Source organism: Apodemus sylvaticus, chromosome 6 (assembly GCF_947179515.1).
Source record: "Apodemus sylvaticus chromosome 6, mApoSyl1.1, whole genome shotgun sequence".
Lineage (NCBI taxonomy): Eukaryota > Metazoa > Chordata > Mammalia > Rodentia > Muridae > Apodemus > Apodemus sylvaticus.
In genome coordinates, this window is record NC_067477.1 from 115,756,410 (window position 1) to 115,876,056 (window position 119,647).

The 119,647-nt window shown below is 49.8% G+C and overlaps 7 protein-coding genes across 11 annotated transcripts; 4 read left to right on the top strand and 3 right to left on the bottom strand.

The window, feature by feature from the left end:
- Positions 1–22,184: 22,184 nt before the first annotated feature.
- On the bottom strand, positions 22,185–34,815 carry Slc5a6 (solute carrier family 5 member 6). 3 transcript variants are annotated; one of them, XM_052186254.1, is made up of 18 exons: positions 34,474–34,815; positions 33,977–34,164; positions 30,716–30,775; positions 28,995–29,496; positions 28,634–28,699; positions 28,202–28,253; positions 27,638–27,705; positions 27,238–27,392; positions 26,773–26,913; positions 26,476–26,605; positions 25,856–25,944; positions 25,442–25,554; positions 25,102–25,169; positions 24,201–24,287; positions 23,885–24,063; positions 23,583–23,686; positions 23,263–23,378; positions 22,185–23,103 (listed from the first exon to the last, which is right to left on the bottom strand). In XM_052186254.1, the coding sequence occupies exons 4-18, from the start codon at positions 29,382–29,384 to the stop codon at positions 22,957–22,959; spliced, it is 1,905 nt and encodes a 634-aa protein (XP_052042214.1). In that variant the 5' UTR covers positions 29,385–29,496; positions 30,716–30,775; positions 33,977–34,164; positions 34,474–34,815; the 3' UTR covers positions 22,185–22,956. The 3 variants fall into 3 exon arrangements, with proteins under 3 accessions (XP_052042214.1, XP_052042212.1, XP_052042213.1); XM_052186252.1 differs by lacking the exon at positions 30,716–30,775; XM_052186253.1 differs by lacking the exons at positions 30,716–30,775; positions 34,474–34,815 and adding an exon at positions 34,315–34,394.
- Positions 34,816–34,897: 82 nt separating this feature from the next.
- On the top strand, positions 34,898–41,127 carry Atraid (all-trans retinoic acid induced differentiation factor). Its single transcript, XM_052186255.1, has 7 exons — positions 34,898–35,041; positions 35,693–35,811; positions 38,624–38,695; positions 38,880–38,951; positions 39,230–39,351; positions 40,485–40,582; positions 40,775–41,127. The coding sequence occupies exons 1-7, from the start codon at positions 34,943–34,945 to the stop codon at positions 40,877–40,879; spliced, it is 687 nt and encodes a 228-aa protein (XP_052042215.1). The 5' UTR covers positions 34,898–34,942; the 3' UTR covers positions 40,880–41,127.
- Positions 41,128–41,286: 159 nt separating this feature from the next.
- Positions 41,287–63,948, top strand: Cad (carbamoyl-phosphate synthetase 2, aspartate transcarbamylase, and dihydroorotase). Of its 2 annotated transcripts, XM_052186250.1 has the most exons (45): positions 41,287–41,556; positions 41,766–41,905; positions 44,246–44,375; positions 44,912–45,054; positions 45,219–45,360; positions 45,699–45,870; positions 46,027–46,212; positions 46,349–46,461; positions 46,730–46,875; positions 47,114–47,245; positions 47,380–47,613; positions 47,731–47,952; positions 48,056–48,244; positions 48,480–48,604; positions 48,738–48,868; positions 52,508–52,620; positions 52,792–53,036; positions 53,209–53,455; positions 53,976–54,074; positions 54,216–54,440; positions 54,530–54,712; positions 54,874–55,092; positions 55,289–55,456; positions 56,052–56,234; positions 56,316–56,420; positions 57,220–57,459; positions 57,643–57,724; positions 57,867–58,033; positions 58,130–58,294; positions 58,450–58,581; positions 58,791–58,992; positions 59,300–59,490; positions 59,576–59,716; positions 59,888–59,989; positions 60,397–60,493; positions 60,809–60,859; positions 61,144–61,188; positions 61,289–61,458; positions 61,552–61,626; positions 62,157–62,369; positions 62,563–62,688; positions 62,838–62,993; positions 63,078–63,179; positions 63,360–63,454; positions 63,571–63,948. In XM_052186250.1, the coding sequence occupies exons 1-45, from the start codon at positions 41,475–41,477 to the stop codon at positions 63,671–63,673; spliced, it is 6,729 nt and encodes a 2,242-aa protein (XP_052042210.1). In that variant the 5' UTR covers positions 41,287–41,474; the 3' UTR covers positions 63,674–63,948. The 2 variants fall into 2 exon arrangements, with proteins under 2 accessions (XP_052042210.1, XP_052042211.1); XM_052186251.1 differs by lacking the exon at positions 60,809–60,859.
- Positions 63,949–70,719: 6,771 nt separating this feature from the next.
- Positions 70,720–77,981, bottom strand: Slc30a3 (solute carrier family 30 member 3). Its single transcript, XM_052184780.1, has 8 exons — positions 77,804–77,981; positions 74,648–74,829; positions 74,075–74,221; positions 73,840–73,993; positions 73,116–73,314; positions 72,865–72,970; positions 72,528–72,662; positions 70,720–71,510 (listed from the first exon to the last, which is right to left on the bottom strand). Exons 1-8 carry the CDS (start codon positions 77,896–77,898, stop codon positions 71,362–71,364), a joined length of 1,167 nt encoding a protein of 388 aa, XP_052040740.1. The 5' UTR covers positions 77,899–77,981; the 3' UTR covers positions 70,720–71,361.
- A 12,997-nt stretch (positions 77,982–90,978) lies between these two features.
- Positions 90,979–93,716, top strand: Dnajc5g (DnaJ heat shock protein family (Hsp40) member C5 gamma). Of its 2 annotated transcripts, XM_052184781.1 has the most exons (4): positions 90,979–91,091; positions 91,605–91,818; positions 92,272–92,413; positions 92,978–93,006. In XM_052184781.1, the coding sequence occupies exons 1-4, from the start codon at positions 90,979–90,981 to the stop codon at positions 93,004–93,006; spliced, it is 498 nt and encodes a 165-aa protein (XP_052040741.1). The 2 variants fall into 2 exon arrangements, with proteins under 2 accessions (XP_052040741.1, XP_052040742.1); XM_052184782.1 differs by lacking the exons at positions 92,272–92,413; positions 92,978–93,006 and adding an exon at positions 93,651–93,716.
- A 3,004-nt stretch (positions 93,717–96,720) lies between these two features.
- Trim54 (tripartite motif containing 54) lies at positions 96,721–115,909 on the top strand. The gene is made up of 8 exons (XM_052186746.1): positions 96,721–96,888; positions 109,970–110,142; positions 110,961–111,132; positions 113,015–113,110; positions 114,842–115,075; positions 115,418–115,440; positions 115,557–115,681; positions 115,788–115,909. The coding sequence occupies exons 1-8, from the start codon at positions 96,721–96,723 to the stop codon at positions 115,907–115,909; spliced, it is 1,113 nt and encodes a 370-aa protein (XP_052042706.1).
- A 908-nt stretch (positions 115,910–116,817) lies between these two features.
- On the bottom strand, positions 116,818–117,189 carry Ucn (urocortin). The gene has a single exon (XM_052184818.1). The coding sequence runs from the start codon at positions 117,187–117,189 to the stop codon at positions 116,818–116,820; it is 372 nt and encodes a 123-aa protein (XP_052040778.1).
- Positions 117,190–119,647: the final 2,458 nt, after the last annotated feature.

The following is a 119,647-nucleotide window of genomic DNA, read 5'->3' on the forward strand; positions in this document are numbered from 1 at the left end:
TTAGGGGTGCAAGAGCCGAGCAGTCCAATGCTTGTAAGATTATTATAACATGGATACCCAAATCTCTGGGGAGGCGCCTTGATTAATAGCTGCAAGTGCTTGAGCAATCATAACCTTGTCACGTTTTTGTTGAGATCTGATTTTGCAGACCAGCCAAAGCGTGAACACGCATCCACAGCTTAAGACTGCGCCAAATAGACTCACCCCCACCCACTCCTTAAAGTATGAAAAAGCTGAAGTGGTCCAGGAAGAGAGTCCCTCTGTCAGCGACAGGTCCACTCGAGTCGAATTGATAGCCAACACTGCTGCCTGCAAGGATTTGAGTGTTTCATCGAAGCCTTGAGACCAATTTCCTGCAAGATATAATGACAATTGCCTAGACAAATTCGCCGCGCGGCTAAAATTTTCATACTGTACACTGGTAATGCAGAGCGCACTCAGTTTTCTTTCACATCCCAATTGAGCAAGTTGAAAAAGAATATTTAGTCTTTCTTCCACCAGATCGAGGCGTTGGTTACTGATCGTTATCCCGCCCTTTAGCTGAACACTAGCAGAAGTATGGACATTGACAGCATCCGCCACTTTGGCCGACAATTGGTTCAGGGCTCTGTCTGTATGAACTTTGGTTACCATAGCAATCCCAGCAGTTGTAGCATCAACTGCACTAACAGAGATGGCCACAACAATAGCTACAGTGATACCGAAATCTCTTTTCTGTCTGAGCAGGGATAAGGTAGAAGGGACTTCCACGGGGACAGGAATCCACCGCGGAACCCTGGCTACCATGGCACGGGTAGCCCACTCTGAATCCCAACACTGTGACATCCAACAAGTGTCATTGGAACACTTCTCAAATGACTTATTTGAGAGAATAAACAAGAAAGGGGGATAGACGCATACCGGGATAGGTGGGTAGTCAATTTGATTCACCAGGGTTTTATTGAATCTAGCGATTTCTATGGTAGAATTAGTATATTTTTGTGTAATTCTATCCTTTCCCGGAATAGCAGCACTTAATCCCCGGAACTGAAAAAATTTTGAAGCACCAGTAAAAGAGGCCTTTCCAGCAGCTCCTCCTCGGATAAAAGCCAAGGAATTAAGATCTGAACAGCTGCCATTAACTCCACAAAGTACCCACTTACGGAACGGGTGCATTCTAATGTCCTGTATAAAGAGTCCCTGTTTCATAGCGAATTCTTCCTCTTGGTCTACCATCATATTGGGGGAAAAGGAAAAGGTTTTAGTTTGGTCTGCCCAACGAGTAATAGAGGATTGACAATCAGACCAGGGTGGAATTATCCCTTCGTCCTCCCAACTACAATGGGGAGCTATCCTGGGTTGACGAGGACGCTCCTTGTTTAGAAAATTGGGCGATAGAAATGTGCCATTAATCCAGATTGCCTCTTGCCAGAAGACCCGTTTTGTAACTGTTTTAACTGGGTTAGAGGTATCCCGGGTCTGCTTCAGCCAGCCTCCCTTCTGCTTGTCAAACATTCCCAAGGCCCGGCCCGTGAGCTTGATGCATTCTCCTGCCCCATCAAATTCAAAACAGAGAGAACCTCGCTCTAGTAGAGAGCGACTCTCCCCTAAAGGTGCTCGGGTGGGATCATAGGGCAAGTATGGCAATTCTAAGGTTTTGTTAGTTGTAAAAAACTTTGGGAAAACAACTGCATCATGACGGACAGGTATTGGCTTTGGGAAGGCCGACAAGATAGCCCATCTGTATTCTCCCAATATATTAGGAACCCAAATCCAAAGAGACAGCACAAGGGCCAGGAGTAGTTTCTGTGGGATCCGTCCAGGTGTCATCTTCAGGTGTCAGAATTCTCCGCGTCAGTCGCTCCAGCAGCCAGAATGGATTATCTTCCCCCTGTGGGAAAACACAAACAGCTCCCCTGGATCTTATTAAAATAGGATCCGGGCCTTTCCATTGACCAGACAACACATCTTTCCATTTGACCATTTCTTTTGGCCTATCAGGTTCTGAACAGTGTCGGTCAGTGGCAGTATGGCCCTGGTCATCAATCGTCCCACACAAAACCTGCACCTGAGAGGCAGTGTAGGGAACGATCAGTGATGCAGGATTTTTTCCAAAAAATTGTAGACATTGTTGTATCCCTAGAAGGGCCAATTTAGCAATTGCAGTAGGATAACGATCAATAGATTTTGTTGGTGAAGCTCTAGGATGTACCCACAACAGGGGACTTTCCTGCCAAAGCAGGCCTGTAGGCTGCAAAAATGTAGACAAAATATATAAAACAATTTTCTCTCTTTCCTTGTAATGAAACAATATTGTGTCTTGTAACCCTTGTTCTATTCTTTTGAGGGCTACTTTAGCCTCCTGTGTTAATATTTGGGGTGAATCTAAGGCCAAATTTTAATGTCTTTCTAATTTCTATATAGCCTTATTAATGTTTTATGGCTCTAAGTTTAAAACTTTATTCTGAACCACATCTGAGTGAATCTGTTAAAAATGTTCTTTTGGCCATAACTCTCTAGGTGAAGCCTGTAAGATAAGGCCAGACCTATACCCATGAATCTTGCAAGGAATAGCCTGTAACCAGACCCCACTGTATGAAGGTCAAGTAACAAAAGGAACCTGTAATATCAAAGCATAACTGCAATTTTTTGAAAGCAAAACCCAGTTTTAAACAATCTTTTCTCCTTAAAATAATAGCAAACACATTATTTTCATATTGCAAAGTTTGTCTATCAGCTCGTATGTTTGTTTGATTGTATGACAATGTAATTTATTGAAGAGACATTACTTTAAGTCTTATTTTTTATAAGTCTGAGTTCTAGGATAAGAATCACATAAAACATTATGTCAATTTAGGAATACCTTAAAGACCTAATTTTCTTGGCTTCTGTCATGCCACGTGTTGCTTAAGATAGCTTTAACCTTAAATTGTTAGTTTTAAACTTACCTTTTATTCAGACACTTTTCTCCTTAAAATAATAGCAAACACATTATTTTCATATTGCAAAGTTTGTCTATCAGCTTGTATGTTTGATTGTATGACAATGTAACTTATTGAAGAGACATTACTTTAAGTCTTATTTTTTATAAGTCTGAGTTCTAGGATAAGAATCACATAAAACATTATGTCAATTTAGGAATACCTTAAAGACCTAATTTTCTTGGCTTCTGTCCTGTTTCTCAGGGTGAGCTTTTAACCATAAAAATCATGTCCTGGGTTGACACACTTCAGTTAACAAGAACAGTTAGCCAGAAGCAGAACGACAGAAGCCTGAAAGCAAGGTCAGAACATTTTGTGACTTACCTAGACTGTGAACTTTGATGGGTTAGGTCTTTGTTTTAGTTTTGGCAGGTGCTGTCTACACAGATGTTTTACAACCTTAATAGTACTTCTATCATGGAGTCAGTTGTGCTAAGTAAAGTCTGGGGCCTCCAAGATCTGGGGTCTATTACATTCCCCACTGGTCTTATTGAATGAGTCAAATCGTGGACTCATTCTGTTTCAGGTTGAGATGTAGGCCTCATTGTTAATCTAATCAGAATGAGAATCAGAGGCTCATTCAGTGCCAGGGGAACCAAGAGAAAAAAAGAGACTGGTAACAAGTATTTCCTCAACCATGGCAAGATTTCCACTAATTAACCCTCATCAAATAGTGTAAAAACATCAAGAGGACAGATCGGCAACCAACAAATTGGAAAAAGATCTTCACCAATCCTACATCAGATAGAGGGCTAATATCCAATATATATAAAGAACTCAAGAAGTTAGACTCCAGAAAACCGAACAACCCTATTAAAAAATGGGGTACAGAGTTAAACAAAGAATTCTCACCTAAAGAACTTCGGATGGCGGAGAAGCATCTTAAAAAATGCTCCACTTCATTAGTCATTAGAGAAATGCAAATCAAAACAACCCTAAGATTTCATCTTACACCAGTCAGAATGGCTAAGATTAAAAATTCAGGAGACAGCAGGTGTTGGAGAGGGTGCGGAGAAAGAGGAACACTCCTCCACTGCTGGTGGGGTTGCAAATTGGTACAACCACTCTGGAAAGCAGTCTGGCGGTTCCTCCGAAAACTGGGCACCTCACTTCCAGAAGATCCTGCTATACCACTCCTGGGCATATACCCAGAGGATTCCCCACCATGTAATAAGGATACATGCTCTACTATGTTCATAGCAGCCCTATTTATAATTGCCAGATGCTGGAAAGAACCCAGGTATCCCTCAACAGAAGAGTGGATACAAAAAATGTGGTATATCTACACAATGGAGTACTATTCAGCCATTAGAAACAATGAATTCATGAAATTCTTAGGCAAATGGATGGAGCTAGAGAACATCATACTAAGTGAGGTAACCCAGACTCAAAAGGTGAATCATGGTATGCACTCACTAATAAGTGGTTATTAACCTAGAAAACTGGAATACCCAAAACATAATCCACACATCAAATGAGATACAAGAAGAAAGCAGGAGTGGTCCCTGGTTCTGGAAAGACTCAGTGAAACAGTATTTGGCAAAACCAGAACGGGGAACTGGGAAGGGGTGGGAGGGAGGACAGGGGAAGAGAAGGGGGCTTACGGGACTTTCGGGGAGTGGGGGGGGGCTAGAAAAGGGGAAATCATTTGAAATGTAAATAAATTATATCAAATAAAAAAAAATAAAAAAAAAAAATAGTGTAAAAACAACAGGTTTCTTCCAAAGCCATACATAGTTTTCCAGAATCTAAGCTTCTCCAATTTTGTAGGGAATCTGTCATTTTAATTTAGAAAATGAACCTTTTAACAATTGTAGGTCCTGATAAACCTATCTACTTAGTTTAGAAAACATCAGAAGAGGCAAATTTAGTCAAGTCATTAGTACATGCCCACCAAGTAGTCTCAGAGGCCCAATAAGAGTGTTGTCATCCAGTTGAATTAAACTATAAGGTAGAAGAGCAGGCCATGAAGTAAGGGGAAATGCATAGGTTAGAGATTTCAGCTATCAGACAAGTTTAGCTCCTTATCAGACCTCTAACATTAATTTGAGCTGACCCTGGTTACACTGAGTTTTATCAGTTAATGAACTGACAGTCTGGTTGTTAAACCATGTTCCTATCTATATTTATACCAAGCATAAGTCTCAGAGGGAGAGAGAGGAGCAGGGAGTCAAAGGGCCTGGGGCCCTACAAACCTTTATTTCAACAATTCCATAATCCAGAGACAGTCCATTTGACAGCAGTGGCTGTGGCTTCTGCTTTCTTGACCTAACTATGCTGGATCTATGGTGTAATGTCATTTACCTTACTGAATTACCTTGTAAGGCCCCCTTTAGGTTAGTTTTGGTGCCTCTTTGTCTATTTCCTTGTCCCAAAGAGCACCATTGGACTTGAAAAGGTAAAACTGCTGATGAGCTCAGAGGTCAGTTGGTTGAAGTAGAAATTTATGGTTTGGAAAGTCAGTATGTCAAATGATGTTTTGCTGGGGCACACGGGTGAAAGATGTCTTGGTAAAACAGAGATGGGAAAGAATATTTTTCTGAAGCAGACACAGGTGAAAGGATGTTTTGCTATAGCATACATATGAAAGGACATGTGGTAGAGGAGTATAAATATGACCCCACAGACAGTGGGAGGTGGAACATTGGTTTGGTTTGCTCTGCCTCCCTATTTTTCGCTAACAACATGCATGTATTGGTTGGCCTTACATAGCCTATTTTGAGCTCATCTTGTAGTAACACACACATTGAGAGAAACTCACCCAAGAATTGCTCCTGAGGTTCCTGTGGCTTCTTGCTACTTTGGGGGCAGCCAGTTGGTGAGCCCTGTGGTTTCTTCAAAATTGAACTTCAGCTGCTGGTTCTTGCCTGGTGTCTGCCTGCCAAAAGGACTGAATTGTAGCTGCTCTTCATGTGTGGTAATTGACTGCCAAGAGGACTGGACTGCAGTTGATGTTTTTGTCTGTTTGTTTGTTTGTTGTGGTATTTGCTGTGGAACTGAACTCTTGACAAAGAAGGTTGAGTTCACCCCCAAAGAACTATTGATAAACAGGTCCACATTCTCCATATCCTAATAACCATATCCATATTCACTACCTCTGCTGCGTCACAGGCTAAAGGAGAGGTTGAAACCTTATTAAAGTAGGTTGCAAAAAAATGTATGCCTACAGCCCGTCTCCCAGATAGTTCAATGAACACCTGAATGGGAAGCAGGTGGGCCTGTAGTGACTTGAGAAAGGAATGGTTAGGGAATTCTGCCAACTATAGGTCTGTGAGCCTGGGAAGCAGTTGGGGAGATCAACTTGATCTCTTAGAGGGTAAGTCCTCCCCATAAGGTGTGCAGCAGGCCTATGCAGAGCAAAGGAAGGAAGTCTATCCATCCTTTGGTAGACTCTAATAAGAGTTTTGTAGAGAGGGTTGTTTTTTACGTTATGTTTATTCCTTTTACCTCGCCAGAACTCTGAGGTCTGTGTGCATCATAAGGTTTTAAATCTATATCTAAAGTTTTAGCTATGAATTGAAAGGTTTGGCTGTGAAAGTTAAGACTCCATTGCTAGGGAGAGGCCAAGTCAGGGAACCAGTTCCTGCAGAAGCTTTTTAGATCCTTTTTCTTTTTTCCTTTTTCTTTTTCTTTCTTTTCTTTTTTTTTTTTTTTTTTTTTTTTTTTTTTGACTTGGGTTTTTTCCGAGACAGGGTTTCTCTGTGTAGCCCTGGCTGTCCTGGAACTCACTCTGTAAACCAGGCTGGCCTCAAACTCAGAAATCCACCTGCCTCTGCCTCCCAAGTGCTGGGATTACAGGCGTGCGCCACCACTGCCCAGCTGCTTTTTAGCTCCTATTTGAATAGTTTCTGTTCAGGTGGGGAACACTTTTACTCACCTAGAAAATACATCTTTAAAAACTAACAAGTACTTTTATCCACCTGCAACAGGCCAGATCTCGGTGAATTCAAAGTTTCCCAGATGTTGTGGGGGTGTTGGCCCCTCATTTGGATCCCTTCTGAGTAGCATCTCTTTTCTGGATTTAGTTGAGCACAAACCTAGCATCTGGCTGAGATATCCCAAGATAGGCATATAATCTAAGTATAACATACCTTGGTCTGATCAGCTTAGGAAGTTTTATGGAGTGCCGGGCAGTGGTGGTGCACTCCTGTAATCCCAGCACTCTGGGAGGCAGAGGCAGGCGGATTTCTGAGTTCGAGGCCAGCCTGGTCTACAGAGTGAGTTCCAGGACAGCCAGGAACACACAGAGAAACCCTCATCTCGAAAAAACCAAATCCATAAAACCAAAAAAAAAAAAAAAAAAAAAAAAAAAGTTTTATGGACCCCAGAAGAGTGGCTTTAGGAAGATCAGTTATCAACAGTCCTGACAGTTGTTTCTGAGGAAATGATCTTTCCTTATGACAGCCTCCATCCACCTGTGAGTTTGCATTATCTTTTTTTTTTTTTTTTTTTTTTTTTTTTGGTTTTTTGGTTTTTTGGATTTAGTGCGCCACCATTGCCAGCTATCCATTTCTTCTTTACCAAGGAATCTCAGGCAGTGCCAGGTCATGGTTTGGCACCAGAATATCAGTAGGCCCCACTGGTCTTAAGGGTGTTTGTCAGGCAGCCAAGCTGCAGCACGGAAAGGGAGGACAGCAATTTGTAGTGAAAGCCAAATAGCCTCTAAGCAGTCCAAAAAAAATTTTAATAACCCTTTCCCCCAGCAGTGAGAAGTCTTCTTTCTCTATTGATCATACTGTAGACACGCCAAGTAGTAACACCACACAGACCGTGTATATGGTGGGGGTCTTTCCTTTTCCCAGTCTACAAGCCTGAACCAGAGCAATCGGTTAAGATCTCTGGGCTGAGGAGCCCAGAGCCCAAATAGTCTCGGTTAAGGTTACTGCAGCTCCCACTCGCCTAATTTCATCTTTATCTCCTGACAGTCATGGATAAACATCTATGGGGTGTCATCAGGCAAGGGGGTAGCAGGATCTCAAACTGGACTCAAGGGTGAGCCAGGAGTCGGGACTGGTACTGGGTCACACAGTCATTAGACAGCCAACATTCTGGTGCTCCTCAGAGGAGGGCCTCACCCATGCCATGGGGGTTCAGTGCTCTGAGTGTAAGGTCTTCCCCCAGAGTTACCTTGCTTGTTTTCTTTCATTGAATTATCAGTAGACACCACAGCTCTTAGACAGGTGGGACCATCCTGTGGCTACAGGGTCCAGCTGTTTCAAAAGGTATATCACAGGGCGTTTCCATGGCCCCCAAATTTGGGTTAAAACCTCTTTTGTCTCTTGCTTAGTCTCAGTCCAGATTAGGGGCTTAGTGCCTGCCTCCCCTTTGTTCCTGTGTCTATATACAGGCCTTGTTATTTTCATAACCTCTGGTGTTCAGAGGCATCGATATCCGGCTGCACCTGCCCCTCAAACCTCAAACTCAAAAACTTGTCTCTTAGCCGGGTGGTGGTGGTGCACGCCTGTAATCCCAGCACTTGGGAGGCAGAGGCAGGTGGATTTCTGAGTTCGAGGCCAGCCTGGTCTACAGAGTGAGTTCCAGGACAGCCAGGACTACACAGAGGAACCCTGTCTCGAAAAACCAAAAAAAACTTGTCTCTTTTAGTCTTTGGAGTTGGATCTGAAGGATGGCAGCAATCCTACTCTGAGACAGGCGTCATTTGTCTCCCCTCAGCTGGAAGCCAAGATAGAGTAGCCTCTGATGTACACTGTTGGGCTTCCTTAGTGACACTCTAGAAGCTCAAGATCTGCAACTCTGGGAGCAGTCACTCAGTGCCCCGCCTTTTTTTATTTGATATATTCTTTATTTACATTTCAAGTGATTTTCCCTTTCCTGGAGCCCCTCCCTGAAAGTCCCATAAGCCCTCTTCCCTTCCCCCGTTCCCCCATCCACCCCTTCCCACTTCCCTGTCCTGGTATTCCCTGACACTGCTGCACTGAGTCTTTCCAGGACCAGGGGCCACTCCTTCCTTCTTCCTGGGCATCATTTGATATGTGCATTGTGTCTTGGGTATTCCAAGCTTCTAGGCTAATATCCGTTTATCAGTGAGTGCATTCAGTGGCCCTTATATAACCTATTTTCCCAGGAAACTTCTGGCAGAAGGGCAGGGAGTCTGCATGTAGTGTCTTTATATCCTGGGCAACCTGGTCCAGGCATGTTACTTGCTGCAGCCTCCCACTGGGTCTGCCCATTTAAAGTAAAAAATGGGTTGACTCGACTCTGCCAAGGAGAGGCTAAAGAACATGTTTTTCAGGTCGAAGATGGTATACATCTGTTTCTCTGGAAGAAACAGACTCAAGAGAATCCATGGTCCCAGGTTTCTTCAGAGAAGGAGAGGTAGACTCCAGGGTGACTGGCTGGACATCAAGATGCCTGTTGCTTCAAGGCCAAGCAATACAGACTGCAGTTTCCCCCTTTGTTCCCAGGGTCCCTGCGGATTGGGGGGGGGGGTTGGGCTGGTCCTGGGAGCTGGTTTCTTCTGACACAGAGTGGAGACGTGAAAACTTCCCTGGGTAACTGTAAGTCACTGCGTCCCATCATCAGAGAGGGTAGCAGTTGCTTTCTCTCTTTACAAAAGGTCTTGTGGAAGTCAGTTCGGTGTTGTTAAACACATTTTAAACTTCCTCCAGAAACTTGGATCCATTTGTATCTTTAATTTATTTTTAGTTTTATAATGTTATTTCTAAAATCTGGGGCTGACTGGGTGACAAAGGAAATCTTTTTAGCAGCTGTCTTTAATCCTTTAAAAGGGATTTAGTGAGAATTGTTTAAAGCCTTTGGTCAAACAGTGTTGGACAGAAGGGAGAATCCATTTCGTTCAGGCTGAATTGTGTGGCAGTGATCCCCTAGCCCTGCCCAGCCCAAGAGGTGGGGTTTGTTTGTTCTTTTGTTTGTGTCATTGTGGGTTTTTTGTTGTTGTTGTTGTTGTTTTTTTTGCTTAATTTTTTTTTTTTTTTAAGAGAATGGTGGTTTTTTACAGATCCTTGGTTTGAAAGGCAATATAAATCATAAAAGAGAAAGGGACTTTCTCTTTTCCTCCCACCTTAGCCAAGGGGAATTTTTCCTCTTCCCTGGGGCTGCTTGGAGCAGGCATGGAGTGGAGCAGAGGACTGCTTACCACAGGGAACTATCTCCTCCTCTCTGTTTATCTCTCATATGTGAGAGATGTGTATCTCCTCATCTCTGCTTACATGGCAGGGGCCCTAAAAGAGAGGCCTTGCCCCTCACCACATTCACACAGGGACCAACCGTGACTGTGAGCATCGGTCAAGCAACAAGCAAACAAGCGTTCCCCTTCCCGGTGTGGGACAGGTGGAGGTTTACTGAGTTTCTCTGGGTGACCTGGCAGAGCGGAAAGGATTCAGGTTCCTAACAGGATGGGGCACAGGTTTTAAGACTGAGATTCTCGCATCAGAGGAAGCCACTGGTCAATGCAGATAAACACAATTGACAGAAACACAAAGAAAGACACACAGAGACACAAACACACAGACAATCAGGAATGGCCACCACACATTCACACACCGGAACAGACAGAAGGATCCACCGACTCTCTCAGGAATCCCAGACACTGGGTCAGCAGCCCTATCGGATCACTCCTATGTGCCAAACAGAGGACCTCTTAATCAGATTCCCCCAGAGTTGACCGGCCAGGCGATTTTCTAACATGTTTCTTTTTAGGTGTCAGACCCTTCTGAAGGGTTCCTCAGGGAATGATCAAAGGGAGCTCTGGGGACCCGGAACATCTGAGGATGCACACCCCCTAGGAGGCCTCTGACCACCACACTTCTCACTCCAAGGGTCTCTGAGACTTCTGGTGTCTCAAAGTCTGGTCTCTAGGATTTCCATGTGACCTCCAGAAATGTGGAGTACTCTCCAGAGAAGACTGCTCAGACATGGGTTTAAGCCATGTCTTAAGTGTTTATTAGCCAGCAAGTGACTACACCGAGTATTCAGGATCCCAGTGTAGCAATGAGCCTTTCTCAGGGTGAGCTTTTAAGCATAAAAACCATGTTCTGGGTTGACATGCTTCAGGTAAGAAGAACAATTAGCCAGAGGCAGAACTACAGAAGCTTAAAAGCAAAGTTAGTACATTTTGAGACTTTCCCAACAATATATGGACTTTAATGGATTAAACCTTTGTTTTAGTTTTGGCTGGAGATGCTATGTGTTGATTTTTACAGTCTGAATAGTATTTAATGGAGTCATGGAGTCAGTTGTACTAAGGTATGATGTCCTGTTACACACAAAGTAGGAGAGGATTTGGGAAGGAAGGTTGAAAAGATGCCCCCTCTTTTTTTTTTCTTCCTGAGATTGGCCTTTGCTAAGAGTAACTGAAGATAAGTCGATAAAGCCTGGCAAACTGATGCCTGTCTAGCCAGTCATTTTGAAACATTACTAATGTTACAAGGAAACTGTTCGTATGCTATAACTTCTGGTCCTAGGAAATTTTCTCATGCCTGAGTTGATTGCATATTCTGTTATGTTCGGTGCCTTGGTATTCTTGGAAACCAATCACCAAAGAGGGCAGTTAGAACTACTTTGTATAGTTAGCTACAATAAGCTTGGACCCGAACGAACTCTCTGGCAGCATTTCTTGCATCTCTATGAGAAAAGCTGTCCTAAGATGGACCCCAGCCTATGAGAGAACCTGAACCAATATAAGAAGCCATTTGGAATAAGACTTTTGTTTTAAGTAAGTGAAGTAGAAACTTCTAGTTGCTTTGGGAAGTTAGTTATGTCAAATGATGGTTTTGCTGGGGTACACAGATGAAAATTCCTGTGTTTTGCTGGAACAGACACTGGAAAGGACATTTTGATCCAGCAAACACATGAAAGGACCTGTGATAAAGGAGTAAAACTATGACCCCACAGACAGTGGGGGATGAGCATGAGCATTGGTGTGGTTTGTTTCACCTAGCTATTTTTCCATAACCACACACAAAGTATTCCTTAGCCTTACATAGCGTTGTTGAGCTCAACGTCTGGTAACATCCACATTGAGAGAAACTCGCCCACGAACTGTTCCTGAGGTTCTTGCAGCTTCTCGCTGCTTCTGGAGCCTCAGGTTGGTTGGTGAACCTTGAGCTTTCTTTGGGGTAGAACTGTAGCTGCTGGTTCGTGCCTGGTGTCTGCCTGCCAAGAGGACTGGATGGCAGCTGCCGGTTCCTGTGTGGTGCCTGCCTTCCTAGAGCACTGACTGCAGCTGTTGAGTCATATTTGGTGTTTGCTATGGGACTGAACTGCTGAGAAAGATCGAGCTCGCCCCTAAAGAACTATTGCTAAACAGGTCTGCTTCCCCCATATTCTAATAACTTTTCTCTTCCACTAACTCTACTGAGTGCTGGACTAAAGGAAAGGTTGAACCCTTATTAAAAGTAGGTTGCAAAAAATTTATGCCTACAAGTAGGGGTTGAGAAAAGTTTTAAATTCCCAAGACCTCCCTGGGAATTGACATCCTACATGGCAGAAAGAGACAGTGTATGTAGGTGACTGACATCTTGGTTAGCCAGTTAAGACATGAATGTTAGCCAAGGCAAATCCCCCACCACAGTTGCATACCCCAACTAAAGGGAACAGGATAAATGTACAATAAAGACATGTTCCTAAGGAAATCCTCTATACCCAAATCCTGATAACCAATAATTGGCACAGATGTTTTGTGGATTTCAGGCATAAAAGCTGTATAGGATTCTGGAGTCACAGTTAAGTTCCCAAGTCTGTGTCCCTGATCAATCAGTCTTGAGGGTGTATCCCATAAACAAGTCCTGCTTGCCTGAGATCAGTGTCTCAGCGGTTTATGCGTTGACTCCCAGAACCACCACAAGTAATGAGCAAAAGAATGTCAGGGGATAAATATTTCTTATGGCCAGTCATTTCTCAGGGGTGGGGCGCAGCAGAAATGTGGACTTTAGTTCTAGGATGCTAATTACTGTGGGTTTTGTCACCATTTAAATGAAAGAACTTTGGTTTGGTTTGGTTTGGTTTGGTTTGGTTTGGTTTGGTTTGGTTTGGTTTGGTTTGGTTTGGTTTGGTTTGGTTTAGTTTGGTTTGGTTTCTCTGTGTCATCCTAGCTGTCCTGGAACTCATACAATAGACCAGGCTCAAGTTGAACTCAGGGATCTGCCTGCCTCTGCCTCTGGAATTCTGGGATTCAAAGGCATTCGAAAGAACTTTTTTAAATGGCAAGGCCAGAGTTAACAATAATCTTGAACCAGAGATGTAAATAATATTGGTTAAACATTGTAGTCTTGGGCTGGAGAGACAGCTCACCAGTTAAGAGTACTTGGTGCTGCTGGGCAGTGGTGGTGCACGCCTTTAATCCCAGCACTTGGGAGGCAGAAGCAGGAGGATTTCTGAGTTCGAAGCCAGCCTGGTCTGTGGAGTGAGTTCCAGGACAGCCGGGGCTATACAGAGAAACCATGTCTCAATTAAACAAACAAATATTTTATACACACACACACACACTCAGTCCAATATTCACCTTTTCCCCTCAGGATCACACCCTCTACTCAGTCTTGTATAGGTAAACTTTCTGAGACTTTTCATGCAAGATGTCTTTCCCAGCAGTGGTGGTGCACACCTTTGATCCCAGCACTCAGCAGGCAGAGGGAGGCAGATCTCTGAGTTTAAGACCAATCTGGACTGCAGTGTGAGTTCCAAGATAACCAGGGGCTACACAGAGAACCCTTGTCTCAAAAAAAAAAAAAAAAAGTAAAAGACAAGAAAAAAGATGTCTTTACTTCTGATTTATTTATCCATTTAGAGACAGAGTCTCATTGTGTAGCCATGGCTGGCACAGGACTCCACAGAGTCCATCTGCCTCTGCCTCCTGTGAGCTTTACATCTGGTTTAAGTAATAGAGATGTCTTCAAGACTTGATGAAGAATGTATCAGCTTGGTTTTTCCTTTGTTTTCGTTTTTTACATTTCTTCATGGGTGGGGGCTGGGGGGAGGGAGAGCCTGAGGTAGCCCACCTGTGAAGGGAGAGCCTGAGGTAGCCCACCTGTGGAGGCCAGAGAGCATCTTCCAGGAGTTGGTTCCCTCTGCTACCGTGAGGGTCTCAGGAATCAAACTCAGACACTGAGTCTTGGCCTCCTGCAGATCCTCCTGTTCCTGTTGTTGTTGATTTGTTTCTTTGCTGTTGCTTTCTGTTTCTGTTTAGTTTATGTGCATGAGTGGTTTGTCTGCATGTGTGTCTCTGTGCCACAGTGCTCATGGAGGACAGAAGAGGTGTCAGACCCCTGAGACTGGAGTTGCTGTCAAGTGGGGGCTGGAGTCAAACTCCAATCCTCTGGAAGAGCAGCCCAAGACTCTGAACTGCTAAACTGCCTCTCTAGCTCCTGGGTTTGTCTTTTGTCCATTTGTTTGTTTGTTTGTTTGTTTGTTTGTTTTGACAGGGTCTCACTTTGTAGCCCAGGCTGGCCTGAATGATATGCAGATTAAGCCGGCCTTGAACTCACAGAGATCTGTTTCCTTCAGGGTTCCAAGTGCTAGGATTAAAGGCATGTGCCATCATGCCCAGCCCAAATTTTTCTTTTATTTGAGGTCTTTTTAAGATTAGAGGCAGGTTGTGTACGTTTGATGAGAAGTACCACTGAAGGAATTCTGTGTTCTTCTAGATGCTTCTTATTAAATGGGATGCCGTTCATTACCTGCTGCCAATGAATGACCTTCATTTTAATCCGTTACTAAGATGAAAATGATCAGGCTAAGAAGTTAGTGGTTTTTTCCTTAGTGACCAATAATTATTTTTGCAAAGCAAAGTTTTTTTTAAGATTTTATTTATTTATATTACACATATGAGCACACTGTCACTGTCTTCAGACACACCATATGAAGGCATCAGAGCCCATTATAGATGGTTGTGAGCCACCAGGTGGTTGCTGGGAATTGAACTCAGAACCTCTGGAAGAGCAGTCAGTGCTCTTAACCACTGAGCCATCTCTCCAGCCCACAAAGGAAAGTTTTTGGTTTTTTGTTTGCATGTGTGTGTGTGTGTGTGTGTGTGTGTGTGTGTGTGTGTGTGCAGGGGTAGGGGGAGTATAGTGTATGTTCATTTAGGTTTCATGCATTTGTGTTCATTAGTCAGGTGTCTTCCTTCACTGCTGCCTACCTTTTTTGGTGGGGGAGGGGAGTAGCTCCAGGTGGCCTGAAACTTGCTGTGTCAACCAGACCTCACAAGGACCAGCCTGCCTCTGCCTCTTCCTTTAGAATGCGGGGATTAGGGCTGGAGAGACCGCTCATTGGTTAAGAGCATTGACTGCTCTTCCAGAGATCCTGAGTTCAAATCCCAGCAACCACATGGTGGCTCACAACCATCTGTAGTGGGATCTGATGCCCTCTTCTGGTGTGTCTGAAGACAGCTACAGTATACTCATATAAATAAAATAAATAATTCTTTAAAAAAAAAAAAGAATGCTGGGATTAAAGGTGTGAGCCTGGCCACCTTAGGGCTACCTTAGTTTTTGAAGCAGGGTCTCTTCCTCTCTCTCCCTCTCTCTCCTCCTCCCCCCCACCCCCACCCCCACCCCTCCACCCCCCTTGAGATGATCTTATCAATCATTGAGAAATACTAGGCTTTCTTGCATAAGATATTTCTGGTACAGCGAGTACTTTGCCTCCAGCCCTAAAATAAACTATTTCTATTTCTCCAAGCAACTGGATTTTGTTGCTGTTGTTGTTGTTGTTTGAGACAGGGTCTCTCTGTGTAACCCTGGCCGTCCTGGAACTAGCTCTGTAGACCAGGCTGCCTCTGCCTCCTGAGTGCTGGTATTAAAAGTGTGCACCAACATGTCTAGCTTTGGGGGTTTTTGTCGGTTTGTTTGGTTGGTTGGTTTGGGTTTTTGGGTTTTTTGTTTTTGTTTTTGTTTTGTTTTTTCTTTCTTTTTTGTTTGGTTTTTCAAGACAGGGTTTCTCTGTTTAGCCCTGGCTGTCCTGGAACTCACTCTGTAGACTAGGCTGGCCTCAAACTCAGAAATCCGCCTGCCTCTGCCTCCCAAGTGCTGGGATTAAAGTCATGCACCACCACTGCCCGGCTGGTTTGTTTGTTTTTTAGTTGTCAACGGTATCAAGACACCAAAACTCTAGAACATAAAGTGCTTATTGTTATTGAAGTGTCACTGTTCCAAGGCCCTCCCTCCCAACAGTTACTTTTACCCCTTATTCATTTCTTTTTTGTTTTTTTTTGTTTGTTTGTTTTTTGTTTTTTTGGATTTGGTTTTTTTTGAGACAGGGTTTCTCTGTATAGTCCTGGCTGTCCTGGAACTCACTCTGTAGACCATGCTAGCCTCGAACTCAGAAATCCGCCTGCCTCTGCCTCCCAGAGTGCTGGGATTACAGGCATGCGCCACCACTGCCCAGCTGCCCCCTTATTCATTTCTGTATATATGTATGCATGTATATATGTATGTATGTATGTATGTATGTATGTATTTATCTATCTATCTATCTATCTATCTATCTATCTATCTATCTATTTCTATTAATTTCTATATGCATATAGCACATGCCAACATCTCCTGTTCAAATTCACTGCCATTATATTTGCCTTAATTAATTAATTAATTAATTAATTAATTAATCTATTTATGAGATAGTCTCTCATATAGCCCAGACTAGGCTCAAACTCATCATGTAGCTGATGATTATTTTAAAATTTATTATTATTATTATTATTATTATTATTATTATTATTTTATATATGAAGTGTTTTGCCTACCACTGCATGCCTGATGCTGGAAGAGGCCAGAAGACAGCACCGGATCCCGTGGGATTGGACTTGCAGGTGGTTCTCTGTACTCAGCATCAAATCCAGTTCTGCCAGAGCAACAAGTGCTTTTAACCACTGAGCCTGTCTCCAGCCCAGCAGCTGACCATCTTAACCTCCTCCTAATCCCCCTGCCTCCTCTTCTCAAGTGCTGAGCTGGCGGTGGCATTGGGAATCAAACCCAGAGCCTTGTGCCTACTGGGTGAGCACTCTACCAGCTAACCCTCACCCCAGCCCCCGCGTTCACCCTTGATTTCTCCTCATCCCCAGCCCCTGCGTTCACCCTTGATTTCTCTCTCCATTCATCTAACAAGTTTCTTCAATAGCAAAAATATGGCCTGTGCTTTACTTCTTGGACTCATTCTCTGCTTGCAGCAGAGCCTCCATCATGGTGTCCTGGGTCTGTGCTCAGGCGCAGGCCTTGACACTGCACTGGTGACCCCCATGTGTGCGATGTCTTCACTGTGGGCTCTGCCGGACTCCAGGCCGCCTCCATGGTGGAGGACCTCACCCAGGCTCAGCCTCCTCTTCCTCCCATATTGCTGTCTTCCTCAGCACACTCTGGCTCTGCCCCTTCCTTTGAGAGCATGCCCTCTCCCTTCCTTCTGGCTGGCTGTCCCTGAGGATGTTTTCCCAGACTGACTACCCTCTCACCTGAGTGAGCTCCCCTTATCCCACACCACACTGCCACTGCACCGAGTGTCCTTGCTCTGCTCTACACAATGGCTTTATTACTAAATTAAGAAACTAGGAAGGGTGGAGGGAGCTCTCAAAATATCAAATATCACCAGGCAGGCTCAGACACATCTATAGTTCTGAGGGAGGGAGGCTGAGGCAGCGGCATCTCAAGTTTGAAGCTAGCCTGGGCTACCCAGAGGCTCTGTATGCAAACATTCTTTTTTTGTTGTTTGGGGTTTTTTGGTTTTGGTTGTTGTTGTTGTTGTTTGAGACAGGGTTTCTCTCTATAGCCCTGGCTGTCCTGGAACTCACTCTGTAGACCAGGCTGGCCTCAAACTCAGAAATCTGCCTGCCTCTGCCTCCTGAGTGCTGGGATTAAAGGCATGTGACACCACTGCCCAGCTTCCAAACAGTCTTTTATATACTAAATTTATTAACTGCACCCTTGAGCACTTTTTTCAACAAAATTCTAGGTCTGTTGGTTGGTTGGTTTGTTTGTTTGTTTGACAGGTTCTTGCTCTATAGCCCAGACTACTGAATGCTGGGATTACGAGTGTGTGGTGCAATATGCAGTGATATTCTGGTTATAGTAACATGTGGCCCACAGTGGTGTCACACCTTTGATCCCAGCACTCTGAGGCAGAGGCACGCAGATCTCTGTGATTTCCAGATCAGCCTGGTCTCCAGAGAAAGTTCTAGGATAGTCAAAAACCCACCAAAAAATAAATACATAAAATAAAATAAAATAAAATAAAATAAAATAAAATAAAATAAAAGGCAAAGCCAAGGAAGGTTTCTGCTATTTATCACTGTGGCAAAATACTTGAGATAGCCAATTTAAAAAGAAGAAAGGGAGAGTGGGGCTTGGTGGTACATGTCTTTAATCCTAGCACTTCAGAGGCAGAGGCAGGCAGATCTCTGTAAGTTCAAGGGCAGTCTGGTCTACAAAGAGAGTTCCAGGACAGCCAGGGTTGTTATGCAGAGAAACTCTGTCTTAAGCTTCCCCTCCCCCCAAAAGAAGAAAGGGAGGCAGCAACCACGGGTTCCATGAACCCCCTCAGTGAGGCTCCCCCCCAGTCAGCTCTGCACGACCCTCACAGCATCCCCACCCGGCTGAAGTTGATGTCCAATGACATGAACTTGCTATTTACAAGAAAGGCTGACTCCATCCAAATTTCTTGTGATCCTGAGGGACTCATACAGTACGGCACGAATCTGATTTGTGACTGGCAATAAAACCTTTATAGAGTCCCTAAGTCCAAAGACCTTGCCCCAGATCTCCCTGAGGATGGGCATGTTTAATCAAGACAGCAGTTCCTGTCCATGAGCTTCTTGAGAGGGACAGAAGGGAGAAGGATGCTGTATTCCATCCGAGTCTGATAGAGAGCGGGCCTCACCGATGTCTTGTTGTTTATGACACTATCAGCTGGGTTGGGTCCTCCCACCCAGTTGGAAAAATGAGTTATCTCTGTAGCACTGCTCTACAGGGTTAGCTTGTCTTGTGGACTTTCATTCATTCAGCTGTTATAAGAGGAAAGGCCTGGTGCTTTGGCTGTGGTGATGCAGCTGCAGGACACAGGGCTTGCATGGGTACAAACTCATAGAGACCAGAAAGCAAAAACAGGGCGTAAACTGACATCCACAATTTCCTTTAAAGGCATACCTAATAATCCCCTCTACAGCTCCTATAGAACAAGCTGTTTGATTGTTTGTTTGTTTGTTTGTTTGTGACAAGGTTTCTTTGTGTAGCTTTGGCTGTCCTGGAACTAGCTCTGTAGACCAGGTTTGCCTCAAACTCACAGAATTCCTCCTGCCCCTGCTGGCATTAAAGGCATGCAATCCCACCTCCCAGTTTAAACTTGTTTTGTTTTGTCCTAAAACACTGTGTGACTTAGTCATGCATGCCTTTAATCCCAGGATTTGGGAGGTGGAGATAGGCAGATCTCTTCAATTTAAAGGCCAGCCTAATCTACACACCAAATTCCAGGATAGCCAGGCCTACATAAAGAGATCCTGTCTGAAAAACAAACAAACAAAAAAACAAAAAAATTAAAGGGTCTGGAGAGATGGCTCAGTGGCTAAGAGCACTGATTGTTCTTCCAGAGGTCCTGAGTTCAACTCCCAGCAACCACATGGTAGCTCACCAACCATCTATATTGGGATCTGATGCCCTCTTCTGGTGTGTCTGAAGACAGCTGCAGTGTACAAACATACATACAATAAATAAATAATTCTTTTAAAGAATTAAAAATAAATAAAAAATAAAAACTATAAGTCTTGTCTAGCTGAGCCCCAGAGCATCTCTGTGTGGACCGTCTCAGTCTTGAGTCTTCAGGAAATGCCGTCCTTCCAGGAATAGGAGGAGAGATGGACACACGGATAGAAACGCGGATATCCAGATGGCTTCAGACATATTTCTGGTGTTTTGGAGAAGTTATAAATAGTGGGATAAGTATTCATCATGGTAAATTGGTATTATGAAATTGGGAGTTCCTTATACATAAATATATTTGGTTAACTATTCAAGTTTAAGATAAGTCATGCTTTCCCAGATACTTGGAAGGAGTGGGTGCTGGGCAGAAGTGTGGGATTCTCGCCGTTTACAGTCTATGGCAGAGAGGAAGCACAGCTGGCATGCTGTGAGAGCTGAAGGAGATTGGCACAGCAGTGACAGTGAGGGTCACTGTGAGCTGGACCCGCCGAGCTGGTGCAAAGGCCTGCTGGGCGGTATATTTTATTAATCATTTACCCCTACAACATAACATTCTAATTTGTCTTGTTTACAATGCTATATAGTACTATCCCCTCCCCTGTTAATCTACCTGGTCTTGCCACCTGACCAGGAGACTCCCTCAGAAGAGCTGATTTATCTGAAGAAAGTTAAGGAGATGAGGATTATCTCCTCTCTGGGATAATGCACCTTACAGATTTTCACTAACTCAAAAACAACTTTTCCCTTTTTCCTTCTTTCCTGGTATCGGCCAAAATCGTAAGCACACCTGGCTTGCTGTTCTGCACATCCTTTTTCTGAAGGCCACTGTCCACTTTCTACATTTTCTTTAATGACCTCCATTGCAGACTCTTACTCAAAAGCACACCTTTCTTTCCTTTTTAGTTGTTGGGTTTTTTTTTTTCTTCCCAGAGACAGGGATTCTCTGTGTAGCCCTGGCTGTCCTGGAACTCACTCTGTAGACCAGGCTGGCCTCGAACTCAGAAATCAGCCTGCCTGTGCCTCCCAGAGTGCTGGGATTACAGGCATGCGCCACCAACGCCTGGTGTTTTTTGTTTGTTTGTTTTATGTATATGAATGTTTTTCCTGCATACCCACAAAGATCAGAAAAGGGGATGAGACCCCCAAGAACTGAGTTACAGATGGTTGTGAGCCATCCTGTAGGCGTCGATGACTCCCAGAACCTCTCTAGTCCTTTGAAGGGAGGAAGTGACTGTAGTCTGTCTGGGCATAAGCCTTGTTCCTTCCACAGTGTTGGCCAAGACAGCGGGAAAATGGGGTGAAGGGTGACTCACAAAGTTACACATCTCTAGTCCAGTCACTTGGATGATGATGCAAGAGGATCATGTCACCACCAGAGTTTGTAGACAGTTTAGGCAACAATGGGACCTAATTCCTGTTCTGAGCTAAGGTCTCACTTGTGTTGGGGTTAGGTTAGTCCTGTGTCTGTGTATTCCACTGCTCTGTGCCTGTCTAGACTGCTACCTAATCTCGGGCACTGTATTAACCAATGTTCTGTAAAGAATGCTCCCCAATAGTCCCTGATTGGTTAATCAAAAGCTTGTGGCCTATGACTGGGCTGAAGAGGAAGGTAGCACTTGAGATGGAGTAGGGAGTCTCAGGCAGGGACCATAAGAAGAAAAGGAGGCAGGATGGACCATGAGCACGTGGCCAACCGAAGCTTGCACTGAAACACACACGAAACAGAGCAAGAGTCTATTAACAAAGTAATGGGGCATTTATCTGGATAATCTTCCAGCTGGGTTAGAACAGCTCAAAATCTGCATAGCACAGTGCCAGCTCCCAGTAAATAAAATACCAGGCTGTTTTTCATTCAGAAGCTAAATGGGATAGAGCAGGGCAGAAATTCCCCCATAAAATAACCTCTTCATCCTTGTGTCCCTCAAATTCTGACATCATAGATATGCCTTTGCTACATGGATCTATGCACACGCCATTGGGTATCTTTGGGCTAGAGGACAACTTTCAAGCTCTCTCCTCATCATGCATGTCCAGAGACGGCGCTCAGATAATCAGGCTTTACAGCCATCTTACTGGCCTATACTATAACTTTAGCCAAAACTGAGATAATGAGACAAAGTCCTGTTCTGAGCTGCATGGGACACAGGAGAGCAGTCGGACTGTGGCTGAACCCTCAGATCTGCCTGGCCCCAGGTCTCTATTGAGACCCCGAGAATGTGCACAGCTGTTCTAAATAGCAGGATGGGGCCAAGCAGGGGCAGACTAAGTATGGGAGGTATGTGTAGTAAGTGTTGGCCAGGCAAGCCAGTGTTACTCCTCAAGCTAATGTTCTCTCTCTAGCTTCAACAGTACAATCTCAGAGCAGTTCTTGTATTGACAACGGAGGCTGGCAGATGAGAGGAGACACTTCAAGAAGCAATGGTCTTACTCTGTCCCCACCCCCTCCAGCCACCTGCAGACTGGAGGCCACAAGTCCTCTGCCTTAGCAGAGAAAAACACCTACACACAGAGATTTTATCTTCTCCAGGGGACAGGTGGTTACTTGAAGGAACACAGAGGCCAGACACCAGGCTAACAGCTATTTTTATTCCCTAGGAACAAAATGCATGAAGAGGAAACTCCCACAGGAAATAGTTGCAGATGACAGAATGACACCAGGGTGGCTTAGCTTAGGCATTTAGAGGATAGCACACTGCATAAGGGGTCCTGGTGAGGGCTGTCTCTTAAGTACCGCCTGAAGAGGGTGTGGGTTGATGTGGAACCCCCCCTCCCCTCTATACAACTAGATGAACATAACTGTCTATGCCCAAGGACACCAAAGTCTCCCTCTCAAGAATCGAGGTAGGTAAGAATGAGAGGGGACTTGAGTATTACAGAGAACCTGAAAGACCACAGGGGCTCACAATGGCTGGAGATAACCCAGGTTGACATGATAGTGAAGGAATCACTAGAGGGCCAAGGACTTAATGCTTAATGCTTGAGCTGGTCAATCCTGCCAAATCAGGTCCTGGGGCAGTTGTAAGAAATCCTGTTCCTATTCACCCCAAAGAACCCTGGTCACTTAATCAAAAGCCACCCTTTTCTTAGTGTATTTATTTCCCTACATGTGATGTGATTCTGTACCCTGCAAACCTGATCCTAAGAGAAGATTGGCAAGGATTAAGGAAAAACTGTCGTCCTTGCAAGCAGCAGCTTTGGTGGAGATGAACTTTAAAAATCAAGGTCCTTTGCTGTGGGCTATGCCCACCTCTGCTGCAGAACACATGTCGTGACTGTCTCTGCACTATAGAATGGCCTCTGGCTGCTCTGCAGTGAAGGCAGCTGAGCTCCGTCACAGCTCACAGGGAGGTCTCCTGGACGACGTAGGTGGGGCTGCATGGCTGGTGGACAAGGCCGTCTTCAGCCGTCCTCTCTCTGTCTCTGCTGTCCTGCAGCGCTCCATTCCCCATCTTCTCTGGAAACAGGTTGGAGACCCCCGGGATGTCCTGGGGAACACAGCAGAGGTGAGGGTGGGCAAGGAACCCCGGGGATGTCCTGGGGAACACAGCAGAAGTGAGGCAGTACACTTCAGACCCTCCCAGGGAGCCAGGTGATCAGAGCAGGCACAACCAATGGTAGGATGGCTACAGGACAGCAGGTCTCACCTGGCTGTGGCTTCTCCAGCAAAGCCTCTTCTGGCAGGACAAGGGAACGAGTGCGAGGAGCTTTGGCAACACAGGGTAAATTGTCCCGGGGTTCAGGGGCCGGCCCCGCATTCCCCCTGAAGGCAAAGGTGCTTGTCAGTCAGAGTCCTTCAGAGCCCCTCCCTGTACCATGGCCACAGGCCTCCAGGCCGCTCTGATGTCAGCAGGGAAGACTGGCTGTTACTGACATTCAGCATCCCCACAGGCAGGGTCCCACCTCCCCTAGCTTGGAAAGTGCCCCCAGCCCCTCATTTTTCTGTGTGGCAATCCCACGCCCTCACCCGTGAGCAGACTGACAATCAGGCCCACTACAATGACTGTGGTAGAGTTGTGCGCACTGTACCATAAATAGGACAGGGAATAGAAATGCTGCAGTCCTGTGGGCCTGGGATAAGAGAGTAAGGACAGTAAGCAGTGCTTTCACAGGGCATTTTTCAGACACTTTGAGCCACCCACCTACAAAGGCTCAGAACCCAACATAACCCTGTTTACAGCCTGTAATAACCCATGCCTTAGCGCGGTCCCCACAAAACCCCTCAACACGGAGCTACTACCCAAGGAGAAAGAGTGAGCCCCGCCTCACTTGGACAGGGTGGAAGGCATCAGGGTGGTCACAGTGGCGACAGTTAGATTGCTGGGCAGGAAGGAGCTGGATCCGTTAAGGGGCGGAGATGCCGCAGGAGAGCTCATTCCAGTCACTATGCTCCCAATGCCAATCCAGAAGGCCATGGTGAGTCCCGTCAACAGGCCTACAATGGCACCCTGTCCAGAGACACAGTCAACTCGCCCGCTCCAGGCCAACCACACACCTTCACACCCGTCCCCAGGGCTCCTGCTGAAAGTCCCAGCAGCCCAGTGCTATCCACGTGCATATCTGGGGAGCCGGATAACTCACTCACAAGAGGGTTGGCACATGGAAAGAACATCCCAAGGCAGAAGAGTCCCAGCAGTGGCCCTCCAACCATGCCAAAGATGCTGAGTGCTGCCTGGAGAGGATAGGAAAAGAGCAAAGAACGCACAGGCTCAGACCCCAGCGTCCATGCCCAGTCAGGGCAGGAATGGCTGTGAAGAGCACGCTGGGCTTTAACGCTGAGCTCTAGGTCTCTCTGTGCTAACAGTGTCCTAGAAATGACACTATCTACGAGCTTAGGATGCTGGTGAGCTAGCTCAGGGGATAAAGGTGGTTGCGTTAAGGCTGACCCTGAGTTCAATGTCCGGTACCCACATGGCACAAGCAGAGAACCAGCTCCCAAAGCTGCTCTCTCCTCCACTCGGGCACTGACAGACAAGCATCCACATACAAGAAATGAAGAGATGCAATTGCTTTCTTTAGTTTTTTGAGACAGGTTTTAGTTGTTGTTGCCCTGGCCATCCTGGAACTTGCTCTATAGACCAGGCTGGCCTTGAACTTAGAGATGCATTTGTCTCTGCCTTCCAAGGACTGGGATTAAAGGTATATACCACCATGCCCAACTTAAATGCAATAATTCTTTTCTTTTCTTTGGTTTTTGGGTATTTTTGTTTTGTTTTGTTTTTTGTTTTGTTTTTTTCAAGACAGGGTTTCTCTGTGTAGCCCTGGCTGTCCTGAAACTCACTCTGTGGACCAGGCTGGCCTCAAACTCAGAAATCTGCCTGCCTCTGCCTCCCAAGTGCTGAGACTAAAGGCGTGGGCCGCCTAGCGCAATAATTATTTTCAAAAGGCAAATTTTGATCCCTCTCAAAACAGCTCTCTTCTTTTCTTATCTCATACGTATCCCCCCATTCCCTGCCAAGAATTTCTTTCTCTTCTCTAGTCATTACCTGGAGCACTGATCCCAGATGAGAGGAAATATAGGCCATTCCCAGGCAGACTAGCCCATAGGCAAAGGCTGGGGAGAGAGGGGAAGGGATTAACTGATGTGAATAAATGAGACGAGAGGCTACACACCCTTCAGCCAAACTACTTCTGAGACTATCATAGCCCAGCCCGTTCTCAGAGATCCAGACTCAATGTACTGCTCTCTCCAACAAGCAATACACACGGGGCGAAGGTGTGCTCCACGAGGCATGTGCTGAGCTCAGGGCAAACATAATCTACCGAAGACTGATGGCAGTGGTCAGGGTGCATCTCAGAATGAACAAAACTTAGCAGTAATCCTACCGAGGCTTCGAGAGAGGATGATGGCCCGGGTTTCAGTCAACTGAGGGAACCAGGGCTGGATTAGGTCTTCCATTGTGACAGTTGCCAGTGAATTGAATGCAGAGGATATGGTACTGAAAGGGAGGGAAGAGATGAGTTGTGCTAAGTCTGAGAGCCAAAAAAGGCAGGACTCTACAGAGGGCTCAGAAGCATAAAGTTCAGAGAGCAGCGTCCCCATAGCCCGGGCTATCTCAGAGCTTTGAAGGCAAAAACTGATGAAAGCAGAGATTTGATCAAGTAGATGACTGATACTGTCAAACAAAAGCAAGTCTTGGGAGAGGCTAAACTGCCCTGCCACCCAAAACAGAGCGGCACCCTGTCCCAGCATACCCAGTCTACCACGCCTAGTCTACGGCAAGCTGCAGAAAGCAGTACCTGAGCGATCCACTGAAGAGGCAGGCGACGAAGAGCCCAGGCAGCCCGGGCGTGTCTTTCAGGAGGTCCATCACAAAATAGAGGACTAACTGTCAAGCAGAGCAGGGCACACTCAGAGGGAGGGCGCCATGCCTGCCCCCATGCGGAGAGGCCCTAGACATGCCCTTGCCAATCCAAAGCCTGGCGCAGCAGGAAGGGAAGCCAGACATGAAGGCATCTGCCTCCAGGAGGGAGAAAATGGACTCTGAAGAGCAAACTACACAGTCCACCCAGCACTACCTCGGAGGGGCTATGTGGCCTCAGCATGAGGCCTGCCTCACCAAGCCTGGCTCCTGGAAAGTGAGGCTGTTGGGAAGCTGAGGTGAGGACAGACTTGCAACAGTTTCCAGCACAGCATGAGATACACAGTGGGGGGTTGGTATCACTTGGTCTACACCCATCGAATGAGGTGAGCACTGAGTAGATATGTTGAGGACTGGAATCTGACATGCTAGACAGCAGGGACCTCAGGATAGCAAAGAATTAATCATCTATATTTTCTAATTTAGCCACACAGACACTCTGCTAGCGATTGAGACTGGCTTGTCAAGAGCACAGGAAGGAGCGAGAGGCCTTCTCACCTGGTCAGGGGCTGCTTGCTCTTGCTGGGGACTCATGCTGTATTTCTTATAATAGGCAAACATGACCAGACCAATGAGGCAGCTCATGCAGAGGGCCACTTGCTGGCAAGGGAACACTGCATAGCAGGACCTTCAAAGACCAGGGCGGAAAGAGAGAGAGAACATTAACACTCTCACACATGCCCTCCTGAGCCTCCAGAAAGTCCCCAGTAAGGGGTGAGAACCCTGATCCCTGCCCCTTCAGTTCAGGGAGCCCCTTCCCAAGCCCTTGCTCCAGGCCTCCCACCCTGCACTCACAGCACGGCAGCCTTCTCTGAGCGGGAACTGAGGTAGCGCTGCACCTGAGCCTGATTCACTCCATACAAGGAGAGCATCATAAAGACACCTCCAAAGGCCAAAGTCCAGAAAGTATGACGCACAAAGGGGTCGGGATCCAGCCTGCAACAAACACTACCTGTCACTGCCACAGCCAAGATGCCTATCTTTCTGGTGAGAGAGGTCAGTGAAGGGTAGAACAGAGAATGACATAAGGCAAGGAGCCAGGAAGCTGCAGAGAAGATCCCATTTCTCCAAGCCTAGCCTCATCTCACGTATGCATCCAGGCAATGCCCAGGCCTTGTGTAACACCAGCCAGGCACCCACCCGGCACCTTTCTCTCCCTGTTTGGTATCACCAGGTTTCTCTCTGCGTACTAAAAAAGACCTGAGACCAGGCTCTGCAGACCCAAGGTGCAGACACCAGACAGGGGAAGCAGATACTTACTCAATTCCGGAGATGAGGCCATGCTGGGAAGCCACATCCCATACATGCCCCAAGCCACCCACTCTGGCTGCTCCTACAATGATAACCACCAGCTGCCCTAGGAACATGACCAGTGTTTGGAACACGTCTGTCCAGATGACAGCCTTCAGCCCACCCTGCAGGGAAAACGCAGCACATCTGTCACAAACGTCCACTCAGCCAGAAGGGTGGACATTACAGTACCCCGAAAGCCCCTGAACCATCCCTGAAACAGTGGAGTGAGAATCCTACTGTCTACTTTCACAGCGCCCACTCCACCCCGCCCTCCCCAGAACTCCGTCCCACCTCCTGTCTGTCTAGGCTGTCCCTTGTCTTCCTTCTCCCATCTCCCTGCCATTACCCCAGGAATTACTGAAATTACCAGTGCAGTGTAGATGTTGCAGACAATTCCTAGGGCCAGCACTGACAGCCATAGATCAAATCCAGTCACTGGAAACAGAAAGTCACACTCCTATCTGTGTAAGTTCTTCTGGAGGAGCTCTGGTAAGGGAAGCTACTAGAGAGACAGCTCTTTAATCCCAGCATTCACCGGGACAGAGACATGTGGATCTCTGGGAGTCTAGCCTGGTCTGTATAGCAGGGTGCCAGGACAGCTAAGGCTACATAGAGAGCTTGTCTCAAAAACAAACAAACAAACAAGCACTCATCTATAAAAGAAGCACCATTAAAGATGAAATAAATCATTCTTCAGCATAAGGAAAAGCCTTCTCAGAGCGCCACTGAAATGCTGAGAAGCAGCTCAGGTGTGGCATGGCAGTGTCTGATCAGCTTTTGATGGAGGTGAACCACGTCTACTTCTCCCTGTGCTAGAGACTGAGCCAAGAGACCAGTCAATGGGTCAACTCTCAAGGTCAGATTATGTGCTGCACTCTACCCTCTGTCTGCCCTTCCTAAAGGCCAGACGTCAGGGACTAGGACTCCTCACCTGCATTGAGGGCCAAGGATGGTGCATAGAGAGCAACTCCCATGTAGATCACCTGTGGGCCGTGGGAAAGGGTGTGAAGGAGAGAAGAGAAGCAGGTGGAAAGAGCACCCCAAGGCTTCCTTCACCTGGGCTCACTTCCCTCACTTCACTCAGACCCCAGCCTGCCATACTGTCACACCCATAGTGGAGAGGCCGCCATCAGGGACTTGCCCACATTGTATTTTTTTTTTCCAGAGCTGAGGACTGAACCCAGCGCCTTGTGTTTGCTAGGCAAGTGCTCTACCACTGAGCTAAATTCCCAACCCCCACATGGTCACTCATAGGAATTTCAACCCGGTCAGTATGAGAGCAGGAAGGGCCCCACCCACTTCTGAAGGCCAGAGTTCAGCTCCCCTTCTGCCCCAGGCTCAGTTTCCATTACATTCTACTTACCATCTGAAAGATGAAGGTCACAGTCCCACAGATTCGAACTGCTTTATTGAAGCGGAGCTCTAAGTACTAGAGAGTACAAAAAATTTATGTATTTTTTAAGGCACGGTATTTCTGGATTCTAGCCCTCATAATATATAACCTCTTTCCTCAAGAGGCCTTCTAACACAAGGGAACGGATGTATAAAACATATACTCTGGACTCCCAAGCCTGGTGCTTCCCTGCCCCTCCCCCAGCTTAACTCCTGGGAAGAACTGAGAAAATCTTTAGGTGAATAATTAAAGGTCCAGGGCCACAGCCCTCCCTTGCGTACCTTACCCCCTTCTCCATCCCTGTGCCGGGAAGTCACTCTTTTCTGCTCACCTCATAGGCGCTGGTCAGATGCAGGCGGTAGAAGACAGGGATGAAGATGTGAGCAGGGATGAGGAGCCCCAGGAAGTAGGAGCACCCCAGGAACCAATACTGGGTTCCAAATCGGTAGATCTCTGCTGGTGCCCCCAGAATGGCCACGGCTGACTGGAAGGTGGCCAGCAAGGACAGTGCCACAGGAAGGCAGCCCATTTTGCGGTCTGCCATCAGCAGTTCACCAACAGTATGGCGGCCCCAGCCTCGGCAAGCGTGATAGAGCCCAATGACAAGGGAGAGAACCAGCAACAGGCCAAATACCACATAGTCCACAACGGAGAAGGTGGAGATGGCCCTGCTGGGGTCTGAGGTTGTGTGGAAGGGAGCTGCAGTGCTCGCCACGCTCATCCTCACAGTGCCTGTGCTTTGCAGCGCCTTGTGCTCCTGAGCTGTCAGGTACGCGGTTCCTCCTCAGTCTCTCAGCATTCCGCTTCCACACAGTGACATGGTCCAGGGGCGGCTGTAAGGATTTATCTCTCACTCAAGGGTGCCCACCCACAAGTTTTGGACGTGTCATGGCCAGAGGCAGACCAGCCAGCCACCAGTGGTGAAGGCCTAGAAGGTGTGAGGTGGTTTGTGAGATAGATGTGAGGGAGGGAGCAGCGGGGCTGAGGCAGACAGCAGACAGCAACTTGGCCAGGACCTTTGGGTGTGCAGCCATGAAATTTGAGACGTTTTTTGGGTCTCCACCCAAGCAGTAAAATAAAAATCAACTCTATCCTAATTTTCTCGATATAACCTCCTGCTTCCATTTGCAGGCACAGACCCAGTCACTACAATGCACTGAGCCAGCAGAGTGCAGCCTGGCGCCACAGCCCAGCAGGGAAGAAGTGGAGAGGAATGAGAGCAGGTTTTCTCATCCTCCTGGCCTTAGGTCCACCTCCCCGAGGTGTCATCCTGTCAGCACTGACCAGTGAGCCCACCTAACAGTCTCAAGGCCCTTTCGGAACATCAGCAGGTCAGGCACTCTGTGCCCTTCTCTACCTTTTGGGATTAAAAGCATGTGCCACCACTACCCCTTCCTTCCTTCCTTCCTTTCTTTCGTTCATGGATTTTTTTTTTGTTTTTGTTTTTGTTTTTTGGTGTTTTGAGACAGTCCTGGAACTCACTTTGTAGACCAGGCTGGCCTCAAACTCAGAAATCTGCCTGCCTCTGCCTCCCAAGTGCTGGGATTAAAGGTGTGCTCCACCACCACCCGGCTACCCCTTTCTTAATAGGCCCAATATCACTAGAGAAACCCTACCACTCTACCTCAGTTGCTTGACACAGCAGTCAAGAACTGATCTGGTCAATGTGGTAGGATTCAAAAGTAAGACAGACAGGAGTCTGTGTTTAGTGCTTAATAGTAGTTACTCTTGTAGAAGACCCAGGTTCTAGTCCCACCAACCACATGGCAGCCCACAATCATCTGTAACTCCAATTCTAGGGGTCTGATGCCCTCTTATGGCCTCTGTGGTATCAGGCACACATGTGGTGCACAAATATACATGCAGACAAAACACCCATATACACAAACAACCTTTAAAAATAGCAACAGACAAGGTAATGGAGCTGAAAAGCAGGCAAAAGATTCAAAGTTAGGATTTCATGGCCTCTGGAAAAAAGATAGTCAGAGAGAGTGGCAAGGTGACCAGCAGCAGAGAGTGAGCTACCCCATCCTGCTGGGACCAGACCCGTACCTGGAGAAGCAATGCCAGTTCCGAGGCAGAGCTGCCTGGGGCAGGACAGAGGCATCGGCTCTGTGAGTAGCAGAAGAGAGATCAAGGTGTGGCGTCAGAGGAAAGCACACATACTGTTTGTTCTGGGCTCATCTTGGAACCAAGCGCTGCGCCCTAAACAGCCTTATCACCCTGTGTCTCCCAACTCAACCCCACCACTGCCAGACGGAGAACAGAGTTCACACTGGACAGCATTCCTAGCTGGATTAGGCTCTCAGCCTAAATCGCTCTGGGCACCCCGTGTGCTCTACAGAGTTAGAAAGGAGTTAGTTGCCTAGAGAAGACTGAAAGTTACTTTTCTAACTCTGCACACACAGAAACACCAGAGCTCTAAGAATATGCCACAATCCTTAAATCATTTAGAGCCTTTTCATTTCACACAGAAGCATAAAAGACCCAGTCCACTCAAGTTATGATTTTTCCGTGTGTGTGTGTGTGTGTGTGTGTGTGTGTGCACTCATGAGCATGTAGAAGCTATAGGATGCCATCAGGTATCTTCCAGGGAGTGTTTCCCAAGCTCACAGAGATCTACAGGCAACCACCACACCTTGGTCTTCATACTTTGGGGGCAAGCCTAGTGAACTATCTCCTCGGGTTCTCAAAGAACCCTTCTAAAAGCACCCAGGCCTAGGGTCTCCCCATCCAATCTACACTTGTCCAATCTGGTCTTGTCTGGAGAATCAGTCCCCTAGAAGGACTCATTGGCATGAAGGGGACATGAGAGAATGCTGTGCATTTAGAGAGCCTAACATGATGACAGTTAACATTCTCTGAATACCTACCACGTGAGCCAGCAGTAAGGAAAGTGCCTTACTGACTCTAGTTCACAAATTCTCCCCTTCAGAGATATCAGCCACACCCTGGATCCTATCTAGCACCCCGCCCCAGGCACTAAATTTCTAGCTTGTGCAGCCTAAGGTAGGATGGCACAAACCAATCTTCCTAAATAAACTACATAGCTTCCTAAATAGCTCTACATCATATCTACTGTGGATTACTACATTTTGAGACCCCACCCTTCCAAACCTAAACACCACCTCTCTAAGGCCTATAAGCATATACAACTTCCTTTGTTTTGTGTATTGGTTGCTATAGAATCTTTTTTTTTTCTAGGTTTTTTGAGACAGGGTTTCTCTGTGTAGCCCTGGCTGTCCTGGAACTCACTCTGTAGACCAGGCTGGCCTCAAACTCAGAAATCTATCTGCCTCTGCCTCCCAAGTGCTGGGATTAAAGGCCACCACTGCCGGACCTGCTGCAGAATCTTCTATCCCAACCTCCTGTGTAAGAACGCAGGGTATTTCACCTGAAGTCTATCTCAGAGCCTCTACAAAACCTGTAAAGAGTCTTTCTCTTTTGTTTTTTGAGACACCTTGGCTGTCCCAGAACCACAATGTAGCCTATGCTGGCCTTAAACTCTAGGCTTACACCACCACACATAGGGAGAATATCTTATAGGGGCTGAAGAGATGGCTCAGGGGTTCAAAGAGTTGTGGCTGCTCTGTGGAGGACTCAAGAGTGGTTCCAAACATCTACGATCGGCTTGAAGCCACCTGTACCTGCAGCTCTCCCACTGCTGCCCTCCCACACCAGCACTCACATGCACAGACACATAACAATAAAAAGGAATTTTTCAGATCATTCACCAGTGGTCCAACCTCACTAGTCCCAAGACTAAGAAAGGAGCAGAGTGCTAACTGTGGTCAGTCATTCGTGGAGCAGTGTAGATTCCAATGAATCTAGTGACAGATGAATACATCCTGCCCACCAGGAGGTAGGGTGTCTTCTGAACTGTATTCAAACACACTTGGGCACATATTACCTAGTTGGCAAGGTACGGTTCCCACAGACTAAACCTGAACTATAAGCCTCACAGGACAAAGAAAAAGTCTGAACTTGGGCCACATGTTCTACTGTGTCTAGATCAAGGATTCTAAGGGGCACTCTGGTTTTATCTAAAGATGCCCCAGGCCTTTGTATATTGCAACACCTTGAGTTTCTTTCTCTCTTTGGCAAGCTGTCACTGTTATGGGAAGATGAGGAGGACAGACAAGGGCAGTGACACACACCTTTCTGTCTTTTCTTTTTCTTTTCTTTTTTTGGTTTTTTTCCGAGACAGGGTTTCTCTGTGTAGCCCTGCTGTCCTGGAACTCACTCTGTAGACCAGGCTGGCCTTGAACTCAGAAATCTGCCTGTCTCTGCATCCCAAATGCTGGGATTAAAGGCGTGTGCAACCAACGCCGGCTGACACAAACCTTTAATCTCAGCACTTGGAGGCAGAGCAGGGGATCTCAAGTTCAAGCCAGTCTGGTCTACAAAGTAAATACCAGGACAGCCAGGTCTGCACAGAGAAACTGTCTTGAAAAAAACAAAACAAGCCAGGTAGTGGTATTGGTGGCACACGCCTTTAGTCCCAGCACTTGGGAGGTAAAGGCAGGCCATTTCTGAGTTCGAGGCCAGCCTGGTCTACAAAGTGAGTTCCAGGACAGCCAGGGCTACACAGAGAAACCCTGTCTTGAAAATAACAAAAAACAAACCAAAACAAAAAAGAAAAAAAGAACTTCTATAGACCAACCCTAGCACACAGGGGGCAGAAAAAGTGGATTTCTATATGAGTTCCAGACCAACCAAAGCTACAGGGTGTCAAGATAAAAATACCAAGTGGTCCAGTAGGCCCAATACCAATTGGGTTCCTCTGCTTCTGGAGTTTCCTGATTAATTATCTGCATTGAGGAACCAAGAAGTAGAGGAAGAGGAGGTAAGCAGCCAGGAAAACACCAATCCAGTAGCAACACGACCTTCATTTCATATGGTCCAATTCTAGGAAAAGAACAGTGGCTTTCTAAAAACTCCATTTATTCACACCAACAGACATGTCTTTTAAAAAGGTCTCACATTGCACTGGATTTATCTGCAATTAAAGGTATTAAGGTTTGTGGGTTTATTTCTTGTAGTACTGGGGACAAGCACTAGGAAAGCACAGAGTTAAATCCTCACCCTCTTCCCCCTTTAAAATATAAGGGAACACCTGCAGGGCCAACTGCCACCAATGTCTAGGGCTTAAAATTCCTCAAGAACTGAATGGCCTTTCTCACTAAAACAAGATATCCCGGCAGCTAGAAGTATTGATATATGTAAATTCAGGATTCCAGGCAGATACCTGGAGCCTGTAGAAAGGAAGTATAGGCAGGTTAGCTGAGACGAGCTCTAAAGGTCTTTATTTACCTTTTGAGGAGCAGTCACCCAGGGCAATAGCTGTCCCCTTAGGTGTGATGGGTCTCTCTCCCAGCGCCCTTCCAGTCAGCACTGCTGCCACTCTGCGGAAGCGCTACCTTGCCTGGCGTCGGTGGTTCGGCCAGGGCTACCAAAGTTCCTTCGTTCTTTCTGAAACCAGCATTGCTTTTTCGCCCCCCCTGGCAAGGCGAAGAACACGAGTTAAGGAGGCGTCTTTCCCGCTCCGCGTCCTTGCCCGGGCTGCGGAACACTACGCAACATTAAGGTGAAGGGTTCCCAGGCTCGTGTCCTCTTGCCAGCGTTTGCCCTTCGCCCTCCATCACCCTTACCCTCTCCCGGCTCGGCTTTCCCCTTCTCTCCACACCTGGCGAACCCACGACTTTGCGCTAGTATTTAAGACCTTCGCCAAAGCCCACGCGGAGAGGCTCGCCCCATCCCGCCCCTCCCAGTCCCGCCTCTCCCGCCCCGACTTCACCGGCCCGGCCCACCTTCGAGATCTCCGCACGTGGGTAGCCGGCCCGCAGGCCAGCCCGGCCCGGCTCGCAGCTCGGGGCTTGGTGACAGCGGGACCCCGCCCCCCGCCCGCCCGGATCGCCGCGCCGCCATATTTACTAAGGGCGGATGGAGCTGCACGGGCGTCCGCACCGGGCTGAGGGAACATGCAGTAGCTCAAGGCAACTAAGCGCTAACTGGACAAGCCAGCGCTCCAGGGAGAATGGAGAGATGGTGGGTCTGTCCACCACGAGCAAGCGCAGGACAAGAGCTCAGCATTCCGCGAGCAGCCCGAACACACAGGCAAAGCACTCTACGGCGCGTGCAGGGGGCGGGTTAGGCCACGCCCCAGAGTGACAGGCTTTGGAAGCCAAGCCTCGCCTCCAGGCGGAGGCGGGACACGCTGGGGGCGGAGCCTCGCGCGCAGCTCTCGCGAGCTGTCAAGAAGGTGGAAAGCAGTGGAAAATGGCGTCTCGGGAGTCAGGCAGTTCTGTGAGCCCTATACCTTGGGCGGCTGCGCTGCTCCTGGTTCTGGGCATGGAAAGGGCCCTGGCTCTACCTGAGGTACAGAAGAAAGTCTGAGATCTGGCTGAAGAAGGTTGCTGGTCGTCAGCCTGGAGTCGAGCTCGCCCACCGGTGTCTGTCCCTTTGGCCAGCCCGAAGCTCAGATTTTGTTCCTGAATCCTCCCCTTGCTCTGTGCCTGCGGGGATCGTGCTCCCGAGTACTCACGCAGTGCTGGCCACTAGCACCTTCGCCCTGCCCACAATCAGAGACCTTTGAGATTTGATCTCTTTGCTTTTGAATAGCTTTAGATTGTTCTTCCCACTCCAGAGGCCCATGGTTCCTCTGCCAGATATCCTTGCACGAATGCTGTGCGAGGTGCAACGGCACGCCTATATATTGTGATGGTTGAGTACGCTGTGTACCTGCAGCCCTTTAACACTTGCCAAACCATGCCTGTCAAGTGGAGAAGTCTCCGGAGAGGACATAATATAGTCAAGAAATGATTCTCAAACATGAGGATCCTCTCTCGCCATTTGTACAGTGCGCTGATTTGGTGCGGGGTTGTCAGGGGAAAAAACGGGTTCTGTTTATAAAAGGCAACTTTCCGCTTTGCATTATGGGAATTCTGGACCGGCTACTGACATCCTTGATCCTTGTTTGTTCTTTTTTTTCTTTCTGGAGTCTTAATCAGGTTTCTTTCTCTTCTGCAGATATGCACTTGGTGTCCGGGAGGTGTACACAATTTGTCCAGAGTAGCTGCTTACTGTGAGGATACATCGAAGCTAATGCAGGCCCGGTGCTGCCTGAGTCAGAAGGGCACCATCTTGGGGTGAGGGAGGAGAAGACATTCTTGGATATTCAAACAGAGTTCCCAGACTGGAGTCTACAGACTTATTGCCTAGCAGGCTTTGGGGATAAATATTAGTACCTAAGTGGAGACATTTAATGCTCGATTCTAAAACGTTTAAGTTTGATGTAGTATTTTTCGATAGGTAAATGATCTTCTGGTTTTTTGCCTGGATGACAACTCATAGTTTTTGCCATTTTATAGGCTTTTGTGGCATCATTTAAAAATAGTTTTATTATTATTAAGTCTTTGTATTATTATTTTTACTAAAATACACTTAAATGATTCATTTAATTTTTGTTTTTAATTGTGTGACTGTCTGTCTGTCTGTCTGTCTGGGTACACACACTTGAGTGCAGGTGCTGGAAAAATCCAGAGGCCTTGGAGCCTCCTGGAGCTGGAATGATAGGTGGTTGTGAGATACCCAGTGTGGGTTCTGGGCACTGGACTCAGGTCTTTTGCAGGAGCAATACTCGCTCTTACCTGCTAGGCCATCTTTCCAGGCTTAATTTTTTTTTTTTCCTATCTTCTTCTTCTTGTTGTTCTGGGTACTAGGGAATGAACCTAGGTCCTTGTGCAAGCTACCTTTTTTGGATTCACTTTTTTGGATTCCTTTTGTTTTCTTTGAGACAGAGTCTTGCTATATAGCCCTGCCTATCTTGATAGTATGTAGAACAGGTTGGCCTCAAACTCCTGCCATTCCTGTTACAGCCTCCCAAGTCCTGGGATTACAGTAGTGAGCATCACAGCGGTCTCTTTTCAGTATTTTGACACATGATCTCACTAAATTGCCCACACTAACCATGAACCTGTGGTCCTCCTGCCTCAGCTTCCTGAGCAGCTGGGATTACAGGCTTGCCATATGCTAAGTTATATATTTTATAATGTTATGATTTTTATAGTTTGTAGGCACTCAGTAAATGAAAAAATGTGTTGAAGTCCTTTTTGTGTGTTTGTTTATTGTTGGTTTTTTTTTTTTAGTTAATTAATTTATTAAGTATACAGTGTTCTCCTTGCATGTGTGCCTGCTTGCCACAAGAGGACACCAGATTTCATAGATAGCTATGAGACACCATGTGGTTGCTGGGAATTAAACTCAGGACCTTTGGAAGAGCAGCCAGTACTCTTAACCTCTGAGCCAACTTTCTAGCCCCCTTGGTTGGTTTTTCAAGAGGATTTTTTGGTGTAGCCTTAGCTGTCCTGGAACTGCTTCTGTAAACTAGTCTGGCTTCAAACTCAGAGATCTGCCTGCCTCTGCCTCCCAAATGCCAGGATTAAAAGTGTGTACCACCTGGCGTGGAGGCTTTAAATCCTTAATGTATAGATATTTACAATTACCTGTGATAGAAAATCTACTTGGGAAAAACTTAAGTGACTGGCTTTTATTTTTTCTTTCACTTAAAACCTCTGTGTCTGGGTCTGGTGTGCATTTGTAATTTCAGTACCTGGGGAGTATCAAGAGTTCAAGGTAACCATCAGCTACTTAGTGAATTTGAGGCTAGCTTGGGTTACATTGAGACCTTGTCTCAAAAAGAAATGATCCCTGGGGATGGTGATTATTATCTCTAATCCCAGCATTTGAGAAGCTGAGGCAGGAGGATTGTCACTAGGTTAAGACTGACATAGACTCAAAATTGGCCTGGTGTGGTGTCACACACCTTTGATCCCAGCACTTAGGGGCAGAGGGAGGCAGCTCTCTGAATTTGAGCCTAGATTTGTCTACAAAGTGAATTCCAAGACAGTCAGGGCTACACAGAGAAACCCTCTCTCAAAAAACCAAAACAAAATCTCAGACTTTGGCTTGGTGATAGGACCTGTCTGAAATGCACAAGGCCCTGGATTCAATCTCTATCAACAATAACTTATGAATATAAGAATTTCAGTATGAGACCTGTTAATCCTGGAGGAAAAAAACCCACAAGGTTTCTTCCAGTATTTGCACAATGCATATCTATACTGATTAGAGCTCTGTGACCCAGGGCTGGAGAGATGGCTCAGCAGTTAAGAGCACTGATTGCTCTTCCAGAGGTCCTAAGTTCAATTCCCAGCAACCACATGGTAGCTCACAACCATCTGTAATGGGATCTGATGCCCTCTTCTGGTGTGTCTGAAGACAGCTACAGTGTACTCATATAAATAAAATAAATAAATATTAAAAACAAAAAAATGTGTAACCCAATAGAAGTTCCTGTTGCTGATTGAAATGCTACATATCTGTACTGATTAGCACAGGATCCATGGTTTATGTGTTTGAAGTGTTGCTTTCTTTTTTTGTTGTTGTTTTTTGGTTGTTCCCCACCCCTCCACAGGGTTTCTCTGTGTAGCCCTGGCTATCCTGGAACTCACACTGTAGACCAGGCTGGCCTCGAACTCAGAAAACTACCTGCCTTTGCCTCCCAAGTGCTGGGATCAAAGGCGTGCGTCACCACCACATGGCTTTTGGGGGGTTTTGGGTTTTTTTTTTTTTTTTTGCTTGTTTGTTTTGTTTGTTTTTTGTTGTTTTGTTTTTTCGATGAAGTATTGCTTTCGAGAATGAACTTGAATTTTAGGTAAATTAAGATGTCTACATGTGGGCTGGAGAGATGGCTCAGCCGTTAAAGACTAGGCTTACAACCATAAAATATAAGATGTCTACATGTAGCCAGGGCTAACTAGATTGGCTAATACATAATTATAATGTCTGCTACCATAGCCTTAATCTTACAGTTCTGAACATAAAGATATTCCATCAATATTAGCTTACATAAGGGATGAAAAAGAAGTGTGGTTAACTCTGATTTCTTTGTTTCTTCAGGCTAGATCTTCAGAACTGTTCTATGAAGGATCCTGGTCCAAACTTTTTACAAGCTTATACTGCTATTATCATGTAAGTGGTTATATATTTTCCTGCCCAAAAGATAATTATGGTGATGGGAAATAACTCTTGAGAAGGTAGATTAATATTAGCATCTAACCTTGTACAACTGAGGATAAGGAATAATCTAAGACAGCAATGTATAAAGGCTAATAGCATGCTTCTCCAAACAGAGTGCTAACTGTGTACTTTGCAGAGACCTTCAAGCAAATCCCCTCAAGGATGATTTGGCCAACACCTTCCGTGGATTTACTCAGCTGCAGACTCTGTGAGTAATGGGAGAGTGCTGAGGGGCTAAGTGCTGCAGACTCTGTGAGTAATGGAATGAGGGAGAGGGTACTGAGGGGCTAAGTGCTCAGCAGCATGAGAGCCGCTATGGTGTGTGTGCGGTGTGAGTGAGAGTGCATATGTGCCTGAGTCAGTTCGTGTGCATGTGTGTTAGGGTGTGAACCCATGGCTTTGTGTGTTGTTGAATGTTTGTTCTACCACCGAGCTACACCCCAACCTCTTCGGCTGTGCATTTATGATCATGTTTATTGTCTTCAGGATACTACCACAAGATGTCCCCTGTCCTGGAGGTCTTAATGCCTGGGACAATGTTACTTCTTTCACGGACAAGCAGATTTGCCAAGGGCAAAAGGACCTTTGCAATAGCACTGGAAGCCCAGGTAGACTTTAGCATGGCCACCTCACTGGGGAGCGCTTTCCTTCTTTCTAAAGGGCAGTTATTCTCTACTTTAGAAGAGTAAAGATGCTAAAGTGCCGTTTTGTCCTGCGCTCTCTATTCCCCTGACAAGGTTTTCTGGTTTTTGGGTTTTTTTTTTTTTTTTGTTTTGGTTTTGGTTTTGTCGAGACAAGGTTTCTCTGTGTAGCCCTGGCTGTCCTGGAACTCACTCTGTAGACCAGGCTGGCCTCGAACTCAGAAATCCGCCTGCCTCTGCCTCCCAGAGTACTGGGATTACAGGCGTGCACGCCACCACCGCCCGGCCCCTGACAAGGTTTTAATTATTATTGTTGTTGTATTCTGATTATTTATTCTTCTAGGTTTTTGTTGTTGTTTTGATACAGACTTTCTCTGTAGAATAGTCTGGCTGCCCTGGACTACTCTGCAGTCTGGGCTGGCCTTAAACTCACAAAGATCTACATGCCTTTGCCTCCCTAGTGCTGGACTTAAAGACCTGCACTATCACCCAATCCGCTTTACTTCTTTTTTGTTGTTGGTTTTTTGTTGTTGTTGGTGGTGGTGGTGGTAATTTGGGTTTTTTTTGGGGGGGGGGGAGGGTTGGGTTTTTGGGTTTTTTGGAGACAGGGTTTCTCTGTGTAGCCCTGGCTGTCCTGGAACTCACTCTGTAGACCAGGCTGGCCTCAAACTCAGAAATTCGCTTGCCTCTGCCTCCCAAGTGCTGGGATTAAAGGCCTGAGCCACCACTCACCACTCAACTTTACTTCTATTGTTTCTTTTTGTTTTGATTTTCTGGGACAGAGTTTCTCTCTGTGTTCTAGCTGGTCTGGAACTTGCTGGCTGTGCACACCGGAACTCACAGAGATCTGCTTGCCCTGCCTCCCAAGTGCTGGAATTTAGGTGTGCACCACCATGCCTGGCTGTTCCCTCTACTTTTGACTTACAAATAATTAAGAATCTAAGCAGATTTGAAAAAAAATACCTAATGAGATCCAGTGATCTCCTCCCATACAAGTGCCAGTCAGGCCCAGCCCTGTTTAGCTTCTGAGCCCGGAGGGAGCTTGGCTCTTCAGGGTAAATGGCCTTACACTCCAGCGACTGTTTTTCTCTGGCTTCCAGAAATGTGTCCTGAGAATGGATCTTGTGCATCTGACGGTCCTGGTCTTTTGCAGTGCGTTTGTGCTGATGGTTTCCATGGATACAAGTGTATGAGGCAGGTGAGGAACTGGACCTTTTAGAAATAAAGGAACGCTTTAGGCAAGAACGTCTCAGAAAGAGATAAAAGATGAGGAACCGGCAGGTAGGAAACAAGGGAAGTGCCCAAATGAGGGGGTGAGTGGCTGAGAGAGAACAGATGTTAAGAGGCCGGGTATCTACACCGCTGTGACTTGTCTGCTTGCTAATCACAGGGCTCATTTTCACTGCTTATGTTCTTTGGGATTCTGGGATCCACCACGCTAGCCATCTCCATTCTACTTTGGGGAACCCAGCGCCGGAAGGCCAAGGCTTCATGAACCACACAAGACTTCCAGCTCACCTGAGTGAGCACCCTGATCTATCGAGTACCGGTCGCGGCGCAGCCAGGAAGATTTACTTCGTTGACAATTACTGGCCAGTGAACAGAACTGCTTAAGGCTGAAGCGGCCATTGATCATGAAAGAAAGTGTCAAATTGCACCACCTCGGGGGTCTCGTGGACTCTGGTTCAGGAGTGGACTAGTACTAATTTGTATTATTGACTACAATAAACACCTTTTCCCCCCCCATCGTTTTAGAGAATACTGCCCTACCTGCGCGCGTTCCTAGCTTGACGGGCTGGTTTGGGAGGGTCGGGTTTCTCAGGTCTTCAGGGTTGCTGCGGTGGAACCACCCAGTGGTCCCGCCCCTTACGTGCCCGGCCCCGCCCCTCACGTTGCCCGCTGCCTGCGCCGTCGCAGTCGTGCTTCTGCTCACTACGCTTAGGGCTCCGGCTTGCCGCTCCCGCCTGCTCTCCAGCGCCCCGCGCAGCGAGCCACGTGGACCAACTCCGGCGCGCGGTGTTCGCTTGGTTCCAGTGGGGCTCGCCGCGCCTCCCGCGTCTCGGTGCTCGCCCTGTCTCAGCTCCGACCCGATGGCGGCCCTGGTGTTGGAGGACGGGTCGGTGCTGCAGGGCCGGCCCTTCGGGGCCGCTGTGTCGACTGCTGGGGAAGTGGGTAAGCAAGCCCGGGCGGGCTGCCGACCCACTCTGCTTAACCTGTCCACCCCGCCTGCACACTCCTCTTCCCGAGTCGATACCTCCAGCCCCAGCTCCCTCCTCTCACCACTCACAACCGAAGCAGTCATCTCCTCCGGGATTTGCTGCGCTCGGGGCAGAGTGTTCCGATGGGTGCCCTTGCCAGAACTCAGCCCTGTCTTTCTTCAGTGTTTCAGACCGGCATGGTCGGCTACCCAGAGGCCCTCACTGACCCATCCTACAAAGCTCAGATCCTAGTGCTAACGTACCCTCTCGTCGGCAACTACGGCATTCCCTCAGATGAAGAGGACGAGTTCGGCCTGAGCAAGGTAGTCACACCCAGTTCTTTCTCTACATCCCTGCTCAGATCAGAAGTTAACGGTGAAGCGACGACACTGACACTCGGCTATGCTGGAGGGAACAGCTATATACACTAAGGCCACCTTGGTTACAGGGTTTTTAGGTACCTTGAAAGGCAGAGAGCTGAAGACCTAAGGAGAGTCTTGTGTGGAGTGAAAACATGGTCCAAGGAAAATGGCAAAGGGTTTATGGGAGCAGTTCTCAAAATTGCAAGGGGTGCAATCTCTAGTTAATTTTGTAAGGACCAGCAAAGGATTTTTTTTTTTTAAGTAGCAGAGTCATAGGGGTAAACAATACTTTAGGCCATTAACCTAATTCTGCTATCCTTTAATACAGAGAGCACTAGGCTAGCCACTGTGTTAAACCATATGAAAATTGTTGCTACTTCATAACTAACTTTGCCTCTGTTGTAAATCGTAATGTCACCGTGGTCTTGGCAAACCCTGTAAGAGAGGCAGGCGGTAGATCCCAAAGGGGTCATGGCCCCCAGGTTGAGAAATGTTGTTTTAGGCTGCTATAAATTGGTGAGAAACTGGAAACTAGAAGGGTCATACCCCTTCCCAGGCCGGTTGCTGTCGGTTTCTCCACACGCTGGTGTCGCTGGTCGCCATCTGGACTCCTTACTTGGCCTCGGTTCATTTTCGGCTTCTTAATAGTGTTTACCTCTAGATAAACTCAAATTTCCTCATTCAGTGAGCCCCACCCCCATCCCACCCCCACCCTGTGAAATCTGGAAACTATATTGCCAGAGAGTTAAGTGCTAATGCCAATACAACCATTAAGATAATAAAAGTCACTGTAGTTTAGATGCAGTATTCCACAAAACTTGCTTAAGCCCTGATTCCAGGCTTCCAGAGGTGTCTCACTATGTAACCTTGGTTGGCCCGGAACTCTCAGATCTATCTGTCTCTGCCTCCCAAGTTGTGGCATTAGTTCATGTGCCCTGTAGATCCATTAATTCTTTGGATTTTTTCATTTGTTTGTTTTTGTTTGTTTGTTTTTCTAGACAGGATTTCTCTGTATAGTTCTGGCTGTCCTGGAACTCACTTTGTAGACCAGGCTGGCCTTGAACTCAGAAATCCGCCTGCCTTTGCCTCCCAAGTGCTGGGATTAAAGGCGTGTGACACCCCCGCCCAGCTCATTTGTTTGTTTGTTTTTTGAGACAGGGTTCCTCTGTGTATCCCGGGCTTCCTCTGTATCAGTATCAAACTCCTAGATCCACCAGCCTCTGTCTCCTGAGTGCTGGTTGAGGGCACACTAATTGTTAACCCCTAGAAAGGTTTACAAGGTAGTATCTATTTTTCTTTTTCTTTTTTTAATTTTTTCTTTTAATTTCTTTTTAATTCTCTCTCTCTCTCTCTCTCTCTCTCTCTCTCTCTCTCTCTCTCTCTCTTCAAGACAGGGTTTCTCTGACTAACTTTGACTTCCTGGAGCTCATTCTGTAGACCAGGCTGGCCTCATTGGTTTTGAGCTCATAGTTCACTGCCTCTGCCTCCCAAGCACTGGGGTTAAAGGCATATGCCACCACTGCCCAGCTACAAGGCAGTAGCTTATGATTTTGGTTAGTATGTAAGTTGTCAAAAATCGAGACCCCCTGATAAACACAGGGTGAATGAGACCTCCTATAGCCCAGTGCATTTGCTTTGCTTCTTCTTAGGCTAAGGTCTCTGTGTGTAGCCCGCACTGGCCTCAGGTTTACAGGATGTGTGAGTGTGTGTGTATTTTTTTCCAAGATAGTTTCTAGGTGTAGTCCTGGCTGTCCTAGAACTCTCTCTAGACCAGGCTGGTCTCCAATTCTGAGTTCCAGTTAAAGGTGTGCAGCGCTACCATGCCCTGCCGGCCTTACTTATTTTAACGTTCTGTGCAAATATCTTATTGCTTTATCTTTATCACACCTATATAATTATTACCATGTTTATTTCTGTTACCTTGTTAGTTTCGGGCTCCCTGAGGTGGAAGTTAGCACTGTGAATGCAAGGGGCCTTCCTTACCTAGTCTGTGTCACGTGCAAGAACATATTCAAGACGCATTGTACATAGCAGTGAGGTGGGGGAAAGTTCATTCTTAGAAGGGAGCTCACTTGCTATAGATAATGTAGAAGTCAGGGTGTCCAGAGAGAGGATTAATTTGTGAGCTCCGTTTTGGACAAAGGAAAGCACCATGCTGTGTTCTGGACGGTCTGCAAAGCAGGGAGTGCTTGGACTTCTGTAGGAGTGACACACTGTCCTGGGGGCCCGATGGTGGAGGGGCATGCCTCTGAGAGCTAGCTGTGTCTGAGCTAACTCCTCCTGGTCTCTTTCCTTCTGTAGTGGTTTGAATCCTCGGAGATCCACGTGGCGGGTCTGGTAGTGGGAGAATGCTGTCCCACGCCTAGCCACTGGAGCGCCACCTGTACCCTGCATGAGTGGCTACAACAGCGTGGCATCCCCGGCCTGCAAGGTACGAGAGCAGGCGCTGGGGTGTCTGGATAAAATACAGGGTGCCTCGATGGAGAGAAGCAGGGGCGGGGGGTTCTGAGGTCTGTTGGTTTTGTGTAGTCTAGTGTTTTTGTTTTGTTTTTTGGTTTGGTTTGGTATTTGCAAGACAGGGTAGGGTATCATGTAGCCCAGGCTTGCCTCAAACTCACTGTGCAGCCAAGGATGATATCCTGCCGCTTCTCCAAGTGCCTGAGCTATATAAAATTGGCCATTGCTTTGCCCAGCGTATGTTCTCATTCCTGTAGTGTTGTTTAATGTGTTTGTTTTTGTCTATGTAGATCGTGATAATTGGATGTGATATTTAGGCCAAGATCACTCCATGGCAGGGTTCTTTGATCAGGGTGGTCCAGAATTTTGATGCCCGTAGAACAGTTGTGATTGATCAGGGCTGAGGAGGAGGAGGAGAGTTCCTGAACGTCTACCATGATTTCGGGCGGAGAGTTCCTGAACGTCTACCATGATTTCGGGCCATCATCTGAGGCTTTGCTGTTTTGACAGGAGTGGACACTCGGGAGCTGACTAAGAAGTTGCGGGAACAAGGGTCTCTTTTGGGGAAGCTGGTCCAGAAAGGGACAGAGCCTTCATCCCTGCCATTTGTGGACCCCAATGCCAGGCCTCTGGCACCGGAGGTCTCCATTAAGGTACAGAGAAAGAGAATAGGATGTTTTCAGGCTGAAGACCAGCGGTTACTTTTCTGGCCACAATTGGGGCAAACAAACTCAAGGACTTGAGAGGTAGGGTGTGGTGTGGGCACAGTGACCCTTGCTGACCACAGCTGACGACTGCTGCTCTCTGTGCCCCGCAGGCTCCACGGGTATTCAACGCGGGGGGTGCCCCTCGGATCTTCGCTCTGGATTGTGGCCTCAAGTACAATCAGATCCGATGTCTCTGCCAGCTTGGGGCTGAGGTCACCGTGGTACCCTGGGACCATGAGTTAGACAGTCAGAGTGAGTATCTGGGTCCTGTGCAGATGAGTGGTGTGGGTTTGAGCAGAAGAGCTATCCCTCGGACCAACTGATGGGCTGCAGGAAGGAAGGCAGAGACCAGGGATTCCGCCTCTGTGGTCCGGGGTGGGTGTGTGCTTTTATGTTATAAGTTTAATGATTGTAGTAGCGGGTATAAGTGTGTGCCACTGCACGGCAGCTTTAAGGAAGGCGTTGGGTCTCCTCCCATGGGTGCTGGGAATTGAACTCAGGCCTTACACCACGAGGCCTTACAGCTGGTGCTCTTTTTCTGCTGAGCGTCTCATCAACCCTTGGGTGTCAACCTTTTCTACCCATTCCAGAATATGATGGTCTCTTCCTAAGTAATGGACCTGGTGATCCTGCCTCTTATCCTGGTGTGGTCTCCACACTGAGTCGAGTCTTATCTGAGCCTAATCCCAGACCTGTGTTTGGAATCTGCCTTGGACACCAGCTGTTGGCTTTAGCCATCGGGGCCAAAACTTACAAAATGAGGTAGGACTTGTGGGAGCAGTGTCTTGAGAGCTGGGGGCTACTAGTCTGGAGACAGTCATCAAGCCGTCGGGCACGAGGAGATCCAAAAGAGCTGAGTTTCAGGTAGTAGGGGAGAGCTTGGCGAGAGGGGTTGTGACTCTGTGTCCCATTCTCCAGATACGGAAACCGAGGCCACAACCAGCCCTGTTTACTGGTGGGCACTGGGCGCTGCTTTCTGACATCCCAGAATCACGGGTTTGCCGTGGACGCAGATTCGCTGCCAGCAGGCTGGGCTCCTCTGTTCACCAATGCCAATGACTGTTCCAACGAGGGCATAGTACACGATAGTCTGCCCTTCTTCAGGTGAGCAGGGTGCACTGGGGTGACAAGGGACATGAGGATGGAAGAACAGGGCACAGCAGTGGCCCTCGGTCCTCTCTGAGGCCACCGTAGTCCTGGCAGTGATGTCAAAGGTCCCGTCATTCAATCTCTTCACTAGTGTCCAGTTTCACCCAGAGCACCGGGCCGGCCCTTCAGATATGGAACTGCTCTTTGATGTATTTCTAGAAACTGTGAGAGAGGCTGCAGCTGGAAAGGTTGGAGGCCAGACAGGTAAGCCCCTTCATATAAACAGGATGTGACCCTAAGGACAGGGCTAGCCCGGGACTAGTCGAAGAGGGGCAGACTTGAAAAGCTAGATTTCTGAGGGAAGAGGAGAAGCAATGAACTGTGGGCAATCTGTGCTATTTCTGTATAACGGAGCTCCAGAGTTAGGGGATCTGGGCACTCCCCCCCTCTGTGCTTTCCTGAAAGCGAGGGTCTAATTCAGGTGGCCTCTGGAGGTCACTCACCCCGACACCCCTTGATTTTGCATCCACAGTTCGAGAACGCTTGGCTCAGCGCCTCTGTCCCCCCGAGCTTCCCATCCCTGGTTCTGGGCCCCCGCCACCACGAAAGGTTCTGATCCTAGGCTCAGGGGGCCTCTCCATTGGCCAAGCTGGAGAATTTGACTACTCGGGCTCGCAGGTAAGGCAAATGGCATCCCGCTGGGATGTGCAGCCCCTCGAGTCTGGAGGAGGAGGAGGAGGAGGAGGAGGACATGAACACCATTTGCAGGGAGGAGATGGATCAGGTCTGGGGGCGTATAGATGTTGAGGTCGGGAAGAGTAGAAGTCACTTACTAGGACAGAGTACACAGGAGGAAGTGCTAGCCTAAGTCCTGTCTTCCATAGAAGAGGCTGACCAGCCCTTTTTGTCCTCTTAGGCAATTAAAGCCCTAAAAGAGGAGAACATCCAGACATTACTGATCAACCCCAACATTGCCACAGTGCAGACTTCTCAGGGGCTGGCGGACAAGGTCTACTTCCTTCCCATAACGCCTCACTACGTAACCCAGGTACGACTCAGATAAGGATGGCGGTGGGGCGGGGGGACTCTCGATGGGCAAGGGGGTCTGCTGGTCACTCTGGGCACTTAGGCTGCTTTGGTCTGCTCACCCTTAACGCCTTTGACCCCCACCTCCTGCCTCAGGTGATTCGTAATGAACGCCCAGATGGTGTGTTACTGACTTTTGGTGGTCAAACAGCCCTGAACTGTGGTGTGGAGCTGACCAAAGCTGGGGTACTAGCTCGGTATGGGGTCCGGGTCTTGGGTACCCCCGTGGAGACCATCGAACTGACCGAGGACCGACGAGCCTTCGCTGCCCGGATGGCTGAGATTGGCGAGCATGTTGCCCCCAGTGAAGCGGCGAACTCTCTTGAACAGGTTTGTTAGGTGTTTGGGTAGCGGTGGGATGATGTCAGGGATGGCATCACTTCCTCTGAATCTTACTTCTTTTGGGTCCAGAAATGACTTGCTGGTTCATGTCTCCGCTCACTGCAGGCTCAGGCAGCTGCTGAGCGACTAGGCTACCCTGTGCTGGTGCGAGCAGCCTTTGCCCTGGGTGGTCTTGGTTCTGGCTTTGCTTCCACCAAAGAGGAGCTCTCGGCTCTCGTGGCTCCAGCCTTTGCCCATACCAGCCAGGTGCTGATAGACAAGTCTCTGAAGGGCTGGAAGGAGATTGAATATGAGGTGGTGAGAGACGCCTATGGCAACTGCGTAACGGTGAGTGCTGGGCACCCGTGGAAAGCGGAGATCCCTCTTCAGCCGTATCAGGGCCTCCTGGCCCTTTGACTTCCTTTGGTGACCTCTGTGACCCCATCTGTAGGTATGTAACATGGAGAACTTAGACCCACTGGGCATCCACACTGGCGAATCCATAGTGGTGGCTCCTAGCCAGACACTGAACGACAGAGAGTACCAGCTTCTGAGACGGACAGCTATCAAGGTCACCCAGCACCTGGGGATTGTCGGGGAGTGCAATGTGCAGTATGCCTTGAACCCGGAGTCTGAGCAGGTGAGGCTGATTCTGCGGACTTCATACCTTGGTCATTGGGCCTCGAGGTTAAGAGTCTTCACCCTAGAGTCTAGCCAGGATTGTTGTGGTTAGGGTTGGAAGTTGGGGAGGCCCTTTTCACTCTCCATCCCTAGTAGGGGCCCAGTTATTTCTCTTCTTTCTTTTTTGAACTCTTTTTTTTTTTTTTTTTAGGCCAGGTATTAGTGACTTATTCTCTCTGTTCTCCCATCTGCAGTATTACATCATTGAAGTAAATGCCAGGCTCTCCCGAAGCTCTGCCCTGGCCAGTAAGGCCACAGGCTACCCCCTAGCCTATGTGGCAGCCAAGCTTGCGCTGGGCATTCCCCTGCCAGAGCTCAGGTACAACTTGGGGGGATCCTGGTGTTAAGGGGAGGGAAAGTTGAAACTATTCACAAGGCAGGACTATGAGAAGAACTGCAAGCTCACCCCGTATGTTCTCTGTCTTTTTGGCACCCAACTCGCTGATGCTCAGAAACTCTGTTACGGGGGGAACCGCGGCCTTTGAGCCCAGCCTGGACTACTGCGTGGTAAAAATTCCTCGCTGGGACCTCAGCAAGTTCCTACGTGTCAGTACGAAGATCGGGAGCTGCATGAAGAGTGTTGGTGAGCTTCCTGCTCCTGTGGGTCTAGGAGACCAGGGGTCCTCAGCTTTCCTAAGGCTGTGGTCCTGTAATACAGATCATCAGCTGGGCATGGTGGTCCATGCCAGCCCGTGCCTGTAATTCCAGCACTCAGAAGGCAGAGGCAGGAGGGTCTATCAAAATTTGAGACCAGCCTGGTCTATAGAGCAAGTTCCAGAGTGGCCAAGCTACATAGAGAAACACTGTCTTGAAAAACAGGTGGGTGTGTGTGTGTGTGTGTGTGTGTGTGTGTGAGAGAGAGAGAGAGAGAGAGAGAGAGAGAGAGAGAGAGAGAGAGAGAGCTTTCTCAGAGTTAATGGATACATTTCAAGTTAGATATCCTCATTAGGAGCAGGAGTCAAAAGTCATCTGGAAGCCTGTGTTGGAATATAGTCCCTGGGATCAGATTTTTTGTTCTCTCTCATTTAACAAACAAGTAAAGGAGGGGCCCCAGGAGGAAGGGAAGTGACCTGGCTGGGGGCTCACAGCGTAGTAGGGGGCCAAAGCAAAAGCCAGATCTCGCTGGTATTGAACCCATCGTTGGCTGTGTCTCATCTTCCTTGAGACACTTCATCCTCGTGGCGTGGCCTCTCACTTCCAGCCGCATCATTGGGTTGATCAATTCCAGTGATATTTTATTCACGGTTTAAATATTTCCAGGGGAAGAGTTACTGGTGCTTTCCTGTAAATCCTTAATTCCTAACTATGTTGGTGTGCTGTTTGTGTGCAGTGTGTGTGAGGGAGGAGTGCGCATCCCACAGTGCAGACGTGGGGTTGGGACAATCAGTTTGTTCTACCTTCATGTGAGTTCTGAGCTCTGGTCACCAGGCAAGCTCCTTTCAGTGAACAGAAGTCAGCATGGGGCTAGCCATTCTTAGCCTTTCTCCCCCTCTGGCAACAACTCCCAGTGTGTACACTTCATCCTCGCAGTGTGGCCTCTCACTTCCAGCCGCATCATTGGGTTGATCATTTTGTTTTAACACAGAGTTAAGACAAGATAGCAACAACTACCTGACAAAGAGCTTTAGCACTCAGGAGGTTTAGACAGGAAGAGTGTGAATTCAAGGCCAGTCTGTTCTGCGAAGTAAATTCTTTGCTAGCCTAAACCGTAATGGCAAAACACCGTCTCAAAAACAGAACAAAAGCCGGGCGGTGGTGGCGCACGCCTGTAATCCCAGCACTTGGGAGGCAGAGGCAGGCGGATTTCTGAGACCCAGCCTGGTCTACAGAGAGTTCCAGGACAGCCAGAGCTATACAGAGAAACCCTGTCTTGAAAAAACCAAATCAAAAAAAAAAAAAAAAAAGAACAAAAGCCCCACCACACTGTTTCGAATCTGTGTGACGGTCAGCGGTGAAGCCAGCTGCACTCTGCTGTGCTCTGCGCTGTCTCTGTCTTGAGAGAAGCTGCAGTAGTTGAGGTGCCGCCAGCCCGTGTGTCACCACGCTCCCTCCTGGGCTCCGTTTAGAGCTCAAGTGGCTTCTAAACAAGTAAGTCTGAGCTCAGATATTATTTCAGAATTTTTAGAAGTCCTCCAAGACTGCCAAGATGTTCCTTCTGGAGATGAGTTTCTGTTATATGAAAATTATAATAAACATGGGAAGGGAGCCATAATTAACTGGTGACTAAAATAAGTGGATTAGAAACAGGATAGTCGAAGATCGATTGATTCCCAGCTGAGACTTTGAAATGCCTCTCACTCTTCCCAGACTTCTTAAAATGCCACCATCTCCATGCTAACATGTACAACTTTCTTTGTGGGTATTTTGTTGTTGTTGTTGTTGTTGTTGTTGTTGTTGTTGTTTTGAGACAGGCTTTAACTGTGTAGCCAGCTATCCACTTTATAGGCGAGGTTGGTCTGGTGTGCACTCTGTAGTCCGCAAATGCTTACAGCCTTCCTGCTTCCGGCTCTTGACCACTCCCCACCCCCAGCCCAGATAAGATGTCACTATATAGCCGTAGCCAGCCTGGAGCTTGCTCTGTATAGAATAGTCCCGCCTTCAGCTCATAGTGATCCTCCTGCCTCTACCTCACAAATGCTGAGATCACAGGCATGAGCTACCACACTCAGCCTCAAGATACTGTGATTAGCAAAACTCATCCAAAATGAAGGCTCCCACTTACTAAGAAGTTGCTACACTTTACACTTTGTATCTAGGCCAGCCTTCTGTGATGGGATTGGTGCTTAACAAGGGCTACAGTTACTCTTCACCATGGGAATCTTTTCAAAGTAGTAATCCAAAACAACAAGTACTGCAGCCTCACTTACCACTGTCAACACTGAAAAGATACAAATCAGGAATTGATGTAGTGCTTATGAAGCTATACAGTCGTGAGGGGAGGGGCTTCTCGTGGGGCGGGGCACAGAACTGGTATGTATACTACAGTTGTCTATAAAATATATAGGGGGAGAGGCCAGGAAGAAAACCCACCCTTGTGGGGGTGGAATGTGGGAGCATGTAAGGCCAGCGGATAGTATCAGGTACTGTTCCTGCCCACTTTTCTTCCAAGACCTGGCCTGAAACTGTTTTAAGACTGGATAGGCTGGCTGGCCAGTGCCCTGGGGGTCTGCTTGTCACCATCTCCAGTTCTAAGATTATAAGCTGTGCTGCCACAACTGTCTTTTGTGTGAGTGTTGGAGCTCGATCTCCTTAGTACCTCAAATCTGTATCCATTCACTCATTCATTCATTTTGAGCCAGGGTCTTTCTACAGGGCTGTCCTGAAACTTGCTAGGTAGAACAGGCTGGCTTCAAACTCCACAGAGATCCACTTGCTTCTGCCTCCCAAGTGTTGAGAACAGAGGTGCACACCACCCATTCGGCCTTAAAATCTTTTTTTAAAATACAATTGGGAGCTGGGTGTTGATGGCAGCTTCAGCCTTGCATCCCAGCACTCAGGAGGCAGAGGCAGGCGGAGTTCGAGGCCAGCCTGGTCTACACACAGTGAGTTCCTGGACAGCCAGGGCTACATAAAGAAACCGAGTCCTGGGGGGGGAAAAGGAGAGGGAAAGAGAGAAGTACAGATGGATGCTAATCTCAAGAGTGGGATCATTTTCCCATCATCAGACTTAATGTTCTAAAATGACACATCACAGATGGCACCATCATGCATGATGTGAATAAAGAAAGCCAGATAGCTAGACAGTCATCAGTAGTTTGGGCTGCTGCTATCACAAGTTCCAGGATTTGCAGGCCCACTTTACACATGTCGGTTCCATGTTCATTCACAGCACAAGTTGTGCTTGTCTGTGGAAATGGTAGCTTGCTTGCTTGTTTGCTTGTTTTGTTGTTGGTTTTTTTTTGTTTTTTTTTGTTTCGTTTTGTTTTGTTTTTTGGTTTCTCGAGCCAGGAATTCTCTGTAACAAGCCCTAGCTGTCCTGGAGCTTGCTTTGTAAACCAGACTGGCCTCAAACTCACAAGAGATCTGCCTCCCAAGGGCTGGGATTCAAGGCGTGCACCACCACGCCCGGCTGGCTTTTAGGTTTCTTATTGGTGAAGCATCATAAGACACCACCACCGTGGGCCTTGAGACCCTCCTCAAGATCCAAGTGAAAGCCATGAGTGTGGGGTACCCCGCATCTACCCACTCCTCCTCTCTCAGCCCCCCCATCCTGTTCTTGCAGGTGAAGTCATGGGCATCGGGCGGTCCTTTGAGGAGGCCTTCCAAAAGGCCCTGCGCATGGTAGATGAGAACTGTGTGGGCTTCGACCACACAGTGAAGCCAGTCAGCGATGTGGTAAGCAACGCTCCTCTCCACAGGCACCCTGACTTGGGCCCTGCACCGCCCCACCCCTCGGCTGGTTGACAGTAATGGCAGCCGCGTTCACGTGATTGGCTGTGCCTCCCTTCCCTGGCTGTGTTTCTTTTCCTGCCCTGCATCCAGCCAGTCTGCGCTCTGCCCCAACAGGAGCTGGAGACCCCGACAGATAAGCGGATCTTTGTGGTGGCCGCTGCTCTGTGGGCGGGCTATTCCGTGGAGCGCCTCTACGAGCTCACCCGCATCGACTGCTGGTTCCTGCACCGGATGAAGCGCATTGTGACCCACGCCCAGTTGCTGGAACAACACCGAGGGCAACCGTTATCCCAAGACCTGCTGCACCAGGCCAAGTGCCTCGGCTTCTCAGACAAGCAGATTGCCCTCGCAGTCTTGAGGTCAGAGATGGTGGTGAGGGCCTCGGGCCAGGACGTGTGGGGAGGGAGCTTTTCCCTCAGGAGGGCCATTGGAGGGGAACCTTGGAAGCCCTTATCTTCATCTGCCCATAGAGTTAGCTCTTGCTGACCTGCGCCAGCGCTTGCTTCTCAGACCGCCTTTCTCTTCGTTTAGCACTGAGCTGGCTGTTCGGAAGCTGCGGCAGGAGCTGGGAATCTGCCCAGCGGTCAAACAAATCGACACCGTTGCAGCTGAGTGGCCAGCCCAGACAAATTACCTGTACCTGACGTATTGGGGCACCACCCATGACCTCGACTTCCGGACGCCTCACGTCCTGGTCCTTGGCTCTGGCGTCTACCGGATTGGCTCCAGTGTTGAGTTTGATTGGTGTGCTGTGGGCTGCATCCAGCAGCTCAGGAAGGTCAGAGGCCCTTTTCTCTCGGAGTTTTCCTGTTCTCTGTGGTAGTTGCCTGTCTTCCCACCAAAGATCCTGGATCTTCCTGTTCATCAGGAATTAATATAAGTTCTATAAGAAAAACAGCCTTCTGTTGGGGGTTTTGGGTTAGGAACCTTCCTTAAGGTATCTTGTTACCTCTCTCTGCCTGAATCTCATCCCTAACATGTCTACCTATATATTTAGCTGTTTCATGAGAAACGGGCAGGCTTGCAGGCTGGATTGGGGCTTTGGCTTAACTGCTCTATGTGCTGCTTCTTTTTGTTTTTTTTTTTTTAATGATTTGAATGTTCTAGCTGCATGTACTCCTACTCGCCAGAAGAGGGCATCAGATCCCATTGTAGATAGTTGTGAGCCACCATGTGGTTGCTGGGAATTGAACTCAGGACCTCTGGAAGAGCAGCCATACTCTTAACCACTGAGCCATCTCTCTCCAGCCCCTGTGTGCTTCTTCTTAATCCCTAATGTATTCTACCCTCTATGGCAGATGGGTTATAAGACCATCATGGTGAACTACAACCCAGAAACAGTCAGCACCGACTATGATATGTGCGACCGACTCTACTTTGATGAAATCTCTTTTGAGGTGAGAGGGCTAAAGGCTACCAAGGTACTTGGGGACCAGGCTGGGTAGCCAGAGAGTCCTTAGTGCTTGGTGGGGGTGGAGGGAAGCGCTGAGTGGGGCAGCCTCCTTGAGCCCTTTGGTTGCTCCTTTGCTGTCCTACAGGTGGTGATGGACATCTATGAGCTAGAGAACCCCGAAGGTGTGATCCTGTCCATGGGTGGACAGCTGCCCAACAACATGGCCATGGCTCTGCATCGGCAGCAGTGCCGAGTGCTGGGCACCTCCCCCGAAGCCATCGACTCCGCGGAGAACCGATTCAAGTTCTCCCGGCTCCTAGACACCATCGGCATCAGCCAGCCTCAGTGGCGAGAACTCAGTGACCTCGAGGTGGGCTGGGGCCTGGCGGGAGGTGTGGGGGGCTGGATATTGTTTGTGAGCGAGCGTAACTGGCCCCACTGAACTTCCTGTCCCCATAGTCTGCTCGCCAGTTCTGCCAGACCGTTGGGTACCCCTGTGTAGTGCGCCCCTCCTATGTGCTTAGCGGGGCTGCTATGAATGTGGCGTACACGGACGGGGACCTGGAGCGCTTCCTGAGCAGTGCGGCCGCTGTCTCTAAGGAGCACCCCGTGGTCATCTCCAAATTCATTCAGGAAGCAAAGGTGAGGGTCTCCCCTGCCAGCCCCAGAGGAGGCTGTGTGTAGGCACTGTGGGCCGGGAAGAGTGGGTCGTATCCGACTAAGCTGCTTCACAAAGGGAGTTTCTCAGGGGAGGAGGGAAAACAACCTTGTCCTACGATCCCGCTGCCTGTGTCTGCCTCCAGGAGATTGATGTGGATGCTGTGGCCTGTGACGGCATCGTGTCAGCCATTGCCATCTCTGAGCACGTGGAGAATGCAGGTGTGCATTCAGGTGATGCCACGCTGGTGACCCCCCCACAAGACATCACCCCTAAAACTCTGGAGCGGATCAAAGCCATTGTGCATGCTGTGGGCCAGGAGCTACAGGTTACAGGGCCCTTCAATCTGCAGCTCATTGCCAAGGTAATAAGTCGCCAGGCAGGGACAAAAGCCTACAGTTCCTTCATGTTCTCCGCTGGCCCCACTGCCACAAAGCCCTGCACTGTCTCTGCCCCTCACTCACGTAGACAGCAAAGCTTGGGAGAGGTCGAGAGCCCAGGTCAGTAGAGTGGTGTCAGGCCTGGGCTTCACAAGGCCTGACCTGAATTCATTCCCCTAGGATGACCAGCTGAAGGTTATTGAATGCAACGTGCGCGTATCTCGCTCCTTCCCCTTTGTGTCCAAGACGCTGGGTGTTGACCTCGTAGCCTTGGCCACGAGGATCATCATGGGGGAGAAAGTGGAGTCCGTAGGGCTCATGACGGGCTCTGGAGTCGTGGGAGTAAAGGTAAATGGGGGGATGGGAGCCTGGAAGACAGATCCCTTAATTGCTATAACAAGCTGATAGATGGTTCCGTAAGATGTGGGACAGTGGCTGCTTTATTTAACAAATTTATATTTTTTTGAGCTAATGGAGACTTGAACCCTGGGCCTCAGGCAAGCGCTCTGCCGCTGAGCTAAGGGAGAGAGCTCAGCGATCAGATGAACTCTCACCCACGCAAGGCATTACTGCCCAAGCATAGGATGATACGGTGGTCAGCAGCCCTTAAGAGTTTATCCTGTAGGAGGCAAAAGAAGTTTGGTTCAAAAATAGCTTGTTATAGAACAGTCTGTGATACACCTACATAACCGAGTTATAAACCAAATGTACAAGGAGTCTGGAGATGGGCGGTGTTGTTTCCACGAGTATGTTTTGGGAGACGGGGTGGTGCTGGAACGGAGTCTCTAGAATGGTAAGGCTGTTGGATTTGCAGAGCTCCTTGGGGCTGGGTCCAGGGCCAGAAAACAGCCAGAGTGGAGGCAGTGTGGGAGTAGCCCTTCTGTGTGGGTGTGAGGGGACAGGGCCCTTTCCTCCTGACTCTTCTGTCCTGCTGTGCCCTCAGGTGCCCCAGTTCTCCTTCTCGCGTTTGGCCGGTGCTGACGTGGTGCTGGGTGTAGAGATGACCAGTACTGGAGAGGTGGCCGGCTTTGGAGAGAGCCGATGTGAAGCCTACCTCAAAGCCATGCTCAGCACTGGCTTTAAGATCCCAAAGAAGAACATCCTGCTGACCATTGGCAGCTACAAGGTACCAGAGCCCCCGGGGAAGGTGGGAAGCCATGGCTTCCGCTGTCTAGGCGAGGGCTCACTTACCTCTACATGGTTTTAGAACAAAAGTGAGCTGCTTCCAACCGTGCGTTTGCTGGAGAGCCTGGGTTACAGCCTCTACGCTAGCTTGGGCACAGCGGACTTCTACACCGAGCACGGGGTCAAGGTATGTGGTCACTCGCCACTGTCCCTCGGGCCCCAAAGGAGCCTCTCCTTTTCCCTTTGCCCCAGGGTAGAACAAGCAGGGCGTGTTTCTCGAAGGCTTTACTGCACTGTTTAAGTTCTTGTGTTTTGGTTTGGTTTACTTTCCAGTCTTACGCGTGCATGTGTGTGTATGAGGGGTGTGTGGGGGGGGTATGGGTTCATACTCCTGATAGTAATCTAACTCCATTCACACAGGAGAAATGCTTTTTCAGTTGAGAACTATCCCTTGCCAGTAACAAACAGAGGCAGCCCCTCCTCCCAGGCCCATGGACTCCCATTCTCACTGCGGGCTAGATCCACTTTGGATAGACCTTCCCAACTGTCTTAGTCAGGGTTCTGTTCCTGCACAAACATCATGACCAAGAAGCAAGTTGGGGAGGAAAGGGTTCATTCAGCTTACACTTCCACATTGCAGTTCATCACCAAAGGAAGTCAGGACTGGAACTCAAGCAGGTCAGGAAGCAGGAGCTGAGGCAGAGGCCATGGAGGGATCTTACTTACTGGCTTGCTTCCTCTGGCTTGCTCAGTCTGTTTTCTTATAGAACCCAAGAACACCAGCCCAGGGATGGCTCCACCCACAAAGGGGCCCTCCCCACTTGATCACTAATTGAGAAAATGTCTCACAGTTGGATCTCATTTCCTCAAGGGAGGCTCTTTTCCCTGTGCTAACTCCAGCTTGTGTCAAGGTGACACACAAACCAGCCAGTACACCGTCATTTTCTGGGGTGATGTTGCCCTTGACCTTTGTTCTGGGCTGGCAGGTGACAGCTGTGGACTGGCACTTTGAAGAGGCTGTGGACGGTGAGTGCCCACCACAACGGAGCATCTTGGATCAGCTGGCGGAGAATCACTTTGAGCTAGTGATTAACCTGTCGATGCGTGGGGCTGGCGGTCGGCGTCTTTCCTCCTTCGTTACCAAGGGCTACCGTACCCGGCGTCTGGCCGCTGATTTCTCTGTGCCTCTCATCATCGACATCAAGTGCACCAAACTCTTTGTGGAGGTAACACAGCCCCGCCGGTACTGGAGGGACAGGTGCCGTGCTGGGGGAAGAATTCATGGTAAAGCTTTGGGACTCCAGAGGCAGGGAGGTAGATGGAGAAAAACTCTGTGGGTTATGGAGAAATGTTACCTCCTGGGCAGCCCACCCTCCCTTAAATCTGTCCTTGTTTCTTTCCACTTGCAGGCCCTAGGCCAGATCGGTCCAGCCCCTCCTTTGAAAGTACACGTTGACTGCATGACCTCCCAGAAGCTAGTGCGCCTGCCTGGTGAGTGAGGCGGTTGGGGTGGGTTTTACAGACTGTGCAGGCCCTAGAATCTCTTGGTGTGAGCTCCCTCTGTGGTGCTCTTGATTGGGAGCTCGTCTCCTCCACGGCTGTGACTTGTCTCCCCCCCCCCCCCACCTTCTAGGATTGATTGATGTCCACGTGCACCTTCGGGAGCCGGGTGGGACGCACAAAGAGGACTTTGCCTCAGGCACAGCCGCTGCCTTGGCTGGAGGCGTCACCATGGTTTGTGCTATGCCTAATACCCGGCCCCCCATCATTGATGCTCCTGCTCTGGCCCTTGCCCAGAAGGTGAGCCACTGTGCCCCAGGTTTCTGCTGCTACCTTCTGACTTACGTGGGCACGGAGGCCAGCAAACCTTACCTCATGTGTACGTATCCTGTCTAGCTGGCAGAGGCTGGCGCCCGCTGTGACTTCGCCCTATTCCTCGGAGCGTCATCTGAAAATGCAGGGACTCTGGGTGCGGTGGCCGGATCTGCAGCAGGCCTGAAGCTCTACCTCAATGAGACCTTCTCTGAGCTACGGCTGGACAGTGTGGCCCAGTGGATGGAGGTAGGCAGTGTGCCACCACGTGCTAGCTCTTGGCTTGAGGCCTCATCTCCATGGGCTGCCAGCAGAGAGGATTCAGGGGTTTCCGAGAACCCTGGGCTCTGATGAGTGCGGCGAGTCAAAGGCGTATCATTTTCTCTCATCAATTCTTTCCCTAGCATTTTGAAACCTGGCCTTCTCACCTCCCCATTGTGGCCCATGCGGAGCGGCAGAGTGTCGCTGCGGTCCTCATGGTGGCTCAGCTGACCCAGCGTTCCGTGCACATCTGTCATGTGGCTCGGAAGGAAGAGGTGAGAGTGCGGCAGAGATCCTGGTGCCCCTTCCTGTCACTTTCCCAGGAAGATCAAAGGTCACCACAAGTCCTTGGAGGCAGGAAGGAGTGGGACAGCCCAAGCCAGTACCCTTGGCACATTTGGCCCTCACTGTTCTGAGAAAGGCCAGGCATAGAGACTTGGAAGGACGTCGGGGCCTCCTGTGGATTGTCCTCCTCTCTCCCCAGATCCTGCTGATTAAAACAGCAAAGGCGCAGGGGCTGCCAGTGACGTGCGAGGTTGCGCCTCACCACCTGTTCCTAAACCGGGAAGACTTGGAGCGCCTGGGCCCCGGGAAGGGAGAGGTCCGTCCTGAGCTTGCCTCCCGAGAGGATATGGAAGCCCTGTGGGAGAACATGGCGGTCATTGACTGTTTTGCCTCAGACCACGGTGAGAAGGCCCAGCACGCATCTCCTGCCTCAGCAGCTCGTGCCCCAACTCAGAGCTGTGGGGCAGCTCTAGGAAGAAAGTGGCAGCCAGGCTCGGACTCTGGGGTCCTTAAGCACAGGGACTGACAAGTGCTGACGGAAAGAAGGAAATGAGGCTGTGTGCAGGAGCCGCCCCAGAGGGCAGCCAGGGCAGCCGGGACAGCACGGCCACGGGGGTTGGCAGCCAGGACGGTGGCATTGCTCCAAGTGAAGTCTTGGGATGAGGTGGCTGAGTCTGCTTCCCGGAGTGATCGTTGTTTTTCTCACAGCTCCCCATACCTTGGAGGAGAAATGTGGGTCCAAGCCTCCACCTGGCTTCCCGGGGCTGGAGACCATGTTGCCGCTGCTGCTGACAGCCGTGAGCGAGGGCCGGCTCAGTCTGGATGACCTGCTGCAGCGATTGCACCACAACCCACGGCGGATTTTCCACCTGCCTCTGCAGGAGGACACCTATGTGGAAGTACGGGGTCTAGGGCCTGGGGCTGGCCAAAGTTCCACCCTCGAAGCTGTGCTCGGTGTGACCTTGCCCATGACCCTTCGGACAGGTGGATCTGGAGCACGAGTGGACAATCCCCAGCCACATGCCCTTCTCTAAGGCCCACTGGACCCCGTTTGAAGGACAGAAGGTGAAGGGCACCGTGCGCCGTGTGGTCTTGCGAGGAGAGGTCGCCTATATTGATGGACAGGTGTGTGTGTGGTCCCCAGTTGGTCTCAGAAGTGACCTCTTGGACCCCGGTTCATTTTGCTCCATCCAGTACAGACCACCGCTCTGTGTTCCTGGTGACATTTTTTTGCTGCTTCTCTACGAGTCTCTGTGAACTCCCTGCCCCCTCACAATCTTTGCCTTCTGTGTGCAGGTGCTGGTACCCCCGGGCTATGGACAAGACGTACGGAAGTGGCCTCAGGGGGCTGTTCCCCAGCCCCCTCCTTCAACTCCTGCCACCACCGAAATAACCACGGTAACTACCCTGCCTGGGCTGGATCTGGCTGCCAGCCCAGGGGGTGTGGCCTTGGCTGGGCTAGCAGCAATTTTATTGGTGGGAAATGCTACACTTGATAGTTGGAATCACACTACCTGCCTCCCTGTCCACTGCCAAGCAGACTTAGTTTTCAGCGTAGGAAGCCAGCTCTGAGAATCACAAGCCTGGTGTCGCTGTGTCTGCACCGGCCTTGTTGCTAGATTGCACGTACCTCTGACAGGCCAGTGTGTCTGCCAGCCAGTGGCAGCATGTTGGGAGGCTACAGCGGTGCAGAGGTGGGGTGCAGTGAACTCTCTACCCAAGGGGCCACTGGCCTCTCCCGAGGGACTGTGTGTGGCCAACACGGGTCAGTAACTTCTCAACATGCTGGGCCACATCTATTGCAGACACCTGAGAGACCACGCCGAGTTGTCCCTGGCCTTCCTGACGGCCGCTTCCACTTGCCACCCCGAATCCACCGGGCCTCTGACCCAGGTCTGCCAGGTAAGAGAGGTCCCTGTATGGAATGCAGGTCTTTCCTACTGACTTATATAGGGATAGATGATGTTCCATATAGACTGATTTATAGAGGGACGGGATCTATTCTACACAGTGTCCATAATGGGCCAGGGTTGGGGGCCCAATTACCCAGGAACTGATTCGGGCCCTTCTCAAGACTCCATTGTCCCCTTTCCTGCCACGCTCTCCTGCCCTTGCTCCTAGCATGACCCACTGTGCCCTACTTTGACTGCAGTAGTTACTACACAGGAAGTGGCATCCCATAGCATCTTCTCACAGGCCTTTCTCTGTTGTGGGCAGCTATGTACTTCCGCCCAGGAGCTGGGATCTCATGGGGCAGCCGAGCATGGGGTAAATCCCGCTTGCTGGTTGGTGTGAACTTGGCCATTCCTCTGCCTCAGATCCTTTATGCCAACTGGGAAGGCCCCGGGAGGGCACACTCGGCCCATGCAGCACGGCACCACGGGGAGTCCTGGGTCCCTTCCCATAGACGCTACGTCCTTCCTGCCTCCCCTAACCTGCTGTAGCACCTGTGATTTGAGGTGGCTTTAACAAGCACTGGGAGCAGAGGTCATTGTGATCTGGGCCCACCACACCATAGCCACTGGGTGACCTCTGTCCTGTGTCATTTGCAGCTGAGGAACCCAAAGAGAAGCCACCCAGGAAGGTAGTGGAACCAGGTGAGCCCACACTGAATTATATTTAACTGGGGGCCTCTGTAGTCTGATCCAAGTAGGGGAGCCTTCTGACCAACCCCTTCTGCACCACCCCTCACTGCAGAGCTGATGGGAACCCCCGACGGCCCCTGCTACCCTGCCCCACCAGTACCTAGGCAGGCCTCACCCCAGAACCTAGGGTCTTCTGGCCTGCTGCACCCCCAGATGTCACCCCTACTGCACTCCCTAGTGGGCCAACACATCCTGTCTGTCAAGCAGTTCACCAAGGATCAGGTACCTGGGGGACACAAGGCGGTGACACCCAGAGCTTGAGGGTTTGCAGTGAGAGTGGCAGGACCTGGGAGACTGACTTGAGGTCCTTCATAGATGTCTCATCTGTTCAACGTGGCACACACACTCCGGATGATGGTACAGAAAGAGCGGAGCCTGGACATCCTAAAGGTGAGGGCTGCGGTCGCAGCCTGTGCTTCCCCACGGGCCCTGTCGGGAGGGCTGCGCAGAGCAGGGGTCTGCCTGGTGCTGCACCTGTCCCCTCGTGTGTGTGTGTGTGTGTGTGTGTGTGTGTGTGTGTGTGTGTGTGTACAGACTACACAGGCAGGGGTCTGCCTGGTGCTGCACCTGTCCCCTCGTGTGTGTGTGTGTGTGTGTGTGTGTGTGTGTGTGTGTGTGTGTACAGACTGCACAGGCAGGGGTCTGCCTGGTGCTGCACCTGTCCCCTTGTGTGTGTGTGTGTGTGTGTGTGTGTGTGTGTTGCGTTAGTCACAGGAGGCAGCCCTTGACATTTGCTCTCTGGGGTCATGCACACAGTCATGGCTTTAGCTCTGAGCCACAGTCGTGTGGAAATGTCAGGCGGCGGCGGCAGGTCTTTGGAGGTCCTCGGCATCCCGTGGTGTGAGTGGGCGGCGAGTGCTGCCCTGTGTGCCTCCCTGAGGCACACATGCACATACCCCTTCCACTGGTCCTTTCCCTAGGGGAAGGTCATGGCCTCCATGTTCTACGAGGTGAGCACCCGCACCAGTAGCTCCTTTGCAGCAGCCATGGCCCGGCTCGGGGGCGCTGTTCTCAGCTTCTCAGAAGCCACATCCTCCGTCCAGAAGGGCGAGTCCCTTGCCGACTCGGTGCAGACCATGAGTTGCTATGCTGATGTCGTTGTGCTCCGACACCCTCAGCCAGGAGCCGTGGAGGTGAGGACAGCCTGTCCCCTCCGTCCCCTCAGATGGGTGGCCAAGGCTGAACCCAGGAACATAATGTTCCTTCCTGCCCACACACGGCCTTAGGTTGGGCTGGAGGGTGGAGGGACCCAGGAGACGCAGAGTGGAGGTAGGGACAGCCTTCCAAGGTGCAGGGTGGTTCTCCCACTGTTTCCTGTCTTCACAGCTGGCGGCCAAGCACTGCCGCAGGCCAGTGATCAATGCCGGGGATGGAGTTGGGGAGCACCCCACTCAGGCCCTGCTGGACATCTTCACCATTCGAGAAGAGCTGGGGACTGTCAATGGCATGACGGTGAGGGTGGCGAGGACCAGAGTCTGGAGTGGGGGGCAGTTCCGAAGTGGTCTCCAGGCAGGGTGTGCTGTGTCCGGGAGGCCTGGGCCTTTGGAATGGCAGGAGGCGTGCTTGTTGTGAGCCTACCTGGTGACTGCTGCCTCCTTTAGATCACTATGGTCGGTGACCTGAAGCATGGACGCACGGTGCATTCCCTGGCCTGCCTGCTCACCCAATACCGTGTGAGCCTACGCTACGTGGCCCCTCCCAGCCTGCGCATGCCATCCAGCGTGCGGGACTTCGTGGCCTCCCGGGGCACCAAACAGGTGAGATCCTGGTTGCTTGCCTCACAGCCGAGGGCCCAGGGTTGGGTGGTAAGAGGTCTCAGCATTCACCCACTCCCTCCCCAGGAGGAGTTTGGGAGCATCGAGGAGGCGCTGCCCGACACGGACGTGCTCTACATGACTCGGATCCAGAAAGAAAGATTCGGCTCAGTCCAGGAATATGAAGCAGTGAGTACCAGGCCTGGGGCTGGACCACTGGGTATCCATGTGAGGATGGCAAGGGGCATGGGCTGGAACTGAACAGTTGAGTTCCACGGCCCAAGGCTCTCTGTGAGTGTGTGGAGCCCCGGTTGTGTTCTCTGGCCATCTCTGTCCTGAATCTCTAATGGAGTCCCTCCCACCTTACAGTGCTTTGGTCAGTTCATCCTCACTCCCCACATCATGACCCGGGCCAAGAAAAAGATGGTGGTGATGCACCCAATGCCCCGTGTCAATGAGATAAGGTGACTCGGCCCCTCTGCCCTAGGATGCCCTTGGGCTGGCTGTGGGGAGGGGGCCTTTGCCTGAACTGGCTTTCCAGTTAACACTGACCAAAGTAACGCTCTCGCTTCCCCCACAGCGTGGAGGTGGACTCGGACCCCCGGGCGGCCTATTTCCGCCAGGCTGAGAATGGCATGTACATCCGTATGGCTCTACTCGCCACCGTGCTCGGCCGTTTCTAGGACCCAGCCTCCTCTTGTCTCTTCAGGCCCAGCTGCTGGGCAAGGAATCCCGATGCCCCCCACGGGGGCAGCACGCTTAGCAGACACCCTGGAGCCTACAGATAGCCCAAGCACATTATGTGTACAAACTGGGACCATGCTTTAGGCTCCAGACTACTTTCTGACTTGGGGGTACAGTCTCAGACACTGGGGGGCCCCTCTGCCTCATCTCCGTTCTTAAACCTCAGATCTGTACAGTTACTTTTGTACTGCCTGTAATAAACAGCCAAACAGTTCTGGTTGGTCATGAGTACCATGGGCTAGCAGAGAATGCCTCTGGTAGGAAGACAGACAGACAGACACACACACACACACACACACACACACACTGAACTCTGTAGGGCTCCAGCTGACACTCGGTGCTCTCCAGTTTATGTGTTTTTCTGATGTCAAAGCTCTCCTAGAGACTCTGGGGTATGCCCAGCCTGCTCTGGCTTAAGTGCCAGTCCATGTCCTGAGCAGTGGGGCTTGGCCTTCTTGCTAGAACACCCAGGCCCTGGTAAAACGGAGGAGTGCGCTGGGTGGGGGCTGCCAAGATTGTCCTCTAGGCGTTAACTCTTCCTTCCTGATCAACTGTGTCCCTCAGTGGCCTGGGTCCACCACATCCTCGGACCCTTGCCCAGGAGCTCATCAGTATCAGTATGGGCCCCTCGCCAGGGCCACCTCGGGTAGCTGAGCAGCCTTGGGCGTGGAGCCCCTAGGGTAGGTGCTGAGGGTGGTAGCTCTTGTGGCCGCAGGCTGAGGAGCAGCTGTTCTGTTCCTTGAACCTGAACCACAGACTTCATAGGCATGCCCTGTGCTCTCTAAGGCGGTGCGCGGTGGGAATAGAGATTAAGATAATTAACTCACCTTTGCAGTTTGTTTGCAGGCTTTTGAAACAAAGCCTTGCAGTATCTTGCAGGTGTGTGTGGAATGCCTTATAACCCAAGCTGTCCACAGTTTGCGGCCTCCCTCCGCCCTCCCAAGTCCTTAGAGGATTTTCAGTTTTAGGTTATAAGAAAGGCATCCTTCCCAGACACCATTCAAGAAAACAAACCTCTTCCCTCAGAGTAGTTCGCACCTTGCAGCAGTGGAAAGCGACTCCACCCTTAAAGTGATGCGAACAGAAACTTCACGAATATTTTCCTTTCATGTCAGCAGCCTCTGAGCCACTTTTCCAGATGTGCAAACTGGCTCCGAGAAGTGGTGGGTGCTTCTGAGATAGCCACCGCCTGCTTGACCTCAAACCCATCTTTCTAGTAGAAAGGAACAGGTCATTTCTGGCTTTAAGGACATCCAAAACTGGGAGAGACGGATCAAATAGCTGGGGAGCGAGGCTGGAGTGTCAGATGGAACCAGTTTGCAGAGATCATGACTGAGGAAGGGCTGGTGGGCAGGGCAGGGCTGAGCGAAAGATCTCAGGTACACTAAACCTGGCAGAGGGTGAAAATGGTCTGCCGTACAGAAGTGAGCCAGACTTGGCAAAGGGTTCCTGCTTGGTGGGGGTGGGGTTGAGATATCATAGGCTGAGATTTGTGTGTTAATTCTCAAGGGAACGTGGGTCCTATAGCCTGGATTCTGTATGAAGAGTAGTGGATCTAGGGACAGTTTTGTGTCCTAAGTAGGGCCGAGACAGCCAGACCTGCTATTGTGTGAACCCTTCCTGTCTTGAACCCCCCACCCCCCCATTTCCCAGCCAGTTCTCAAACTGGAGGGGTAAGCTTGATGGGTTACAAGTGATACCATATGAAGAATATTTCCTTCCGGTACTTTGTTCCACTTAGACTGTACAAGTGTAAAACTGGAGCCCATGAGACGGCCACAGATTTCTGCAGAACTTGGAGCCGTCCCTGTGTGGAAGCGGTGCTTGCTGCCAAGTGGCATGCACATTTTCCTCAGTTGCTAAGTGGTGGGAGGTGTTCCTGCCCTGCTTGCTTTGGCTCTCCTAATCATAACAGAGCTCTAAATTGAATAAACTCCCCTGCAGCCAGAAGTTAGGTCTTAGAATACTGGGAGATAAAAATGAAAGCAGCTATTAGCAAAGAAAACATTTTAATTAAGTCGCCATGTCTGACTGAGCCTTTTCTCCTTCCGCTGAGAAGCCACCTTTAGTGTGCTGTGTGATTCTCATTGGCTGCCTGAAGTCAGTTTCCTGCCCTCAATACTGAAGACATTTGACCTATTTTGGGGGGGAACCAGTTAACAGTTCTGTGTCAGGTGCTGACCTAAGCACTTTGCAGATCTAATATTTCTTTGGGTATTTTAGGTGAATCCTTCAAACCTGTCCAACCCATTGAAAGACACCTCTTGTCATTTACCTCCAGTTCCTCACAATTTTTGTATAGAAAAGTGCCTGAAAGTCAGTAGTCTCCAGGGCTCTGCCTCCTGCCACTAGTGACCACTAGGCTTGTCAATGCCTGAGAGCTGTCAAGAGCGGAGTTGGAAGTTTCTGGTGTAGAGCTAGCAGGAGTCTGACCTTGTAGCTCCATCCCAGATGGTATGGATGCTGGCTGGTGAGACAAACGGGCTGAGTGGGAAGGAAGGCTGGAGGCAGCTCCCAGGAGAGATGGAGGAGCTCTGTCCTACCAGCAGGGAGATCAGGAAACAAAGATCAGATCAAAAGTAAAGATGGCCTGGGTTAAGAAATGGCAGGGATGCTGAGTGGTGGTAGTAGTGCACGCCTTTAATCCCAGCACTCCGAAGGCAGAGGCAGGTGGATCTCTGAGTTCAAGACCAACCTGGTCTACAGAGCGAGTTCCAAGACAGCCAGTACCACACAGAGAAACTTTGTCCTGAGAGAGAGGACAAGGGCGATGATTGGGGTACAGCAGGCTGGTGTGTGAAGCTGAAGAGGCAGAGGCTGGAGGATCATGTGTTCAAGCGCCCCACCCACCCACCCAGGTTCTACCTAGAGCAGCTAAGACAGTCACACCTCTGATTCCAGCACTTAGGAGACAGGCAGGTGGATCTCTCTTAAGTTTGAGACATAGGAGTTTTAGGCCAGCCAGGGCTACATAGTGAGACCTTGTCTCACTAAAAACTACCCAGAGACTGGGAAAATGGCCAGGGATCAAAAGAACTGGGAGCTTTGCAGATGATTGAATCATTGCACCCACATGGGCGATGGGAGGGTGTCTGACCTCTTGTGGCCTCCACAGGCATTGCAGGCATATGGTGTCCAGTCATACAGGAAGGCAAAATTCACACACACACACACACACACACACAGCCCTTCTTTCTGCAACAGGGCCTCACTGTAGTTCTAGCTGGTCTAGAATTCACAGAGATAATTCCTGCCTCTGCCTCCCTAGTACTGTGATAAAAGATGTGTGTTACCGTACCGGGCATACCAAATGAAAAAAATACTTTTTAAAGCTATGGACAGGTGGGTGGACGCTGGAGTGGCTCAGTGGTTACGGCTACTGCTCTTACAGAGATCCTAAGTATGGCTCCCAGCATCTGTGCTGGGTCTCATAACTGCTTTTAACTCCAGGTCCATGTGGATCCAAAGTCTTCGGCCTCTGTGGGCTTCTGCACTTACGTGCACAGATGCATGTAAGTATACAAAATCTAAAAGTATTTGGAGCTGGAGAAATTGTTAGGTGGTTAAGAGCATATATTACTCTTACTGACGACCAGAGTTTGATTTCCAGCACCCACATATAAGGGGGCTTACGACTCCCTGTAACTCCAGTTCCAAGGGGTTGTCCAGGGTTACCACTACACATATGTGACATACGTCACACACACAATTAAAAATAATAAAATCTTGGGCTCAGCAGTTAAAGGCTAGGCTCAAAACCAAAACTATGAGTTTGGATCCCAGTATCCATGACTGTCTCCATCCACTAAAAATAATTCTAACATATATTATATCCTGGCTAGAATGAATGATGAGATTCCCTCCAAACTCTGGCGGCCCCAGCTGTTGTCCTGACACCGGCCGCAGGGGGCGCTGCTCCCATCAGTCTGGTTCCTGGAAGCCCGTGCACCATAGCACCCACTGCAGGGGGTGTGCAGGGCTCTCCTGCGCTCTCTCTCTCTCTCTCTCTCTCTCTCTCTCTCTCTCTCTCTCTCTCTCTCTCTCATACGTAGATGTTCTGTGTGTACATCTGCACACCAGAAGGTCATCTGAACCCATGAGGCTACAGATATAGATGGCTGTGAACCACCATGTGTGTGCTGAGAATTTAACTTAGGACAGCTTAATTACAGAGCCATCTCTGCTCTGCAGCCCCGTGGATAAGGCTTTATGAACTAATCACTCTATGCTCTCCCGAGCCTGACAGAATGTCCTGCACTGCCGAGTCTTGGCCCGTGGCTCCCATACACGATGAAGTCAGGCTCTGAGCTTCCCGATGAGAAGGGGTCTCTGGCCTAATTTGTTGAGCCCAAGACCCAAGAGCCTCAGCTACCCTTGGTCTCCAGCGGCTTCTGAAGAATCCCAGCGGCCCTTTCACAAGACTAGGCCAGCTTCCTGCCCATCCCCCTCACCCTTGCTGGGCTTCAGTTCCTCTGGTCCCTCTCTGGCAGGCAGGCCCCCTCCTCCCCCTACCCCAGTCACTCAGCTGCTAGAGATGCCAGGCCTTTGATGGACTGGTGGGTCCTCCCCTTGCCCTGTGCTCCTGCAGCTCCTCCCACCCACCCCCACTTTAGCTCCCTCACCTCACATCTCCCAGACCATGAATTTTATCAAGCAGGGAAGGGTACCTGGAGGAAGGGACTTCCAGATAAGCAAATGGGTCGGGGATAATAGGAAGGGTGATGGCTACGCTGCAGATAAGGGTTTCCTCCGCTCCCTTGGGAGGAAGCACCACTGAGGGGTGGAGAGCGCTCAGACTGGCTTCTAGGTCTTGCCCACTCCTCTGTCTACAACATAGCCTATGACAGAAGGCAGAAAGGCAGGGCCAGCGCTTCAAGGGTCTGGGGTAGGACAGAGGGGGTAGCCTGTGTTCCTGCTCCATCACCCAGGGCATAGGCAGGTGACCTCAGTGAATCCTTTCAGACCACCGTGTTGTAGGGTATAGGCTGATAGCCAGTCTGGAAGTATGGTCTCTGTGTCCTGAGTACTCTGCTCCTTCCCCTGACTTGGGGAATCTCGGTGGCAGCAGATTAAAGCCATTCACAGGGCAATCATCCCCACATCCTCCCTGCCCACCCCTCCTCCCTATTCCCCCACTCATCCCTACCCCTACGCTGTCATTTGGGGCCTGTAATCAATGAGACGGAAAATGAGAAAGTGTCAGGAGCTAGCAGAGCATGGAGAGCAGCTGGGGCAGCCCCTGCATCCTGCCTGAGTGGGTGGACCCCAGCCCTTCACTCCCAGCTCCAAGCTGGCCATTGCTGCCGTCCGTCCGCTGAGTCCCCAGCCTGGCCAGGCTCCCCGGCTGGATGTCAGTGAGCCAGCCTACTGTCAACATGTCCAAAGGCCTCGTCTTGAAAATGTCATGAAGTGCTGTGCTGCTGGGGGAAAATGTGTCCGGGAGGCACGATGGTGATCAAAAGTGCTGCCACCATGGGTCCTGTAACGGGAGCCCGCGTATGTAGATATCAGTATTCACACAGAAAGGTGGGGGCTGGGCAGCAGTTACTTATGGAAGTACAGAATACCCTGACTTCCCCTGCTGAACCCCAACAGGACATATTGATTTTATGATTAAAAAATAATTTTAGGATACACTATTCCCACTATGGGGAGGAAGGCTCACAGAAACAGATGGGCAAGTGATGATGACCAGGGCGGGGCCTTCGGGCTGGAACTCTATCAACCCACGGAGGAAGGTCCGGCTACCTCCTGCTGCTCCAAAGCACAGGCCTGAAGCCAAAGCCCAGTGAGTTTTTTTTTTTTTTTTTTTTTTTTTTTAAAGGATTAGCAAGATACAGTAGCTCATGACTATAATCCTAGCTCCTGGGAAGCAGAGGCAGGAGGATTGCGGGTACAAGGTGAGCTGTACAAGTGAAAGTCAAAGAGAGAGAGAGGGAGAGAGGGAGGAAGGGAGGGAGAGAAGGAGAGAGGGAGGGAGAGAGAGGGCACACTGGGGATGTAGCTCAGTTGTCAAAGAGTTCTTGTCTCACACACATAAAGCTCTGGTTTTGAGTCCTACTTTGTATCTCATAAAAACAAAAACAAAAAACCAGCAGTAGCTGCCAGGTAGTGGCGCACACCTCTAATCCTAGCAGCACTTGAGAGGTGGAGACAGCTAGATCCTGAGTTCGAGGCCAGCCTGGTCCACAGAGTGAGGTCCCGGGCTACAGAGAGAAACCCTGTCTCAAAACAAAACACTAGGCCTGCTTCAAGGCTTACAGGAAACCGGCTGCCGCATGTGCACAAGCCTGGCACTCAGGGAGGTGGAGACGGGGTTCAAAGAGTTTAAGATTATCTGGGCAACACAGCAAGTTCAAGGCTAGCCTGGTCTATATGAGACTGTTAAAAAAGAGACAGACCTTTAACCCCAGCACTCAAGAGGCAGAAGCAGAGGATCTCTGAATCCCAGACTAACCTGGTCTACAGAGTGAGTTCTGGGACAGCCAGGGCTACCGAGACTGAAAATTGACTTGAAAATATTGAAAAAGAGAGGTGGTTGTAAGAATCTGATGAAGTATATGGTTTAAAACAGGAAAATGAATGTTTAAAAATAAAAGCCTGATACTCATGAGTAGTTCACACAAGTAGGTCTTGTCGCCTTTCTAGGCCCTGCTGACACAGCACGGGGACCAAGCCCGCGTTGGCCCTGTAGTCTAGTGCCTTTCCCCAGAGGATGCAGCTACCCACCAACAGGAATGTGCCCTGGCCTGCTGGGGGATTAGTGGGAAGGGCTCCCCGGGATCACCTCCTGCACCCCTGCTCTCTCTGCTCACACGGGGACTTCTCTGAGTCAAGAGCGAGGGCTAGAAAAGCTGGGGATGGCTGGTGGCCTTCAGCCCCTGTCTGAATCTATCTGTGGACAGGGACAGTGGACAAGTGCGAAGGGCCCAGGAGGGCTGTGGGGCCACTGTGGGTCCCACCTCGGAGGAGTCGGACTGCAGAATAGAGTTAGAGCCAAGTTTATTGGTGGAGCTGCAGTGGCGTCCTCCCTCTCCCTTGGGGAAAGCTGAGGACACAGCACCGACACAGGGATGGACAGACAGATCCCATATGGACACACAGGTGGAGCAGACTCACAGACCAGCACAGCCACACAGGGACACACAAGCCACAGCACCAAAGAACACACATTCACAACAGACAAAACCACAGGACTAGGGCACACAAACAAAGTGCAGGCTTTGGGGCCCCTGCATAGACAGAGCAAGGATCACGTGGGGAGGGGGCCCCTGATGACCTCCCCAGGCATAGGCACACGAACAGCACATAGACAGGCAGATGTCCCCAGCTAGCCAGCCAGCCCGTCAAAGGAACACAGAAATCGTAGAGGGACGCACGCGCGTGGCCCTCCACGTGGAGCTTGGATGGCTCCCACGCCCCACCCCTGGACTGCTTACAGCTCTTCAGTCTGACCCTCCCCTCCCCACATTGCCTTCACACACTTTGGTCTTGGCCACTGGGGCAGGGGCTACGGCATTTGGCAGGTGGAAGATGGAGAGAGAAAGGTCCCTTCTGATCTGGGAGGCAGGTGGAGAGTCCAGGCGCAAGCCCGGGCCTGGCAGTGGGGCGAGGGTGGGGCTGAGGCTCAGGCTTGGGAGGGCTCCTGGCAGCGCAGGCACCGGGCCATCTCAGGCTGGTAGCGCTCCACCTGCAGGGTGCAGCTGGAGAATCCAAACCGGGAATAGAGCCGGGATGAGGCCTCAGCCAGGACAGCTTCAGGGTCAGCTGTGGAGTCTGTGGGAGGGCGATAAGAGGAAGCTCAGTCCCCGGGGAGTCCTACACCGCCAGGGGCTGCGATAAGGAGTGAAGGGCCCCAGCCCAGCAAACCCCCAAAGGCCTGACTAAGGCTCCTGATTTTCCTTCTGTGGTATATGAACAGCACAAAATCGTAAAGAAAACGTGAGACTCACTCCAGTGGGCCATGCTAACAGCCTCGTTGTGCCCCACCGCCTCTTCCTTGCTGCCCTTGAGCATTAATACACAGCTCGGTATTTCAGCAGCCTGCCACTGCCTCCCCAGGACAAGCCAGATGTTACATATTCTGCTCCACTGTCCCTCTCACATTACTATCCAACATCCCACAAGTTATGATATTTTTGGCATCCAAATTGCATGCCTCTGATTGCTTCCTGTATCTGGGAGAAACTCAAAAACCCTTTGTCAGCTCGTGAGTCACTGTATATGTATTTTAATAGTTGAATCATAATCTAGATATAATTTATATTCAGCTTTTTTTTTTCCTCAAGCATTATACCACAACACTTCCCCTAGTTGCCACACAGGCTTCATAATCACTACGTCAAACAGCAACATGACAGCCCCACTGAGCAGAGCTGCCGCGAGTCACCAAACTATGTCCTGCAGGTAATGGTGAGGTTCTAAAGGTACTGGGTTCCCCATGCTGCTTCAGAGGCCTAGCTGCCCAGACCTTCTTGTCTTCAGAATGTGTATATGCATGAGTATGCACATGAATGTATGTGTGTGCAAGGGGGGGGGGGAAGAGGGAAAGAGGGAGGGAGAGAGAGACCGAGAGAGAGAGATAGCAAGAAATCCAAAACAGGCAAAGTATGTCATAAGTGTAATCCCAGCAGCAACTCAGAAGGCTGAGGTACAAGGATCTCAGAGCAGCCTGGATACACATTACATTCAGACTCAAACAACCAACCAACACCTCAGTACCCCAGGTTGTCCAGCCGTGGGAGTGGGGGCACTGGCTCTGAGAGGGTGCTGGCTGGGTTATTGCGCACTCACCAATAGCCAGGTGTGCAGAGGCGACGTGGTAAGTAAGTGTCAGGGCCCACAGGTGGAGGTCATGCGTCGCTCGGACTCCTGGCACTGACAACAAGGTATCCCTTACAGGCTCAAACTCCACACTCCGAGGGGCACCTGCAAGCGACACCGCCAGGTTCCTGCCTTGTTTAGGACCGGCTCCCCCAGAGCACACTGTCCCCTGTCCCTTTCTCGCCCACACCGTTAACCCGGGGCTTCCTTCTGGCGATAGGCCCCAAGAGTCAGCCTTCTCCCAGTGTTTTAGAGAAGGGATGGGAGCTGAGGGAGACCCAGGGGGAGGCCTCGGTGCTGAATTCACCTTCCATGAGGACGAGGAGAACATCTCGAAGTGTAGGAGCTGTGGACCCCAGGGCACAGATAGAGAAGAGGAAGGTGCTGATGGGGTCAGCCACCTTGTACTGAGGCTGCAGAGACAGAGAAGCGGTGATGGCTGAGAGGAGGCCCTAGGGCCGTCCTTGAAAACAACATGAAGGCACCCTGGGACTCTTGCAGGGGGGGAAGGAGACACCCCAAAGCTGGTAGAGGTCACAGTAGCTTCTGTCACAGTACCTTGAAGTAGATGAGGATGGAGGCAGCCAGCACCCCAAGGCTCTGAAGGAGGTCTCCCAGCACGTGCACAAAGGCAGCCCGGACACTGGTGTTTCCCAGGGACAGTGGGTATCCATGGCCCTCCTCCAGGGGTGCATACTGTGCACCCCTAGATCCATGGCTGTGGGGGGCTCCAGTCTGGTGCAGCACAAAGGCCATTCTGAAGAAGGCAAGCCGTTCAGGCAGGTGGCCCGTTCCTGGCCCCACTCCCCTCCCCATACAGAAGCAACCTCCACCTCTCCCCCATCCCAGAAAGAAAATAGCATTACCTGACAGAGAAAAGTTACGCTGTCAAGAACAAAACATACTGGACATGGGACCAGAGGTGGGGATGCATGTCCTGGCTCTGTTACTTAAACTGTCACTTGGCCCCCTGGCAGTATCTTTTACACTAACAGGTACTAGGAGGAAGACTAGCTCTCACGGATTGAGAGACTTAAGTAAGACCATACTAGTAAAGTACCTGAGCAGGGCGGGGATCCGGGCAGCCCTTAACAAATATCACCTGGCTGAACTGTCTCTCTCCCATCCCTTTCAGTCCACCCAATGAAGACCACAGAACACACACATGTACACGTGTACACACACATGCACCCAGGCACCCACACGTGCTCTGTCATCCCGGCAGACGACCCGCTCACCCTGGGCCCCACATGGTGCCCTCCCCACACTCAGACAGACGTACAGCATATTGGCACAAACAGCGATGCTGGCGGTCAGGAGCATGGCGCCCGCCTCGATGTGGTAGTCACTATGAAGCAGGCGGAGGAAGGCCAGGTACAGGAGGATGCCAGTGACTATCCAGAGGGAAACCACAGAGGCCAAAGCTCCCAGCGTCTCTGCAGAAGAGACAAGCAATCGGATCAGGGCCCTAAGGCACTGGCAGGGCCAGAGGGGCACCATACCATGGAAGGGCTTACCTGAGCGGTGCCAGCCAAAGGTCATGGTGCGGGTGGCTGGCCGGGTGGAGAGCCACAGGGAAAAGAGACTGCCCATCATGCTGCCTATGTCTGCTAGCAAGTGGGCGGCGTCAGTCATGATGGCCAAGCTGTGGGCTAAATACCCACCTGCAGGGGAAATGGATAGCCTGATGCTAGAAAGCAAGCAGTGCAAATGTGTGGGTATGAAAAGAAAGAGGGGCAGCAGCTAGAGCCGGGTTCTCTCAAGTGCCAAGGTTACAGGTATTGTTCCTAGTCTCTCCATCACAATAGATCTGATTTTCATAACAGGAGGATGGTTATTAAGGGCTAGTTTACACAGGCCTTGGCCCACACCCCACATGCTCTGTCCCTGGAATCTCCCCTCGATGCCCTGCCAGCCCTTCCAGTCCACAAGCGCTCTTCCCTGTCTTTCTCTACCCAGGAAACCAAGGATTCTTGGTGGAGAGTGGCCTAGCAGGTACAGAATGTGGGCCTGGAAGGGTGTCCCCCAACCTAGTGACCACTTCCCCAGCCATGAAGATGAAGGGCCTGGAGGGGTGTCCCCCAACTTACCAACCACCTCCCCAGTCATGAAGATGAAGCACACGGCACAGGCGGCGTACAGCTGCCTCCGGGCCTGCACCCTCTCTGGAGAGAGGCCTGACTGAGGCGCGGGGTCCTTGTGGCAGTGGTGGAAGGCCATCCCCTCGAGTTTGGGCTCCTCGGGCAGGGGCTCTGAGGGCTCTGTGAAAAGACTGAGGCAGGCGACATGTTCACCAGGGTCTGACTCAGCACTGACCTGGTCACTCGCACAGTGCCTGCCTCAGCAGAGGGGCCCACCTCTGCCCCTTTGCTAGACCCATGCCCAAGGCTTTGCGGGCATGTGGGACTCCAATGAACAGCCAGACCCAGTCTCTCTCTTCTCCCCCACACAAGGTCATAGACTTCCATATCTGCAACCCATGTCACAGCAGTGTGGTCTAATGTTTTAACGAACGAAGGTGAAATGTGAGGCTGGGGGTGGGGGACGGGGAGGGGCACACAGCTGCCAGGTGGGGGAGCCGAGACACTGACCAAATGTCTATGTGAGAGGCAGCCCAGGAATGCAAAACAAGCGGATGCTCTTCCTGGATGATGAGGGTTCTTAGTGAGCGGAACGCATGTGGACTAGACACAGTGGTGCACAGCAGAAGGCAGATGTTGCTCTCGGAGGAATTCCAGCATTCTCAAGTGAGTTCTAGTGGGGAGATGGCGGGAACCACAGAAGGGCCTGGAGAAATGTGGAGGATTGTGACAGAGACAGGTCCAAGTACCAGAGAAACACAGAGGAAAGCTGTTCCGAGAACACAGTGAGGGCAAACAGGCCTCAGGGCACTTCTCTGTCAGCCTTGCTCGAGGGCCTCAGTTCCCAAACTGTCCCTTCCCCTCAGGACAGGAGATGCAAGTGAGCTCCTCTGAAAGGAGCACTGGATTCAGAGTCCAGCCCCAGTTCCCTGGAGCCCAGTAGGCCCACACATCCCTTGACAACAGAGATGGGCCTCACTCAGGAGTGACACGGGCAGGACAGAGCTCACACTGACTGCCTAGGTCTATTCTAGCCCAGTGCTCAGTCCCCGAACCATGTTCCCCAAAGCTCTGCAAGGAAAGAGCAGAATAAAGGTCCTCAAGACAGAGAACAGGCCTGAGAGGCCGGAGAGACAAGGATCCCCGAGCGGAAGGATGGCTGAGAGTAGGCAGATCCCACAGCGAGAGGGAAGGGGCCCTGGGCACACCTGGCTGAAGGGATGAGCCGAGGTGGGGACACCCGGGGCGGGAGGTAGGTTTACTTCTCGGATGGAAAGCCCGTTCCCTGACTGAGAATGAGTGTGCATGATTCAGGTGCTCCCGGAAGACACGGGGAGGTGACAGTGGCTTCAGAGCCCATCTCTGCTTGTTCCATGACCTATGCCTCGCACTATGCAAACAAGGAGCCCACTCTAGTGGGACACAACTGTAGACCTGGACTTCTACCAGGGAGAAGGGGCGAGGGGGGTCTGAACAAATCACTGTAGGGCCCAGGGGAGGGAGGGATTGAGTGCAATGGGAAGGAACAGGGAGGGCATCCAAGGAAGACACAAGCCCTAGAAGCCACTCCTGGCAGGCGGGAGTGTGAAGTCAAGGTTTGCGGCTTGGCGTTTAAGTGGGGTGCTGGGTGAAGGGCTGAGTCAAAGGGCTCAAAGGGAGGGAAGAACACACACCCCCCATTTGACAGAGCAAATATCTTCAGGTTGAAATGACCTTGATGGTGAAGTGGGAGAAAGAGGACATACGAGAGTCTAGATGCTGTGCCAGGCGCTATCCCAGGAGGGTCAGAGCCTCAGAAAACCCTGCAGGGTTTGGTGAGGAATGGTCATGAGGGCGGAACCGGCCCTGGAGATGAGGATGCAGTGTCAAGAGGAAGCATGGCCGGCAGCTCGGGGCTGTGGCAAGTCACCTTTCTCAGGCTCAGGCTCCTAAAGCGCAACACAGCCAGCCATCAATGTCGGCGGCCGCCCATCAACAGGCTGGCTTCTTTTGTTTGGCATCAAGTGGGCACTAACGGGCCTCTCTGCTGGGGAGTGGAGGTGTGACTACGGATTGTCCAGGGCTGGCTGTTGTTTCTTTCCCTGGCCTTCTGAAATTCCCCAGCAAACAACAATGATATATAGCATGGGGGAAACAGTGAGGCCTGGGGTATCTATTGGGCAAGTAAGAGAGAGGTTGATGCGAAGGCAAAGGCTACAGATGCCAGAGACACAACTGGAGCCCCACAGCTGCCCACGACTGCAGTCGCCTGCAGTCCCTCTGCTCCCCCATTCCCCCCGCCCACTCAGGTTTAAGGCCCCCTCCCAAGGAAAAAACTGGTGACACAGAAGACCACATCAGAGACAAAAGGAGAGGACTGGGAGGGGGAATAGAAAGAATGGAAAAACAGAAGAAAAAAAAAAAAAAAAAGCCTGAGACCCTGTCAAATTCCAGAGACAAACGGATAGTCTCCTTTCAGACAAAATGGCCAGAGGAGGTGGCCAGGGAAGGCCTGTCGCGGTGGCCACCCCGAGATGGTGGGGCAGACGGAGCCCGCGGCGAGCGCGGGAGGCCCGCAGGGTGCGGGGGAGGTTCTGCCGCCGCCCCCGGCCCGCTGTCCCGGCCGCTCCGCGCCTCATCTCACACCTCGCCGCCCCCGGCCCCGTCTGTGCGGAGCCGGGAATACCCCCCGCCGCCCAGCCCGCACCTGCTCCTTCCTCGCCGCCCCCTCGCTCCTCACGGCCGCCCGCTGAGCCCGGGTGGATCCCCGGGGCCCGGGCCCACAACTGGCCGCGGCTGGATGGGGCGCCCTGAGCCCGGGGTGCGGAGGGAAGGGTCCGGGGCCTAAAGCTAGGATTCCGATGCCCAGAGGCGAGGCGCACGGAGCTATGCGGACAACGCCGCACCTGGCCCACTCGGTCCGACGGAGCGGCGGAGGCGGCGCAGGGGTCAGGAAGCTGAGGGTGCCACGGCAGGGGACTTGCTTCAACCGACCACAAAAACATGGGGTATCGCGGCAGAGGCGCGGAGTAGGGCTGTCTGCGGCCGGCAGATCGGCGTCTCGAAGTTGGGGGGTCGCGGGGAGCTGGGGAGGCGGGCCGGGCCCGCGCCAAGGGATACAACGAAATGGACCGATGGCATCAGTCTGGCGCCCCGGGACTGAGGGCCAGCCCAGGTCTGTCCTACCTCTTCAATCTCAGGCCGCCGCCGGCGCCGCTGCGGTCTCGGGGACTCACTAGGCGGGTGGTCTCCGAGCCTCCGGTGGCCGGAGAAGGCTCCATGTCCCCGCTGCGACCGTCTAGGCCGCACAGAGGGGGAGAGGCAGGACAAGCCTTGCGCCAAATCCGAGCGGTCCAAGGACCACCCGGACTCCCCGCTGGGCCACCAGCGTGGAGGGAGCTGCGGCGACTGTGGCGCTCGGATTCCGAACTGCAGAGCCCGCGGCCGCGGGAGCCCCGCCCCAAGTGGGGCGAGCTCCCCAAACCCCGCCTCCAGGCTCCCCAGTCTCTATTTCCCACACCTAAGACCCGCCTCCTGGACCCGCCCCCAATTCCAGAGGCCCATTTCCCCGCGCCAAATCGTGAGATGGGGCTGAGGGGGGTTATAGTGGGGGTGAACCACCACAGCGCCCTCTCCCCAAGTCCAGCCCACCAGTTCCCAGCCTGGCTTTTCACATCTAGGGACCCCTCTGACACCAAACTTTTTGAAGGTACACTGCTGCCCTATGCATGCCGGCTTGGGGACGTCGCCCCACCACCCAATCATTTTGTGGCTCTGGCCCCCACGCGGAGGCAGAAACAGGTGCCAAATCGATCTGGAGAGAAACAGAGAGAATCTGGGGTGAGCAGTGACACATTCCCAAACAACTCTAAGGACTCCAGCCAGAAATCCCACTGTGGAGGCTCTGGAATAGGAATTCAAGAGCAAAATCTGCTGCCAAGCACTGTACAGCTAATTATCATGTATTTTTATACAGGGATCTTGGGTAACAAAAAACCTTCCTACTGTCCTTCAACCCATATATTATCCTTACTTTCCAGACGAGTAAACTTAAGTCCCAGAAGCATACAAGACCATGTGGCCTGGAACAAATGTCCTTTCCTTCCCCCCCCCCCCCCAACCTGGGTCTGATTAGCGCCAGGCTAGCAGTTGAAGAGCCTGGGTTACCACCTTCTCACAAGGAGGTTGGGGCGGCGGGAGGTGCTCTGTCACCTCTCGAGGGTCCACGGTCACTGTTTACCGAGGGAGGCTGCTTGTTCGATTTGTCAGCACGTGACTCCTTCCTTACCTACTTAACTGTACCGCGGCGCTCAGTTTGGGGAAAGGCAAAACCCAGAGGAAGACTTACAAGCAGTAGGTGGCCGCGGCTGGAGCCGGAACCTTAAACGCTCAGTGCTCTCTACTCCTCGCACCTGCCGCCACTGTAGGATGAAAAAGGGAGGAAAATTGGATTGTACACTTTCAGCTGTGACAGTCTGTGAAGAGGAGGGTCCGTGGGAGGAGGGGAGAAAGCAAGGACAGAAAGAGGTTTTGGGGGTGGGGGTAGTGAGCCCAGGCAATAAACCCACCAACCCCACCAACCGCAGCCTTTGGAACACACCGAGCCTTCTAAATTTAAGGCCCTGGGATTGATACCGGCCGTCGGCATGGTTGTTCCAAACAAGGAGATCGTGTGTACATTTCCAAAAGGCAAACCAAACAAAACAGAGAAAGTCAAAGACACCTCGAGCGCGCCACACAGTGTCTGGAAGTGATGGGGTTAAGGCGGGAGAGCTTCGCGGAGGAGGTGAGGCTTAAAACGGATTAGACAAACCGGGCAGCGGGCAGGCTGTTCCGGAGCGGGGAGAGTGCGGTTTGCGGGAGGTTCGAGCCAGGTTTGCGGGGCGGCGTGCGCAAAGGGATGGTAGTGAGCAGAGTAGCAGAGCAGAAAACCCAGTCTGCATGTCCTAGGCGCCGGACTACGCCCACGCGCGCCGGGAGCCACTGTCGGCCTTCCCTCTGCGCCGGGTCTGGACCAATGGGGGCTCTCTTCTTTCAACCTCCCCAATGGTCCGGAGGACCTCAGCTTGCGTCTCGGTAGGACAAACTGAGAGTCACTAGGCAAGGTCACCTTGTTGCCCCACGTCAGAGCCACTGTGGAAATTACGTCCCTGACCAGCTAAGCCAGCGAGCTCATCTTGCCCAGTGCCGTCGGTTTTCTAAATCCGCTGCTTGCCCTGGAGTTTCCCTGATTCCAATCGCGCTGGTGCTGGAGTAGCCAAAGAGCCATCCTGCACTTCAGAGATCGCGATGCAAGCCTCGCCCCCAGCAGCTCAGGCGAGCTCCCGAAAGGGGAACGGATTTAGACACGCCTCGATCGATGACGACAACAGGGAACAAGACAACAATGGCTTCCTCTGGGGATTTCCCTTCCTGGGCTGCCCGTGGCGCGTGCAGAGCGTCCCCGACTGCCCGGGAGGGGGCGCGGATATTGGCACGTGCCGGACCTGCCACGGGGTGGGAAGCCGGCAGGCCTGGAAGAGAAAGGAACGTCGGAGAGGAGAGATGTCAACCTGCCTCACTGAGTGTCTGGCTGACGAATGCACCGCCTCCAGAAGCCCAGAGCGCCGGCAGGGGGAAGACCAACAGTTGCCTTCGCTTGGGAAACTACATATGAAAAGCTTGGCAGTAAAACCCGTGTTTGCGACTGTTTCTCTGGGAGCCAAGAGGCCCTACGAGAATTCTGCACGGGGTCTGTCTGGATGACAGATATGGGGGAATCATGCTGCACTTGGAGCGGTTGGAAGGCCGGCCTAAGGCTGGTGTCCCTTACGGAACTCTCAAGTTTAGTCAACATGCCTCCTCCTGAGCCGCTCCACTGCCACCCGAGCTGGGGGTGAAACAGACATGCTCCCTCTCCTAATAATTTCTAGAGAGTTCTCTTCTATGGTCCTTTGTTAAAGCGGTGCAATACTGATTCTCGGATATGTCCAGCTACCTGCCCTGCTGTGTGCCCTCTCTAGCAATCTTCCCTGAGGTGACTCTCATCTCTTAGTCCCAAAGGCTTGAGTGATGCAGGAAGCTCGGGATGTCCCTAGGGGAGGACAATCCAGGGCCAGATTCCAGAGGGCCTCTGTGGGAACAGCCTAGAAACTGCAGGGTATCCAGGTTAAAAGTCCACCCTGGATCAGCTCCCATCGGGAGTGAAAGTATTGAAGTCAGGATTAAAGCTGGGCTCAGGCAAAATTCGCAATCTAAGCATGCTGTGCCCCGGCGCCCCACTAGTGGCTGACACATGGTCCTCAAGCCCTTCCTCACAGGAGAAGCGCTGAGGCTGCAGCAGGGCAGAGGAGGCAGGCTCTTAGTTGGTAATAAAGAAGATGACAGGAGCCTGCAATTTAAATCTCCTCTGCCCCGGGAGCCTTCCCTGGCTCTTAACTAGGTCAGGTCTCACACCCTCCCTCCTGCAGCTCCTTCCTCTGTCTGAGCGTACACCACCGTGAACTGTGACTGCCATTCAGCAACTGTTTGATTCTTCTCCTGGCTCCAGGGATATTTTTTTCCTACTTCGCTGCCTGCCTATTTTCTCTCCTTGCTGCCCCCTCGTCTTCTCCATCTTTTAACGATGGATCAGCCCAGAACTTGGCACTCACTCCTGTGGAGCCAGTAAGCCTTTCAACAGTACTGAGTAACAACAGCCAATGGCTGTGGAGGCCGCATGTGGGGTGCCGAGAAACCAGCATCCTAGTCTATTTTATGTTTGAAATTTATTTTAGAAGAATTAAAGTGAATGGCATCTACGGATGATGGTTCCCTCCCAACTCCCTACCTGGTGCCTCGGGTTTTATAAAGTTAAAAGCTGTGATGGTTTCTATATGCTCAGCCCAGAGTGGCACTATTAGAAGGTGTGACCCTGTTGAAGTAGTGTGTCACTGTGGGTGTGGCTTTAAGAACCTTATCCTAGCTGCCTGAAAGTCACTATACTGCTAGCAGCCTGCAGATGAAGATGTAGAACTCTCAGCTCCTCCTGCACCATGTCTGCCTGGTTGCTGCCATGTTCCTGCCTTGATGACAATGGACTGAACCTCTGAACCTGTAAGCCAGTCCCAGTTAAATGATGTCCTTATAAGAGCTGCCTTGGTCACGGTGTCTGTTCACAGCAATAAAACCCTAAGACAAAATCTGAGCTCCTGATTGTTATGGAACCCCAACTCTCCTCTTCCTGCAGTGCCCCATGGCAGACCACAAGACATCATCCTCCTTTTCTCAGCCCACAAACCTTACTGCCATCCTGTCAGAGCCAACCTCCTACCCTTATTCCCAGTCAGGTAGCTAGGCAGCACAGGTCAAATTCATTCCTATTCATTCATTCATTCATTCATTCACTCATCCATCCTCTCTCTCTCTCTCTCTCTCTCTCTCTCTCTCTCTCTCTCTCTGAAACACTGTGTAGCCCTGGCTATCCTTCACTTGCAGCCAGGCTGTCTTTAAGATCCATCTCCTCTGCCTCCCAAGTGCTGGGATTCAAGGCATGCACCACCACCGCCAGCTGGTCACTTCTCTCCTCTAGAGAGCACAGGTGACAGTCCTGCCGGCCCACCTGCCCCTATGCTGACCTCATTTCCCACTCACCAGCCACTCTCACCTTCGGTGAGTCCCACAATGCTACAGGATACCAGGCATGCCTCTGCCACAGGACATTGGCACTTGTCCCTATTTCTAACTGTAGCGGACTCTTGTCAGCTATGCCAGTGACCTATTTCCTCATACACCCCCTTTTTGAAATTACAATATTAGGCCTCAAACCCAGAGCCCGTGCACGCTAGGAAAGTTCTCTACCTCTCCTGGGCTACCAACCTGGCTCTAGCTTTCACTTACTTTTCTTATCATTTTTGCCTCACAGAAGAATGTTAGCTCCAAGTCAGATGTGGTGTCATTTGCTTGTAATCTCAGCCCTCAGGAGGCTGAGGCAGGAGGATTCAGAATTTGAGGCCAGCCTGGGCTGCAGACAGAGACCCCTAACTCATTTAAAAATAAAGCAGAACAGAGCCAAAATGAGGGCGCAGCTGGTAAGGGCACTTGCTGCCAAACCTGACAACATGAGCTCAGTCCCTGACCACATGGCGGAAGGAGAAACCCAAACGCTGCCAGGTCAGGTGTCCTCTGACCTCCACACCAACACAGTGGTGCATGCATGCACCGGAGGCACACATGCAAACACAGGCACACAAAATAAATAAGCAATGTAATATTAAATGGGGCAGGGTAGCTCAAGAAACCAAAGCAAAACAAACAAAGAAATAAAATACTTTTTTTTAGACAGAGGTGATGTCACATGCATTTACTCAGGAGGCAGAAGCAGAGGGTTCTCTATGAGTTCAAAGCCAGCCTGGCATACACAGGGAGACCCTGTCTAAAAAAGGTGAGGGTGAACAGAGGCTCAGCAGTTAAGAGTGCTTGCTGCTTTTCCACAGCAGGCTCCTAGCACTCACCTAAGGCAGCTGCAACCATTTGTAACTCCTTCACAAGCACATACCCACACGGTACATACCGATGAATAAAACTTAAAAATAAAGCTTAGAAAATAAACAAAGCAGCCCAACAAAACATAAACTCTGGAGCATATATATGTGTTTTATTTGTTTGCTTGTTTGTTTGTTGTGTGTACGTATGTGGATAAATGTGTGTCTCTGTGCCAAGGTGGAGGTCAGAGGACTTGGGGGAGTTCCTTCTTCCCTCCTCCATGTGGGTCCCCAGAATTGAACTCTGGTCTTCAGGCTTAGCAGCATGTGCCTTACCCACTGAGCCACCCAAGAGACCCAGGTCCTTCAACAGAGGGACACACCAGCACTCGATAACCATTTGCTAAAAGAGCTAGTGGGTGTCTCAGTAGGTTATGGGTGTCAGTTACAACACTTACTGCTCCTGTAAAGCCCAGAGTTGGATTCCCAGCACTCATGTCAGGTGGCTCACAGCCACCTGTGACTCCTGTTCCTGGGGACCTAGGCATCCCCATGCACCCCCACGCCTGTACACACACACACACACACACACACACACACACACACCTGTAACTGCTGTTCCTGGGGATCTAGGCATCCCCAGGTATCCCCACACCTGTGTACACACACACAAACACACACACCTGTGACTCCTGTTCCTGGGGATCTAGGCATCCCCAGGCATCCACACAGCTGTGTACACACACACACATACACACACACACACACACACACACACACTAAGACCAAAAAAAAAAAAAAAATCTATTACAGAGGACTCTGGAGGACTGGAGTTGGCTTGGTGGTTAAGGATACCTCTTACCCAGGTTTGAACCCTTGGGCTGGTCACAACCATCTGCAACTCCAGATCCTAGGGATCCAGAGCCTTCTTTGACCTCCCTGGGCACCAAGCATACACATGGCACACATACATAAGTGTAGGCAAAAAGATAGATAAAACTTTTTTAAAAAATTAAAGACTTTGACCACTTACTGATCTATTTAAGCTCCTAGGCATATCAGCAGTACTTAGTGGACACTTCTTGAACAAGTTAATTGATGATAAAGAAAAAAAGGTATTCATGGGGTGGGGAACACAGACTGAGAACAACAACAGAGCCGAGGAACGGCTGGAGTAAGGGACCAGTTGGATGGGGGCGGGGAGCTTAGGGAACAGGGGACTGAGCCTGCAGAGGGTAAGCGGGACTGAGTAACAGAATTCATTGCCAGAGTGAAACAAAGGTAGGGGAACAGGAAGCAGGGTTCTAAGGCCTGGGAGAAAGGCAGTTCAGGGGCCTAGAAAGACACCGGGGTGGGCCGAGCATGGTTCCCACGCCTTTGATCCCAGCCTCAGGAGGCAGAGGCAGACAGGTCTCTGTGAGTTCAAGGCCAGGCTGGTCTATAAAGAGAGTTCTAGGACAGCAAAGGCTGTCTTGAAAAACCAAACCAGAAAAACCTGTCTTGAAAAACCAAACCAAACAAAATGAAAATAATAAAAATGAATGAATGAATGAAAGAATGAATGAATGACACCAGGGACAATGACAAAATCTCAAAGAAGAGTTCTTGATTTGAGGTTGTTTTTCTTTCTTTCTATAGTCTAGAAAAAAGCAATTTTCTTTTTGAAGTCAGGAAGAGACAGGACATTACATCATTACAATGATAGTAACAATAATTATTACACTAAAAAAAGAATAAACACACCTGGTGTGGTGTGGGGTACACCACAATCATGCCAGTACCTGGGAGGCAGATGCAGGAGGACCAGGAGTTCAGGGACATCCTCAACTACACAGAGTCAAAGCCTCGCCTGGGCTATATGAGACCTTGTCTCACAAAGGCAATAAACATTTATTATAAAGCACACTTGGGCCAGAGAGATGGCTCAGCAGGTAAAGATGGCAGCTGTGAAGCCTGAGTTCTATTCCCAAGACCTAAGTGACAGAACAAGAGAACCAACACACACACACACACACACACACCCAATCAATAAACCAACCAAAATATAAGAAAGCACATTTACAGTGTGCCAAAAACCATTCAAGTTAAGAATTCAATTAAAACAGCAACCCGCAGAGGCAGGTGCCATTGTCCCCTTGATATGCAGCAGGTGTACTGTTGCCCTGAGTCAAGCATGCATGGCTAGGGTCACAGAGAGCAGAGATTTGAGGCAGCCTCTTCAACTGGAAACCCTCCACCTCCAAGCCCAAGATGTCGGTCGTTGGGAGGACAGAGGGACAAAACTGGGTTGAAGGGCTTTCCTGTCCCCTGTCCTACATGGGCCTTCTTGTAGGGCGCAGGGAAAGAGAAGTGTCATCTGACATAACCCACAAGAGAACAGGAATGCCATTCACAGTTGGGTCTGTCTCTAGAGGGAGAGAGAGAGAGAGAGAGAAAGAGAGAGAGAGAGAGAGAGAGAGAGAGAAAGAGAGAGAGAGTCTGTGTGTGCGCGCAGGCAGTCACAGAGGCCGCAAGAGGGCATCAGATTCTATGGAGCTAGAGTTGTAAGTGGTTATGAATCTCCAAATGGAAATGGGAACGTCACCTCAGATCCTCTGGAAGAGCAGAAAGCACTCTTCACCACTGAGATCCCTCCTGTCCCAAGATGGAGAGTTTATAATTGGAATATGTGATAGCACTCCTTGGTTGTCCACTTGACTACAACTGGAATCCACTAAAATCCAACTTTTCAGTTTTCAGTTTTTAGTTTAATTTTTTATTTTTTCCCAGACAAAGGAGGAATTTTTCTTTTTGTTTTGTTTATTTGTTTAAGGATTTATCTGTTTACATATATGAGAATTTGACTGCATATATGTCTGCACACCAGAAGAGGGAATTCCCGTGAGAATACGGTTACAAATGTTTGTGAGCTTTCATGTGGTCACTGGGAATTGAACTCAGGACCTCTGGAAGAACAGCCAGTGCTCTTAACTGCTGAGCTATCTCACCAGGTGAGATATTTTTCATGATTGAATCATTAGCGAAAGGCCCACCCTACATCTGGATCTTCTCAGATGGAAAGGTCCACTTTAAACCTAGACCACACCTTCCCTGGCAGCATGCACAAAGGACACGGAAGACGGAAGCCTTCGCTCCTTCCTGCTTGCCCTTACTCTCTGCAAAGTTCATTCCTGTACTGGCAGTAGAGCCTACTTGTTGAAATTCCAGTGTCTACTGAAGACCAGCTGAGGTGACCAGCCTCGTGAACAGCTGCTGGATCCTTAGATTCTTAGACACTCAGTCTGGACACGGCCATTGTTAGAACCGTTGTGAAGCAGAGGAGGGGACGGACAAGTTCTTAGACACTGGTTTATTAGTGGGTCACTCACAGCTCTCCTCAGACTGCCTACTGACGAAGCATGACTTCACTCGCTACCTAGAGCAAATGACCTGGAAAAACAGCTCAACCAGTGGGTCCTCGACACCCTGATGACTGTGATGCTGTAAAAGCTTGGTTGCTTGGCTGCCCCACCTCGTGGTTTATAAATGTGGGCTATAAAGTGAGAATACAAACTGCACCCAGGATCAAGGATTTTCAGAGCTATCTTAGCTTATGTCTACTGCTGGAGCCTTTCTTCTTCCATTCTCATTGGAGGGCTTATTTCAGAAACATCACCCCAACCAAACCTGCAAACCACTCTAATAAATCTCACGTATATGTATATATAGGAATATATATTCTAACCTAATATATATTAATATATATTAATAATATATATAATTATATTATTTATATAATTATAAATATCATATATTATTTATATTTCTAACACTAACCTTATGTGTATATATATATACATATATAGGAATATATATTCTAACCTAATATATATTAATATATATTAATAATATATATATAATTATATTATTTATGATATATAATGTAATATATCATATTATTTATATTTCTAACACTAACCTTATGTATATATACATATATAGGAATATATATTCTAACCTAATATATATTAATATATATAATTATATTATTTATGATATATAATGTAATATATATCATATATTACTTATATTTCTAACACTAACCTTATGTATGTCCTATATAACTACATATATATTGTATCATATATATTTCCTATCAATTCTGTCTCTCTAGACCAGTGGTTCTCAACCTTCCTAACTCTGAGACCCTTTAATACAGTTCATGTTGTGGTGAGTCCCCCCAACCATAAAATTACTTTCATTGCTACTTCATAACTGTAATTTCACTGTTGTTGTGAACTGTAAAGATCTGATATTTCTAATGGTCTTAGGCAACACCTGTGTAGGGGTTATCCAACCCCCAAAGGAGTTTCGAACCCCTGAGAAGTGTTGCTTTAGAGACCTCATCCTGACTAATACAGGACAGAAACCACAGCGGGCAGTCATTGCACAGACCCTAAGTTGGAGTCAGGAGACTGAGTTTGAACACCACTGGGTGATTCTTAGCTCCCTCTGTCTTTGGAAAATACATGCTTCAGTTAGGAAATGAAGGGAACTGGCTGCAATTAAATCTCACGGTTCTCTTCAGCTCATTCTAGAACTGGCTTGTTGGATGTGACAAATTATGATCTCTCTCTTTCTCTCCAATTACATATGTTTTTTTTTGTGTGTGTGTATATATATATATCCATATATATATATATATATGGAGATAAATATGCCAGTGTCTGCTGTCTTGTATATGTTTGTATTCTAGCTATATGACTACAATGTTTTTTTGTTTGTGGATAAACAAGGGCTGCTTCACGGTTTCTTCAAACAGAACCAAATGGCTGCGGGGTAGGCTGTGGGATACAGTAGGCTCACTGACTCAAGGTGTGATGGGAAGACAAAGAACTCCAGAAAACTGAACCCGTGACATCTATTCGCAAGGTTATTTTGTTGTTTCTTTTCCTATTATTTTTTTGCAAGCAAATCTACATTTTGGAATCAAGAGGGAGTAGTGAGTAATTTTACAGAAGAAAAAGTTCAGAGGTGCAGGCATCTGTTGGAGATCACACGGCTTGTTAGAGCCAGAGCCAGAATGGAGATCTAGAGCCTGACTTGCGAGCTCGGTAGGTAATGGGAGTGAGAAGAGAGCCGGCTCACTCGAAAGATCCAAAGCCCTGTGGTCCCTGGAAGGCAGAGCACAGAAGCCTCAGGTCACAGCATGCCAGGCACTCTTGCCTGCTCTGTCCCAACACTTGGCGGCTGCCAGGCTGCCTTATCTTTTTATTCAGAGCAGGGCACCACTAAGAACTAAGGATCTCAGAAGTTCAGGAACATGTTACATATTATCTGTCACCTATCCCTGGGTTTTCACCTCTAGAATAGTATGGGGGAAAGATACTCTGTCATCCTGTCCACTTCTCCAGCTTCTAGCACAGGCAATTTTTACTGGCCAACCTCCAGGTTTACATTCTATTGGGAGGGGGATCCTTTAGCTTTAGCTCACTCAACAAATCATTAATTCACTATGAGCCAGGTATAGCTGTAAGTACTGCAGATACAAACCAACAAGGTCCATTGCCCTTATAGGCATTGTCAACTGAGAAAGACAGCCAAAATAATTGTGTGTGTGTGTGTGTGTGTGTCTGTCTGTCTGTATCATGGTGAAGGTTATGTATCTAAGAAGGAAGAGAACTCAGTTTAAAACCCTGTCTACACTGGGTGGTGGTGGCACACGCCTGTAATCCCAGCACTTGGGAGGCAGAGGCAGGGGGATTTCTGAGTTCGAGGCCAGCCTGGTCTACAGAGTGAGTTCCAGGACAGCCAGGGCTATACAGAGAAACCATGTCTCAAAATGAACCAAACCCAAAAAAACCATGTCTCAAAAAGAACCAAACCCAAAAAAACATTGTAGTCATATAGCTACAGTACATAAGCCCAGGACAGCCAGGGCAATACAGAGAAACCATGTCTCAAAAAGAACCAAACCCAAAAAAACAACCAAAAAACCCCAAAAACAAACAAACAAACAAACAAGAAGAATTGACATCTAAGAGTTGGTTTCAGCCCCCACCCACACCACCTCATGACACGTAAGCACCTATTCTTTTCCTTTGGTTGGTTTTTGTTTTGTTTTTGTTTTGGTATTTTTTTTTTTGTTTTTCTGTTTTGTTTTGATTCTCAGACAGGGTCTCATTACATAGCTCTGAAACTCACTATGTAGACCAGGCTAATCCCACACACATAGATGCCAGCCTCTGCCTCCCAAGTGCTGGGACCACGGGCATGCACCACTAAGCCCAGTAGCCTGTTGCTCTGGCAGAGGATGCAGGTTCAGTTCCCAGCACCCAGACTCACTTACAAGCCCCTCTAATTCCAGTTCTAGGGGATCTGACGCTCTCTTATGGCGTCTTCAAGCACCAAACACATGCAAGATATACATACATTCAGGCAGAGCACTATGCACATAGGATACATACATCTTAAAATAAAAGAGCATAAAATAAAATACGCATATTCAGGGCCAGTTAGATGGCTCATTGGGCATTGGGTAAAGGTGCCTGTTCTCTCTCTCTCTCTCTCTCTCTCTCTCTCTCTCTCTCTCACACACACACACACACACATTTCTTTTTCTTTCCTTTTAACTAAGTAACTCCTTTTCCACCACTCAACCCTTGGACAGAAATCAGAAATTTGTTCAAGGACGGCTATAAGCCTTTCGATGAAAGGGTTAATATACTGTCAAGTAGTTATAAACAACTCAATATACGACCTAGATTATATTATTACATTATGGTGTCTCCTTATGGAACCGCAGAAGTAAAGTGACGCTTGGAAAGGATCAAAAATATCACTTTTAAGGGACGTGCCAACGAACTGTTACAGTCTAATGCCATAGAGGCCTTAACAGGAGACAACTGGGCGGCGAAGGGCAGATTTTCCCGGAACACTGATATTTAAAGTGTGTTTCAACATGTGTAGAGAAGTCTCTAGATGGAAGGGAAATAAAAAAGGACGAAGAGAAGCCTCCGGGGATGTCTGCAAAGGGAACCCTGCCTTACCTCTCATCTGCTAGGTCACCAAGCCCATAGATTTTCCGTGAGTGAGTTCAAGAGCCACGACGGTGGTCGGGATAGCCATAGCCTCTCCCTGGCGATGAGGGATGATTTGGAAGGCTGTGCCTCGGCCCTGGGGGCTGGAAGTAACGCCCAGCCCTGAGCCTGAGGGTCAGGCTTCTGGAGCGACATAAGTTCCAGGCCCAATAGGGGCTCCCCACTAGCTCCTGCTGGCGGCGCCAAAAAACGACTCGCTTCTCCTACAAAGTGCGCAAGCGCAGTTGCCATAGCCCGCAGGCAGTATGAAAGTTCACGTCCACCGGGAAGAAGGCAGCTTGAGTGAGGCCTACCTGGCTTTATAGAACAATTCTCAGGTAATGAGCCAGATATGGAGTCAACACAAGACGCAAGGTTGTCCCAGCGCACCCGGAGCTACCTACCCTGTTGTTGCGTTGGTTCCCCTGGGTCCCACAGGCCTCCCCCTGTCCCCTCCAACAGTTCCTGCCGCCTCCCCTCTGTCCTGGGAGCCATCCTGATCTCGCTGCTTTGGGCTTGAGGCTGAGAGGAAGGCAAGGCTAGGCCCTGCTGGGGTCCCGAACCCGGCTCTGATCTGGCGAGTTCTCTCCGTGACTGTTGTGACTTGGACTTCGGAGCCAGCCTATTTAGTGGCTGGGTTGCCCTGGTATTTCACACTCAGCCACCAGCATGGGCAGGTGCAGGGCTGCTCGTGTCAGCTTTAAACACAGGCAGTCCGTTCCTCCTTGTAGACCTGCCTCTTCTTGTTAGGCTCTCGACTGGGAGGTACATACATGGCCGACAATGGGAAATGTGTATGTCTTCTGCATTCTTGTGATTCAAGTCAGAACAGACTTGTATTTTTGTCCTTTTGACCCAGAGCATGCCTCGTGCGTATGATGCAACCCAGCGACTATCCAGGACTGGGAAAAGTCTCTATGCAGTGCTGGAACTAAAGAAGGGTGCTGACCCTGAAGACATCAAAAAAGCCTACAGGTTCAATACTCTTTATTCACCCCTGGTATTTCCCACCAATAACTTTAGCATCTTCAAACCCTCTTTATTTATTTATCTATTTTTAAAATTTTATTTATTTATTTATTTATTTTACGTATCTGAGTACACCATCACTATCTTCAGACACACCAGAAGAGGGCATCAGATCCCATTACAGAAGGTTATGAGCCACCATATGGTTGCTGGGAATTGAACTCAGGACCTCTAGAAGAGCAGTCAGTGCTCTTAACCTCTGAGTGATCTCTCCAGCCCCAAATCCTCCCTCTCCCTTTTTTTTTTTAAATCCCAAGATGATTTTATCTTGGGGCCAAAGGAGCCACCCCTCCTTCAGTGTGACTTGAGAAGGAATGTAAACCTTGCCTGCATCTTGTGTCCCCAGCTCCTGTATCCCTTGCATTATCTAAAGACCCAGAGCTGCAGTTCCTCCTGATCCTCTGGTCCCACTGCTTCCTGCAGCCCTCCCCACTGTCCTTTTGGTTGTTGCCTGGATAGGAAACTGGCCTTGCAATATCATCCAGACAAGAATCCAGAGAACCCCTTAGCGGCAGAAATCTTCAAAGAGATCAACGCAGCCCATGCCATCCTCACTGACCCTACAAAAAAGAAGATTTATGACCGGCACGGCTCTCTGGGATTATACCTGTATGACCATTTTGGTGAAGAAGGTGTCCGATTCTATTTTATAGTGAACAGTTGTTGGTTCAAGGTACATCGTACTTCCTATTTCTTCAGAAGTGAGAAAGGAGTTGGAGGGGCTAGAGAGATGACTCAGCAGTGGGGAGCACCGTCTGCTCCCGCAGAGGACCTGGGTGTGATCCCCAGCACTCACACGGCAGCTCACTACTCTCTATAACTCCAGGCCCAGGGGATCCAGAGCTGCCTTCCGGCTTCTGCAGGCATCAGGCATGCACGTGGTGCACAGACAGACATGTGGGCAGAATATAAAATACAATCAAGCCAGCTGTGATTACACATACCTCTGAGGCCAGCTCTTGGGAGGCAATGGGTAGCCTGGGCTATAGTAAGATACTGTCTGTGTCTTTAGAGGAAGGAAGAAAGGCTGCCCTCCTCTCAAGACAAATGTGAGGAGGACAGAGAGAGGGTGGTCTGCATGGAACTACAAAAAGAACGGGGCCAAGGCCTCTCTCCTCTCTTGTAGACACTTGTTATCCTTTGTTGCCTGCTGACTGGCTGTTGCTGCTGCTGCTGCTGCTGTTTATGCTGTGGTAGACTTAATCCATCAGCTGAGGAAGAAGAGGAGAATCACCAAACGAATGTCTCTTCTCAGCCTTCAAGAACAAGTGAGGAGCAGAGACAGGGACTGGGGGTCAGATCTCAGTCAGGAATGGTAAGGTAGAGGGGAGTGAGGGCCTGTGAGAAAGACTGGTGGGAACTGAGCAGTTAACCCTGAGACGTGTGGTGTCTCGAGTCTTTCGTTGGGGTGAGGAGTGAGAAGGTAGCTGCAGACTTTCCTTTTGCTACAGACTGACATTTCAGTGTCTTCTTCTGGAGGAGGGGCCCTTCCTCTGGAGGGACTGGGGAAGCAGGGTCTTGCAAAGGACAAGTTTGCAGGTGCAGCTTATTGCAAATAGATGGCTGATCTAGGAGCAGAACACTTGTCTAGCATGTGAAAGGCCCTGGATTTCATCCCCAGCATGGGGGAGGGGCGGGAAGAGGGGCAAGAGGAATGCATTGTTTTAGATTGTTTCTGCCCCACAGTTAAAAGTTTAAGACTATGTTGGGGCACACCAGTGCCATCCGGTGGTGCTAATGAGTAACTGCAAGGTAAGGATTTGTAGACTTAAAAAACAAAACAAATGTGTGAACAGTTATATTTATGTAAGCATGCTGTAATTCCACCATAGGAACACAAGATATTCAAGTAGAGGATTAAGACGTGACGATAATTAAGAAACCGTGAAGAGGAATGGGGTATGTAAATGGAGAAGTATGGATGGGTAGAAGATATGCCGGTGAGATGGCTCAGTTGGTAAAGGTGATTGCCACCAAGCCTGACTATCTGAGTTAGACCTCTGGGACCCACATGAAGGGAGGTAACTGACTCCTGCAGACTGTCCTCTGCTCTCTGCACACATGCTGTGACACAGAAGCATGCACTCATACACACATGCATACATATACACTCCATATAATATACCTATATTATACATATAGTATGTATATGTGTGTGCATGTATATTTAATGGGCCATTATGGGAAAATATTTTTATTTATGGGAAAAAACCTTTTTTTTTTCCTTTTTTTTTTCGGTTTTTTGGATTTGGTTTTGTTGAGACAGGATTTCTCTGTATAGCCCTGGCTGTCCTGGAACTCACTCTGTAGACCAGGCTGGCCTTGATCTTAGAAATCCGCCTGCCTCTGCCTCCCAGAGTGCTGGGATTACAGGCGTGCGCCACCACCACCCGGCTTGAAAATCTGTATTCTTGTAGCATCAACCCCAGCTGTCTACACAGACAGAATGTGCTTTTGGCTATTGGTGGTTACTCCTAATAAGGTCCCAGCCGTTTCTACCAGTAGGTGCTGGCCCAGCAAGAGTCTCCTGACACTCAGCCCATTGGATACATTGAAGAGAGAAGCACGTAGCCCTGTCCCGACACTGACCCAGATCTGACTCCTGTTCTTGAAAACAATCCCTGCTTCAGAAGCTATGAGGACATCCTTCCTCGTAAGGACACCTCTGCCCTCCACAGTGCCTCGGAGCCTGTCCCCACAGAACCTTCCAGCTGCTTTTCTGTTTAGCTCTGGCTCCACTTCCGTCTTCATCTTCATGCCATCTCAAGCCATGTTGGCAGCTGTTTGCTGAGTGGGTGCAGCACTCTCCAGGTGCCTGGGTCAGTGTCGGGCAGGGCCCTGAGCACTTACCAGTAACTTCACCAGGATCCTGATCACCAAACAAGATGTCTCCCACCCCAAGAGCTGTCGCACCACTTAATCCTCCTTCGTTGGAACGTTGCGTACCAAGAACTTTTAGCACCGGCCTCATTTCTTTGCAACCTCTTTGGAAGGCTGGTCTCGCCACCTTCTGGTACCTACACCACTGGCACCGACACCCCATTCATAAAGCAGCGTGGGAAACTTGTGTTTGTGGCTCCCCGACTTCAGCTCCATCCCTAAACCCATTTTCGGCCGTGGGCCTGTGGACCGGCTGCAGGCCATGCTCCGGTCCTGCTGCCTCAGTCCCTCTTGATACTTTACACAGAGTGATCCCCTTATATCTTGTTGTTAACATGGACGTGAAACGCGATGGGGACAGAGTGCACGCAGGCAACCTCACTCAGCCCCTTGGCGCCATTGGCTCGCCATCCTCTCTGTATCCCGCTTTATCCTTTGTTTCTTACCTATGTGGGATCGGAGCCTAGGAACCATCAACCCTCTCTTTACTCACTCGGAGAAAGGCCAAGGAATGTCACTAATAAAAAAGAGCTTTGTCCAATTCCAGTGTGTGTGGGAACCCCCAAAAAGACCAGTGGTGTGTGGGAGAGAAAAAGAGACCAATGACTGTCGCTCATGCCTGGGATAAGGCTGGCATGGTCAGTAGTGTCCATCACTGTGGAGCTGGGAGTCAACGATGTTCAGAACCCGATGGGAGTGGCTTCCTAATGGTGGGGCTGGGAGTCAGCAGTGCCCAGAGCCCGATGGGGGTGGCTTTGTCAATGCCCCATGATTTCCGTGTGCTCCCATTCGCTGGGCTGCAAATAACTTTACAGCATACAGATTATTTCTAGCTAGATCCATTTCTCATAACTCTTTTTGTCTTTTTATTTATGTGTGTTTGTGTGAGCATCTGCATGCATGCATCCATGTAAATGTATATGCACATGTGTCTGTAAGCCTGTGGAGGGCGCTGAGTCTTTTGGAGTTGGGATTACAGATGAGTGTGAGTGCTGGGATCTGAACTCCTGTCCTTGTGACTGAGCAGCAGGCTCTAACCACTGAGACATCTCCAGTCCATTCTTGTCTGAGTTTCTAAGCAAATTTAACATCCTTGCAATGGATTCACTAATGTAGTTGTGGACCAGAACCACACAGTCTCATGTCATAATCATACAGCAGGTCTGGGCCCGGTACAGCAGCCGTCTCTTGCCTTTAAACTGCTCTCCTAGGATGATGTAATGAAGGCGAGCCCAGGGCTGTGAGACCCTGAGTTGACCCCCCCAGCACCACATAAACCAGGATAATGGTGCTTTCCCCTAATCTCAGCATTTTGGATGTAGAGTCAAAGTCATCTACAGTGACTGAGTTCAAGACCAGCCTGTCTTACACTGAAGAGCTCAGCTCAGAGCCATTGGAAAATTCCATCACACCCCCTCCCCTCCTAGAAGAGACAGGACAGAGAGCTTTTAGGCCAGAAGGAAGAGGTTAATTAAGCCCCTCCCACATCATTCCCTAAAGACCAATTAGTTTAAAGGGCACACTGTTCCACCAATCATATTGTGCCTAGTCGCTGATGCTCTATTTCACCCCTGGAAACCATCTAAGAACTTGCCCAACAGGCCACCCAGGGTCTCCGCCTCTCGGGTGCAGGATGACGACTCCAGCATGCCGGAACAATAAATTCCTCTTGCTTTTGCATTGATCTCCGGCTCCACATTGTTCACTGGGGCTGGGGTGGAGGCGTCCCCAGTAAGCTAAAGCTCTTCAGCATCCTACAACATGAGAGCCCGTCTTTAATAAGGGAGAGGCACGTATGTAGTGAGGTTGCTCTTTGGGTAAAGGTACTTGCCACCAATTCTGATGACTTGAGTTCAATTTCTGGGACCCACATGCTGCAGAGAAAGAACTGACTGTCCTATGACTTCCATATGTGCTCCAGGTTGCACCCACCACTCTCCAAAGTGCGGGGTTGTTTTTTATGTAAGGGCTGAGCAAGAACAAATATGGGGCAGACATGGGACAAGAAGTCCTCTATGGTCCGGCACTCCACTTCTGAATCATGCACTCTAAGAGGGCCGGGGTCACTGGCTGAACCTGTGGAGGAAGGCATGGTACCATAGCTACAGGTCTGTCCAGATCTCGCCTCCCACCTGGGGCCGTGTGTGGCGTCTCTCCCACAGGCTAGTTTAGACTTCCTTTCTGTTTGGAAAAAGGTCCCAAGCCAGAACACTGGAAACCAACGTTCACAGGAGCCTTCCCGGTGACAGCAAGTGAGCCCCACGCCATTACTGGCCACCCGTTCCTGAATGAGTCAGGGCCACTCAGTCCGGGACAGCTGTGGCTCGCCTTACATGAGCTAAATTGGGAACTGGAATGTCACACGGATGCCCCTTGTGTCCCCACCCCCACAGTAACATTAATCTCTCTAGGGAGGAAGGGACAAACAGTGCTGCCCAAAGAGTGAGCAAGAGGGTGGTTTGGGGGGACAGGAGGAGAACTTCACGGGGAGAGATAAAGCTCCGAGAGCCTGGTGAGAGTTCTGAGGAAGCAGTGTCTGGAAATAGCCAGGGTGAGAGGAGCTGTTAGGGAAGGGACAGGACACATCACTCTCTCGAGAGGGAGCAATAGCAGGGATCCCCAGAGTCCACAGTCAGCCTAACTGACGGAGGAAGGGGGAGAAGGCCGGCAGCAGGGCCAGAGCGAGCGCCGAGGGATGAACTTCACGGTGGGATTCAAGCCACTGCTGGGAGATGCACACAACATGGACAGCCTGGAGAAGCAGCTCATCTGCCCCATCTGCCTGGAGATGTTCTCCAAGCCCGTGGTGATCTTGCCCTGCCAACACAACCTGTGCCGCAAGTGTGCCAACGACGTCTTCCAGGTGGGCTCAGGGACAGGTGGGTTAGGTCACGGTGGGGGACGGGGCAGGGGCTTGGGGCCCCGGGCCCCAGCGCTGGGAGGGGCCGAGACTGCCCTGGCTGAGAGGTAGGAGAGTTGAGGGTCGTGGGATCCCAGAGTCAGCGTGAGTCAGCAGCTGCCCCGAGGCTGGTAAGCTGAACCTGAACCTGAGTGTCCGAGTGTAGCGTAGGGCAGCTAGAAAGTGGGTCCACCCAGGACCGGCAGAAACAGGAAAGGAAGAGAGTGGTCTCACATGGGCTTTGTGGGGGCTTGGACGAGATTTCATTCATTTTGAGGCTTTGATTTTTTTCTTTTTTTTTTTACAAACTCTGGAGAAGAGATCATTATATTGAGATTGTGTGTGTGTGTGTGTGTGTGTGTGTGTGTTGGCTAGTGTGACTACCAGGCCTCAACTTGAGTTTGATCCCCAAAACATAAATGATGGAAAGAGAGAACTGACTCCTGAAAGTTGACCTCTGACCTCCACTTATATGGACACAGACAGACGACAGAGAGACAGACAGACAGACACACACACACACAGAGTCACACAGTTTAAAATAATAACTGGGTATGGTAGTGTAATACCTGTAATTCCAGCACTTGGGAGGCTAAAGCAGGAGGATTGTCACCATTTGGTTTTGTTTCTGAGACAGGGTTTCTCTGTGCGACCCCAGCTGTCCTGGAACTCTCACTGTTGAAACCAGGTTGGCCTCGAACGCACAGAGACCCTTTTGCCTTGCCTCTGCCTCCCCAGTACTGGGATTAGAGATGTCACCACCATGCTGGAAATCAATTATCATGTTTTTAAAGTGAACCTTGTTTACATAATGAATTCTGGACCAACTTAGGCTACAAAACAAGACTGTTTCAAAAAGTAAATTTAAAAAAATCTAAAATTAAAAATTGTCAGTAAACCTGTGAGAAATTCTAAAATGCCAGCACACCTGTGTATACCCGAGGCGGAGCCCCTCGTCCATGAGGGATCTGATTAAACAACAGTGGGCCAGGGCAGCAACACTCCCCCCAGTTTCACTCCTGTGATCCTTCCTCACCTGGTAAAGACACTTAGGGGATAGCTGATATTCAGGCAACTTTCAGACAGACAGAAGGCGGAAACAAAATCATACTTCCCAGAAATTCCTAGGTATCTGTAGTCATGAGGCCAAGCAAAGCTAGGTGAAGTCACCAGTACTATTTTATCTACACATTTCAAAAATAAAAACAAAAGAGCTGGGCACGGTGACACTTGGCTGCAAACCCAGCCCTTGGGAGTTTAAGACTGGCTTGGGCTACATGAGACCCTGTCTAGCCAACTAAACAAACAAACCGGAGTTCTTTATATAAGTTCATAGGCTTGCTTTCTGGCTCTGTGCCTTTGGTAGAGATCTGAGTAGGTTATGAGTGGATCAGAGGTCGGGGAGAACGAAGGGACAGAACTCACATGCACAAACACGGGACCTCGCAGATATAACCTGGATACCCCAGAGCTGGCTCTCTTGGTGTGCAGCCTGTGATAGGAATATCAGGCTCGGTGGCACATGCCTGGGTTCCCAGCGAGGAAGGAGCACCACAAGCTGGTGGCTAGCCTGGTCTACGTAGCAAGTATACCAGTATAGCTGTATAGCAAGACCCTGTCTTAAAAGAGAAAAAAGTATGTCAGGGGCTGGAGAGGTGACTCAGTGGTCAAGAGCATTTGTTACTCTCCCAGCCAACTCGAGTTCAGTTCCCAGCATCCATGTGGCTGCTCACAACCACCTGTAACTCCAGTTTCAGAGGCTCTGATGCTCTCTTCTGATCCTCATCGACATATGGGGCAAAATACATACACATAAATACATACACATAAATACATACACATAAATAAATCTTTAAAAAAGTAAAAGGATAGGAATTCTCCCTCCTTATCACAGTATGCAGAAATTAGCTGATCATAGGCTCCCCTCCTCCCTCCTCCCTCCTCCCTTCTGTCTTTGGTGCCGCAGTTAACCCAGGGCCTTGTGTGTGGTAAGCATGCAGCCTACCATTGACCGACACCACAAGCCCCACACAGGCTAATTTAAAAATATTTGTTATTAATGTGTGCGTATGTATGTGGGCACATGCGTGTGCATACAGGTGCCCATGGAAGCCAGAAAAGAGTATCAGGTGCCCTGGAGCTGGAGTTGTAGGTGTTTGTGAGCTCCTTATGTGGGTGCTGAGAACCGAACCCTAGTCCTCTGAAAGAGCTGGCAACCGCTGGGCTGTCTCTCCCACCTCAAGCAATGGACCTTAGCCTCACTGAGAACAGGCCTCAGGTTCCTTGGGACAGCGTATTTAAAGGCAATGAATGGGCTAAGTCGGGACATCAAAGCTTGTCTGTATGTCCTTCTGTCTTCTGCTCCTTCACTGAGTAGCCCACACTCCAGAATTTCTCCTGCCACTGTCCTCTTGTGTTCCTTTTATTGTGAACATCTAAACTTGCTATTATTTGGCTATAGAGGCCTGAATTTCCTGTCTTGGGCCTAGACTGTGTGTTGTTCTGACCCTGTCTCAAACCAACAAATAAAGAATTCTTGCCAGATGTGGTGGTGTACTCCCGTAATCCCAGTACCCATGAGGCTGAAGCAGTAGTACTGTCACAAGTTCAAGGCCAGCCTGGGCTGCAAAGCTAGTTCTGTGAGAGTAGCTATGCCTTGCCCACAGTCTAGGTTTTTCCTTTGGTCTGAATTTAGGCTAAGATATTTAGAAAGGACATCCTTTCCATGTATTTACCCTGAAACATCTATTTATTTCTTCCATTTGTGTGTGTGTGTGTGTGTGTGTGTGTGTGTGTGTGCATTCACATACAACCTCCCCCCTGGTACATGTGCCATGGCACACATGGGGAGGAATAGGTTTTCTCCTTCCACTCTGTGGAATTCGGGGATTGAACTCAGGTCGTCAGGCTTCGGGACAGGCAGCTTTACCACTGAGCCATCTCTCTGGCCCCGAGGCATCTCATTATTAGAACCCAAAAATGTATGACATCAAAGAGAAGTTCAGAAAACTAAGAGAAGCATTCTGTAAAAAGTAGCCAAGGATCCGGGCCTGGAGGCACATGCCTTCAACCCCTGCACCCAAGAGTCAGAGACAGGTGAACCTCTTCTGAGTTTGAGGCCAGCCTGATCTATACAGTGAGTTCCAGGCCAGTAAAGACTCTATAGTGAGACCCTGTCTAAAAAACAAGCAAAGAAACTCAAGAATGTTGATTTGGGAATAATAAGGTATGTAGCACAGAGACTGTGAATAGACTGTGTGGCCTTCCTTCCTCAAGGCAGAATGCTAAAACTCTAGAATGCATATCTGAGCCCAGAGAGAAGATCTAGGAAGCTCCGGGACAAACCTGTGCGAGAGCAGATGCGGTAGCACACACCTGTTGGTACGGCTCGGGAGGCTGTGGTGAGAAGGTCTCTTGAGCCTGTGAGTTTTGAGACCAGCCTGGCAAAATATCAAGATCCTGTCTTAAAACAAACAAATGAGGAGTTAGGAGTTAGTAGAGGGCTTGCCCAGCACACAGAGACCTGAGATTGACCCCAGCACCAAGCAAACTGAGGGTGCTGGCTCCCACCTATAATCCCATACTCAGGAGGTGGAGGCACGGTGAGCGTGAGGCCAGCCTGGGCTACAGGCAGCCCTGTAGCCCCTCGGGGCTCTGAGATGGTCCTGTAGATCTGGAGCAGAACCCCCAGCATTCCTCGGGGAGCGAGTGGCAGCTCCGTCCCTGGTGCTTTATTTGGGCGGTCCTGGGGGAGGCTGACCCAGTTACCCAGCTGCACCCTGTCTGCTCATCGCAGCTCAGTCTGAGAGAGGAGCATATTTCGTTTTTCACACGCTGCCTCCACACTTTGTCAAGTCTAGGCATAATCAGATTGTCTGTTTTCTAAGTATGGTGACAAGAATAGGACTTTTAGTTCCTCCATCTTCAAACCACCAAGGGAAAAAAAGCCTTCAGAACATTGCCTAGAAAGTTAACAGTTATGAATACGATGCCAGTATATCACATTTAATTTTTATGTGTACATTTTTTTCAAACACCTTGGAAGGTTATAGCATGGAAAATGAATCTGCCACTAACTTCAGATCTTTAATCCCCTTTACCAAATACGAACAACCATCACCATTCTCATACTTCTGAGAATCTTTCTAGAAAGCTCCATGCTTAGGTACATGCTTGCTCAAGTAGATACATCTATACGAAACCAATAGATTTTGTTCAATTCCTCCTCCAACTCCTCCCTTTCCTCCCCCTCCTTCCTCCTCCTCCCCCTCCTTCCCCCTCCTCCCCTCCTCTCCCTCCTTTCTCCCTCCTCCCTCTCCTTTCTCCCTCCTCCCCTCCTCCCCCTCCTTTCCCCCTCCTCCCCCTCCTCCCTCTCCTTTCCCCCTTCTCTTCTGCCACCTCCTGTTCTCCCCCTCCTCCTCCTCCTCCTCCTCCCCCTCTCCCTCCTCCTCCTCTTCTTCCTTATATGTGCTTTGAGGCAGGGTTTCTCTGTGTAGCCCTGTCTGTCCTGGAACTTGCTCTGTAGATCAGGCTGGCCTTGAACTCAGAGCTCTGCCTGCCTCTGCCTCTGCCTCCCAAGTGCTGGGATTAAAGAAGAAAGCCCAGCCTTCTTATTTAAAAAAAAAAAAATTGTTCCGTATCTATACATTGAAGATACAGTATGTTTTTTGTCTTGGCTTACTATATGGTTGGTTTACCTTTTATTACATATCATTTATGGTGAGCCACATGCATAGAAGTCAGAGAACACTTTATTCTTTTAGCACCAGTCCTCCCCCCCTACCCTTGCCTGGGTTCTGGGAATCAAATTGAAGTCACTAGGGCTGTGGGGCAAATGTCTTTCCCCTTTAGCTCTGCTGGCTCTATTTTAGCCTTTGGAGACAAGATCTTACTCTGTAGCCCAGGCTAACCTTCTACCTCAGCCCCCCAAGTGCCTGATTACAGATGTGAGCCACCACACCCAGCCGCGTGTTCCTCTAGATGCAGCAGCACAGCGTCCATTGTTGGGGTGGGGTTCATTGGTGCTCAGCTGCGGGTGTGGCTCGGTTGGTAAAGTGCTCACCTAGCACACACAGAGCTCTGGGTCTGATCCCCATCCCCACATGGACCATGTGTGCTACACATCTGTAATCCCAACACAGGAGGCAGAGCAGGAGAATCAGACGTTGAAGGTCATCTCAGCCCTACGGTGATTGCGGTGAGACCCTGGGCTACATGGGACACTGTGTTGTTTTTTTTCCCCCAAAGGAAATTATTGATCAAGATTAAGGATTTGAGGGAAACGTCTATAATCTAATCCCGAGTCACCTAACATAATTATCTTCATTTTTGCCTAAGACATTTATCATTGTTGCTTGATAGAATCTTACTATAGCATAAGCTAGTCTGGAACTCACTCTGTAACTGAGGCAGGTCTTGAACTCATAACAGTTCTCTTGCCTCAGTTTCCCCAGTGTCTTCATAAACTGGATTGCCTTCAATCCCTCGTTCCCTACTATTCTACTTGGTTGCTGTTATAGTTCTTTTTAAAGCTGTAGCTCTCTTTTTCCCTAATCTGAAACAGAAGACTTCAAAATGACTTTAGCCCCCCTCTAATGTCTCCCCTCCCTCTCCACACCCGCACCCACTCAGCTACCAAAAATTTTGACGAGAGCAAAGCTGTCGGTGTGGGAATTTGACACAAACATCTTCCCATGCGTTTCTGTATTTGTAAACTCTATTCACGTCCAAACGACTTTAAAGCAAGGCTGCAGTGTATTTTTGTATCTGCCTCCGCTTTGCTGTGGGCACTTGTTTCTGAGAAGCAACCTGTTGTCATTTAGCAAAAGACCAGAAGGAGCAGAAGGAGGAAGGCCAGCTAGGGAGGGCCTTAGAACAGGAGCTGTGACAGAGAGGCCTTCGGGGTGCGGCCTTGCCCTGTGGCTATAGAGCTTGCCTAGTGGGCAGAAATCCAGATTCTGATTCACAGCACTGCAGAAATGAGGTGGGGGGGGGGGATGGGATGGGGGGGAGAGGTTCATAATTGTGAATGCTCTGAACCCAGCACTTGATAGGTAGAGGCTTTTAGGATCAGAAATTTCACAAGTCATCCTTAGCAATATGTAGCGAGCTCAAGGACAGTCTGAGCTATTAAAGACAGAGTGTGTGTGTGTGTGTGTGTGTGTGTGTGAGAGAGAGAGAGAGAGAGAGAGAGAGAGAGAGAGAGAGAGAGAGAGAAGATGGTCCCATTTCTCTAACAAAAAGGTCATCAGGGCTGGGCAGAAGTGGCGCGCGCCTGTAATCCCAGCACCTGTGATGCTGAGGCAGGGGGATTTCTGAGTTCGAGGCCAGCCTGGTCTACAGAGTGAGTTCCAAGACAACCACAGAGAAACCCTGTCTCCAAAAACAAAACAAAACAAAATAAAACAAAACAAAACAAAAGGTCATCAGGACCTGATGTCATCAAGCACAGCCTTCATGGAAAGGCCCAGCAGTCTGCTTCAGTTTCATTTTTTTTGGCTTTCTCAATTTTTGTTTGTGTGTTTTACATCCCAACGGCAGTTTCCCCCCATGCATGCACGTGTGGAGGACAGAGGCTGACACCACACGTCCTTCACCATGACTTGCTATGGGTGATGACTTTTGAAGCCTTTCTATTCTGCTGCCAGGGTCCTCAGTCAGCCCTCCCCAGCCCCAGCCCCGACCCCACCCCACCCCGCTCAGCCCATGTCAGCTGTGGGCCCTCATTTCCCGGCCCAGGTCTATCTATGCCTTCCCCATTTTAGCTTCAAGTAAGAACTGGGCTGTGGCTGGGCCACCTTTCACCAGATGTCTTCTGCCTATTCTGTGCCTCTGCTTTTTCGGTGTGACCTAGGCTCACAAAAGCCACAAGGCCTTCAGGTCGGGAGTGGATGCCTCCAGCGCTGTGCCCTGCATCCAGGGCCTGTGTCCCATATTAGCGGGGAAGCCGGGAAGAGGGCTAACACTGTGAGATGTGGCCACAGTTGCCACAGTGACTCCATTTATAGAGCTTCTCTAGACAGACCACAGAGGGACCAGAAGGCATCCTGCAGCCCTCCAGAGAGAGGTTCAGATCGTGGTCACTGCATCAAAGCCTTGAACAGAGCCTAGAATTCAATCCCTTTACCATCCCATTCTTTGTTGGTTTGACTCCAGGTCTCCGGTTTTTTTTGGGATGTCCTTGAACCTGATAAGTAGCGGGTGTGACCAGAGTTTCTCTTCCTTGTACTTCCTCCTCCCAAGGGCTGGTAGAGGCGCGTGCCTGCTACCGCACCCAGATCATCCAGTGCTGGAGATCAAACCCCGGGGCCTTGTGCACACTAGGCGAGCACTGCCAGCTGAGGCTCATCCTCAGACCATTTTCCTCCTCCTTCTTGTTTTCCTGAGGTGCTGAGGATGGAGCAGGCCAAGCCCCAGTCTCCAGAGCAGCACCTCTAACTCCCTCATTTCCTTTTATCTTTTGCGGGGGAGAGGGGGAGCGGCTATTTCATGCCCCACGGCTCCATGTGGTCATTCATTTTAGGATCGATTTAAGATTGTGAACGTTCCTTTATGTCCATGTGGTGATTTGTATTTCGTCGGGCGCCTTCACAGACGTGATTCCATAGAGTGCAGTCATGCTTATCTCAGAGGAGAGCACTGAACACAGGCACAGTCACACAAAGGGACTGGGTAGGACATTCACCCAGGCGCTGTTCTGTCTCTTAGGATGATGGAATTTCCTCTACACATTGTTGGCATATGAAAATTTACTTTACAGGGCTGACTCTGAGCATGGAAGACAACAGTTATGGCATCTGACAGAACCAATTTCTTGAGGTAGCAAGATAAACAGAAATGGAAGAGCAGATTTTGATAACTGAATATTAATTAGGTGGAGAGATCTTTTCCCAGAATAGAGTCTGTCATCTTTTTAAAGACTTCTTAGCCAGGCGGTGACGGCGCACGCCTGTAATCCCAGCACTCTGGGAGGCAGAGGCAGGCAGATTTCTGAGTTCGAGGCCAGCCAGAAATCAAGATAATTTGGCTGGTCTATAGAGTGAGTTCCAAGACATCCAGGGCTACACAGAGAAACCCTGTCTCGAAAAAAATCCAAATCAAAAAAAAAAAGAAAAAGAAAAAAGACTTCTTAAGGTTTCCATCAATACCCTAGAATCTAGAATCTAAAATTTCTACTTGTGATGAGAAAACTTAGGACATGCAGGACAGAGAGTGATTTCCTTTTTTGTCCTATGGACCACCCAACTTTCAGTCTGTGAGGCCCACAACCCGTTCTATACTTGATCTTAAACAAAGGGCCAAGAAGCAATTTGTGGTTTCATTTCTTCTCTCGAGACAGAGTCTCAAGATGCTTGCCTGTAGACCAGGTTAGCATCGAACTCACAGAGATCCTCCTGCCTCTGCATTCCAGTGCTGGGATTAAAGACATGCACTATCAATACCACCAGCAGGTGATTTCCCAATTTTAAATACAAGCTCCTGCAGTCTCTCCTATCTCCTGAAGTGCTTTTTAGCCCCTCTTTCTTGTCAACCTGTCTCTCCTGACTCAAAGCCTGTCCAAGTGGCACCTTTTCCCCTCCCCTCCCCCGGAGACAGGGTTTCTCTGTGTAGCCCTGGCTGTCCTGGAACTCACTCTGTAGACCAGGCTGGCCTCAAACTCAGAAACCCCCCTGCCTCTGCCTCCCAGAGTGCTGGGATTACAGGCGTGCGCCACCACCGCCCGGCCCGAGTGGCACCTTTAATTTCAGACTCTGCGAACTAACAGTAGTTCTCTATGGGGCTCCCAAATCTTACTTTGTTGGATCTTTTTTTTTTAATGGCACTCTTGCGCCCCCTGCGGTTCCGATATAGTCTTAGCACCGAATTTCTTTGAATAAACTCAAACTCCAGAATCCCTGTAGGAAATTTGGAAATTATGTAGAAGTTGTGTGTGGTGTTACACACCTGTAATCCCAGAACTTGGGAGGTAGAGGCAAGAAAATCGTAAGTTCAAGATCATTTTCAGCTACAAGCTGGAGTTTGAGGCCAGCTGCTTGGGTTGCCCTGTCTAAAAAGAAGAAATAAAAAAAGGAAAGCCAGTTGCTGTGACACCCACCTTTAATCTCAGAGAGAACGAAAGATAAAAGTAAAAAGGGAGATGGCACCCTTTCTCCCTGGTCCTTATAAAGTGTCTACAGTAACAGAACCAAGGAGTTATAAATCAAGGCACTTACAAAGAACCTTGGTAGAGCTGGGCTGCGGAGCACGTCATTGATCCCGGCACTTAGGAGGCAAGGCAGACAGATAGATCTGAGTGAGTTTGAGGCTAGCCTGGACTACATAGTGAGTTCCAGGACAGGCAGAGCTGCATCATGAGACACTGTCTCTAAATCAATTAATTAATTAAAAAATAAAATAGTGGAAATGTCAGGTAAGGGGGTTACAGCCCTGAAATCTCCGCTAACAGTCTTTGGGTACCATAGAATGACAGTTTTAATTTTGGGGGGTGGCGGACAGTGGGAGCCAGTGGGAATTCTGTACATTACAGATGGGATTTGCTTAGTAGCCACAGGGATGGATATGAGGCCAAACACAGAGGTGAGCAGTGAATGACTATTAAGGGAACTAAAATCAAGATAATTTGGCTGCAGATCTGCAACATTCTAACTCCCTCACTCACGGGATTTCCCAGCCAGTTAGTCCTCCGTGTAGAATCTTTATAAGGCATGGCTCTCCCCAGCGTCCAACTTCAGTTCACACGTGTGACCACACCCTTTAAGCAATCCCTAAGCTTGCCAGTGTGCCAGTGTTCGTAGGATCCTAAGAGGAAGTAAGAAAGACGGGCGACCCGCCCAGCCTTCAGTAATCTCAACCCTGCTTGCTCCAGCTTTGGGGATCTCCAGAAATCCCAAGAAGAGCTGAGTTTACAGCAGCGCCCTCTGCTCTCCACAGAGCTGTCTGTCTCGGTCGGGCTGTGTCTCCTGCCTGGCCACCAGAGAAAAGAATGCGACTCTGAGTGCCTTCATGCTCTGTGTGTGATGGAATATTGCCTTAGCCACTGAGAGTCTTCGGACCCCACCCTCCAGTGGGGACACATGGATTTAGAGTTCCCAGGAGCCAGCCTGTACAAAATATTCACAAACATGCCAAGTCAACAGAGATTACTGTTTCCACTGTTTTCTGTGAGGTCACGAGCTCGAGTCCAGTGGTTCTCAACTTTCCCAGCGCTGTCATCCTCTAATACAGTTCCTCAGGTCCTGGCAAACCCCAACCAGACAATTATTTTCATTGCTACTTTGTAACTAATTTTGCTACTGTTATGAATCACACTGTAGCTATCTGTGTTTTCTGGTGCTCTCAGCCAATCTTGTAAAAGGGTCATGACCCACAGGTTGAGAAGCACCGCTCTAGCTGATCAGGTTGTGGTTTTACCTTAAATGGAAGAACACTCCAAACAACTGGTTTTAAGTGCTGGGGATAGCCAAGCAGTGGTGGCGCACGCCTTCAATCCTAGCACTTGGGGAGGCAAAGGCAGGCAGATTTCTGAGTTTGAGGCCAGCCTGGTCTACAGAGTGAGTTCTAGGACAGCCAGGGCTACACAGAGAAACCCTGTCTTGGAAAAAAAACAAAAAACAAAAAACAAAACAAAAAACAAAAACAACAACAAAAAAAAAAACAAGAAAAATGCTGGGGATATAGCTCGGGGATAGAATATTTAATATCTTACAAGTTCTGGGTTAGACCACTAATATCCCTCCCATGTTTCAAGTGAAAAATCACTTAGCAAGACAGTCACTTGCTTTTCTCCAAAGGATCGCCTCTCTCTCTCTCTCAGATTTAATTTATTTATATATGTGAGTACACTGTAGCTGTCTTCAAACACAGCAGAAGAAGGCATCAGATCTCATTACAGATGGTTGCTGGGATTTGAACTCAGGACCTCTGGAAGAGCAGACAGTGCTCTTACCCTCTGAGCCATCTCTCCAACTCCCTCCTGGTGACTCTCAAGGTGTGCCTGCTGCAGCCTAGCTCAGGATGGACCCTCAGCATGATTCTACACTCAAACAGGAGAAAAGGAAAAAGTGGGCAACAGAGGGCATGGCTCCTACCATTAGCGACACCACGAAGGTGACACCACAACGGTGACGATGATGACGACGACGACGACGACGACACTTCCTAAAACTGTACCAAATTTTTGCATCTGCAAATCCAGAACACAGTCACCTGGCTACATCCAGCCAGAAGCAGGCTTGACTCTACGGTCTTTATACTGAGGAGCTTGCTGTCTCAGGCAGTCTGTTACTAAAGAAAGGAACGGGGCATCTGTGGCACATTTTCATCTCTCTCTCTCTCTCCTTTCTCTCTCCATTTATTTATCTTCAGGTGTGTGTGAATGCCACAGAGTGTGTGCAGAGTCAGTGGGCTCGCCTACAAAGTGGGTCTCAGGTTCAACTCTGAGCATCAGGTTTTATCACTGAGCCATCTTGCCCGTCCCAACAAGTGATTCCTTCTGCCTCTCTGTAGACCAGCCTTCAGTGTTAATAGTTTCTGTCTCTCAGTTTCCAGGATAGACACAAGATCAGTTCTTAGTCAAATTCCATGAGCCTTTTCTGTAGCCAGTTTGACTTCTGCATCTTAAGCCAAAATTCAGGGAGAGAATTTGGATTGGCTGTTCCAGGTCACACTGTGGTAGCAGCTTTGGGGCGGCCTGGAACTAGTCTCTAAGACGTACAGTGTAAGAGACTCGGCTAAGCCTCCAGTGCAACTTTTCTGTAACCATTCTCCCCACTGTGTGAGGTCGTGCGTCCTTAGAGTGGGCGGAGGAAGGGATTTTTGTTCCTGTCTTTAACCCATCACTTCGCATAATATCAGCTACAAAATGCGCAATCAATCATAGCCTGTAACTTGCCTGAGGCTGAGAACTAGACAGATCCGAGGAAGACAATGTCGTCAAGGTCTGTGCAAGACTATACATCCTAACTCCTGCTAGCAGAAGCACTTTCCCAGAATCACCCAGCCAAGTGTCCTTTTGTTTTTTGAGCCAGGGCCTCTCTTCATAGTCCTGGCCATCTTGGGAACTCACTATGTAGATCCACCTGCCTCTGCCTCCTGAGTGCTGGGATAAAAGGCAGGTGCCACCATGTCCAGCCTTTCTTTTCTCTCCTTTTCTTTTTTAGACAAGGCCTCCTTCATCCTGCGCTGCCCCCAAACCCCCTACATAGCTGAGGATGACCTCAGACCTCCTATAGAACGGATCCTCCTGCCTCTCCCTCCCAAGTGTGCCACTAATCAATTTGATCCCCCGCCGGGGATCAAATTGTTGACCAGCCTCTAACAACTGAGCCACATCCCCAGTTCTGACTGCATTTCCTCTGCCCCTTGATGTGTGTGCCTCTTCCCAGGACCATGGAGACGCGCTCTCGTGGCCCAGTGTATTATCTCAGTATTTGGAAGACAGAAGTAGGTAGCTAGACTTTGAAGGTCAGTTTTGTGTATGCCGAGTGTTTGAGGCCAGCCTGGACTACATAAGACCCTCTCAGAGAGAGAGAGAGAGAGAGAGAGAGAGAGAGAGAGAGAGAGAGAGAGAGAGAGAGAGAGAGAGAGAATCCCAGCACTTGGAGGCCAAGGTAGGAGGATCAGGAATTCAAGGCTATCTTCTATTCACGTGGAGTTTGAGACAAACTTATATCATCTTGCCAAGCATACATGCACACACACACACACACACACACACACCACCTTACGTGCATGCCTAAGGGTCCAAGCTGGAGAACACTGGCTATACAGCCAGTCTCTTGCCTATGGTTAGCATTCCAGTCAAAGCTCCATGCTGCATTCTGCTGAAGACCAATAGTGATCAGGCCTTGGCCAAAGCGAGGCTCTGTGTGTGGGGACACTCAAGGAACTGAAGTGAGGGCTGAGGCTGAGGCAGGAGGAAATCATCTGTCAGACTTTTGTTTGGGGACTCCAGATGCAGAGAAGAGCTAATGTTCCCATGTCAGCCCACCGCTTGCCTTCCCTCAGCCTCCCTACACTTCTAGTGTCCTGTCACCCATCTTCTCAGGCCTCTAACCCTCTGTGGCAATCCCGGGGCTCCACAACGGTGTCGTCGGGAGGACGTTTCCGCTGCCCATCTTGCAGGCACGAGGTTGTCCTGGACAGGCATGGTGTCTACGGCCTGCAGCGGAACCTGCTAGTGGAGAACATCATTGACATCTACAAACAGGAGTCCTCCCGGTAAGGCAGATGCCTGGCTGCTAGCCTCTCTGGAGGGAAGAGCCTGCACCCTCGGGGACAGAGGGGCTGTCTTAGGGTTTCCGTTGCTGTCCTGGAGCACTGTGATCAGAAACAGTGTAGGAAGGGAACAGCTTGTTCGGCATACACTTCCAGGTCATAGTCATTGCTGAAATCAGGACAGGAACTCAAAGAGCGCAGGAACCTGGAGACAGGCGCTGATGCAGAGCCCATGGAGGGGTGCTGCTCACTGGCTTGCTCCTCATGGCTTGCTCAGCCTGGTTTCTTTGAGAACCCAGGACCACCTCCTGCCCTGGGACAGCCCCACCCACAGTGGGCTCCCCCATCAATGTCCCCCACCAATGGCTAATTAAGAAAATGCCCCACAGGCTGCCCATAACCCCATCCTATGGAGACATTTTCTTGATTGAGGTCCCCTCTTCTCGGATGATTTTAGCTTGTGTAAACTGACATCCCCCCTCCCAGCAGAGGGAGGAGGAGGAGGACAATGGAGAAAGGAGAGGACCCAGGGAGGAGGGGCGGCCACCAGGGAGGCCTGACTTTGCCTCTGGAGTCAGTGTTCAATCTTATTCCCTCCTCCTGGTCTGGGACCAAAGTCTACCCCAATGTCCTTGACCTCATCACTTCCCGTGACTTCCCATCCTGTGTGACACCTTTGTCCCCTGGAGTAGACTCTTCTTGGGCCCAGGCCTCTTTGGGGCATCATTTCTTCCCCCAAGGGAGAACGGTGTGTAAGTTGCCTCCCGCTGGCCACAGCCTCGCTCCCTGACGCCTGCTGCTGCCTTGCCCTTCATCCTCAGGCCGCTGCACTCCAAGGCTGAACAGCACCTCATGTGTGAGGAACATGAGGACGAGAAGATCAACATCTACTGCCTGAGCTGTGAGGTGCCCACCTGCTCTCTCTGCAAGGTCTTTGGCGCCCACAAGGACTGTGAGGTGGCCCCTCTGCCCACCATTTACAAGCGTCAGAAGGTATCTAGTCAGGGAGGGATCGGGAAGAGGGTTTCGACAGGGCAGTGCTCACTGTCCTTAGGTAAGAGGCGAGTCCCCAGCTCCGCACATGGCCCTGAGGCAGTTGCCTGACCTCCCTGGCCCTGACTGCCTTTTCTAGTCAGGCAAGGTGAAGACAATGCTTGCTATGGCCACAGCATCAGCTAATTAATACATGACAGAAGCCACTTCAGGGCAGTATCCACCAAAGGACCAGATGCACTCAAGAGTGTGAAATCACACAGTTAGCTTCTAGATATGCTGAGATTTTAAGATCACACTGGTTGGCCTCTGAGAGAAGGGTATCCTAGGAGGGGTGGGGTGGGCAGGGCCAGAGAACCCCTGCAGGCAGGAAAGATGCCGTTCCTCAGATGACCAAGGCTGGTCGTACTGGCTAGAGATGGAGGCCTTGCCACAAAACCTGCAAAACATGAGTAGCTGGAAGTATATTTAAGACTCTCCGGACCTCGGCTGTGTTGGAGTCCCAGGATATCAAAGCAGTCATTTACATCCCTTGGCTTTTGACAGAAACAAATGCAAATGTTAAACTAGAGGAAGATGCCTTCAGTGCAGGCCCTTAGATTAAGATCAACACACCATCACAACAGGAAGATACACAGAGAAATGTACCACATGAGTGCCATTAGCAGAAACAGTGACACTGCAAACCCTTGGGGAATTCGGATGTTGGAATTATTGAAGAGCAGAAACTCACTATGCACACGATGGTTTTAGAAGATAGAGTTATGTCAGGCACGGTCAAGCACTCTGTAGTCTTAGCACTCAGGATGCTGTGTGGCCAGCCTGGGCTACATAAAGAGTTCCAAGCCAGCCTGGGCTGTATAAGGAAAAACCCTGTTTTTTTTTTTGTTTTTTTTTTTTAACAGAGCTGAGGACCGAACCCAGGGCCTTGCGCTTGCTAGGCAAGCGCTCTACCACTGAGCTAAATCCCCAACCCCGAAAAACCCTGTTTTAAAGAAAAATAAAAGGGGGCTGGAGAGATGGCTCAGCGGTTAAGAACACTGGCTGTTTACTCTTCCAGAGGTACTGCGCTCAATTCCCAGCAACTATATGTTGGCTCACAACCATCTGTAATGGAATCTGATGCCCTCTTCTGGTGTGTCTGAAGACAGCTACAGTGTACTCACATATATAAAACAAATAAATCTTAAAAATAAAAATAAAAAAATGAAATAAAACAACAACAAAAGGTAGAATTGGAGATATAGCACACTTGCCTAGCACAAAGTCCTGGATAGATTCCCAAAACTGGAAAAGACGTATAAAATGACCATGTAACGGCAGTGGCCTGTTGTGGTGGTGTACACTGTAATCTCAGCTACTAGGGAAGCTGGGGAAAGAGGATAACAGATTCAAAGCCAGTGTAGATAATACGGAAAGGCCCAATCAAAGAAAAACCAAACCAAAATAAACAGAAAATAGATCTGACGAAGAACTGAGTGGAAGCTAGCAATCGTGGGGAAATCAGTAGACAGACCAAGTGATGGGTTTCTCAGGAGAATCACTGAATGAAAGAAGAGTACAAACAGACAAATGAGTGAAAGAAAAGAAAAAGTAGAATGCAGAGGCACCCCGTAGAATGCTGGACTCCCAGGAGGACTCGACTCGCCGGGAGCGGTGCTCTCTGAGTGGGTAGCCCTAAGACTCTTCCAGAATGAATGGAAGACATGACTCTCCTGATAAAGCATCCATCCCAGAGCAAGGCACATGGTGGGTGTCTAGAGTGTCATTTCCCCAGCCCTCCAGATCTCTGCAGATGTCCCTGAGGATCGAGGTGGGACAAGAGGGGTGCAGTTGCGACTGGGGCTTCCAGCTCTAAAGCTGGCGCATGTGTGTGTGACAGAGTGAGCTGAGCGACGGCATCGCGATGCTGGTGGCAGGCAATGACCGTGTGCAGGCAGTGATCACGCAGATGGAGGAGGTGTGCCAGACCATTGAGGTAAGCTTGGGCTGGGGGGAACAAAGGGGACGTGATGGTCTGTCCGCAGACCCTGAGAGTCACAGAGACTGCTGGTCAACCTGACCAAAAAGTTTCTGGACTCTAGCTCATGGTGGGTGGTCCCAGCACACAGCCGCTTGCTCCCAGCACACAGCCGCTCTGTAATGTTGGTCAAGTTACTTAGGTTTTCCTTGCTTTGGTTTTGTTTTTCACAATATGAAATAGTGATGAGCAGCAGGATGGAGGTAGGAAGTTCCAGGCCAGCCTAAGCAACTTATGGACATCCTAATTCTAAATTAACTAGATAAGTAAATAATCAAGCAAGGTGTGATAGCCCAAAACTAAAATGGCAGCACTCTGAGGCTAGGGCAGGGGGATGTCTCATTCAAGGCCCACTTGACCCTGTCTCAAAAATAAATAAGTGGGACTGGAGAGACTGCTCAGTGGTTGAAACAAGGCATTGCTATTGCAGAGGACCAGAGTTTAGTTCCAAGCACCTGCATTGCATAGCTCAAAACTGCCTGTGACTCCCTGCTTCAGTGGAATTCAGTTCCTCTGATCATCATGGGAGCACACACCAAGCATATCATGTTCCAAATTGAAAATAATACAAATAAAATTGTGGCAATAAATAAATAAGCAAAATAAAAAGACATCAATGTGAGAGGCATGGGGAGGAGGGGATTATAGAGGAGAGAGGGTGAGAAAATATGTCATATATATTATATATATATATGAAATTATAAAGGAATACATTTAATTAAAATTGTGTGATGAGAAATAATTATATACCTTACTATATAGTTAACTAAATATATTTGAATAATGTGGCAATATTTTCAGTAAATTAATTCTAGAAATTTAGATTTATTGCTTATTTTCAAGATTGTGGGTTCATGTGTGTCTGTGTACAGGTGTGTGCACATGAATGTTAGTGCCCATGGCGGTCTGAGGAGCTTGCTGGATCCTTTGGAGTTACAGGAAGTTGTCATTTGACATAAATTCTTGGAACAAAACTTAGGTCCTCTGCAAGAGCAGGAGGCACTAACAGCAAAGCCCTCTCTCTCTACCTCTCTAACCAATGTCTGTATTTTAAAATAAGGCTTAATTTCATATCAGGCAAAAAATTTACATTTTTTAAAAATTTTTGGTTTTTGAGACAGGGTTTCTCCGTGTAGCCTTGTCTGCCCTGGAACTCCTTCTGTAGACCAGGCTGGCCTCGAACTCATAGAGATCTGCCTGCCTCTGAGTTCTGGGACGAAAGGCATGTGCCAAAAGCGGCTCCCTCACCCCAGCCCACCCTCACCCCAGCCCACCCTCACCCCAGCCCACCCCCCCACCCCACCCCCACCCCCGCGCGCTAAAACTCAATTATCTTTAAAAGGTGATGCTGTAGTCAGTCAGTCACACGGCAGCCGCCTTGGTTTTCTTAACAAGGAAGTTGAAATTAGTGCAAAGCCAGGGTCAGCAACGTCCATGACTCCCGGTGAAGCAACCGTGAGATTCTTTGTCATTGTTGTCATCTATTAACTAAAAAGATCTGAGCTGGGTTCTGTGTCAGAGTGTGACCCTAGCCAGGTCACTTTTCTTTTTCGCTTATTTTAAGTGGGGCGACGACTAAAATGCCCTGCTCTAGAGCTCGGGGGTGGGGTGGGGGTGGGTAGGGGGGTGGGGGGGTGGGGCGGGGGGGGGTGCGCAGGCGAGACCTTCAGTCTTGCTGTGGCCTTTCAGGACAACAGCCGCAGGCAGAAACAACTGTTAAACCAGAGGTTCGAGACTCTATGCGCGGTTTTGGAGGAGCGCAAGGGCGAGCTGCTTCAGGCGCTGGCCCGGGAGCAGGAGGAGAAGCTACAGCGCGTGCGGGGCCTCATCCGTCAGTATGGAGACCACCTGGAGGCCTCCTCGAAGCTGGTGGAGTCGGCCATCCAGTCCATGGAGGAGCCGCAGATGGCTCTCTACCTCCAGGTGGGCGGAGAGGGAGGGCGGCAGGCCTGCAGGGTGTGGGGGACTCGGGGCTTGGGCAGTGGAGGTCAAGTCTTACGTCCAGAAATTTCTTGTCACTATGACCTGGGAAAAGTCACCCTTCCACCCTTCCGAGCGAGCGTCTCTGTCTTTCTGTCTCTGTCTTTCTGTCTCTGTCTGTTTCTCTTTCTGTGTCTCTGTCTCTGTCTCTGTCTCTGTCTCTGTCTCTCTCAATGAATTGGGATATAAATCCCCTCCTACCCCGCAAGATTGGTGAGAATCAGAAATGGGGCTTTGCCAGGGCTGGCCCAGCGCTCACCTTCGCCCGCCTTTCCTCCCCTGCAGCAGGCCAAGGAGCTGATCAACAAGTGAGTGGGCAAAGGCGTGGCGGGAAAGGAAGGGAGCGTGGAGTCTTTCCTTCTGACCTGGGAGGGGCTTGAGGCAGCGGAGGAGTCCCTCCTGCTGAGCCCTGTGGCCCTCCCAGGGTCGGGGCAATGTCGAAGGTGGAGCTGGCCGGCCGGCCGGAGCCGGGCTACGAGAGCATGGAGCAGTTCTCCGTGAGCGTGGAGCACGTGGCCGAGATGTTGCGGACCATCGACTTCCAGCCGGGTGAGGGAGCCGGGAGAGGGACTGTGCAGAGCCTGAAGGAGTATGAGGGGGGTGCTAGGGCCAGAAGAGCAGAGGCTCCACATCACCCGGCCTGCCTTCCACCTAGGCGACGCTGGGGAGGAGGAGGATGACGAGGTGGCTTTGGACGGGGAAGAGGGCAACGCGGGGCTGGAGGAGGAGCGGCTGGACGGGCCAGAAGGTGAGAGTTGGACGAAGGTTTTGGAGTGAGGACCAAGCTCATGGCCCCTTGGGCGATTGCCTTCCCGGCAGACACCAGGAGCCTCGAAGCGCACCCCCTAGCGCTCTGAAAAGCGCACTTTCCCCGCGGCTTTAGGGAGCCTGCAGGGTCCCGAGTAGTAGGAAGCCCGCTGCCTGGGAGGGTTGGCTGTCCCGAGTGCCGTGTTCGCGTGGTGCACCCGCCCACCGGCCTTTCCCCCGCCCCCGGCTCAGGCCTGCACTGACCCGACTCTGGTCCAGAGCGCACACCCGCAGCAGGAGCCAAGGGATACTGAGGATCTGCGCAGACCATCGCGCCACCCAGCCCGGCCTCCCGCCCCCGGGAAGGCTCTCAATAAAGGACTCATGGGTCCCACGTCCTCGGCTCCTTTCGCTGCCCACTCCTAGGCTCAGCTATAGAAGCAACCTCGCCATCTTTCTGTCCTTTCTCAAGCCCAGACTATCTGAAGGGGCGGAGGTGAAATAGTCCCTTGTGGACAGCCGCCTTGACACCAGAGGTGGCCTCCTGAGCCGGAGGCCCTGAAAGGTGTCTGGGGTGGTGTCTCGGACCTCCGAGTTCCGGGATTTGGCGGGTTGGGGGGAAGGGCTCCCAGGAATTTAACTGATAGGCTCCCCCCCACCCCCCAACCACGTCGCATGCTTGCCTCTCCTCCCGGCCTGGAGAGCCCTACTTTCCCCAAAGTTCTTACCCTGCTGGAGTTGCCGGTGCCCTCTCACCCCTATGACAGAAGATAGAGGCCAAGCTCTTGGGCAGTTTTATTAAAAAAAAAAATGCCACTCAGAGTGTTCAGGGTGACTCTGGGCGGCGCTGCACCGCGGGACTGAACCAGCTCCAGTTGTCCAGCCCCGGGGTAGGTAGGGGAAAGGGTCTAGGCTTTCGTGACCCCAGACGGGGCCGATCACTTGCCCACCGAATCGAATATGATGCGGTTCTGCTCTGCGCGCTCGCGTTGGCTCTGTGTCCGAGCTAGCTCCAGCAGGGTCCGCAGCAGGTGGAAGGTGAGGTCGATGGACAGCGGAGGGTCGTCTCGTCGCTGCCGCTGCTTGCCCGCAGGCTCAGATCCCGCGCGGTGCGGGAAGCGCTCGGCTAACAGCAAGAGGAGCGCGCGAACGCCGCCGCCCTGATGCCGCACTCCGGGGCTCCATCGCAGATTCGGATCCCGGACCCCAGTCGCCGCCGCAGCCGCTGGGCTCCACTGGCTGCTCTCCGGGCGCAGCTGTGCCAGGAGCAGCAACGCTACCAGGAGCGTGGCGCGTCCCCTCTGCCTCATGGTGCCTCCTGCCCTGGACACACAGGGGCAGCATAGGGTGAGCTGCGCTTGGAGCAGCCGCAGGTGACACGAACCCCTTCGCGCGCACGCCCAGGGCCCCCGCCGGGACCCTCCAGCTGTTGCCTGGTGTCCACAGCCTGCCCACCAGCCCTAGGCGCTGTGCCAGTCCAGTTCCACCCCTCTCTCCCTCCTTCCCTCCCGGCAGGTCACAGTGGGTGGGTTGAGTGCAGAGTCTTGGTGGTAAAAGGGAGTCTGCATCGTTGCTCCAAGCGACTCACAGGTTATCGGATTGTCTGCCCAGTGCAAGACGGAGCGCCAGTCTCTGTCCCCGGGGACGGGCTGCAGACGCTTTGGGGAGCACGGGGTCTGTCCCGGGACCTCCGCCAGCCTTATATAGCACCAGGACAGCTCCGACTGACGTCAGCGAAGAACATGAACTGATTGTAGAAACAATGACACCGGCAGCTTCGAGCCCCCAGAGGGGCGCGTATCCTGACTTTGTGTCCCTAGAGCTATCTTTGGAAGCACCCTGGATGTAGAGGGAGAAGCTGGTGGAGCCATAAAGATAGATCTTTCCGGATGTTGAGTCTTTCCCCGACACAGAACCACCAGTGTCTCCAGAGCAGCATAGTTAGGGGTTTCGCTAGAGGTAGGACAGGGGAGCTGTCCGTGGTCCTGAACTCCACAGCCTAGAATCTAGGTAGAAGTAATTCTGGGGAGGAGCCAGGGTTGCTTAAACAGTAGACAGTCCCTAGGCTGGCTACTGGGTCCCCAAATTGAGATCATGAATGTTCTGCTGGCAGGGTCTCAGACAACACAGTCCCACCCAAAGACCCTCCACCCCAATGGGTCTGACCCATTCTGCTGACCACTGTTGAGCTGTAGAAACTGAAATCTACAGGTGTCAGAATGGCATAAAAGTGTGTTTGGCTTTCAGAACTAGCGCACCTCCTGGGTTTGCCAGAGTCAGCTTTTCCCTAGGAACCACAGAAATAGTGCTATTACACCTTTTTACCTTCTAGTTAAGATTACTAGGTAAGGAGCTGGGGTGGTGCTGGTACACTCCTTTAATTCCAGCACACAGGAGACAGAGGTAGGCAGATCTCCGTGAGTTTGAGGCCAGACTGGTCTACCGAGCTAGTTCCAAGACAGTCAAGACTACACAAAGAACACCCTCCACCCCAAATAAAAAAAGAAATCACTAGGTAGGAAGTGAGAAAACTTTGGCCACAGTTCCTGCCCTACCATCAACTTGTGGTATGGTCAGGACCCTCACTCCTGACACCATCGGTGTTTGTCTTTGTAAATGACCAGCCTCCACTTCTTTCCAGTTACAGACAGGTCTGTGGTCTTCTGAAGGGTCTTGTCCACAGCAGCTGCAGATTCCAGATAATAACATGTCTATTTGTGTGTCTACAAAGCCCCTGAGAGGGTCTGGAAGGGCACTAGGACCTAGAAAAGATGAGTGTGACAGCCACTCTAGTCGAGGGATGCTGCTCAGTTAGAGCACTGGACTAGCACGCGTGATGCTGAGTTCAAGCCTCAAGATGGCACAGAAAGTTATATCTATAGAAAGTGGGGAAGTGGGCTAGCTATTGGGACATAGGTGTAAAGTTGGCAAGACCATATTACTCTACAAATATCTGTGAGGAATATACTATGTGGTGGGAATGTGAACTGTCATGTTGCATAATAACTTTTTTTTTTTTTTTGGTTTTTCAGTGTTTTTTTTTTTTTTTTTTTTTTTTTTGTTGCTGCTGTTTGGTTTTGTTTGTTTTGTTTCTTGTTTTTTTTGGGTTTTTTTTTGTTTGTTTGTTTGTTTGTTTTTTTCGAGACAGGGTTTCTCTGTGGAGTCCTGGCTGTCCTGGAACTCACTCTGTAGACCAGGCTGGCCTCCAACTCAGAAATCTGCCTGCCTCTGCCTCCCAGAGTGCTGGGATTACAGGCATGCGCCACCACCGCCCAGCTTTTTTGGTTTTTCGAGACAGGGTTTCTGTCTAGCCCCAGCTGTCCTGGAACTTGCTCTGTAGACCAAGCTAGCCTTGAACTCAGAAATCCAGCTGCTTCTGCCTCCTAAGTGCTGGGATTAAAGGTGTGTGCTACCACTGCCCAGCTAGTAAGGACCTTTTAATCAGTGATGGTAACACACACAATGGTGGTTTCATATCCCTGAAATATCCCTGCAACCCATGCAGCAACATTAGCGACCTTGCACTAGTTTGGTGCATTATTCATACATCTGTGATGACTCTGGAAACAGACTAAGCTGGCAGTAATGTGGACCTCTAGTTTGTGCAGTTATGTATAGAGCATACAACTTTCTTTTCTTTCTTTCTTTCTTTCTTTCTTTCTTTTTCTTTTTTTTTTTTTTTTTTTTTTTTTTTTTTTTTTTTTTTTGGTTTTTTGGATTTGGTTTTTTGGAGACAGGGTTTCTCTGTGTAGCCCTGGCTGTCCTGGA

Coding starts and splice junctions, on each gene's coding strand:
- Slc5a6 (XM_052186252.1), bottom strand. CDS start 29,384: ATGAGCGTGGCGAGCACTGCAGCTCCCTTCCACACAACCTCAGACCCC. Junction 27,706..28,201: donor ATCCTTGGCCCTCAATGCAG/GTGAGGAGTCCT, acceptor TTCTGTTTCCAG/TGACTGGATTTGATCTATGG. Junction 23,104..23,262: donor GCTGGAGAAGCCACAGCCAG/GTGAGACCTGCT, acceptor TGTGTTCCCCAG/GACATCCCGGGGGTCTCCAA.
- Atraid (XM_052186255.1), top strand. CDS start 34,943: ATGGCGTCTCGGGAGTCAGGCAGTTCTGTGAGCCCTATACCTTGGGCG. Junction 39,352..40,484: donor CAATAGCACTGGAAGCCCAG/GTAGACTTTAGC, acceptor TCTGGCTTCCAG/AAATGTGTCCTGAGAATGGA. Junction 40,583..40,774: donor GATACAAGTGTATGAGGCAG/GTGAGGAACTGG, acceptor TGCTAATCACAG/GGCTCATTTTCACTGCTTAT.
- Cad (XM_052186250.1), top strand. CDS start 41,475: ATGGCGGCCCTGGTGTTGGAGGACGGGTCGGTGCTGCAGGGCCGGCCC. Junction 59,491..59,575: donor AGGAGGACACCTATGTGGAA/GTACGGGGTCTA, acceptor CCCTTCGGACAG/GTGGATCTGGAGCACGAGTG. Junction 60,494..60,808: donor CTCTGACCCAGGTCTGCCAG/GTAAGAGAGGTC, acceptor TGTTGTGGGCAG/CTATGTACTTCCGCCCAGGA.
- Slc30a3 (XM_052184780.1), bottom strand. CDS start 77,898: ATGGAGCCTTCTCCGGCCACCGGAGGCTCGGAGACCACCCGCCTAGTG. Junction 72,971..73,115: donor CCATCCTCATCTACTTCAAG/GTACTGTGACAG, acceptor CTGTCTCTGCAG/CCTCAGTACAAGGTGGCTGA. Junction 71,511..72,527: donor CTCTGCACACCTGGCTATTG/GTGAGTGCGCAA, acceptor GCCCTCCCACAG/ACTCCACAGCTGACCCTGAA.
- Dnajc5g (XM_052184781.1), top strand. CDS start 90,979: ATGCCTCGTGCGTATGATGCAACCCAGCGACTATCCAGGACTGGGAAA. Junction 91,092..91,604: donor GACATCAAAAAAGCCTACAG/GTTCAATACTCT, acceptor TTGCCTGGATAG/GAAACTGGCCTTGCAATATC. Junction 91,819..92,271: donor TGAACAGTTGTTGGTTCAAG/GTACATCGTACT, acceptor CCTCTCTTGTAG/ACACTTGTTATCCTTTGTTG.
- Trim54 (XM_052186746.1), top strand. CDS start 96,721: ATGAACTTCACGGTGGGATTCAAGCCACTGCTGGGAGATGCACACAAC. Junction 96,889..109,969: donor GTGCCAACGACGTCTTCCAG/GTGGGCTCAGGG, acceptor CCATCTTCTCAG/GCCTCTAACCCTCTGTGGCA. Junction 115,076..115,417: donor AGATGGCTCTCTACCTCCAG/GTGGGCGGAGAG, acceptor CCTCCCCTGCAG/CAGGCCAAGGAGCTGATCAA.
- Ucn (XM_052184818.1), bottom strand. CDS start 117,189: ATGAGGCAGAGGGGACGCGCCACGCTCCTGGTAGCGTTGCTGCTCCTG.